The sequence below is a fragment of the Vigna radiata genome, chromosome 2 (genome assembly GCF_000741045.1).
Source record: "Vigna radiata var. radiata cultivar VC1973A chromosome 2, Vradiata_ver6, whole genome shotgun sequence".
Lineage (NCBI taxonomy): Eukaryota > Viridiplantae > Streptophyta > Magnoliopsida > Fabales > Fabaceae > Vigna > Vigna radiata.
Window position 1 is genome coordinate 3786891 of NC_028352.1, and position 132019 is coordinate 3918909.

Genomic DNA, 132019 nt, shown 5'->3' on the forward strand with positions numbered 1-132019 from the left:
ATTATCTTATAAAACAATATTATGTCATGACACGTATTAGACGACTTAAGAATTAAATTTTGAAATATTAGTGTATCAATAATTTTACTTTATATTAATGGACATTCTTTTTGAGACATTTATGATATTTTTCTCAATATATACATACCATAGTTGAATTAAATAATTTTACTTTATATTAATGAACATTCTTTTTGAGATATTTATGATATTTTTCTCAATACATACATACCATAGTTGAACTAAAACCTAATCAAATTCTAAAAGCAAAACTGATTCTCATCAATTTAGTTATTAAAGAATATCAATGTACCAGCAAAATTTAATTTATCAATGTAATATATAACTTTTAAAATAAGAATAAGTATAACATATATTATATTTTTTCCCAGATGCAATAATAAAGCATAATGTATACAAAAATAAATACTTAACATAGTTTATTTAGTAAAAAAATTATATTGAATAAGCTGCACACCAAAGACAACTTTAAAATTTCAATTTCATGATTTGGAAAATTGTTCATTCCCAATGTTTCCATGACTATGGCATTGTGGCAGTCACATGCATTCGACATGTCTCATGGTTATTTCATTTTGTGTGGCTTACATCATTACATTATGTACTTCTATGGTGTTTTTCTCATGACATGATGGATCAGAGTCATGCAAAGAAGATGGATGGATTAAAGTTGATCAATGGTGGTGCTGGAGAATACTTACCAACATGCTACTCTACCTTATTTTTAGAATAATAATACTTAAATAATATTTTTTTTATAATATTTAAAAATTATTTACGTATATAATAATATTTATAATAATTATTATTGACTATAAAATAATTTTAAATCAATAACAAAATAACACATAAATTATCTTTAAATATTATTTCAAATATTATAAATATTATAAAAGAAATATAGACTAGGTATCATTATCCATGTTGCAATAAAAACCTTGCAAGCCAGTTGTCATTAGACACTGATGTTTAAAAAGAAAGTAAAACTTTTTTGACATGATAATTAGAGGTAGTATTCAAAATTCAAACATTTGAAGAATGCAGAGGATTATCCAATAAGAGAAGTGGATAGAGTGAGGCCCAATAATAAACGGCGCTGTTGCAACCCATTCTTCCCACAGCCTTACACGTGTCATAGCAAAAAGGTTGTCTTTAATCTTCTTTTGTTAAGCCTCTCTCACCAACTCCATTAGGGTAAAAACACATCACAAATCTTGATTAAGAAAGTTATCATTTAACACTTAATCTTTATTAGATTTAATAACCATTCTATAGTCTTTCACACATTTTTTTTTTTAATTTTAATTTATAAATTATTATAATTTAAATATTTAAAAATTACAAAAAAAAAAGTCATATGGTGTGAAAATATATGTTCTTTTTTCTATGGTTATTGACGAAATTACCACTCTCTTAAACCAAAGCAATCCTCCCTCTAAAAAGCTTGGTCTTCCTAAATCAAACAAAAGCATCCTCTGCAACATTTTCATCTCCATCAGGTATATCATCCTTCTCTGTTTCATTTTCTCTCTATGTTTCTCTTACATTCACATTCTTCTTTCACACACACACCTTCAATGCTCCCTTTGTTAATCTTGGGTGCTTCTACCTTTTTACCTACTAAAGATGCAATGGGGTGCTTACGAATTAATATCTTAGCTCTTACTCATTAATATGCTTGTCAATGCCGTTCGTCCAAGCATAAGATGATCAATTGGAACTGATTTACTGTGAAGGTTCAAAATATTGTCATTTCCCCATTTAGTTCTTTATTAGATGTACAAGTGTTTCATTTCAATAAACAATGATAGTAGGCGAGAAGTTTCTTGAACAGATTTTAGTTTTTTTTTTTTTTGGTGTGTTTGGCTCAAGTGACTATTGTTCTTAGAGGGGTCTGCTTAGTGATTGGGGGACACTGCAGTAGATCTAAGAAAACTTGATATTGCGGTGTGGTGGTGCTGAAAAAATACAAACCCGAAGGAAGAACAATAAATTTTATATGAGAAAACTCTGTAGTTCCTAGGTGGGGAAAATTCCACTGTTTCACTGATAATTTCCATTCCACACCCTCTCATCTGTTTTTCACTGAGATGAGATCTTGTAATTCTACATTTCCCATGGTTGAAAAATATCTGTGAATTACTGGGATGATGCCCAATCCAATTCAGTGTATTCGGGTACTCCTAGGATGTATGCACGCTGTTTTGTCTTACTTTACTGGACTCGTTCTTTACCTCATTCTGCAATTCTTCTGATTTTCAAGCAGTGAGGGGTGGGGGAAGATGAATGCATACAATGTTTGATGCAAGAACCTTATCATTGTTGGGCCAAAATCCCACTCCTTGGAACTGCAGCCTAAAGATCTCAAATGACTGACCAAAAGAATTCTGGCAAATGGATGCAAATAATTTTTCCATTGCTCCTGATTTTCTTTTTTATTGTATTAATATTTTGTCATCTTTGATTCTGTGATGCCAAATTTGGCTGCACTCACAATTATGTGGCTTGTGTTCAATTGTGCAAGACCTTGTGTACCCGCCTTTGCAGTTCATCTGTCTAACCAAATTATTCTTCTTCGATCTTATAGAGAAATCAGGAAGCAGTTTATATACTTTATGCCAACGGGTAGGTGAAGTGATTCTTTTGCACCGGTTAATGGATTAGAATAATGATTGTCTTAGTTAGGAAGACAATGTAAGTTTCAGTCTTCCATTACTGGTTTGCAGAGCTGTTTGAATTTTGAAAACTATGGTTGGCGTCTTAAAAAGTTATGTTATTGATTTCACAGTAGGTATAGCTCCTATGACTTGGCCTAGAGTTGTGCAATGCAAGGGCAAGTTGATCTGGATAAAAAATTACTCCACCTTTATTTACATTTTTCTTTTTGTTGTACAATCTGTTGGAACATGTCTCATTTAATTGTGTGCAGCACATGCAGGGCGCTTTGGCTATACGATGCATATAGGTTTGAAGAAGGCAAAGTCACCTGGAAGAGGCTTCGACATACATTTAGGTAAAATGAGAGACAGCACAGTGCTGATTTGTCACCAAAATAACAGTGAAGTAGTAGAAGCATCTGCACCTTCAGTTGAGAAAGATTTTGCCTCTTCAGTAAAAGCAGCTACTGAAGCTCCTCCATCGTCATTTCAATTCTATGTCTGGTCAGATGTGGGAGTTAGTCTTCATGTTGATTTAAATTTGTCCCCAACAGATTGGACTAATAGGTTTAGAAACGAGGTTTGCATAAGTGAGAATCTGCATGAAAACAAATCCCGAAGCCTTTGGCAGGATCTCAGTGACTTAGCCGAGAATTCTACACAAGGAAAATCTTCCTTTCTGTTGAGTACGAATTCTGGACAAATTGATGAGCATGATAGTCAGGCCAGGTCTCCCTCAAGCTTGAAACTGACAAAAGATGGTGCTACAGATTTAAATCAACAGAATACAGATGGCAGTCCTTTGATATGTAATTCATTGACTCCATGCAGCATGACTGTAAAAGTGAAAGATAATTTACAGGAAAAGCATTCAACTCTCTCAGCTAAAGCTAGAAATGGTGCACTGAACACTTTTATTTGTGGTGCTGAATCTTGTGCTAAAGACAAGTCTAAGAAAATCATCGATTCAGATGCTACCAATATGCCTTTCATCAAGTCAATCTGTGATTCTGTTGTCAAATCACTGTCATATCCTGACATACTAGAACTTCAAAATTCAAAACCTGATAATGAATGTTTTGAGGATTGTGCTCTGCTAAATGATTCTTGCTTTGTGAATCCTAGTTCGGTGTGTGCTGGAGCTTCAGTAAGTAGTTCTGTGGGAGTACAAAACTCAGAAGTTATAAATTGTCATAAATATGGATCAGTTTCACTCTATGGCAATGATGATTCCCTGGACTTAAGTGATCCAAAGAGCACTTTTCCTGACATGGAACAGGGTAGACTTTCCAAAACCGAGATCGTTTTTGAAACTGATAGCAACAATTTCACATCACTAACTAATAAATGGGTATAGTTTTTTTCTTTAGCCTTCTAGATATATGTACGTTTTTGTCTAGTACAAACATTAGATTTGATGTCGCTGAACTATTCTAGTTCCAGTTTAATTATAGGTCTTGGTATAATACTGTGGTAGACCGACGTGATTTGGAGAGCCTTTCACTCATAAAATCAAAATTGAAAACTGAAATCTTTATATGTCTGTCAGGTCTGGTGCTAATGTATCCTCTCTAGAATAATTATAGAAGAATTATTGTGGAAGAATTTGAAATCTTCCACTGTAGAAAAAGAAATATGAATGGTTCTTATCATCACACAGTTATATTGATACTATTACTGAAAGCTGTTTCCTACGTGGCCACTAACACTTCATACTTTTGTATCTTGGAGTCATCCATCGTAGCCACTAACACTTCTGTGAATTTTTGTCATTTATTTCTGTGACGTGTTGGAGATGTTAGGTTATGTTTTAAGTAAGAAAAGAACGTTGATAATTTAAGTATCGGCAACCTAAAGATTTTGTGATCCATTGCAATCTTATGGAATGTTGGTCTCCTGAACATATTATTTGTCTTGTTTTTTTTTTAGTTAATCATTTACTTTAAGTGTGCTAAAACATTCATTTATTTGCAGGAGGGTGGCAGGATTGTTGATCGAAGGGAGAGTTCAGAGTAATTACTGTTCATATGTTTTTCAGTGTTTTTAAAGTGCTTTTATTCTACTGATTTGAGTATATTTGTACTGCGGTTTCAGATGCTCCCAATTTGGTGATCCACCTAAGAGATCTAGCCTAGATTGTGATGATCCAGATTCTAAAATGGAGCTCAGCAAAAAGAGAAAAAGCAGAGACTCTGAGATTCAAGTTTCAAATGGCACGACAAGAGTTTTACGAAGCATGAAGAATACTGGTATGAAGCTGCCCAGAAGATCCATGAGGCTAATCTCCAAGGTGCTTTGACATTTCATTATGCATTAAAGTAAAACTAANGANNATAAACCTNAAAAGTAAATAAAGTTATTNAGTTTGATTGCAGTGTTCANTGTCTTACGAGTTNCTAGTTGCAACATTNACCTNATATTCAAATAGGATGTACATTTTTAAATGGCCATCAATTATGNATTATTTTTTCCAGATGAACCGCCTCATTGTTATTGCTACTCAAAGTATTCTATTCTNTCAGATTAAGTTAAAAGATTGGGGTTTTGAAATTCAAATTGCTTTATGACATATTAGCTTAAATTCTAATTTTTCATTTACACTAAAACCTGCAATGCAAGAGCTATTTTGTTCATCTTTTGTTGTATACTTGAGAAAAAGGTAGGCTTGATAGTTGGCTCGCCTGTTGCAAACTTTATTTTAGATGTTAATTTTTTTTTGTCAAAGTTTAACTTTTNGAGTTTCTTATCTACCTGTTTGATTCTTCTGTGTATTGATATTATTTGTTTTTCTTGTTCAGTGAGTTCATGAAGTGCTTGGTGCGTTATTTGGGGTAATAAATTAGTTCCAGATTTTTCAACAAGTCATAATCCACTGTTCAAAAGTTGAAGAATGATATTTAGTAGGTACGAACTAGCCCTCATCCTAATTTTGAGCAACATATAAGGAGATATGAGATAGGTCATGAAATTGATCTTACATGTTCATATGACATATTAGAAAAATCAAATAACTCAATCCTCATGACTTACATAGTTTTCCTTGTAAATCATTTTTCTGTGGAATCACTTTGGTATGTGATCAAACTTTTGAAATCATAAATTGAAACAAATATACCTAAAATTCCTATCCATATAGTTTTATTATTTTTGTCACCTCTCTTAAATTTGTTTTGCTAACTGGAGACAATTTCTTTGTTTTCTGTTTTCATTCTATATATGTTTTCAGATAACAAGAGTAGTGCCTCTTTTTTAAGAAATTCTGTACAAAATGGAAAAATAGGCACATGAAACAAATTGGAAACAACTTTTTTCTGCTGTAAACTAAAATCTGGTTATTTGGTGAGAGGCCATTTAGCCATTCAGTCTAGTTACATCAATTTAAATTTACATGGTGTTGTTAATCATGTTAATTGTTTGCAGGTTGCTCATTATTTTGGAAGAGGTTATACCCACAGCAATTAAAAAGCTAGGTGACATTTTTGGAAGATTTCAGTTATCAAACAACTAAAGAATGTTCCATAGTTCTGTCTATTTTTGGCATTTAGAAATGATAAAAATCATTGCTTGTTTTAATATTTATATTTATCCTTTAAGACACTATTTCTGATCGTATATTTATACGAGATCATATTATTTACCATTAAATTTTCTTAAGTTTGATGTCAGCCAATCTGTGGGTCTGTCAGTATATAGTTTAGCATAATAAATGTATCCTTCATCCGTTCTCGTGTTTGTAGATACCTGAGCACATTTTTGTTCTTTTTTTATGAGATATTCATGGTATGATTAATCTTTTTATAAGAAACAGGACTATCTTTAGTGGAGTTTTCTCTATCAATAACATCTTTATTTTTATTTTGTTTTTTTAATTAAGATTTATATAATAATTGTTAAAATAAGTTCAAAAATAGATGCAGAATTATTATTATTATATTTAATCTTTTTTTATTTAGAAAGTTAAATTAAAATGATTTTGCAATAAATTAAAGTTTTTTTTTTCTTCTAAAATGGCATGCCCCAATACACTTACAAGTTCAATCTTGTTTGGTTGCCAAAATTTCTTGTCAGTTGTATCTTTAAAGAAACAGATTTCTAGTTGATAAGTGACATTTTCTTTTTCTTTTTCACAATATAATTAGTTTTATTATTTTAAGCAATATAATCAATTTCCCCCTCACATTATAATACTTTGTTACAACAAAACTATTATTTATATTATTAGTGCATGCGTAACTTAGAAATTGGTGTGTTTTCTTTTTCCTTCTAAAGATTATGAAAAAGTGATTTTCTACAATTAGCTTTTCAATCCAAGGGAGGAAATAATTAATTTATAAACTAATGAAGAAATAGGGTTTATTTGGGTCTTTAAAGGGGAGACAGAATTGGAGGCATATTGTGAAGGTTAGTTAATAAATACAGATGTAAACCATGAAATTACTTTAATTGCATTTCCCTTTTCTTTTCTTTTTATGGCTACGTTTCATCTATTGAATGCACTTCTCACAAACGTTATTAATTAGCTTATTATCTATAATTCAACTCTCAACTTTTTAAACTTCCAACTTCAAATTTTCAAATGCATCAACGTTGGGAGCAGTTATGTTGACCCAAATAATGATTAAAAAAGTGATAATGTGAAAAAGATAATAAGATATGGAAAATGGTATTAGTATTTGTTTAAATTATATACAAATTTAAAACTACTAAAATTAACTAAGAATATAGTACCTTGACATACCAACGTTTTAAATACATTATTTTATTAATTTGTAAAATGGTATAATGTAATTGACTAAATAAAGTCATTATTGAAAAGTGTCATTTGAATGTCAATACCTAATGTTAAAGTATTATTATTCATTAAAGAAATGCATAAGAAAGTTAAAAATAATAATAACTAATATTCTATGCAATCATCCGTATTTATAAATTTTCACAAAATGTGAAAAAGAAATTAAGAAAAACAATTTTACCGACAATAACAAATAGAATATTTAAAAGAATATGTCTATGATGCCTAGAAATTTTAATTCTGAAAAAGTTTTGAAATTAATCCAAATAACATGTTTCAATGATTAATATACACTATATTTGACATCGAAGGAATTTAAAAAATTAAAAATATCACTCAAGTACTTAATTAATTTAAGACCCTCAAAGTGATTTCTATTTAAAGTGTTCATTTATGAACATACAAATAAATACTTAATACTTTCTATATTTTCAGCTTTCCTCACATCGCATTACAAATCACATCGATAACATGTATCACTTTTCTCTATATTTTATTAGAAAAAATGAATGAACTGAATTTAAGAGATTCATGTGTGGACAATTCTCCATTATCAAGTTCTCACACGAAAAACAGAAATTGAACTTCTATCCTCGGAAAATGAGTTTGTCAAATTACCAAGTTGACTAAACTTCAACGGGGACACACATATATATATATAAAATTTACGTAAATCATATATTAGTTATATCTCCGTAATCATATCTTAATTATATCTTTTATTGTTGGAAATGTAATTTTATTGTTATCGGATCATCTATTAAATATCTAATCTTAGGATGTAAGAGTATATTGTAAGTTCTAAATTGACTAGAAATAAGGTCAATTAATTATATATAAATGGATATAAATCTCATCTTACAAATCAGTTTTCCACGAATGAGTTAAGTTTAAAGTCCATTTATAACATTATAACATATTGAATATAAATGGCATAATGTTAGGTACTTTAATAAAATTGAATCTGAGTAAAAGTTGCTTCCATAAATACACTCTGAAGGGTAAAAATGATCAGAAATTGATTTATAAGTAAATTTGTGGAATTTGTGATTAATGGGTGGAAAAGACAGATGATTTGAACAGAAAGACGATGAAGCAGACAGAGAGGAAGTGAAAGAAAAAGAAGCAACCCTACAGATAGGAACTTGTTGAGCAGGAAAGTGAGGAAAAGAATGGTTTGAGGTGTGATGTGATGTTTTGTATTGTTCGAAGTTGGAAGCCATTAGCCACACCTGATGAGCAAAGTAAGATTTGGAAGTGGTGGCCAAAAATGGAGTAGTCCAAGCATGAAAACATTGAATTGCATTAACTTTATCATTTATTAGCTTCACCAACACTTTGCCCATACGTATACAAGGAGCAGTTTTGTGTCATTTAATGCACCGTCTCTCCCCCACCCTCTTGTCTGCAACAACAACAATACCCTGCAACTACCCTCAGCAATCTATCTACATCTCCTTCACTTCCCATCTCCAACACCCCATGCTCCAAAATGCATTGCAAAAACGCTTTTCACAATGTGGGCTGGCCACCTCATTCAAACACCTTGTTTATGCAGTGATTTAAGAGTTTCTTTCGTGATGAAAACAGTTGGATTTGTAGCAGCCTTTTATACAATCTTTTATCTTTCTCACCTAGCCAACAAGAAGCATGGGATTTTCTTTCCTATGCATTGGAAATGGCAGAACAGTTTCTTTCCTATCTATTTGCCTTGGCTTAAATGAAAAAGATTCTCAATTTGCTTGCTGTTTTCCACCTTCACTACTCCTTTTTCTTGCATTGCTAGTTATTCATAGAGTCTGTACGAAATCGTGAGGTAATGGTGTTATCATGGGGTTTTAGTTCTTAACAAGATGAGGTTTGCAAGATTTGTTTTTCCCTCTAGACTGCATTAGCCTTACCGAATAGTTTTCTCTCTGGGAAGTGAATGGAAGCAAAGCTATATACTTTGATCAAACAATTTTGTTATTAAGCATTCTACGTTCTACATTTTTATCTGGGTAATGTTTTGGTTTCTTTGTATTATGGGGTTCTCGCTAAAACGACAGTTGTTGAACGGGAATCCATGTTCATTTAGGCTTCTGTTTGAGCTGGTGGTTTTATCGTACTTGTGGTTACAAGTCACAAGCCTTGGTTCCATGTCATCCATTGCAATCTCGTACGGCGAAAAGGGTTCTGTGTTTTGTGGTTTGAAATCTGATGGCTCTCACACAGTGACATGTTATGGAGGAAATTCAGCCATAATCTATGGAACACCAGCCCGGTTTTCATTTGTTGGTCTAACAGCTGGAGACGGCTTTGTCTGTGGGCTTCTGATGGGTTCCAATCAACCGTACTGCTGGGGTAGCAGTGCCTACATTGAAATGGGAGTGCCTCAACCTATTATCGGAGGAGCACAGTACCTAGAAATCAGTGCTGGTGATTACCATGTTTGTGGCTTGAGGAAACCTTTGACTGGAAAACACAGGTACATTTCCTTGGTTGATTGCTGGGGCTACAACATGACCAAAAACTATGTTTTTGGGGGACACATTGAATCAATCACAGCTGGTTCCGAATTCAATTGTGGTCTTTTTTCTCAGAACAGGACTGTGTTCTGCTGGGGTGATGAGACTAATAGCCTGGTGATTAGTTTGATTCCACAAGACAAGAGATTCCAGAAAATTTCAGCCGGTGGGTATCATGTGTGTGGAATCTTAGAGGGAGTGAATTCCAGGACTGTTTGTTGGGGGAGAAGCTTGAACCTTGGGGAAGAAATTTCAGTGGCACATGCAGGTCAAGGAAACGTTGATTTGGCTCCAAATGATCCCATGCTTTCTGTAGTGGGAGGGAAGTTCCATGCATGTGGGATTAAGAGCTATGATCGTGGAGTGATTTGTTGGGGCTTTATCATCAAACGAAGCACTCCATCTCCTAGAGGGATTAAGGTTTTTGAAGTTGCAGCTGGTGATTACTTTACTTGTGCAGTTCTTGCTGACAAATATCTTATGCCTTCATGTTGGGGAGTTGATTTTCCCACCTCACTTCCTTTAGCTGTTTCACCAGGAATGTGTCAACCTGCTCCATGCCCTCCTGGTTCCTATGCCATTAATCAGCATAAAGGTCTCTGCAAATCACCAGATTCTCGTGTTTGCATGAGGTGCAGCGGTGCTTGTCCTCCTGAAATGTATCAGAAGAGTGCATGCAATTTGGCTTCTGATAGACTATGTGAATATAACTGTGCATCTTGTTCTTCATCCCAATGCTTCACGAACTGCTCCTCTTCATATTCCAATGCTTCCACTGAGAAGAAAACTGAAAAATTCTGGGCTTTACAGTTGCCAGTTGTCATTGCCGAGATTGCTTTTGCGGTTTTCATAGTCAGTGTGGTGTCATTAACTGCAATTTTATACGTCCGCTACAGGCTAAGAGATTGCGAGTGTTCAAAAGGATCAAAGGGGAAGAAACTGAACGGGAGTTCTTCCCTGCAAAACGAGAATAAGGTGAGGCCAGACATTGAGGAGTTGAAGATCAGAAGGGCTCAAATGTTCACCTATGAGGAACTAGAAAGTGCAACTTGTGGATTCAAGGAAGAGTCCATAGTGGGGAAGGGGAGTTTCTCGTGTGTGTTCAAGGGAGTGTTGAAAGATGGGACAGTTGTTGCTGTGAAAAGGGCAATAGTGTCTCCCAACATGCAGAAGAATTCCAAGGAGTTTCACACAGAACTTGACTTGCTCTCAAGGTTGAACCACGCTCATTTGCTCAACCTACTAGGCTATTGTGAAGAAGGTGGAGAGAGACTTCTTGTGTATGAGTTCATGGCTCATGGCTCCTTGCACCAACACTTGCATGGGACAAACCAAGTGTTGAGAGAACAGTTAAATTGGATAAGAAGAGTGACTATTGCAGTGCAAGCAGCACGTGGAATTGAATATTTGCATGGCTATGCTTGCCCTCCTGTGATTCACAGAGACATAAAGTCCTCAAACATTCTCATTGATGAAGAACACAATGCAAGAGTGGCTGACTTTGGTTTATCATTGTTAGGTCCTGCAGATAGTGGTTCACCACTGGCTGAACTCCCAGCTGGGACTTTTGGCTATCTTGATCCTGAATACTACAGGCTTCATTACCTCACAACCAAATCAGATGTGTATAGTTTTGGTGTTCTTCTTTTGGAGATTCTGAGTGGTAGAAAAGCCATTGACATGCAATATGAAGAAGGGAACATAGTGGAATGGGCAGTACCTCTTATAAAATCAGGAGATATAACTGAAATTTTGGACCCAGTTTTGAAACCCCCTCCTGATGTAGAAGCCTTGAAGAGAATAGCCAATGTGGCTTGTAAGTGTGTGAGGATGAGAGGGAAAGAGAGACCCTCAATGGACAAAGTAACAACAGCTTTGGAGAGAGGTCTTGCACAGTTAATGGGTAGTCCATGCATTGAGCAGCCTATTTTGCCAACTGAGGTGGTTTTGGGAAGCAACAGATTGCACAAGAAATCATCTCAAATATCCTCAAACAGGTCAATTTCTGAGACTGATGAGGACCAAAGGATTGAGTTCAGGGCACCCTCATGGATTACCTTTCCCAGTGTGACATCTTCTCAAAGGAGAAAATCATCAGTGTCTGAGGTAGATGTTGATGGGAAGAACAATGCAGAAGGTAAGAACTTGAGCAATGTTGGAGGTGCTGCTGATGTTTTGAGAAGCCTTGATGAAGAGATTGGTCCTGCTTCTCCTGGAGAGAGGCTGTTCTTGCAACACAACTTCTAACCATGTGATGTGTGTCACAACTTTAGACTTCTACTACAACTACTCATGTAGTGCTGTTTCATGTAACTTTCTTTCTTCACTCTCATCATTGTTGCACTCTAACTATTATTATTTAAACCATTAAGGCGTTTTTACTTCTCACAAAATCACTCTTCTTTTGCCATGGTTGTAAGATACTACAAGTTTCTGTTGATAGAAGCAAAATTAAAAAGTTTAAAAAACGCAAAATAAATGCCCTCACGCAGGATCGAACTACGGACCTTCAGTTTACAAGACTGACGCTCTACCACTGAGCTATAAGGGCTTGTTTAAAATCAAACACACCAGTAATTTACTAAATCTAAAGAAAAAACCACAATATACATTCTAACTTCTAGTATATTATTTTATTTTTTAAAATTTATTTTTATTAGTACAAACCACTTATATAAAGGTAAAATGGTCATAAAAGTGTAAATTTTTTATTTACTCAAGAGTAAAAAAATAGAGAAGAGTAATGCCAAATAATTATAAAAAATTTAAGCATCTCAAAGAATATTTTTTTTAATAAGAAACAATGTTTAAGCATTTAGTTTTTAAAATTGAAATACAGTTACTTATTTAATTTAAGTTTAAGATGAATGTAATACTAAACATTTTAAAATATTATAATATAATTTAAGAATATAAATAAATGATTAATATATTAATATAAAAAAAAAAACAGAAGTTAAAAGAATGGTAAACCTAACTTTGTGTTTTGATAGAGAAATTGACCACTTTTAAAATAACTAAATTAATGAATTTTGTTATTTCAAATTGTTGTATCTTTTCATTTGAGAATTAAATGAATTAAAGTCTTCCTAACATCATTACAAAACAATTTATTATAATTGACAATTAGCAGAACAGAAGAGCAATGTATTAGTCTCGGTGGAATAAATGTCATTCAAAATCAAATTGAAGAAAAAATATGGGGAATAAATAATAAATCTGAGAATATAAAAAATAAATAAATTCCTATTTTTATATGAAATTTGAAATTATCTAATTCCAAATAATACAATTACTTTAATAAAATTTTAGAATTTCATTTTTTATAAGTTCGTTATTCAAACAACATATTTTATCCTAAAGCTTTTCATGTTCAATAAAATGACCACCTTGATAAATTTCCTATATAAACATATTTTAAATAGAATTTTCAATATCTCATAACTTCAATTTTTTTATGTATAAAAAAATAGAAGTCTCAATTTTCTAATAATCAAATATTAGAAAAAAATTTGAAATCTCAATTCCCTAACGCCTTCCATCTGAACCACTACTTTAAATATTTTAATATAACATACATTAGAGTAATATAAACCTTTAATTTATAAGAAAATATTATTTTCTCTTCAATTTGTCATAAAGGGTAGATTTTTAAGATAAAGGAAGCAAAAGCAGAATTTTTTTTTATCATTTTTTAATAAAGAAAAAAGGATAAAAGAAACAAAACATTAGTTTTGCCCTCACGCAGGATCGAACTACGGACCTTCAGTTTACAAGACTGACGCTCTACCACTGAGCTATAAGGGCCATTCGTTAACAACTCTGTAAATTTATTATATGTTGGTTTTATTTTGACCTATGTATGAGTGTTGACCTTCTTATGAAGTATTTTATAATCACTTTTTTAAGTTATAACCTTTCTATTCAGTATTTTCAATTATATTTTTTCTAATAATTTTGTTTATTAAATATTTTAAATTTTAAATTTTTTAATTGAGTTTGTATTTTATTAATTGATTGATGTTAGTTGTTATTTTGTTAATCATCCTGTTTACTCATCTTTATGTATTAAGAATGCAAAGTTTTATGATTAATACAAAATGATATTGTAATTAATATAAAATGTCATATCCCTGTTTTTTTTTCTACCAGTGGGTTAATTAAAGAGAATTTTCACTACATTTCTTGAATTCTATTTTCCAATATTTCATATAAAAATAAATAGTAAAAAGATATTAAAATATCTTTAAAATAATTCTATTTTCTTTTGTATATGTTTTAACTATAATATAATATATAACAATAACTCAGTTATTTTTAAATTTTAAAAAGTTTAATATCTTTATGTTTTCAAGTATACAAAGTCCTAAATTAATGAAAAAAAAGGGGAACCCACAAGTTTAAAAATCCTTTTAGTGAATTTTTTTTGGAAATTATAAAACATTAACTGATAAAGACTATTTGGGTGATTGTGCGCTGCATGTCGGAAAGGACATTCCAGTGGACTTCAAAATTGTATATTTATAAGACAAATAATAGAAAATACATTTATATTGTTTCCAAAATGTTATGCCATAATAAAAAATTATTATAGAATATTCTAAAATGATTAATCCAAAAATTAATTCCAATGTTATTCGTTGTCCTTATTCCAAAAATTTTATTGCATTTTTTTTAGAAAACTGAACTTTTAAAATGCCATTTTCGTTGGCTAAATGCGTAAAATAAAATATGAAAATCCTGGACACTAAGACTAAAGTAAGCATCCCATAGTGAAATATGGATGAACAGAATACAACTTTTATTTAAGTCCCTAAAATACTATGTTGAGATTGAAAATCTAATCATTCTATAAGTATCAAACATTTTCTGACACTTATTCTGTTTCATTTCATCAAAAACAAAGGTCAAAATACTCATGTAATGTAAAAAGGAAAAAAAAAAAATAGTTACAATGGATCATCAATAGCCACTATTTACAGGGTTTTTTAAGCACAAAAGGAATTACAACTACTCATACTATGTACATACTTACATCATTGGAAGTCACAACCATGCACAAGGGGAGAGGGAAGGGCGGTGACAACTGCAAAACTGATATACACGAATTCTCTTCTACAGTTCTACATTTTGAAAACTGAAAAATGGAAGGCATCCACGTTGATGATGTACAATTGCCGAAAATATTCAGTATGTAACAACTCCCTCTATTAATGTTGAAGGCAAAGCAGTTGAATTTCTGTTAACATTCGATCAAATCCAAATGGAGGGATTTCTAAATTGTGTTGCCATGGCATCCGATAGAAACTTAACTAGGTTTTTTCTCTCCACACTTTTCTCCCTCTTATGTTCAAGGTGTCGAACCTGGAGGCCGTAAGTAAATTAGTTAGCACTGCACATAACTTCTTCCTTGCAGAATTATTTGTATCTATAGCTAGAAATGACCTAGTTCAGTTTGCATAGCTCATACACACAAAGTCTACGAGGTTTTACATGAAGTAGGAAGTCATGTAATAGAATTCTTTTAAGCAACAATCCCTGAGATCAATAAAAATCGCTATTGAACGACTCTTTGAGAATTGAATTGCAGAGAGAACATTACCTTAACAGAGTCTGTCAAGGAAAAATCTGTATCTGCGATGATGACAAGGCATTTGATACCATGTTCATTAGCATACTCGTACTGCTCCGTAAGACTGGGATCAGGGGTAGGAACGAATTCAGCCTGATGATACGAAAGATGAGTGAACAGAAGCAATTCATAAAAAAAAAAAAAAAAAAAAAAAGCAGATTATAATTGATTGGATATTTCAACCTTAAAGTTCTCCTCCCATAATTCCGCAACTAGCTCCATGCGCTCCACCAGGAGACCTCCTCCGCCTCTAGAACAGACAAGAATATTGGTGGTGCCTTCGTTTCTGAAACAGTTGAGGAAAACCAACTAATCCAGTTTTATCTATGGTCTGTATGTGTTAATCTATAAATTAAAAATGTAACTGAAAAGATAATAACCAATTGTCAAGGATTTATTAAATGTTAAAATAACATGACGTAGGAAAGTTTAAGTTGAAAGACAATAACCTATTGGGCTTGATATCTACAGGACAATTCTGAATTATTGTCTCCAGTGCAATGCTAGTCCCCACACCAGTGGGAGGATTTCCTTTCTAGATAACGGAGAAGACATGTAAGAAACATTATAAAATTCACAGTGAAAAGAAACTTTAAGTTGTCTAGAACTGTAAGAAGCAAACACCGTCAAAACTGAAACACATGCAAGTGAAACATATGACATCATCAGTAACAGATCATTGATATCATAATTTTGGGAAAAGGTTAACATCAATACATATATCTGGAGCATGAAGGACAAACCTGAACACGATATGTTGGTACTTTTTCAAATTCAGGCCAAAGAGTTTAAGCATGACAATTTGTTATTCAAGCAAATTGCAATTGAATTCTATAATTGTTAATGCATAGGCACACATGATTATTGCACATTCTAAAATGTCTAACATTCAGAGAAATACAGAAAGAAAAATAGGATAGAATATACCAGCCATCTCAAGGTCAATCAGAAAAAAAAAAAAAAGTGTGTGCATAACCTACAGAGTCACTTCTCCACAGCTGCTGAAGCAAGTAATCATATCGACCACCAACAGCCAGCAAGGCACCTTCAGAGAGAGATCCAGGACTGTTCTCCTTCCTTAAGTATACCTTCCAAGACAAGTTCAACTTCATCAGAATCACATATTCTACCTTCTCATCCATGATATGCAATTCCACAGAACCGTCAAGTAATAAAAATATTCTAAAAATTAAATGTACCCAGTTCTTTATCAAGAAAAGATGCAAAATTTATGGAACATTGATAACCTTTTTTACAAATATTCCATGGTTTTCCTAATTATAACAATTTCATAAAAATATACATAACAGATATCTTGACGAACTTTTTCACATGGAATGTTAGATGTTGAAAACACTAGTGAAACCAAGTGAGAAAATAAACAAAGGTGGATAATAAAAACTGACTCGTTGATTGATGGATTCAAGTTCATTCTTCTTTCATATGAAGTAACATAACCAGAGGCTTAGACTGATAATTATTACTCGACAAGTTTAACTCCATACCAACAGTTTGATACGTGTTAGTTCTGATTAATTATCCTTTATCACAACTGTTTCATTTCTTTTCCAGTATAACTCAAACAGACTATTGTTTACAAAATGACATAAGCGACCAGCATCATGAAATTATTATACCCTTATATAATTTTAATAGTTCGTTATGTGGCACTTCGATCAAGATAAGTTCGTTCAATCTCAATCATTTTTTATAGGTTTGATACAGTTTAGAAAAGAAGGAAAAGGGAAGGTAGTTAATATAGTTGTAATTACATAACTGTAACAAACTATTATAAATGGTCTTATGAGGAGGTGAGCAAGAGTTTTTTTGGGAGGAGGAAAAGGAAAAATTCAGGATTATTGTGGAGAGTGAGGTTCTCTCAAACAACCTCTGAGGAAAATATGTTGTAAAATTCTAAGCCATGTCTATGCCTATTACATTGTAGGTGCAGAATTGGAAATAAAGCAATAAAGATTTACAAGACAGAGTCTTGTTTCCAGTTGTACTTTTCGTGGTTCTATCAATTGGTATTCAGAGTTTCTTTCTTGACCATGTGGTAGCTGTGTGGGACATGGTGAATACAAGAATAGAATCAAGATTGGATGGACTGGAAAAGATAGTGCAAGAACTGGTTCAAGATCATGATAGAGCAGAAAAGGAACATCATGAGAGTTTCCAACGGCTTGAGAATTTGATCAGCAGACTCACAGTAGTTCTGGAAAAGATATCTTATGGTGGGAAACCATCTGACCACTCATCCACAGTGAATGAAAGAATTGGACCACGAGCACAGGAAGATAGGTGCCATCCGAATCCTCATTCACGGTGGAGGAAACTTGATGTTCCTGCTTTGCAGGTGAAGAAGCTTATGGGTGGACAAATAGGCTGGAGTGGTATTTTGGGTTGAAGGAGGTAACTGAAGAAGTATGCAAGCGGTGATGATTGCTTTGGAAGGAAAGACATTATATTGGTTTCAATGGTGGGAAAAATGTAACCCCAATCCCACATGGGACGCTTTCAAAGTTGCAGTAGTAGGAAGGTTTCAACCCACTATGTTAAAAAATCCTTTTGAAATTTTAATTGGAATAACACAAACTAGTACAGTCGAAGATTACATAGCAAGTAGCATCACTAGTCACCAGGGAGGGCAGCCAGCCACATATACCCAGCCCCTGCCTCCTCCACCTACTGAAGACTATATTCTGGAAGTATATCCAGAACAACTGCTAGATACAAGAAAGACCACTCAAGGTGACTTAGAAGTTCTTATCAAATGGAAACATCTTCCTGATAGTTGGGAATCTACTGCCTGCATTCATAAAGAATTTCCAGAATTTCACCTTGAGGATAAGTGAATCTTCATGGAGGGGATATTGATAGGTTTGAAACAGTTTACAAAAGGAAAAGGGAAGGTATTTAATATAGTTGTAATTACATAACTGTAACAAACTATTATAAATAGTCTTATTAGGAGGTGAGTAGGGGTTTCTTTGGGAGGAAGAAAAGGAAAAGTTCAAGATTATTGTGGAGAGTGAGGATCTCTCGAACAATCTTTGAGGAAAATATGTTGTGACATTCTAAGCCATTTCTATGCCTATTACATTGCTAGGTGCAGAATTGGAAATAAAGAAATAAAGATTTACAAGATATAGTCTTGTTTCCAGTAGTACTTTTCATGGTTCTATTAATTTTCGATTACAATTTTTTGGTAGAAGAGTTCTTTCACACACTTGGAGAGAAGCTTTTAAAAATCATCGCTTCCCAAATTTAAGCCAAATTGGAAAACTAGGTAGAAAAGAATAGCTTGGAAGAGTGTCAGATAGATACAGACAACGTAAAATAATTGTAGACACTAGAATGCAAGATATAAATGTTGCCTTTGCATTACTCAATCGTCAATCATTGTGTAATGCCTAAGAAGGTACGCTATATTGAGGGAAACAAGCTATTCATATACAGACACAGTATCTCCAACTCCAAGTCTCTGGACCAATCCAGCAGTTCATATTTAGAAAAGACAAATCACAAGTAAGGATTGAGAAGTGTTTGCTACAAAATGCAATCTTGGTGTTGATACAATATAACAAAGGTTTAATAGTTTAGGGGAAAAAAAAAAACTAAAAGATTATGGTACCTGAAAAAACAAATCTCTGTGATAACTTTCAGTTGGTGGCATTAACGCATCAATATATATATTTTTTTCAATCTTCCAAATTCTCAGGAGACTGACAAGCTCAGACAACTCATCAAGCACCTTGAATGTACGTTTATCTGCAACAGTTTACTATTGCCAGTGAGAATGAACTTTCTTCTCTCATATATATTGTACATTACAATCTAACTATAAGAATAATACCAGATGGAAGAGCTCCTCTTAATCGGGGGAGTGCATGATCTGCAGATCCACAAAATCTTAAACCTACAGTCTGTAACCTATTTACCTTAGCCTCTGCTAAATTCAGTTCCTGAAAAGTATTAAAATTAACTGAATAATTTCATTTGAAACTGTTTTCTTTCAACATTATAATTAACAAAATGAAACTGCAACAACCAAACAACACTAATTGTAGCCAAAGATGCAAGATTTCTTTACAAATTTTCTTACCTGCAAAAGCTGCCGCCTTATCACGACCCATTTTGATTTCCTTTCTGAGGATTGTGGGCGCAAAGAACCCATCATTGAGAGAAGCTTCGGAAAATTAAATATGGTTATACTAGATACCCACAAACTTAATAATCTAGGCCATATGACTGCATCACTGAGACTACATACCTCTGCTACTTTGAGTCTGTGTTCTACCTTTACTCCAGTCCATGACCAAATTGCATCCAGAAGGTCAGCATGGTTGAGATGAATGTCACATGAATCTGCATGAAAAAAACAAGTGACTACGTCCCTTGTGACCTGTAATACAATTAGTAAATAAGCTGAAGTTTAGTATACCACAAAATGGTCAAACATCATACGAAACAGGTCTGAAGGATTTCCGCTCAGAATGAATAAATTATGTTGTGCAGCGAAGATTCTGTCTTTTGAGATTCTAAGTCTTATATTTCCTTGTTTCCTTAGTTATGTATTTCCTTGTTTACTAGGATTTATTATCTGCACATATTTAGGTTAGGAAAGCTTCTTTAAATAGTATACATTATCTATTCCCTAAAACATGGGGATCCAACTGTGAAGTGATTATAATATAAATTCATATGGCTGAGAACTAATATTTCAAGCAATATAGTCATATCTCAAGTTTTACTTCAAAAACAATATAAAAAAGGACAAATTTATCTACCATGGAATGAAATTTAGGAATTGAGTTCAACTGACAAAACCAAGTTGTACAGCTAACTATTGAGCATCATAATGCTATCATCGATAACTACTTGTAACAACTTGCAGAGCTTAATAAAAAAGAAAACAAAACCAGAGTGAAATAGAAAATCTAACAATATGCAGTAGAAAATTGCACCTTTATGACCTCTGCTTCTGTCAATGCCGAGGTGCCACCAATAATGTCAAAATCTCCCTGAGGGCAATGATTTGAACAGGCAACAAGATTTGCAGGAAAGATCCATGAAAAAACATCACAAACCGCCATACAATACATGAGGAAACCCAACAAAGGCAAATTATCAAATCACATTTGTAGAGTTCCCTCAAATTGATTCGATAAAAGAAAGGAACAATAACAAAAACTCATCAGAAATAGTATGTGGAATAGTACCTGAAGGTAGCGATTTGGTGATGAATGACCAACTGCTCTTCTAAAGACACATGATATCTCATATCGTTTAAATGAAGATTTCTACATATCATGTAAATTTGTTTCACATTCAGTACTTATGCCTTGCAGAAATCCAGGTTAAATAATAGAGAAGCAATTGAAAAACTGCCAAGGACATTATATTTCTTTTAGATGCAGTTCAAATATTAAAATTTCTTCTACCTCTACATTTTATACTTCTGTTGCACGGGGCAAAGATGTTATGAGCAACACTACAGAAAAGTAAAAAAACTGTTTCTGTAAAATTCTTGTTTTGACATTTTCAATTTAGATTTTTTATGAACAGCTTTAGGCTGTGCTGTGATTGGTTAGATTTTTTTATATGATTTGAAAATTTAATCTTGTGTTTGGAACTTATTATGAAAAATCGGATTATTGAATCTTATTTTTGGAACTTGTCAATACCATAGAACTGATTTAATGTAATTTTATTACATTAATTGTTTACCCTTAATATGACATCTCTCATTGTGAAGCTAGACTAGTAGGCATGACTAGCATGGGTAAAATAGCTTATCTATTCGAAGTCAAATAAAATCATAACCAATCCCACCATATTTGAATGTACTCTTAAACCTAAAACATTAAAGCCCATGGGATCTAAATAAAATCATTTTCTATTTTCCAAATTACTAAACACAATTTAATTTACATTTCAAACACACTCATAAGAACAATAAACTCATTTTGCTAACTCTATATCTTAACAGAGTTCCATTTAAGTAGGACTTAAGAAATCCCATAGCCGTTGTGTTTAAAGACCATCCACATAAGAGTTATTACCACTTACAAGCACAAAGGCACATTATATAGAAGACCAAGTTCTATGATCATTATTTTAAATCCACTAATGCCATCAGACCTACTATTATAGTTCATTAAAAAAATTTATGACGCAAAAGAATTTCAAAGTGAATCTTGATATTTGTTCCCCAAATAGCTTATTTTTATGCTTGAAGCATGGTTTAGACATTAAATCTAATACTAGAAAGCACATTATTTTCCGTCCATTAAAAGCACACTAGAGAAATAGTCAAATAACTCTACACGAGTTTGCATCCACAAATCCAACATTACATTACAGCCAAAAATACTCCTGCCTGTAATGGTATACCAGTTATTACGAGATTGACCATCTTATATGCAATTTCCAAATTTAAACACAATAAAATATAGTTGAAGAAAACGGAAAGAAATAAAATTAAGCTAAATATTCAGTACCTGGTTGAATATAATCCAGTTCACAAACGGAAAACGCAACTCATGGCAAAGTTCAAGCATGTCTCCTCCATGTGTCAGAAGTTTAACTGCATTTCTACTCAGCAAAAATAGAAAGAAAAAAGAAATCATATATCTAGGTTGACACGTTCATAAACAATTGCCATAAGGTAGAAAATAAATTAAAAAGATATTGACCTATTAAACTGTGGACAATCTTCCAATAATCTCATTGTTGATATTTCAAGGTGCTTTGCACAATGCTGTCTAAAAATTTCCCTGTTCATATCTACAACATAATCCCGAACCTCTGTTTCAAATTCTGTGTACTGAATGGATGAACTGCTATCTCCAACTGATCCCAATCTACCAACCTGACGAATGTGTTTTGTGCTTAGCATCTCTTCGTCAAAGATAGCATTTAAAATTTTATCATATATGCTTGTATCCTCTGATTTCTGCATTGTTCTAAGGATATCTGAACATAGAGAATTAAAAGTTGTTCAGGAAAATGCAAGATACAATAAAAAAATGTCCCAAGCGGCATGTAACTCTTAGATGCCAACAGTCTGTACCAATAGTCACATTTTAATTTGCATTATTAACTGCACTTACCAAGATCATCAAATTGTTTCTATATTTGTACTCCTAGGCACTCAAAATGTTTCAGATTATTAGAAAAAAGCCATAACCAAATGTTGTATTATATAGATAGCTAACCTTACCAATACGATTAGGAAATGAATTATTTTTGACTGATAATAATGCAATATGTAGGTTCTATATGAGAATACAAAGTATTAGAATGCACAAAAAATGTCATAATCACTTGCCATCCAATAATTGAGACTCCATTCGCTGAGGAAATGCATTTTGCAGAAGTTCTGTGGCAGAAGGGCGATCTGAAGGAGCTGGAGACATTAACTGCCTCAGTAAGGATTCCTGTTCTGGAAATTCAGCAACCCAAATTGATGGAACTTCCCCTTTCTGTTTCAAATCAGATAAAACAACGTGTCTCTCCATTGCTGTCCCAAATGGGTGCCAAAGCTCAAAGAAAACCACTCCTAAGCTGTACATATCAGCCTATAACCCAAATAAACTCAAGAATCACATGATTTGGCATAAATCAACAGATTATATGGCTGCATAGATGTAACAGGAATCAACCAACTGATTAGAATAAAATAATGATGAATGCTATGAACCTTTTCATCAATCTTGGGCCATCCTTGCTCAATTTCAGGAGCTGTATAGAAATATGTCCCCACTTGTCCAGTGCCATCAATGGAAACTCCAGTTGCATCAGCAGTGTGGCCCACATCTTGGTCCAGCTGCTCTAACTTCAAGAACTTGGCTGGAAAAGGGGGAAAGTAGAAAAATTGATGTTGCATCTAAAAACAATCATCACTCCCTTCCAGAGTTGAATGTTTAAACTATTATATGGAATCACTCTATATGATTTTTCAATTAAAAAGTAGGCAAACCATATTGAGACGGGTGGAAATAGGTCATGTAGTGGCAGGGCTTTGTTCTCCGGACCTTAGCCCCCCTCCAATTTTTTTTAATATATAAATTAATAAATAAGTAAAAATAATTTATTTTAATTTTAGTATATTTTATACAATTAGCACCTTCAAAAATTTTACACATCAATTTTGGCACGTCCAAAATATATTCTGGAGATCCGCAACAAGGCCTATGGCTTGGCTTACATAGATCCAGGCCAGGCCAAGTTAATTTAGGAAATAAGAGAGGCATTTAAAAATGTGAGATCATACACTATTCAGAGAGTCTTTTATGCCCAATATATACATTGGTCCATTTAAGCAAATATTTAGTATTATTAATATATTAAAATTGTTATAATATAAAATTATTCATTTATTTACCTTTCTTAATTATTGAGCATGTTGACTCACTTAAAAAATCAAACTTGTATAAGGACTTTATTACAAAATAAACACACACACACATTATTATGCATAATATATATACAGAATAAATATATTACATAATAATATAAGAAAATTGTAATTATTAGTAAACTTATGTAGGCGAATAATACAATAATCCCACTGGCCCTTTAAAGGTTTTATAACAAACTTAAATAGACTGGCAAGTCAGACTAGACTTTCATGTAGGTTAGGTCAGACTTTCTTTAGTGAAGGTCATAGGTACCTATCAAAGTGTGGTCTGCCTAGCCTATTTCCACTCTAAGAAAGGTAAGCCACTGCTGTGTAAACAGGTAGAATAAAAATCCAGGGAAAAAATTGCATATATGTGCAGGTATTTACTATTGATCCTAAACACAAAATTAGAAATACAACTTTGATAAACAAACTTTGTGCGTGCAAACTAAGACCAGAATATATCAAAGAAATTCTCGGCCTATAAAAAATTCTGAAAAATTCATAAGCACCATTCCCACACATTGAAGTTATCCATTGTCACAATAAGAAAAATAGAGTAAATATTTGAAAAATACATTAAGAGAAAGAAAATAAACTTGCAACGTAATCAGGATCTTACCAAGACCAAAATCACCAATTTTAATATCATTGCGAGCATCAAAGAATATGTTATTTGGTGTTAAATCCCGATGAATTATTCCTTGTCCATGTATGTGTGCCAAGCCTTCCACTATTTGACGAAACAAATGCCAAGCCAGTTCTTTGTCAAAATGATTGTATGATTCAAACTTCTGGCGAAGAGTCCTTTATATCCGACAAATCCACCCACAAAAGAAAAGGAATGAAATGTAGTGAATACAACGACAATGAGAGGGCTTGTGAGTTTGTGCTTGCGAGTAATACAGTATCCAACGAATTTGGAAACTACATAGTCTCTAATCTACTCCCATTCCTTCCTATTTGTAGAGTCAATAAGATTCTAGGCTGAGGCCAGAATATGTGACAGTAAAATTGTCTGGACACTTTGATTTTACTCGTTATTAATTTGCACGAGAAAACCGTGCTAGTCAATCAGAGATTTTAGGAAAACTGCAGATACAGACTATATCCTTTGAAGACAAAGTCAGACCATTTCATTCCTTTGTCAGTTAGACATTCCTCGGATCGTGGGATTTAACTTTAAATTCATTTGTTTCTTTTTCCTGTTCAGCATTTGGTTTTAATGCATATAGCTCACACACAACTATTGGTGTATCATTCAATATGAATAAAATTTCTATTTTGGAAATTATGATATTTGCAAATATAACTCCCAAGACTCTAATCAGCCACAAACTGAAAGGCTGTTCGTTAGATCATTATATCATTTATCTCATAGTCAACTGGGTAACATTAATCAAAGGATCAATTGACTTAAAATCCTAAATTGTTGCACAAAGGAAAAAAGAGCAATTCTATGCTTCTAAATAATATTTCCTTAAGATACCTAGAAGGGGGCGAACACAAGACTTGAAGCATACACAAAGGATGGGTTTTTGACAAGCTTATTGTCATTGAAGAAAGTATGGTCCCACAAATAAATTGGAATGCAAAGAACAGAACTTACTGAAAATCTTACCTGGGACAGTATTCCATTTGTATATAAAGGTAAGTTGATTCAAGCTGATTCTCATGCCCAAAGACATCATTGGAAGTTGCAGCGGTAAAGCTGAAAGTAGAGCTCAGTGTAGTCTTTGAACCCCAAGCAGAATCACCAGAAGAATCAGAAACTCCAGTTTCAAACCATGCCTGGAAGTTGTAGGGTTATACAAGCAGAAAATAATGTGGAAATAGATAAAGGAAAGCTTATATGTGTATCTCTACTCATTGACTCTACAAGAAACTGTATCCTCTTGGAATATAATTAAAGCAGTATCCACAACAAATTACTACATTGAAAAATAACAAAAAATTCAGTTAATACAGAATCAGAAGGAAATAATAAATTAAACAAGAAACAGAAAATGTTTCAATAGTAAAAAAAATGGCCACAAAAGGAGAAAGTTCTACCTGATAATACCGAACAACATGTTGATGCTGTAAACGAGAAAGTGTAGCTACTTCCCTGATTTTCACACAATAGATAAACAAGTAAGAAATGGAAATAAAACATCTATCTGGGAAAACAGAAGAAAAGATGGAAGAATGGACGAAACAGACAGCAGTCATATGACACTATATTTCCCATTCTATATTTAAATGAATCCGCCTGCATCTTCTGTTAAATTGTTATACATCCTTTCTTCTGGCTCTAAGATCTATAAATCAAATAAATCTTATCTTGGTTCCTTTGCTATAATTAAAGATACAAGAGAAACTAGTTAATGCAGCTATTCATGGCTTGATTAATTTTGAGAACACAATTTAAGGAATAAAGGATAAGCAGTAACCAACTTTATTAACGAGACTGAAAGAAAGATTAAGTAGTGTTTGGGCCAGCTTATTTCTAAATTTTCTTCTCCCCAAAGGAGAAGCTGGGTCAAACATCATTTGCATAAGAACAAATCGTATAAATAAGAAACATTTATACATATGTTAGAAGGCGTGGCTTATGCCCAGCTTTCTACATAAGGCAAAGTTCGATTCCATTTAACTTTTTACTATTAATATTGCGGATTTTTTATTTGTCTCAAATTTTTATAATTGTGAGCGGTAGTATCAACTGGGTACATGTAGTAGAATATTTTGTATATGAAGAAGATGAAGAATGCAAGTAAACTTCTAAAGCATCATTCACAATATATACACGAATGTAAAGGATACTTGAAAGTGCTATAATAACTTTGTGCATCATCATTAAAAAAATATCAATTAAATTATTTTTAACAATTTTAAAAATAAAACTATTAAGCATTTGTATTCTAACATTTTATTTTAAAATACTGTTTTGAAAACTAAATTTAATCGTTATAGCATATCGTATTTGATATGTATGTTTTATGATTTGACAAGATAAGTAGTTTTAAATAAAATTAAAACTTTAAAAAAAGATTAAACTACCGTTAATTTAAAAGCAAATTTAGGCTAACAAAAGGTAAAATTTAACAAACAACTATTACTTTTCATTTTAATTTTTAATTTATCTTTAAGTAACTAACAGGTAAAACTGAAGTTGGGCCAAACATACCCTTGCATCTTGGAACAATAATTGTAGTGACAATAAAATCATAGATGGCCCACTAAGACAGGTAGATGAAATTCAAAATTGTGAGCAAACAAAGTGTCACCAAAACCACACGTACTACAATACATTAAGGAAACCAAATTCACTAATCTCTATGAAAAAAAAAAAAAAAGAAGAGAGAAAATGTTGACAACTTAACAAGATTAGTTTACTAGGACATAATCAAACACCACAACAATTAATATTTTTATCAGATTATCAAACTTTTAACTAACAATCAGACTTCCCAATACCCATACGAATTTTAAGTCAAAGAACCAAAATCAATCCCAGACTTCTAAAGAGGATCAAGTTTCAACAACAAATATGCTTACAGCTTCAAAAAACATGTCCCAAAGCCTCAAAATTAATCATAAATTTTAGCATGCAGGAATTGAATTAGAAAGAGCAGATGAACAATCCAACCCACTTTCTTAAAAAAAATTGAAGAAAACAATTAAATTGCATAAAATTTTCTAATATTGTACAATATGGTTACAATGTAATTTACTGTAATAATCATGCACTGAATTATTGTTATCAGTGATACAAACGCATATTCACAATATTTAACAGGGAAAAGCAAGGTGAGGAAGTTTAATATTTCATAGAACCTAATAAAATGCCTTGAAAAAAGGACAACTAATTTCTTCTAAATTATATATATTAAGATCAGAAGTGAGTAACAATTAGTGTTGCCAAGGGTCTAACTAGCTCCTTCCGAGCTCATTTAAGGTTTACCTTAATATTCGGTCAGGCATGCTTTTGTCCTTAAGGCGAATTTTCTTTACTGCATATTGCCTTCCGTCAAGTTTATTTTTGCACAGTACAACATGACCAAAACCACCATGACCTGTTTCAAAAGCCAAGCAAAACTTTTACAACAGAAACAAAAAGGTTTAATTGCACTTTTAGGCCCTTTATTATAACCAATGTCCAATACTGGTCCCCCAATATTTTTTGTTAAATTTTAGTCCAATTATTTTAATTATTGAATTAAGTCCATCCATCAGTTTTATATTCTTAAAGCTCGCAAATGTCATTTTCTTCTCAAAATCTCTATGAATTGAATCATTGAAATCATTCCAAATTTTGCTGAAAATCCACCAAACAAGACATCATATTTGGTCGAAAATAAGAAAATTCTAAATCTTTTCCCCTTCACAACCCTAAATTCATATCCTACAAATTTCTGGCATTTGAACTTTTTATAACATTATTTTCTCCTATATGTGTGCTAAACCTTTAATTATTTGGTGAAAAAAAAAAGCATTTCAGAGTTTAATAGAAAAGAAAACTGATTGGAGAATTTGGTTGAAAAAATTTAAAAATTTAGAGAATTAAATTCAAGCTTGTTAGATATATTGCATTTTATGTTAATTAGGAAAACATAAACTTTTGCTATTGTTTGATATTGGTAGATAGTGTTGATATTGTTTTTAACATTATCTTCTATTTACCATATTTATGTTTGGTTGCCATTGTGGGAGTCACACACTCACATTAGTATTAGTTGATGGATCAAAAATGAAATTAGGTAAAAATGAGAAAACCTAATTAACCACTCGACAACACACTATTTCATCCTATAGTCATAAAAGAAAGAAGCTCTATTTTCAAAGATGCAGCTGAAGTGTAATAAATTAAATTTTGTTGTTTCTAGAGAAGGGCGGGAAGGGGTTACAACGGCACCCATTTGCAGCCCAAACTCTCACCAACTTGAAAAAAAGGAATAACAATATAAAAAATTGAACTACTTTTTAAAATCATAAATTTTAATTTAGAAAGTGAACTTTAAATTTAATTCAAACTCATAAAGCCGACTAGTAAAATAAGATCTACACCCACTTCTTATATATTGTAATATGGTAAGATTTGTAGTCAATGTGGGATCTCCAAAACATCTATATCTAGTATTGGACTTCTCGTGTGTGAGATTAGATATTTGTGAATGGTCTGATAGCAACTTAATAAGGAGTAACATAATATGCCCAACAATCCTTATTAGGATAGGTTTTGATGCTATCTTAAAAAGTAGACTTTAAGTTTAGCTCAACCTCAAAAAGTTGGCTTATAAGGTGAGATTGAGCTATAACTGGTTGGTCTTTAGTCAATCTGAGATCTCTAACCCTATTGTTTCCAAAGCTATAACTGGAATCACTCCTCTTATAATTTCCAAGGAACATAATGCGCACGAACTCAATCATCTACAGAAAAGTAAAACTACAACAGAAAACAAACCATCTTGGCATACATCTAATGCTCACAGAATTATACATACACATAACTCAAAATAGAAATTCGTGACATTTGTTTACCTAGAGGACGCAGCTCCTCAAAGTCATTCAAATATCGAGAAGTATGTGAAACTGTGTTTGAGCCTCCAAGATTAGGGTTCCAAAATTGAGATATTCTCGATGAAGCCTAGACAGTAAATATATAAAAGAAATAAGTAACAAGAAATATAGTGGTGAGAAATGGACCAAATGTTCTAGTGATTTGCCAACCAGGTACCAGGTGTTTGTGGAAAACACGATCAAAGGTTTTGTTAAAAATGGAAGGTGATTTGCATGCCATATCGCGTGCTAAATCAGAAATGATCTGGGAATATAACTCAAAAGGATTAGGATAACTGCAGAATAGACATTATCTAGAAATTAAAGCAATAATATATTTTTATTTATGAACCGGTGATCTTTTTTGTACCCCTATATTATACAGCTCGGTTACCACTTGTGGCAAAGAGTCAGCCAATGATCTATTAGAAGCACAAACAAGGCGAAGCATGTGAACCTAATACAAAAAAGAAGAAACCCAATTCAATGCTGAGCAGAATTCTCATGTGAAGTGAAGCTGACAACAGTAATTAGAATTTTACCATTAGTATATCCTTTTCAATTGTTTGAGATGGCTGATGATGAGGCAAGAAGTCAGAAGGCAGAGCCTTTGGAGACTCACTTTCATTAATACCGTCATTATCTTCAGTTGTATACTTATCAACAATAAAATACTGCAAGTGTAAAGATAGAAAATAAAGGATTTGACACAAACAAATGTCTCAAAGAGATACAAGCCAGTTACAATAATACCAAGAAAAGAGTAACAATGACATGATTTCTAAATTTCATTTAAACATGAAACATTTGCCATCCACCGAAAGAAAGGAGGCACAGTTCATTAATTCAAGGAATTTCATCATAAAAATCTTGAGTTATCTTTGTTAGGTAAATTGGAACAAAGCTGGACCTATCTGATGAACTGTTGCAAGAAACTAAAGTTATCAATTCAGGTAGGGCCTGGGTAAAAGGGGCCATCTAGGCAGGGCTTTTCTGATGAAGACTAACATGAATAGGTCTACAAAAGCCTGTCATAGGATGACATATGCAGATATACAATAATTTCGTCCAATTATAAAATTACCATTTTTTTCATATTTTTTACTCATTGTGCAATGATTTCAAACATCAAATTCACATATCTAACAACAACAACATCGAACCCTTCTCCACCAGGTGGATCAACCACATGCAAATGACACCACCATGTTTTTTCATACATAAATGTTTAGTAACATTTATTATTTATTAGAAGATATCAAAGTTTCTCTATTTATTCTATTGATTTTGCTTTCCAAAAAATAAATAAATCAATTGCATTGTTGTAGAAACAGACAATGTAGGCTAAATGCTTCTCTATTTCCTATAGTTTAACAACAATGAGTCCATCTAAAATTATTGCCCTAGCCAAAACATTAATGTAGAAGACATGGAAACAAAAGAAAACAATAGACTTAAATAAAACAAGCAGTACATGGAACTTATGAGAACAAAATCATATATTACCTCTTTCTCACCTTCATTATCGTTTCCTACAAAATCCTCCTCTGATGATGTACTTGAACTAGTCAAAGATAAACTACTTTTGCTATCTTCAATAACTTCTATGACAGTACCTAATTCGGCAGGATGTTCTTGCATAACTAATGGCATTTCCTTACTATTAAATTTCTTCTCATGAGCCTCAAAGCTTTGTTTTGAGCCATCTAAATTGGACAAGGGAGAAGAACTTTTCCCGGCAGTTTCATCCATTCCAAAACCCCAACTCCACGTTTCTCCATAGGCACTGAAAAGGTCTATGAAACCATAAACAAAGGAACCCTTCTTACTTAAAGATGTCTTATCCTTGGTAAACAATTCTTCATTGCTTTCCACAGTTGAGTGTAGAAGCTTCTACAGATGGAGGACAAAAACATGCTATAATCAATTTAAACAGCAAAATAACTTGTTTTTAGAGATAAATCATCAAAAGCTACATGCAAGCACATCAACAATTAAAATATAAAAAATTATAAAACAGATTCCAGTCAAGCATTTAGCAGCAATAAAGTAAAAAAGGCTCTTGGTTAATTTTGAAATTAAAAGACATCAACAGTTCTACACTGACTTCATCAAACTTGATTTTGTATTAAAACAAAAAGCAATGCTGTTATTGTAATAAAAAGCTTCAGAGAATAACAATAGTTATTATATCTAAATAGAAAATATGGAATAGTGAACTCACAGAATCATTTGATATGGCAATTGGCTCAATACCAGAAAGAAATTCCTGAGCAGCCTCAACCAGATTAAAGATCATTACTCGTCCCTCCCTAGCATTTAAAGTAGCCTGAAGGACAAGAACAAAGTGGAAAATGAAACATAAATACATTTCGCTCCTTCTCGAGGGAAAGTACAAGGGAGAGACCAGCAGCTATCACAAAAATGTACTATTTTTTTATGATATATGTGGGGGGTGATAGAGAAAAGGAGAAATACAACAAGAGGGGCAACAAGGTTCAACAAAAGCATAAAACCAGACAGAAACGGAACATATGGGGCCAAGGAGGAGTGAGGGGCCAGGGGTTGGGCTTTCAAGAATATGACAAGGTTTCCTAGTCTCTCTGCATATTACAAGTAGCAAATCCACCTTTAGGTAACCTCTGCCCTTACTATATACTTTGGCACCCCAAGATATGGTTGCTTAAATTTGCTTGCAGTACTCTTAAGCACCAGAAGCATCAAAGCCCGAGTAACCACAATTTCATCCTTGACACAAATATGATCACAAAGCTAACAACAAAACAAGTGTTCGACCTGATCATGGAGGAGAGATAAGAGCTTATCAGCATCAGCTTCTGATAACCCTTTTTCCGGTGTAATCTGCAGCTTGGGACACTTGAAAGGATACCCAGGCAAGCACCTAGCAAGAATGAGAAAGAAATGGTGATTGAGTTGGCAGCGAGTCAGCAACAAAGATCCCCATAACAAATAAAGTAAGGGTCACTAACTAAACATACCTGACAACAAGAGCAGCAGAAACATCTAGATCTTCATAACCCATGTCCTTTGAGTAAGGCCTGTTCAATTTCATGAAGAAAACAACAAACAACAAGAGAGATAATTATTACAAACATTAATTTATATATCAAAGTTTTTCTATGCACTATCAAAGTTTAATTGAGTAAACCACCATTATTAATCCCAAAAAGTGTATAATGTTGTCACATTAGTCCCCGATACTAAGAAAGTTTCAAATTAGTCTAAGAATTCATTCAAGTCCCCAAACTTAACCATTCATAGTCATCTAGTTCGCTAAATACCTGTCAATATCATCACTCTAAGTCTTTATCTTGATTGCATTTTTAGAAACTCATTAAACTTCTAGTTTCAAGGACTGATATCAGTGTTATACACCTTCACTAGCGTAATATTTTTATACACCGTCAACTACTAAGAAAGCGTGATAGATATGATTCTGGAACCATCATTGTAAAACATAACGCAAAAGGCAAGATGTTATTGAGTGACTTGCATAGTCAATGCATAAATTATTTAATATAATATCACAGGAAGAGAAAAAAAAAAACATAAGAAGTACCTGAGCTTAATAACTATACGAGGAGGCGAGCCTGGAAGAACTTTGCAGTCTTCTTGGAAAATAGCGCATCTAAACAAGCAACAACGCGTGCATTCATTTCATGTTAACGAATAAAACACATGAAATACATAAAACTCAAATCCACGCTGATAGCTAAGCGCGTTGGAGCTAAAGAAGAAGCTTACACTGCGGTAATCTCTTCGGAGAGCTGGTCGTAATCGTCGGCGCCTGATTGAGAAGCGTGATCTTTGGACTGCGTTCTCCCCTTGCTCCGGCGACCGCTCCCGCCTCCGCGCTTCTTCTTCTTCGAACTGTGCCCCATTCTCAGCTGAATCCTATTCGGTTTCAATCAGCGCGGTGAAGAAGAGAGTCTTCGGTTTCGACAACGATGACACAGCGATGGCGGTGGCGAGATTTGGTTCTTATATAGTGAGAGTGGTCAGAGATGAGCAATACTTTGGTGGTTTCATTCATCTGCAACAGCTGTGATTGATTTCGTTCCCGTTCACATGCTGTAACGCAAAATTAAACTCTGCATAATGGAAATAACTAGTAATAGAGTTTCGAATTTGATTTAGCACCACGACACTTTTGAACTTGTAAATAAGTTGGTTGATTAAATCCAAAACAGAGGTTAATTAACTACGGAATAGGGTTAAAATCACAATTATGTCATCTTTTTTAATTAATTAAACCAGTTTAAAAACCACAAATCACTGTACATAACATTGAAATGCCGATTTTTTTTTTGTTAAAAGCTAAAATTACTTCTTCTTTTTTACTAAAATTCATGAAACTGAAAAGGTTGCTATGAAATTCATATTTTAAATTTTTGAATGGCAGAATTCAGAATTTATTTTTACTATACAATTTAAAATATATTTGTATAGACTGAAATTGAATGTTTGTTAATATAACGACACTTGAAAATAAATTAAATGTGTAGTATTCGTTTCTTTAAACACTTGAAAGATGATATTTATAATATTAAACTTTTTAAATGGTAAAAATATAAATTTGTGAAAGAGTAAAATATACATAGAATGTGTATATGGAATAGAAATATCTTATCATATATTGTAATAAATTAAGTGTTACTTGAAATTAACATAAAACGCTTGCATGTAAGCTAAAACTATTAGCATGATAATGCCAACATTAAACATGTAAGCAATTAGGCAATTGTTTCCTCCATCTCATCAAATTTCTTCTTCCACCCCTTAAAATTTTTCCTGAAAATGCTTTCCTTTGAAAAAAAGGGCGTTTCACTTAAAAATAAAAAATAAAATTCTAAAGTTATTTATTGTGTTCAAAAAATAAATTCCAAAAATGATGGAGTGCAGAAAGTAATTGACAAGCCCACACAGTCATGAAAAATGCTTCAGACAAAAGGGGCACGAAAGCCTTAACATTTGCTTCCTGCACCCGCACAAATTCTTCGAGCACCCCCTCGTATTTTTAAAATGATATTTTACTTTTTGAAAAATAACTTCCGAAATACATGTTCTGAAAAAAAAATTGGAATAATCTTTTTAAAATTTTTAGAACAAAGTTTCTCAAACAAGATCGAAACAAAAAAATTTCGGAATATAATTTCCAGAATATAAGAAATGTGATAGATAATTTTAGTTTTATGGAATAAGATTTTTTTTAAAAAAATGTACATACAAAATTAAGAAAACAATGCCAAAACCATCATTACAGATATTGTCCGAAATATGTAAACTTTAAGACCAATATCTTAAAGAACGTATCCCAGCAATAATATATAACCGACCAACAACAGTGTTGCGCATAAAAATCAAATGCGTGGTCTGCAGAGAGCCAAACAAACATCTTGAAATTTGTCACAAAATTAAAATTTATTTTTACTCATACATTTTAGTTTCCAAAATTTAAAAATAAATAAATATATCTTTTCAATTTAATTATATTGAATTCTTTAATTTATCGAATTATTTAAATTATTTAAACATTATAATAAAAAAATAACATAATTAATTAAAAATTATTATATTATTTTATTTTTAAAGTTTAAAAATCAAAAACAATTACAGACAAATTCCAATTTTGTGTGTAAATTTTAAAGTTAAAAACACATTCAATCCTTATATATTTTTTTTTTTCACAATTTATGCATTTGTTTATGCATTCTAATATAGAAAGAGTAATAGTGATATTAATAATAGTATCATGATACATTTTTATATTAATTTCACACAGAAACAAGAGTAAAATGATTTTAAAGTGTAAAATTTTGTATTTTTTTAAAAAAAAAGAAAATAAAAAATAAGTAAAGTTGTGTCAAATAAATGTAAAAAAATGAAGTGTGTCAAAAAATATTTTTTTGACACACAAATGTCATGTTGTAAAATAATTTTATCATTAAATTTTGTTAAGAGAAATGATTATTTGACACACCTAAATTTTTTATATTCATTTGACACTATCCTTACTTCTTACTCTCTTCTTTCTTGAAAAACTATAAAAATTTTACATTTTTTGAACTATTTTATCTTTGTATTATGTGTCAAATAAATGTAAAAATGTGTTATGATATTATTGCTTTTATTTTTGGTATATTTTCTTTCTGAAATGTACAAAAGCAAACTAAAATTAGCAAACATGGAAATATCCAGAAAAGTAGCATAGTCTTTTCTTGTTTTGTTGTTTGTGAGAAAAGAAAAGGAGTGTAGTGTGCCACATATGATATAAGTGGTTTGTAAGGAAAGAAAAGAAGTGAATTTGAAGGGCTAAAGGGAAGTAATTGTGCTGAGAGGGAAAGACAGAGAGTGTGATAAAGCCTCACCCTGATTCAGCCAATGAAAAACTTGTATTATATTGCTTTTGATTAACTCATCACAGTCCCACCCCACACATTCCTTATCCCTTCCTTCTAACCCAAACCTGCATCAACAAAACTCCTTCAAATCACATCAAACACATACACAAAAACACAAACACTTCTCTTCAACCCTCAGACAAAAATGGCCACAAATTCTCTCCATTACTCCATCCACCACCATTCCCTCCTCAAACGCCACCACAACAACAACCCTTCAGAAACTCCTCCCCCCACATCACTCTTCCTCAAACCCTCCACACCAACCTTAACTCTCTCCCACCACACTCTTTCTACTAACTCTCATATCACTTTCTTTTCCCTCTCCCAAACCACACCCTCTTCATCCTCCTCCACCTCCCAAACCAGCCCCTCCTTTGACCTCCTCCGCCACCACCTCTCCTCCCAAAACTTCCAGCTAGCTGATGAAGAGACCCGCCGTCTCCTCATCGTGCTTGCTGGAGAACCAGCTCAGAAGCGCGGCTATGTCTTCTTCTCTGAGGTGCAGTTTATATCCGGGAGCGACCTCTTGACCATTGACACCCTTTGGAGGGAGCACAGTGGAAACAAATTCGGGTACAGTGTGCAGAAAAAGATACTGGAGAAGGCCAATGGGGACTTCACCAAGTTCTTCATCAAAGTGGGGTGGATGAAGAAGCTTGATACTGAGATGGAGCAGTACAACTACAGGTCTTTCCCTTCTGAGTTCATCTGGGAGCTCAATGAGGACACCCCAGAGGGACACTTGCCTCTCACAAACGCTCTCAGAGGGACACAGTTACTCAATAACGTTCTCAACCACCCTGCTTTTGTTAATACTGACAAAGAACGTGATGGAAAAGATGATGCTGAGAACAGGGACAAGGGGGCACTCGCAGGATCAAAGGATAATAGTTCATCTCCGAAGACATTGTCTAAGAGGGTCTTTAAACCGGATTATAGCTTCTGAGTGCACACAGGATGTACTTTAATTTGGACTTATAGTAATTATTAATTTATCAACCAGTGCAGATGGATGATACTTCACTGTTTTTTCTTCTCTTGTTTCGCTTCTTCATTTTCCATCATGTCAGTCTTTAAAGATAAAGATTCTGCCTTTGTAATTGGGCTAACCGCGTTTTACAAACTCTTGAACCGAAGGTTCATTTGTTTGGTTGTGTGGCATTCACTGTTACACTCGAAAATATGACAACAATTGCTAACGTTGTTGTTACTCGAGTTTTCAGCAAGATTGGTGCTTCCGCACAGCTTTAAATATTTCTTGTTATTGTTATGATGGTAAAAATCACAGATAAAAAATTATGTGATTGCGTGGAATACTACTGTGTGAGATGAATTATTCACCAATTGGAAAATAGCTTTATTCTTATTTAAAAATTTAGCCTATATTGTTTGTTCCATGAGCCCAATCACTCAGAAAAAGAATAAAAATTAGTCTATGTTAAGATTCATTGTAGATGTAAAAAGTATTTCACACTTATCTAACAACAATTTATGATACATCAGTTGACATTTTAACTTTAAAAACATAAAACAGTATTTATAATTAGTTGATCATGTAAAAAGTTTTACATTCACCGTACATACCAATTTTATACTACAACATTTTGTCATCTCATTTCCTCTCTGGATAATCCATTCAAGGAGAGGAAAGTAGCCTGTACAAAGTATAGTTCTTTCAAAATTTTGAAAGGAATAATAAAGAGCTAATTTTTACAACATAAGCTCAGATGAATGGTACACAATTTCCAAAGGGTTGATGAGGTACACGAGTTGCCTCCTTGGTCAGTGACATTAAATCAAGAGTTGCCTCCTTCCAAACCAAAATTTTCAGTGCTATGAAGCCCAGTACCCTATATGTCACAAAAAAAAAAAAAGTTTGCTTTGTAACATGAAAATTAGACACTTTTCCACACCAACAAAATTAGCCAACCAGGTCAGCATTACAGAAGAGAGTGTCAAACTTGACTTTAGTTCCGAGGAAATTTTTATCCTTTCCATAGAAAACCGATAAAGAAAGGTACTTTACTGTTTGACATAACGTATACATAATTTAGAGCAAGACTTACCCAGCTAACACTATGCACAGGGGCACAGTCTCCTTGTGTGCTGATGTAAACCATCACAAGAAAGCATAGACACTGTTTCAGTGTACAAACAGGATCCTGGATTCTGAAAAGACACAAATAAAATATCAATGTCCTGAAACTTCTTTTCCCATGAATTAACTGAATATTTCAACCATCCACACTCCATTCGTTTAATTAGCATGCTCATATTTCCATATACCAAAATTTTAAGGTCCAGATGCTCTAATTTCCATGGATGAACAATTCAAAGAAAGATCATGTAGGTACATTGTAAGATTACTGCATATCAAGCAGGAATATTATTTAATATAAGCTGCGGAAATGTGGAGTCCATCTAATATTCAAAGATTTTCCACCAAATTACTATGGTGGCATCTGAAGAGAAAAGAAAAAGGGTACAAGTCGCCAGAAGGATTCTCAACGCTTATGAATGATCACCGACCACCTTCAACATGGAGTTTTGAAATTAAAGCCACCAACTAATGGTTCTGTGAGGGTGCACACATTAAAACAAATACAAGCCACTTCAAACGAAATTCCAGTTTCAAAGGACCCAGTATTAGTAACTACAAACCAGTAAGGTATTAAGACACCTATTATCCAATCCAAATTATAAAGGAAACAAAAACTACCAATTAGCTAACCACTATTTATCAGCTTCTGCAATCTAGAATGTTTGTATTTATTAAATCATAACCATTACCAGATGCATTGGGGCATCATAAACAACTTCAGCTGGTTGATCTGATCCAACACTTGACAAGCAAGACCCCTTGCAGCTCATATATTTTTGAATACTGCCAACATACTCGTGAACAATTGATAAGATCAGAACATCAAAAGAAAGAAATAATTATCAGCATGCGTGCATGATATTCCTCCTCACTAAATATTGCTTTTGTACAAAACATCATGGCAACTTGGTAAGTAAGTTTGCATCAAAGCAACAAAAAACGTGGAGTGAAAAAGACAAAGTCCAGAAAGCTAAATATGTGATGAAAATCATGCAAATTAATAAAATTAGACATCTTGTGCACAGTGAGGATCAATTAAAGAGTTAACAGTACCACTGAAATACATTATCATCCATATACACACAAAATAGTTTAGAACACATTCTCAGTGCATCACTTACATGTCACAATTATTAAGCACCGCAAGTTTATTCGGGACGCATAATTGTCCTCTTGATTTGCAAACAGAATTACATGATTCACCTTGCCTGTCAAACAAGTGATAATAGGTTCAACTGCAATGCTACAGCAAAAAATTATAAATGTCAGCCTTACTAAGAAAAGAAGAAATTTCGTAATTACTGACCTCCCAACAACAACATTGATGCCATTCAGTCTGGCTTCTATGAGAGTACTATTTTTCCCTGCTTCAATGCATGAAAAGGAACAGATTTCATCTAAATAGGGATATATGGAATAAAATCATAAAGTATTAGTAACAAAATATGATTAAGAACTTAACATAATTGCTGGCCATTAACTAACATGATGGTTTCCTCTGCAGACTTACATGAAGAATTCGATGGCAGAGAAAAACAGTGGTGGAAGTCACTAATGTAAGCATTTTCATGGACCTGAAACATTACACAAGAGATAGAAACATTAGCAACTCATTGTAAATAGTTTTTCAAGCTCTTGAGTTAACACTTGGACCCTAATGAAATTTAGATCTTAAGCTAAAAAAAAAAAAAATAAACTAACCCACATGCAATTTTTTTGTCAAACTTGTATGAGTTGAGTATACTGACAAAGACAGTATACTCAATTCAAAGTTACATGTAGTCTTGACCTCAATGCACTTGGTAGATTTTTTGGCATACTTGAGTTTCCTATGTTCGCAGAATGCATTGGGTTTGGTTTATGAACCTGACAATATTTTGTTCTCTTTGACCAAACTACATGACAACTTATCTGTGGAGCCTACTGTAATAGTATTCAGTCACGTTTTTAGCTTAGTTTAAAAGTTAGAATTTTCAATATTAATTGCTCCCATGCTATTATGTTTAGTTAAATAGTGTTTTTGACAACATCGACTGTAACTTGTAAATATTAAACAGCTTGGAAATATAAAGATATTAGACACCAAGATATATACATTCTTCTATTAGACCCGTGTAAAAAGACAAGACGCCTGCCCATGGTGATATTTTGCTCTTCATACACCTAAAATTTAAAATCTAGAGATGAGGTCCTATATAGCCTTGAATGTGTATGAAATAGCAATTAGTACTGGGCTCCATTTTAGCCTGTCTAATGAAAATCATTATACCAGGTAAACCTGACATAACAGACTAAAAGGGATCAGGGACATTTACTATTGTAATTGAGAGAAAACAATGAACAAAGTTGGAGAACCAAAACCATGATCCAAATAAATTGTTATGCCAATACTGATGTAAAAGCGTATGGGAGCACACTCAGCTTTATCATAAATGCCTAGAAATAAACTAATGTGAAAAACTTCTAAATCAAGTCTGACAAAAATTAGTTGACATGAAAAGGGCTTCCTTTTTAATAGAATGAGCAACCTTGTACATTAAAGGCATAACCGTATAAATAGTTTCTCAAAGTAAGTTAAAACTTCAAGAACGACAATATAACAGGAATCCAGGAGTATACTCACCACACTCTCGGAACTATGACGGCATCTCCCAGCACAGTAGTCAAAAACACTTGTATAAGTTCCTGCCAAAAAATAAAATGACGTCTGTCAGAATAAATAAATTTGGGATTTACCAACACGCATAAGAAACTTTGGGTCATTTAAGAACCAGTTAGCAGAGGGAAAACCAAGCCAAATCAGGAGAGGAAAGAGAAAGATGAGAATCTCACTGTTTATGTTTCTTACTAAAATTATACATGCAACAAAATTCATCAGAAACATGTAGGTCATGAAGGAAAATACATGCGAAATCAGTCATATATCTAAAAGCATACTGGTCATCAGGGCAAACGTGTATGAAATAGGTCATACGTCTAGACAAGTTAATCAAAAGCCCTAAACACAATTTACACAACGACCAAACAAAATAGGAATGTAAAAAGATAGAAAGAAACATACTTGCAGTAGCAGGCTTAGCAACCTTCATCTTCAGCACTTGTTCCTTACTCGTCTGCTCGATTAAGTTGAGAAAAAAAATGCAAAGACCCAAACTTTGTTCAATTAGATGATGCCCCAGAAAGGGGAAAGAGAGAATAAAGTGAAATATCTCATAAGGGGTTACCAGAGCAGGATTGAGGCAGCAGGAAACACAATATTCATAAGAGTTGCAGCATTGTGAAAGAAGATTGCATTCACTGCAAATAGAAACAAAAGTCACAACGTAAGATGGCAACAACATAGTTCGTGTTTGTATGTTCAGTTGTTACCTTCAAATGCAAGTAAGAGTTTGGAAACAGAAAAACTCACTGACAAGAAAATTTCTCCCCCTTCGGAGGGCAGCAACGAGAGCGTGAATTAACAGACACAGCATTACACACATAACCTACCAAATACTAATCAAAGTAAATCAATACCAATCAAAAGTATAACATTGACAGTAAATAGTGTAGAATGCAATAAAGCTAATAATATCATAAGTGAATTAAGAAAACTAAAACTAGAAAAATTTGTTGACCAACCGTTTTCATCTGAAAGGAGGTATCTGCCTTGAACGGTGGTTTTGCAGGGATGGAGGGTTTGAAAGCTAACATCCTTCCTAATTGCAGTGATCGTTGGTGAAAAGTTAAAGATAAACAGAATAAGCAAATAAATCCTCCTCGATGATGATGATGCACACACTTCCATCACGGAATCATGTGAGTTTCAATTAATTTCCCACCTTTGACCTCGATCAATCCCAGATTCTGTACCAGATTTTGATTGTTCTGTTCGCTGTCTCTTTCGCACCGTTCGTGCCCGGCCCAACACTTCCTGGGTATCGTTTTGGGTAAGTTGGAATGGGCCCAGCCTATCTGTAAGCCCAAAGAAATTTTAACCACAATTATAATAATAATAATAATAATGTACAGTAGTAGAAAATAATGTAGAATTATAAATTTTAGTGCTTTCTGATTTTTTATATTTATGGATAAGCCTTTGGTAAAATTAATGTGATGTATACTGGATATTGTGTGAGGCAATGTGTATATAAAAATATATTTAAAATTTACTAGAAATCTAAGTACAAGTGAAAAATCCCGTATATAAAATCACTATTTCAAGATACGGATAATGAATAAGAATAAGAAAATAATGTTTTTCTTTAATGATATTTAGAAATATAAAAAGACTTAAACTTTTAGAAAAAAGGAAAAGTTAACATGAGAGACAGCATAGATATATATGGCTTACAGGCTAAAATGTAAGATGAAGTCAACAAAGATAAAGGGAAAAAAAAAAGAAAAAGAACATTCCTTTTTCAAAATCCAATCCAATTTGGTACGTTGAACTTTTTTCGGTGCTTGCAATCATTATTAACATATATTAATCTTATAATTTTATTTTACACATTCTTTTACCATCTTTACTTTTTATAGTGCTTTTTTTTCATGTGAATTGATTTTTACAGTTGTTTTTATTTTAATTTTTTACCATTTTCATTATTATATTGAAGATTATTAATATACAATGTACTAAAATTATGTCTTTATGTTATTCTTTCTTACATCGTGACTAAAGAACTTACATCAATTTTCTTATTTATATTTAATATAAAATTTTTACACTTATAATTATTTATAAAAAATTATTATGATATTTTTTATTTATATTTGTTTCTGTTGAATTTATTTGAGATTGGTCGTCTTTTCTTATTCTGCTATTTTCTCATTGTCTAATTCTAATGTAATTTATTATGATTGTTGACTCACAAAAACACTTCAATGTTTAAATTTGATATATTTTATAAAAAAAATTATTATTTTTATTAGGATATAAAAAGAATTGAATGATCGAAAAAGAGTAAAGAAAGAAAAGAGAGATTAATTCAACCAAAACAATGTTTATATTATCATAAAAATCTAGGTTGATTTAGTTTTATTGAAAAGGTTTATAAGTCATAGTTGTTTTATCATATAGGTATTACTTTCTCGATTTATTAGCTTATCAAGTTAATGACAAATTGAATAATTAACTCATTTGTTTTTTTTTTTAATTATTTACGAATTTAATGGACATGCTGCTGTGTGGTTGGTATAAATTGGATGTACACCTGATTAAAAAGTTATTTTTTAAGCCTCTAGATAAAATTATTACAAAAATTAATGATAATATTATAAAAATACATCTTTAATACCTATATTTTAGTAAAACATCTCCACAGATTTATATTGATGAATTTTGTCTTGAATTTTAATTAAATTTTGTTAATTTATTAAAAATTTAAATGATTTACATTTTAATTAAATATTTGTTGTTTAACTTTTTTAATTAAATAACATGATTTTTATATTATTTTTTATTTTTTATTTATATCTATGTCTTAAGAAATATAAAATAACAAAAAATAAGTTGACTGTTTAAATTGAAAACATATTAAATAATGAATATTATTATATTTTCATATTTCTTTTATGCCATTTGTCACGAGACCTCTGCAATAATCATTGATGAAGTTATTCAATATGGTTTCAATTAAATTAATAAAATATATATTAACTCCATTATGTTTTTAAATTTCTAACATCAATAAAAATAAAAATAATGTAATTTGGTTAACTTGAGACTTAATTAATCATTTTCTCTTTTCATACAAAAGAAAGATTTAAGAAACTTGTTTTTATATACAGAGCGACGGCGTTGAATGATTTACGCGTAAACGATGATGATGAAGCGCAACAGAGTGGTCATCGTGCAGTCAACTTCCCAACCACGCCAATGGTGACGTATCCCTTCCATTTTCTATCAATTATTAATTAAATTTTTATTATCTGTTTCATTTCATGCTTTAACTAGACAGTAGGCAAGTACATGTTGATGCTGGAATGAAAGCGTTGTTTTCCTAAAGCATTTATAATTTCCAACTGAAAACAACGAAAATGTCGGTGGAGTGTTCCATCCTCTGTCCCCATTGCCATTATTTTTAGAAGAAGAAGAACATTGCTTTTATTTATTTTATTTTGCTGTTTCTTTGTTTAATTTCTTCAAATTTGATGTTCAATTGAATCTGAGAAACTCGTGAGCTACAGCTTTCTGAGCTTTAATCTCAGTAATTTTCTGAAATTTTTGTGTTGGAGTTCAATCCAGATCGTGACCAGAATCCGGGGACCTTTGATTTTGCAACCGTTTGAGTTTTGGGTAAGTCAATGTAGGTTGTTGTTTGGTTTCTACTTTTCAATCCGTTATTTTGTTTTTGCTTTTTTTGGCCTAAATTTGTTATTTTTGCGGTATGGAGTTGACTGAGTTTTAGTTAAGTTGTAGTGGTGAGCCTTGATGAAGAACGGTTAGATAAACAGTTGGTTAATTTGTGTTGTTGTTATTGGAATGTGAATTGTGGAGGCAGTTTCCAGAGTGGATTGATTGATATTGTGGAGATTCTTCTGGGTGCATAGCAAAATGGGAGTTATGTCCAGGCGGGTTGTGCCCGTCTGTGGCAACCTATGTTGCGTCTGTCCTTCTCTGCGGGCGAGCTCTAGACAACCGGTGAAACGGTACAAGAAGTTGCTAGCCGATATTTTCCCACGCAATCAGGTGACATTTTCAGCTCATGTTATGCTATTTCATTTAAGATATCAAGATTTGTTTGTTACCGTTTCCACTCTAAGTGACTAGTCTAGTGTGACCTCTGAATAGGAATTTTCAGTATCAAGATTCTTCATGACAATTTTTCTATTCTAGTAAATATCATATATTATTTAAATATTTTGATTGCTTTGGAGCCCCTCTCGGTGATTTTTCTTTCCCCTATGTACCCATCATCTTATGCATGATAGATACCGTGCTTGGCAGGAGGCTGAACTTAATGACAGAAAAATTGGAAAACTGTGTGACTATGCTTCCAAAAACCCACTGAGAATTCCCAAGGTAAAGCCATCCTCAAAAGTCTTTATTTTCTGGCACCTGTAGTTCAATTTCGTTGTGTAATCAAGACAAATTACGACTAAATGGATAGAATTTAGATAGTAATGATTCTCTTGAGAAACTATTTGATTTGATTAATATGATGAAAACTATTTTATGTCTGAAGTTATCTTTAGTGCTGGACAAAATGCCATTGGCTTCAATTTTTTAATGAATTTAAACTTGCAGATTACTGATTACTTGGAGCAAATATGTTATAAGGATTTGCGTTATGAAACCTTTGGCTCAGTGAAAGTTGTCTTGTTCATATACAAGAAATTCTTATCGTCATGTAAGGAACAGATGTAAGTTTGCTAACAGGATATAGATTGTCATCAATCTCACAAATTCACTTTTGATGAATAGTAGTTGTAGTTTGCCAGAACAAAAATTTGCACATGAAATTACATATTGAAAGTTCCAGTCATTGATTTTATAAATTCTATATGCTTCCTAACTGATACTTCAATGATAATAATTTCTTTTAGATAAATGTAAACTAGTGGCTTAAGGGACGCATGTAAACAAAGATTATAATTTTTTTTTATTGGAAAACGATGTATTAGTGTACCAGAAACACACAAGTTATTAAATAATTTATTTAAGTAACTAAAAGCATTTCATTAGCTGTATTTAATGCTCTTTAACCAGTGCCCTCATGGCACTTGTTAGCATGACCCACTCTTTCAACTACATCAATCTTAATTCACTGAATAATGAAATGTTTACTATGCAATTTCCTTTTTTATCATTATTTACAATGACTGTGCAGTGATCTGAATACCCTAAAGTTTGTGAACAAGAAAAGGATGTAAAACATGATCTCGTTTCAAACCTTTTTTCTCATATAACATTGGTGATTTTACAATTTGAGGTAATATAAAACCGTGTAATAGTTTTTCTTATTCAATGAAGTTGTGGTTCCTATGCTATCTATTGGCTGATTGCTATTGCCTCTTCTTTTAATTTGAAATATAAGGTGGTATTCAAATGACAATTCCTAATTTTGCAGGCCTCTTTTTGCTGGTAGTTTGTTAGAGATTATTCGAACTCTTCTAGAACAAACCCGAGCAGATGAAATCAGGATCTTAGGCTGCAACGTTCTTTTTGATTTTCTAGATTGCCAGGTATTTAGTTATGAAACCTTTCTGACCTGATGGAATTAATATCCCTGTGGGATTGACTTATCTGGATGGTGCATAGTTAGAGATATCTGACATCCCTTTGAATTCTTTGCTTAAATTTAAGTATCTTTTCTCTGGGTGAAAGTTCAGGAAGCCAGTGAAAATGGATACCGCTGGAGCTCAAAAATCACAGTTCCCCTTGTGGGGCTTATTGTGGATAACTGCATTTTCAGTCTGGCTACTTGCTATATATTGCATTTTTCAGACCTAGCTTAGTCTTTTTTCTTTTCACATTTTTTTTGAAAGGCGTGAATTTTTGCTATCCTGACTTTTTTAAGTTAAAATAGACAGATGGTACATACATGTTCAACTTAGAGGGTTTTATTCCTAAGCTATGTCAATTGGCTCAAGAAGTAGGGGAAGATGAACGAGCTTTGCGTCTACGTTCAGCTGGACTACAAGCTCTGTCCTATATGGTACCTTACTTTCTCTGGTTCATTGGTTATGTCTCTTGGAAATTGCTCATTCATTCCTGTAATTTGACATAAATGGCATTCAGGGCTTCTCTTTTCATTTTTGATTGAATATACATAAGTAACCCCATAACTATCTTTTATGAATATAAACTCTTTGCTTATGAATAGAATGTAATATGGTCCTTAGCAGTTTTAGTGATCAGGATCATGTTATGTGGTTATTTAGCTGTAGATAATGATTGGCTTTGTAAATGACTGTAAGAGTGAGATTTAAATAGTTTGAACTAGTTAGTGGTTATGTCATTCCTGCAATAGTATCGCTTATCAATTGCCTTGTAGGTCACTTGTACATTCTATTGTTGATACATGTTGTTTTCTGTCCTTTTTCTTTGGCTAGGTGCGTTTCATGGGTGAGCACTCACATCTTTCCATGGTTTCAGATGAAGTGAGTACTACATCCTTACTTTTACTCTTTCAATTTTTGTTCAATAGTACAAGAACAGATGTATAAGAAAGGGATGCATTTCTTTGAAGTTTGATTTGCTATGTTTTTATTTTATTTATTTTTCCTAATTTTGAACCTAAATTTGTGTATTTAAAGTTTTGCCTACCTAATTATTTTCTTTTACTTGGTTGGGTGGCTCGGTTTTGAAATAGATTATATCAGTGACTTTGGAGAATTACACGAGTCTCCAATCTAACTCCAAATCTTCCATGGAAGATAAGCTGAATTCTGAGTCACTGGACCCTATAGTACAGGGATTTCCTAAAGTAGAAGACCCTTTAACAGATATCACTAAGAAGGATCCTTTGTTTCTGAAAGCTGTGACTGGAAATGAGATGAACATTGTGTTGTATGTCATACCTTACTCTTCTTCCCACCATTTATTATGAAGCCAACAGTTATGGTTCCAAAGCCCTTATGTCTTACACATTTTACAGGGATACTGCTAAAGATCCTACATACTGGTCAAAGGTCTGCTTGTATAATATGGTCAAATTAGCAAAAGAAGCTACAACTTTACGGCGTGTTCTTGAACCTCTTTTTCATTATTTTGATTCTGAAAATCAATGGTCTTCTGAAAAAGGAGTTGCTGCTCATGTTTTGATTTACTTACAATCTCTTTTAGCAGAATCAGGTAGCCCTGCAATACTAAGTGATGTGATTTTTTATAAAAAAAGATTTTGTCGCTTATTTCAGTATATTGATTATCTCTTTTTCAACACTAGGAGATAATTCCTGCCTTCTGTTGTCCGTTTTGGTCAAGCACTTGGATCATAAAAATGTTGCTAAGCAGCCGATCCTTCAAATTAATATTATTAACACAACAACAAAACTTGCACAAAATGTGAAGCAACAGGCTTCGGTTGCAATACTTGGTGCAATATCTGAACTAATTAAACATTTAAGGAAGACTCTGCAAAATTCAGCCGAAGCTTCCAGCTTTGGAAATGATGGGTTTAAGTTGAATACTGAACTTCAATTTTCCTTGGAAATGTGTATATTGCATCTTTCCAACAAGGTATGCACAGCATTTTTTTCCTTTTTTTTTAACTTTATGCTGCTTCTGTTATAACACTTTGAGAATGGCAGGTTGGGGATATAGGACCCATTCTTGATTTGATGGCTGTGGTGTTAGAGAATATCTCAACTACAACTACCATTGCAAGAACGACAATTTCTGCTGTTTATCAAACTGCAAAGCTAATCACGTCCATCCCTAATGTATCATATTACAAGAAGGCAAGTATTCTTAGTTACTTTGACTGGAAATGGACTTTTCAATGTGCTTCACAGTAAATCTGTACTATTTTTTTTTTGTCTTTTCAGGCTTTCCCTGATGCTTTGTTTCATCAATTGCTCCTGGCCATGGCTCACTCTGATCATGAAACCCGAGTTGGAGCTCATCGCATCTTTTCTGTAGTGCTTATTCCATCACCATTTTCTCCTCAGTTAGACCAAATAACAAAGATGTCTGAGAAGGTATCAAGCGAAAGCTTCTCCATTCAGCATGAAAATCTTTTAGGAGCAGAGTATATGAATGGGAAACAAGCGGAAGGAAAGGCAGTAGTTGGTGTGAGTGAGAAATATGCAATTCGTCCATACCATGTTCACATATTTCCTGGGGCTCTAATGGATGGAAAAAATGTATGGGAATTTTTGTTTATTCTTTTCATCTTTATTAATCGATTTAGTAGACATGTAAGAAATGATGCTGGTAGTGCCTCATCTTCTTGGTTTGCACTTCATACAAGCTTTATTAATTCCAATTATATTAGTTGTCATAGGAAGTTATTCAGTTAGTTTAGATTATATATTTTTATTTTTTCTAAAATAGTGGAGAGGACCAAGGTATTTCTATTTGCTGCTAATGAAATATTGCATGATTTAACTAAAATTTTCAGGAGCTAAGCTCTTTTCGGTTAAGCAGTCACCAAGTGAGTCTCTTGCTTTCTTCAATCTGGATTCAGGCAACCTCTATGGATGGCGGCCCTGCAAATTTTGAGGCAATGGCTCACACTTATAGCATTGCTTTATTGTTCACTCGTTCAAAGGTGAGATTGGTAAAATACTAAAATGTAAAGATAATGGTTTTTTTATATTTAATGTCACTAAATGCAATACACTAATGTTTTTTTTTTCATTTTCTTTAACTGTTAATTATTTATAACAGTGTACATTGTCAATAATCAGTTGACTGTTGCTCGGGTCACTTCTACTTTTATATCTTAATCTTATATTTTTATAAAGCAGCCTAATTAATATTCTCACACTATTACCTCATTACCTGAGTCAAGAACTGCTGTCAATGGGTATTTCAATTTGGTGTGAAATTAACTATATTTAGTGGTAGTGACCAGCATTTTAACTGTTTTAATCTCTTCTCGAAATGAAAAAAAGAAACACCATGTTTTTGTTAATTTCTTTTATTAATCCAATAACATATGAACCGAATAATTTAATTAACTAATTAATTTGTCTAAATTCATGGTGATGATGTGAATTACTTTCAACAGACATCCAGTTACATGGCTTTAGTAAGATGTTTCCAACTGGCATTTTCCATAATGAGCCTCTCTTTGGATCGTGAAGGTCAGTTGAACTTGAACATATAATTGATTTTTTTTATCTTATCTTGACGAGCTGCCTTCTTTACACAATTATTACTATATCCAATTTGATCTGGAACAAATACAAATTGTCTAATGATGGAAAGACAGATTAGGTGCCTCAATTATTGGTGGTGCAATTTAAATACCTGTTGAAGAACTTAATTTCAGTTATTTTTAAGATTAAATCTAGTATAGTATCCAAACCTATAGCTTACTTTCATACACCACTTGCCTCAACTTCTTAAGGTGCAGTTTGGAAAGTCGCCTTAATTGCAGCCACTTTGGGCTGCATGGGGTGGGGGGTTGTTTATTTCTCATTGCATGGTGATATGACCTAAATATTGCTTATAAGAGGTGTAGAGTTTTCACTTTACAAGTTGGTTTTGTGAGCTGAATTAGACCCTAAACAGAAATTCCAAGATAGTATCATATCTTTGCTTTCAAAATAGTTGGTATCTTATCCTATCTTAGATCCATTGTTGGGCCAAAGCCTTGAGTGAGTGCAAATCTCACATTTTAAGTCAATTTAAGATTGAGTCAGTCTTAAAATCTACTTTGTAAGGTAATATTAGAGTCTATCCTAAAAATATTAGTTGGATCTACTGTGTCACCTAGGGTATGTGTGTTGAAGATCCTACATCAATTAGTGATATGTTCAAATTAGGATATGTATGTGGGTAAAAACTTTACCTTACAAACCGATTTTATAAGATTGAGTTAGGAATAAATCCACTTTCTATGACTATGAATGCCATAATTTTTTTTATTGACTAAATATAAGATGATGGTTTTATGCTGGAATTTTCTGACATGCTTGTTGTCTACATGCATTTCAAAGGAGGTTTGCAACCATCTCGCAGGAGGTCTCTTTTCACTTTAGCATCATACATGCTTATATTCTCAGCCAGGGCAGGGAATTTCCCTGAGCTAATTCCAAAAGTTAAAGCATCCTTGACAAATTTAACTGTAAGTTTCTTCCCCTAATCACTTGTTCCCCATTGCATGACCTCATTATTCAGCTTGCTTTTCAAAATTGAATTTTACTACTTGTTTGTTTTGAATAATAATAAGGTAAATTAATTAGTGTTTTAAACCCACAGGTAGATCCTTTCCTTCAGTTGGTGGATGATGTCAAGCTGTGTGCTGTTTATACAGAATCAGAGAAGATAGTTTATGGATCTCAGGAAGATGATGTTTCAGCTATGAAGACACTGTCAGCAATTAAATTGGATGATAAGGAATTGAAAGAGACTGTAATATCATTCTTCCTGACTAAATTTTCAGAATTATCAGAGGTAATATGAATTTATTTCAATTGCTTAGATTCATGGTTGGGAAGTAGCCAGGTTTAGGAGGATGAAGTAGACACCACTTTATTTCAGTTTTCCATTTGTTAAACATATCAAACAGAAATCACAGCATAGTTGTTGGATTAAATGGTGAAAATGTTTTGCTCAAGCTTTTTACCAAATACTGCACTTCTAGTTTAAGGATAGATAACGACTTACTTTCTGCTTGTTATTAGAAATTACAAACTTCCAATTAGTTACATAAGCCATCATCAGGAAATGAGCTACATAATTTCTCAGATCGAAAAGTGTGTGCATCGGGTTTAGTTGGTTTGATGAATCATGATTTGATTTGCTATTTTGAAATAATTATTATAAATGGCTAATTGGTTGTGCTTGATTCATTTTTCTACTTATGAAGTTATACTCACAGCTGTTAATGCTCTTGCATGTATTCTAAAAACTATCACTCAAACCAATGTTTTTCTTATGTATAAAAGATACTTGCAAATATTATATTATGTATGTAGCATGTCATACAAAAATAGCTGCAGTTGAGTTGCTTGCCAAGGAAAACTTCAGTAGTGGATAAGTGTAAATAATATGACTTTTCCATTTTAACCAGGATGAGTTGTCGACCATAAAAAAACAACTTGTACAAGGGTTTTCCCCTGATGATGCCTATCCACTGGGACCTCCTTTGTTTATGGAGACACCAGTACAGTCTTCTCCACTTGCTCAGATTGAGTTCCCAGATTTTGATGAGGTAAAATTCCTCAAAATTGTATTTTCATTTAAGTGGTTTCAGAAGCTTTTTTCTGTCTCAGTACTATAACATGTTGTTTTCAGATTGTGGCTCCGGCAGCTTTGATGGATGAAGAGGCCCGGCCTGAACCTAGTGGAAGTCAGTCAGATCGTAAATCATCACTCTCTAGCAATAACCCAGACATTCTAAGTGTTAATGAACTCTTACAATCGGTAAAATTATGATATGTTTTTATTTTTAATTTTAGCTGTATGGGTAGGTGATTATATTTTAAATCCATCTTGGATGTTTCAGCTGGAGAATTAAAACTGGATTCTTTCTGTTAAAGGATATTATTTTATATTTTGTTCAGGTTGCTTCACTGTGTGATTGTATTTTAAATCAATGTTTGTTTCTGTTGGAGGATGAAAATTATGTTTCTGAAAGATACTTTGTGGATCATTGTATGGATAGGTATTGGAAACTGCACGACAGGTGGCTAGTTTTCCCATTTCATCAACTCCTGTGCCTTATGACCAAATGAAGAACCAGTGTGAGGCACTTGTAACAGGAAAACAAAAGAAGATGTCAGTTCTTCACAGTTTCAAGCACCAGCAGGAAACTAGGGCAATAGTTCTTTCAAGTGAAATTGAAATGAAAGTTTCCCCTTTGCCAATTAAGGTTAGTATGCTTTCTTAACATGAAAATTTCATTTTACAACAACAGAAAAGTATATAGTGAAAGAATAATTTATTTTTCAAATGATCATACTGGTCAATTGCTTGTCGTAGTATCAATGTCGGCCAGTTTAGGTAATCAGTGAATTAAGCAATGATCAAATTACTATCATTAGAAAATAAAATCTGGAAAGAGGAGAGTCACTCAGAACCAATAAAAATCATTCACTAGCTTAAACCATATATAAAGTTCATTTATTTTGTTTACTGCTTCAATTTATGTAATGGACACTATTGCACGATGCATCATAATCGACCAAAAGTTTAGATAAATATAAAGTTGTTCCTTAACATTGAAAGGGTTATTATTTGTTACTGTGCCATTGCGTAGACACTGGATTATTCAGAAGGTGATCTGAAGTTGGTCAGTCAGGAACAATTTCAAGCACAATATCAAGTTCGTCCCTGTTCATTTGATTTTGGACAGCAACATTCTTTAAAGCTACCACCTGCAAGCCCCTTTGATAAATTCTTGAGAGCTGCTGGATGCTAGGTGTACAAGATTGCCATAATAGATATGTATTTTAACTATACACAGATGGAAACATCATCCCCTTTTTTGTTTAGTTTAATTGTCTCTTTCTCAATCATTTGGTATTTTTTCATTCTTTTTGTAGCAATAAACTTCCTATTATTTTAACTGTCTTTCATCCCGAGTCTCCAAAATGGGTAAAATGTGCTTCATAGTACCAAGTTTCTTCCACCAAATATATGATTTTGTTGGTACTTGAGACAGAAAATATATTTCTGGAATACTTAGTTGATTCTTTTCACAATCTTTTATTTATAATAAAAAATTGATACAAGATTACGTGAAAATTAATAGACTACACTAAACACCTAAGTACCGGGTTAGGTATTTCTATAGATACAACTCATAAAAACTAATATACTGCGTCCTAAATAGGCTTAATGATTTTTAATTACTCTAACATTTAGCATTAGTAATTTTTCATAATAATTGTTAATATTTTAAGGGGGTTATTTTGTTTTATCATCACTGTTTCCATTATTGCATGATGAATTATCTCATTCTAGAAAAATATTTTTTTTAATACTTCTAAGTCTCAGTCTTAGTTAGCAAATCTTAGACCAATTAACTTTGCTTTCATACTAATTGATCAAATTGTTTTCATAGTAAATCTTAGTCTTCATATGATTTACATATAATTTTACCTGCATCTATTTATTTATTTTTGTCTATCACAATGTATAAAACTGTATTTATTTTATGATGCATATTTTTAAGATATTTTATTTATTTTGTAACTGTAAAAGTTATTTTAAAAATAAAGCATCCATAATATCTTTAATTTTGTATTTTTATAAAAAAATTTTAAATTATTATAGTTATATATATATATATATATATATATATATACACACATAAAAAAAACATTATTACTGACAGCCTAAATCCATTGGAAACGTCCAAAATTCATCAGTAATGGCATTTTTTCGACGAATTACCGACGGACGTAACTCCGTCAGTAAATATCTCGATTTGGTTCATCTTCTTTCTCTTTTTCCTTCTTTTTTTTCTCAGATTTTAATTTTTTTTATCAAACTTTTTTCATTCCTAAACCAAAGTAAGAATCCAATTCATTCCAAAACCAAAATGAAAAACTAAACTTAGGTTCTCCAATTATTTTAAAAACCCTAAAATTGGGAAAAATCCCCAATTAGTTCTCCCATGGCAGCGGTGGTGTTCTCCCATGGTAGCGGTGGTGTTCTCCAATGGCAGTTGTGACACTCTCCAACGGCAGTGGTGGCGCTCTCCAACGACAACGGTGACGTTCCCCAACAACAGCGGTGGCAATGTGGAAAAATGGTTGCACGAGAGAGAAAAATGGTTGTAGAGAATGTGAGAAGTGCTCTTGAGATGAGAGGAAAGAAAAAAATGAAGATATTGATTTGTGAGAGAGAAAAATGTAGACTTATCCGCGCAAAGAGAGAGAAAAAATGGGTGGGAATTTTGTCACTCTTTTTACTGACGGATTTATCGACGAATTTTGGCCTTTGGTAATTACTGAAGGACTTATCGATGAAATTTTTCGTCAGTAACTACAAGATGCATTACCGAAAGATTTACAGACGGATTTAAGTCTTCAGTAATTATTGAAGAATTTACTGACAAATTTTATCCGTCGGTAACTACATGATACATTACTGAATGATTTACCAACGAAATTTGGCCGTCGGTAATTATTAAAAGAAAAATTCTGTCAGTAATTACACTTTTACATCCGTCAGTAATGCACATTTATTGACAAAAATAAATATACCTGTAAAATTCCGTCAATAATTTCATGTATACAAATTATAAATTTTTATATTAATTTAATAACTAATATATACTACTTTTACTTTTTTTAAATCATTTACAAAATAATAACATGTTTATATATATAGTTATAAAATATACTGAATTAAGTGTAATAAGTTAAAAAAGAGAGAATAAACTTAATAGAAACAGCTAAGTGACATAGTGTGCATTTAAGAACAACAATGATTTATTAAAAAACCACTTATTAAGTGAATTTCTAACTGAGTAAATAAATGTGTTCATTATGAAAAATAAAGAGAAAACTATATTTAGACTAATCACCTCTATTAATGTTACTTGTGTGTTTGGCAAATAACTATTTTATAAAATTAAAGAGAAAAATAAAAAGATAAAAAATACAGAATAGAAGAAGGGTCCATTTGTTTAAAACTAAAAATAATTTGAGATGAACAATTTAGTAATCAAATTTTTAGAAATTAAAAAAAAAAGAAGAGATTTTGTTCATATTTAATTACTATAGAAAAAAATCATCGTTTTAAGAAATAATTTATTTTATGAAAATTATTCCAAATAACTTCTTATTATAATCAATTCTGTTTTTTTAGCTTTGTATTATTTAGACAATTTGAAATACTTAAACACAAATGCTTAACTGTAGATATTGTAATAATTAATCAGTGAATTAAATGTCAGAAATCTAGAAGAAATTATTAGTCAATTTTAATTAATTTTTGATTTTTTTAATGATATAAGAATACATGTAAAGAATTTATTTTACAGCAGACAAAACTAAGTTATAAGTAATGAATGAATTAGTGTATCTTTCTATTGCACCATGAAAGAATATTCATGGTATAATATATATATATAATATTTTAAATAATACATAAGTTGATTCAGAATAATGTTACATCTTGAAATAATACTTCTCATATAGTTTTTTTTGCATTAAATAATATTATCACTAATTTAATCATAATAAAATTAATAAATTATCATATTCCCATTTTATTGGTAAACACTGGTTGTAATAAACTGTTTATATGTTTATAAAATATTTGGACTTTTTTTTTTTTCTGGAGCGGCCCAATTATAAATTCTGTTTTTCTATGTGGGTCGTATATGTAACGGGTCAACCCGGATCTAGTTTGACAGTAGAGAAATATTTTCGGCATTTGGTTGGAAGCTAAGTGGGAACGGGGAGAGGAGAAAAATACACACATGAGAGAAGGAGGAGGAACCAAGGGAAAGGGTTTTGGACTCTGAAACTCAAAGTGATGCTTTTTATCCTTCTACTGCGACCTTCGCCGAAACCCTAACTTATTGCATTCATTCCTCGCGATCAGGTGTGCTCTGATTTTTCACTTTCTGTATCTGCTGTCTGATTCTTACAACACCATTACTGGCGCCCTTCACACCCTAGTTCACTGATTAGTTTTTGTTTTTGATTTTATGGAATTCGAGTTATTTGGTTCCTTCTTGTTTGTTTGATGCAATGTTTTTTCTTTTTATTTGTTATTTGTTATGTTACTTTGTATTTTTTAACTATAAATGCTGTGTTTATGACCATGTTAGTTTGAGAATTGCATGTTAGAGCCTGATACTTGCAAGCATGTTGAATGTTGCATTTCAGTTTAAATGGTGCTTATGACCTTAGCTGCAGCTTCTCTGTCTGTACCACTATGATGACTTACTTTGTGTATTAATGTAAAAATCAAATTGAACTTTTTAATTTCATCTTTATGTATTTTTTTTTTTGCGTCTAAATAATCCTAAACATATGTTTGACTTCTCAAAGTTTCACATAACAATGTTAGTATTATGATTCTTCAACGCTTATTTAAATTTTTATGCATGTAAGTGGGAAAGGATTTAGTATGATGCTGTGGAGAAGACTTTCTAATTGATAATTACCTTGGTATGCAATGTTTGTAAGCATTTTTCTTTCAAAAATTTTAAGTGCTGTAGATTCTGCTGATTTCTGCTGCAGGTGTTGCTGGCTGAGATATGCTATTTATGTGATTTTTTATTTGCAAAATTTAGCATTGCTTCATGTATCCAAAACGGTCAGACCAAGATGGCCCTGATTTGAGACAAGTGCGCTCAAGTGACAGGATCAAGACAAGGCCAAACATGTATGGCCGACCATACTTGTTTTATAACCAAAATCTTAGGCGCACAAGGAAAAACAAGAACAAAACAAGGACTGCAGCTTCTCAGATTGCCAAAATGTTGCGTCCAGGGAATCGGAAACCACAAGATTCTAATGCTAATGTAAGTGTCAGTATAGCAAATCAGTTCTAGAAGCAAAATTCTTATTGGGGATGACTCTATTTATTCCTTAAATCCCATAGGTTCTGTGTCCCTCAAATTGTCATATATGATATTGACTATGAAATTCCCCTGTCCTCTAATTCATTACGTTAAAATGTGGACATATCTATGAAATTGTCAGGGTTGTTTGGCCTTAGAGTCGAGAAAACATTTTCTCTTGTCACCCTGTTCCCTGTTTTCAAAAGTTTATGTTGGAAATAGTGTGAATAATAAACAACAAAAGACTGCTTTCATTATTTCCTGGGTGAACTTTGCAAAACAAGAAACAAAAGGAAAACTAGGTTGCATATCTCTTATTAGCAGTGAAAAAAAAATGCCACGCAGCCCCTAAAGACATTTGCTATTTTATTGTTTTTCACTTTTTTTTTATGTATTTATTTTTCCTTTTTTGTCAATTTAATTTAATTTTCCTTTTGACAAACAAAAGGCTCAATTTTAGTACCTCTGCATGGCTTGGAATTCAGCATCCAGTTTCTGTTTTTCACCATACCAGGTTTCAATGTTTCTTAAAACTTGTCCTCCATGTTTTTTTTCTGGAAACTCTAATGATGGAATCATGGAGGAGCTGATAAAGTTGCTTTATCATAAGACTGATTTGTGCTTTCCATTGTTATTTGTTACTTTACTGTGATCTTTGAATCCATTTGCATCTTATCCAGGTGAACCCTCATTCTGTTTTGTTGATTCACAGTCCTCTTGTGTGAAATGTTTCGCTGTCTGGCACTTTCTTTCAAAGGTCCTCTAACTAATTGTCAAAGATTTTATGTGGACAATGGTATTTGATGTAATTAGCACAAATGGTCTGTATATTGATGTGTTTGTATGAATGCTTCATAAGACTCATTTTCTTGTTGTTTATGTCGTCTTTTTAGAATTTAAAACAAATTGCTATATTTTCTTGTCTCGTGAAGTTAAGATAAGGCTTTGGACAATTGATGATGTTGTGTCTTTGGTAATAGTCTCTGTTTGTGTTTTTAAAAGATTTATATCCAAACACGAAAACAATTGTTTGCTCAGAGTACTCACGATTAATTAGTTGTGTTTGTATTATTGTTTTTCTAATGTTGGACTCTGCTTTCTATTTCACCCATTACTCTGAATCGCGTCATTTGCTGAATTTGATTAGATGCTTACTATAATTCATCAGTATTACATGGGATGTATCTAAATCCTCGGGTTGTTTTATCTGTACTTCTCTTAGTCTGGCTCTGCCAACCTTCGCCGTTCAACAAGGAAGAGAAGGATTAATGTAAATCTTGAAGATTTTACAGATAGCTCTGGAGCTGAAGATGAAGACTTAATGGTGAGATTTTATACTCCATAATACAAAATTTTGTGTAATAAACTTGAATTTGCTATAATCTGGGCTGAAGGTATGTGTTTGTGTTCCAGAGACCTGCATATCCCTCATTGAGAAACCAGATTAAAAATAGAGTCAAACGGGATGGTTTGATGTCTTCTAAGCGCAAAAGAGCAGCCGATACTAAGCCAGCACCTCGACGTGAAGGCTTACGTCCTCGTCGTTCAAAGGGTGCTGTGATAGAACGATTGATTTCGGAATCAGATGATGAGCAAGACCTGTCAGAGGAAAAGGTTGATCAAGATGAAACAGAAAATGGAAATGATGCTGAGGAAAATGATGCAGATGATGGCCAAAATGAGATTGAGGGGGACGCTGAGGGTGAAGATGAAGGTGAGGATGAAGGTGATGAAGATGGTGATGATGAAGAGGGTGAAGAAGAGCAGGATGGAAGAAGGCGCTATGATCTTCGGAATCGTTCCGATGTTCGGAGGTTCTCTATGGAGGAAAGAAAGGCTCGGCCTAGGTCTCCTCGAAGAGTGTTACATCAAGGTATGGGTACCAAGGTCAGCAGGGATGTAAGGAAAGGTGGATCACGAGTTCATAAGCGTCATCGTTTAGCAAGGCCTGAAGATTCTGATGACTCACTTCTTGTGGATGAGCTGGACCAAGGCCCAACTATTTCATGGGGGCGAGGTGGTAACAGATCTGGTCCACCTTGGCTTTTTGGAGGCTTAGACATGCATGGAACAACAGCTTTTGGATTAAATCTTGCTGCATCAGGTTGGGGTCATCAGGGTGATGCTTTGGCTACTCTTACATCTGGGATTCAAACTGCTGGACCAAGCTCCAAGGGTGGAGCAGATATCCAACCCTTACAGGTTGACGACAGTGTTAGTTTTGATGATATAGGTGGGCTCTCTGAATACATTGATGCTCTAAAGGAAATGGTTTTCTTTCCATTATTATATCCGGATTTTTTTGCAAGTTACCACATAACTCCACCTAGGGGAGTGTTGTTGTGTGGGCCCCCTGGCACAGGGAAAACATTGATTGCAAGGGCTTTGGCTTGTGCTGCTTCAAAAGCTGGCCAAAAGGTTAGCTTTTACATGCGTAAAGGAGCGGATGTGCTAAGCAAGTGGGTTGGTGAGGCTGAAAGACAATTGAAACTACTCTTTGAGGAAGCACAAAGGAATCAACCTTCTATTATCTTCTTTGATGAGATAGACGGACTTGCACCTGTGAGGTCTAGCAAGCAGGAACAAATTCACAATTCAATTGTGTCCACTTTGCTTGCTTTGATGGATGGTCTTGACTCTCGTGGGCAAGTTGTTTTAATTGGAGCTACCAACAGGATTGATGCTATTGATGGAGCCTTACGACGCCCTGGTAGATTTGATCGAGAGTTTAACTTTCCCTTACCTGGTTGTGAGGCGCGTGCTGAGATATTAGACATTCATACTCGTAAGTGGAAACATCCTCCTCCAAATGAGCTGAAAAAGGAACTTGCAGCCAGTTGTGTAGGTTACTGTGGTGCTGATCTGAAAGCTCTTTGTACTGAAGCTGCCATCCATGCATTTCGGCAAAAGTATCCACAAGTTTATACAAGTGATGACAAATTTGTTATAGATGTTGATTCTGTCAAGGTAGAAAAGACTCATTTTATTGAAGCAATGTCTACTATTACTCCTGCTGCTCATAGAGGAGCCATTGTGCACTCTAGGCCACTGTCTCTAGTAGTTCAACCATGTCTCCAGCGACATTTAGAGAAAGCCATGAGTGTTATATCTGATATTTTCCCTGCAGCTTCTATTGCATCTGAGTTGACTAAACTTTCAATGCTGTCCTACGGGTCTGCAATTCCACTTGTGTATCGACCTAGGCTTCTACTTTGTGGTGGTGAAGGTACAGGGCTGGTAATTTTCTTGTAACCTTATGTTGTTGAAAAATTATTCATTACAGCAACTTAATATTGAATATACTTACTGCTCTAGTTTAACAGGATCATCTTGGCCCTGCGGTTTTACATGAGCTGGAAAAGTTTCCTGTGCATTCATTAGGACTCCCATCTCTTCTGTCAGATCCCAGTGCAAAGACACCAGAAGAGGCATTAGTACATATATTTAGTGAAGCTAGAAGAACAACACCATCAATTCTTTATTTACCACAGTTTGATGTTTGGTGGGAAACTGTGAGTATATCTTGGCTACCTGTAATTATATATGATAAATGAACTGATTTCAATGCCCAAAATTTGCGTCTCATTTCTGTCAGGTGTGCTTATATTGAATTACTTTTTTTAATACGAACTGAGCTTGATTGTTTTAAATTATCCTGCAGTCTCATGAGCAGCTCAGGGCTGTTCTCCTGACTTTGCTGGAAGAATTACCATCTGACCTGCCTATCTTACTGCTTGGTACATCCTCTGTTGAACCTGCCGAAGTTGAGGAAGTGCCTACTTCAGTTTTCCCTCACCGCACAATGTATGCATGATATAATTTACTGCAAGTATATTGTTTTAGCTCCAAGGCAAAGAAAATGGCTTTTTCTTTACCAATACTATGTATGTAATTATATCATTTTAAATGGATGGTTTTGTATGGGGGAAATTAGGTTAAGGGAGGTAGTAGAATATTTACGGTCAGTATTCAGTGCCTTATCACGTTACTGAAGTCTATGTGGTTGGTTATTCCCAAAGTAGTTAAATGACTGTAGGTTTGTTCAAATGCAAAGGTTGAAAATTTTGAATAATATTTTTTTCTTTGAATCTGAAAATACTCTCCATGCCTTTGTTTCTAGTTCTCCATTCACCCTCTTTCTCTTTGCAACAGTTATCAAGTGAATATGCCATGTGCCAAAGATAGGACTTTGTTTTTCAATCTTTTGATAGAAGCTGTTATGTCAATATTGTTGGAGGGAATCAACAAGAAGTCACAAGATACGGGATACCTCCCTGAACTTCCTAAGGCACCAAAATTGGCTACTGGTCCAAAAGTATCTGAGCTAAAAGCAAAGGTGGAAGCTGAGCAACATGCACTTCGCAGGTTACGAATGTGCCTTAGAGATATTTGCAACCGGTATGTCAACTTATGCTTAATGTACAGTTGTTGGCTTTGCATGGCTCGTTAATGCCTTTAATTAACTGTATGCATCCTCTCTCAATACATATATGTATTCTTGTCCATGTTACAGGATACTGTATGACAAAAGATTTAATGCCTTCCATTATCCAGTGTCAGACGAAGATGCACCAAATTACCGGTCAATTATACAGAACCCAATAGACATGGCTACCATCCTGCAGCATGTTGATAATGGCCAATATATTACATGTACTGCATTCATGCAGGATATCAATCTTATTGTATCCAATGCAAAGGCATGTATTTTTGCCTTAATTTTTTTTTTCTTGGTGGGGGGCAGTTGGGCTATATATATTGAAAATGCTTCATACACTAATTCTATTATTCAAAGCATGTCTTAAGTTTGGTTCTTCTGCAACTCAGGCTTACAATGGAGAGGATTACAACGGTGCTAGGATTGTCAGTAGAGCTTGTGAGCTGCGTGATGCGGTGCATGGACTTTCTCTTGACTGAAGTTTTACATCTTGATGTTGACTGCTGTCTAGCAAGTGCTCCTGCTTATTTATTTTTTCTTTTCTTTTCTTCTTCAGGTGCATGGAATGCTCTCACAAATGGATCCAGCACTGATTGCTTATTGTGACAAGATTGCTAGCCAAGGTGGCCCAGTTCAACTGTCTGATGAATTAGAGGATTCAACATTCCCTGCTTCTCCTGTTGTGCAGCTGGGTACTGGTACTAGAATGAGTGCTCGACTTCGTCATGTCCAACCAGAGGTTAACGTGGATCAGAGTTATGAGGCATTGAAGCGAGCTAAGAAGATCACCGAAGTGCATGCAGGTATGAGGCATGATAGTCTTGAGTAGGTAGACATCTTTGCTTTTCAAGTCCTTGCTTTTCAAGTCCTTGCTTTCCACACACTTATGTGCTTGGTTATGCTTAAAACAAATATTATATTTGTGTGATTTGGTTTCAAATTAGTTTCTTCTTCACTTGTTTCCATATACCTGCCAACTTCAGTTCAAATACTGATTTTAAAGTCCATTCAAATTGGGTTGATAGCAGAAGACAAGTCGCAAGATTCTGTTCCGCCAAAGTCTTCCCGGGAGCATCAACCTAATGACACTAATGCTAAAAGCCTTGAACCTATGTCAATTGAAGGAAACTTGCATGGAACTTGTACGAACAACCTTGCTGATGGTAATAGTCCCCAGGATGTCACAGTGCTAGATGATGAATTTTTAAGAAAAGTGGAGTCTGTCAAGCAACTTTTTGTGAAGCGAAGTGAAAGTTTCAGCATTCCACAACTTGAAAGGCTATACACAAGAATTATGAAGGGTGTGTTTGAAACAAAAAATAAAGGAGTGAATGGGGATCTTAAGTCTTCGGTTTTGAAGTTTTTGTTGAATTTTGTAGAGGATGATGCAAATTTCTAACTACTGGGATTTTCCCTCTTTATGATTTAAAAAAGAAAGAATTTTACTGTAAAGTCGGGATTTTTTTTTTCTTAATTTCAGTGTCATTTGATTGAGTACACAGAAGTTTCTTCCATGTCCTTCTACCCCAAAAGCCACAATTGTCCAAAGCTGAAGTCTACATTCTGAATGATTGTATTTATAAGATATTAGGATTAGATATTTATGCCAACAGCATGTTTAGCATTATGCTCTCAGAGGATAGAACTTTTGTTTTTTCTCTTGTCAACCACTAGCAACTATAATAATTATTCGATGTCAACTGACAATCATGCATTTAATTTAGTATTTTTTTTTTTGTTTACTCATGTTGAATGTCTTTTAGCAGCAAGTGTTGTAAATCAAAATTAAGATAAGATCTTTTCTGTAACTTTAATAAGGTGAAATATATGTGATTATTAAGTTTGAAGTTGAAATCAGTTTGTTTTCTGGTTTTCTCATTCAAGATAAAACCATGCTAGTATTACGACCTGTTATCAGGTTGTTATAGAGGAACTCTTTCTAAATGCTTTACATGCAAGGTGAATATGTCTTGTGGATTGTGGTGATTGCTCCTCTTCTGTGTGCACAGTGCTTCTGTTATATGTTTGAAACGAGTTGAGGGATGAAAATGAACTAGCAAAAAAAAAGCAATTATTTGGTTAAAGAGGAAAGTAAGTAAAAATAATAAACAAAGAGAAATGAATGAAAAAGTTAAGAGCGATTTAGTTAGTGTGATAAAATAAAAAATTATAAATTGATATATTTAAAATTTATCAAAGTACTCTTATATTAAAAATGAAATATAATTACTTATTCAAAATTATTTGTTGAAAATATAGATTAAAATTAAAATAAATATTAAATTAAAATGAAAAAAAAATCATTATAAAATCTTTAAAAAATGTATTTTATAGCAAATCAAAATTATTTCGTATAATATAAAAACTTAAATTTTATTTCATGTCACTTTAATATTTTTATTTTAATTAACACAAGTTTGGTGGTGACCTTTAGTCTACTATTAAAAGGTATGTTATCTTTTGTATTGTTTATTTTCTTGCTTAAGATTGAGTTGTTTCTATCAGCCAAAAAGAGTTTAAATAAGCTAATTTGTACTTATTAGCTTTCTAAGCATGTGTTGCATGTCTATCAAACTTTTGATTTTTTTTACTTAGTTGCCAAGTTCATTGCCATCTGTCTTTCTCCCTCACTAGTTTATTTTGTTAGATGGTCCTTTTTGTTGTGTTTACTTCTCATAAGAAAAAACTCAAAAATATTTACAACACGATTTTACAGAGTAAAAGAACAATTAAGATGTGGAAATATGAAACACATTTAATAATTTGATAAATACATTCTAAGTATACATTCCGAAGAAGAAAAAAAGATGTAGCACGACCTAACTTAGCAACCATGTAAACGAAAAAAGGTGAGGGAAAAATTGAAATAATAAACAACAACATAATTGACCAGAATTAATCACATATCAATATCATTTGTGTTAAATGCAAGATCCCAGAACTGAAGAGATTAGAAAATGAAGTCATTTTAACGGAATTCAGTAAAAATGATCGAAGACTGACATGATATTTTGCCAGATTGATGTAATTCTAAAGAAGACTAGTAACCAAAAGGGAAACAGATCATTTCTAATCTTCCAATATCACTCTTCTAATTTTGCTATACTTCTCAAGTTAGTTAACATCTGAACTGCAGCTGATTCTCTTGCTTCAGAAGGACTGGAACCCATTTTACCTTCAAAGGAACACTGAAACTCCACTCCTTTAACAGTTACATTGGCTTTGAATCCACCTTCAATAGAAACACCAGTTAGATTTGATTTTTCAGATTAGGGTGTATAGTATTTTCTCAACGTAGACACATGAATAACTATTGGCCATTAATAAGGTGAACAAAAAGCACAATGATCAAATCTTAAAGTTTAGGTTAGATAGCCTTACCCTCTGATTGAGATAGATGATAAGTTGGCAGGACCCAATTGTTTGTGCGACATATATCATCTAGTTCCTGCAAGATTTCCATAGTTCTAAATACTTTATTTCAATGAAAATAAGGAGGATAGGGGACTTGTTCAGCTAATTGATAAGTAATGTTCTTATATATTTTTTAAAGGTGATAGATCACTACCAAAATGTATAATTGAAAAATGCCACACAAGAAAAGAAAATATCACAGAACAAAGGTAGGTTATAAAGTCAAACTGAGGTGCTTCACAGAGATGTACACAGCACAAAATGAAAATAAGTCATTTGTCAAAAATGAGCTTTTGGCGAGTAGTAAAAATGTGTACAATTGTACAGATGAAACCAAGCAACGTATAAACAATGCTATGAGCGGCATTGTTCAAATTAACTACAATTAACATACCCTAAACCCCTACATACTTTTTAAACCATTTCATTCAACTTACGTTTACCAGAAACAATGCTTCCCAGAAATTAGCAACACAATCATTTGATCCTGTGTGCACACTACTAAATTGAATAATAAAGCATCATATAAGAGACAACATTTTCACCTTTTAATCCAAGTAAGTAAATAGAACATTGCTTACCTGGCATGAACTTTGTGTGATAAAGACAGCCTCTGACAATTTTTTCCTCTTAAGAGGTTGGATTTGTTGTCCAAACGCCCTTTCTTGATTCGAGAGCCATGTACCATTGCAGCCTTCTATAATTGATTCAATCTTTAATCTAAAGTTATCTTCCCCGTCTACATTTGTCCAAAAGACACATGAAAAATCAGTGTTTGTTCACAGTTCATCTTTAGTTCTAGTATATCTGGTTCACAGCTCGTAAGTCAAGTATTTTCTCAGGCTCTGACTAATTCTACCATTAAAAAGAAGTCTGGATAGTATATAATAGGACTTTACTCATCAGCAAATATAGCATATATCGGCCATCACAATCAGATGCAAAGGAAAAAGAGCAGCTTGTCATTAACAAAATTGTTCATTTAGCAGATCAGAGATACTCATTGCAGCTTGAGTATGCTTGTTGAATTCACAATATCTTGGCAACACAGCATATTCCCTATATATATGTTTGTGTGTGTGTATTATTTTGAAATTTTTTTTACGTCAGTTGAATTTGGAAGATCCCAACACCATGGGCAGACCCTAGAAAAACAGGGGCGGAGAGGTTGAATAGAAACAATATTGAGTTTAATGAATACCTTGCAAATGACAGAAAGTCATACAAAGTGATAAAAATGCCTAAAAGAAGCCAATAATCACTGCCTAAACCAGTATCAGACTTACTCTAGAGTTTGATAGATAGAAATATGACAGTATTAATAATAAGAACAAAAATAATAATTAGGAGAGGATAAACCATGAGAATCACCACAGGAGTAGGGGGTCATACTGAAGATACCAGAGAAGAAAAACGCAGGACACTGAAAGGAAAACACACCACTTAACATTTTCTCGATATTTGCATCACAAACAGCAATCTCGTCCTCTATCTTGCGCTGCTGAAGGGCCTGAATGGAGTAACTAAATCTCAGATATATGCAGATATAGAATTTTTTAACATTCAAAACAGTAGCAATGTAATCCTTAAATTTAAGTAAAACCAGCATAGTAGATATGGCTATGGAAGCAGGACACTGCTTTAATAGTCACAACAACACATGCAAGCATGTACATCGGGTATATGTGCTACTCGTTAGTTATTTCTAAAATTAAAAGCTCAGTGGTAGGTAAGCCAAAAATGATGGAAACAAATGGCTTACTTGACTGCCAGTATGGATTCAACCAAGTTACTATTACATTTGTATAGAACTATATATATGTCTTAAGATTACATGTATATATGTTCTTCTAGGATAACGAGTATATGTTCTCAGTTCCAATTGATAGCTATTGAGAATATAGAGCATAATCGTTATTGTAATTAGAAGAACGCAATGAAGTTTTACCAATTCATTCCTCCTTCGTATCAAAGAAGCTAGGGCAGTTTGAGTCAATATCTTTTTCGAATCTGAAAGAACTTTGAGCTCCTCTTGATCTGACTCAGAATGATTTGCAATCTGAATACGGCCATCTACAGGCCTATTGGTATAACTATTGTGCAAAGAAGCAAGATTGCTGGTTCCACCTTCAGTAACGAGCATATTTGTTGAATCAACATTTAAAGCCTAACAAAACAATGGCATTCAGTTAGGTTACAGATGATACACAACTGAACTAAGCTCAACAATCATGGATAGCAGAGAGGTGCAGCTCATTTAGAAACATAATTATTATTTGAGTTAATAAACTTTGAAAAAAAACCTTATTTTGAGAACTTACATGACAAGCAACAACATATTTATATATCAATAGAATAATAATATTAAAAATATTTCATGAATAATAAACATGACCATTTGACAATTTTACAAAGCTTAAATTAATATTCACAAAAACGAATTTTGGTACATTTACATAAGAATTTAATGAATGAAATATTCTAAACAATTCAATAAATTTGACTATTATAACTTCATCATAAGTTGATAATTACTCATGGGGACTCCTCTTCTGGACTTTGGCAAATATCTAAGCTTTTATGCTCATAGGGACAGATACCATAATGAAATCACAATCTTCATTGCAGTGACGAATTATTCACAAAATGCAACTCTTAGGTAGTGTTTTGGCCAACCTTTTTCAAGATTAGCAGAAGCCCCTCTATTGAATCTCTTTTCAAGGGCTTTAGTTCATTAAAAACGAAGATGATTTATTTTTCAAGTGCTTTTCTAAATTACGGTCAGAAAAGGTTTCAAATCTTGGTTTTGGACAAAAACAATGATTCTGAAAGTAAATTTGATTGCCATCGACACATTTTGCATACATCCAAAACAACAATCTCAGCTATGCCAGAAGTATGGCAGCGGTATGATGTGCATAATATAGGAAGTTTCCAATTTTGGAGTATTTTTGCATTAAGGATTCCTGAATAGATAAAATATAGCTTACCTAAGAGAGCACATGCCAAAAATATGGCGCTATATCATGTGGATGCAATAGGAAGTTTTCAATTTTGGAGTATTTTTGCATTAAGGATACTTAAATAGCTAAATTATAGGTTAACTAAGAGATCACAAAGCTTGTGTTTTGAAAAAAATCTTTTCTCAAGCCAAAATAGTCATAATTTAAGTATCTGCATATAACATAGGAAGTTTCCAATTATTTAGTATTTTTGCATTAAGGATTTCTGTATAGATAAATTATAGGTTACCTAAGGGAGCATATGCCAAAAATATGGCAGCTATATGATTTGCACACGATAGGAAGTTTTCAATTTTGGAAAATTTTTGCTTTAAGGATACTTAAATAGCTAAAATATAGGTTAACTAAGAGATCACAAAGCTTGTGTTTTGAAAAAGATCTTTTCTCAGTCAAGAAAATCTAGCCAAAACAGTCATAATTTTAGATGTAAAATTGCTCCCCGAATCCAAAGAAACTCGTCCGAACACAAATATTATTAGGAAAGATAATCAAAGAAAGAACATACATGATTTAATGAAATCAATAAGTTCAAAAACTAGAAAGGTAACCAAGTTACAAACCTTGACAGTACTTGCAGAGCCGTTAGAATTATACTTCACAGATGGATTATTTCTTTCAAGATCTTCATCTACTTGTACAGCATTGTCAATAATATACTGACACTTTTCTTTGATCTTTGATTTTAAAATCGAATTTTCATTCATGATCATTGCCATGGGCTCATATATAGAATCAGATAATGCTAGTGTGCAACTTCCAGTGTTCTCTTTCTGCTTTGGTGAATCAATATTATCATTGTTTGGCTTACTATCATGAGCAGTAAACATGTCCTCATTTACATACAATTCTGTTACTTCAGGGGTGTCCACCTTTATATTTTTCTCTGTTACCCTTGTATCTTGCAAAGTATTTGAGAATGCTTCTCTGCCAAGATAGAATATATTACACAAGTGAATGGAGATAAGGACAAAAAAAAAGTGAAAATGACTAAAAATAGAAGAACATTGTAATAAGGATTTGAGAGAGATAATGGAGGGGATCTTGGAACAAATTTCCAATATAATCCAATAAGCATGTAGGAACTCCATGAGCAAATATTTGAAGATCTCATACATTAACTCTACAATATTACTTGTGTTGTGACAGATGATAATTCTGACAAAAACTATATGTTATCACTAAAGAATCTCTTTAAATTCTATGATATCAAGGCTTAGAAATGCTAGAATATTAGTATATCCAACTATGAATTTGATGTTGTAAAGGTACCAAAACAGACTCGGTCAAAAGTACAACTGAAATTGGTACCATAAATGAGCAAGTGGTTTAAGCACAATCATTGTAACTGAAATGAGATTTGAAAAGCAGACAATATTTATACTTTTTCCTTTTTTTTCCCAAGTTGCTAAACTTATGATCTCAAGTAAAGTGTATTTGATGAAATCATGAAGCATCAAGTAAAATATCATTCCTTAAGTAACATGGAATTCAAAATACTGCTAAAATCTAAAAAAAAAAAACAGTTTTTAAAAAAAAAGGAGAACATGTCAACCTGGATATCCACTTTGATATTATTTCATAGCATGGAAGCACGTGGAAGTAGTCCATTACAGGAGTGATCATCCAACTTCCAGAACTCTTAGTGACCAAAGGTCCCTGCAAGCTATGAAAAATGAAGACACAAACGTTATTCAGAAACGTGTACAGAGTCAGCTTTACTTCTTTATGAAGGTCATATAAATGCAAAGAGACAAATGTCTAAGAATTAAATAAATAAAAAATATTACCGCAGAAGAAACAGACTGTACAACGTTTTCTGTTAATTTAAATAAGATTGCAACATTTTTTGCTAACAATTAATCATTCATCTACCCAAAAACATTTTGCATGATTATATTTTTCTTATAAATAACAAAACAGAAGGCTAATATAGCATTTAATTCTCAAAGATTTGTAAATAGTTCATAACTTGATTCAATTGTGACATTAATGTGCAGTGCTGTAGTATGAGCATGAGTACGTTTTTCACTGCAATAGGGAGAATACACGTGACTCCACCTGAATGCCGGACACAACAGAGATCCATTTCCCTGTCTTCAGAATTTGAGTCATCACACAATAGTAATTAAAACGAACCTTTTAATTAAATCTTGGAGAGGAACTTCAAAAACTTCTTCATTGATAGTCTTGGAGCACTGCATTATATAAAACCGAGAAGCTTCCTTCTCTTTACTCTCAGAATAGATAGTGCCACTCTCCAAAAGAAAAATATCAGTATTATTGATACCTGTACCATAATAAACGAATCATACTCAGCTATTTGTGTCTCAGAAGCACATGATAAAATTAAAATATTAAAAATAAAAAAATGCAATAATTACCTGTGGCTTCCTTTATAGCAGAATGCCCAAGTTGCAGAAACACATCTTCGTTGACTTTTAATTCATCCTTTGAAGATTTTTTAAGGACTCTTTTCTTTTTATATTGTTTTGTTCCCGGTGTAACTTCAGAACTTTGATTGGAGGTAACCAGACCTTTTGACCCCAGAGAACTTTGGCTGGAGGTGTCCAGACCTTTTGAAATCAGAGAACTTTGGCTGGAGGTGTCCAGACTTTTTTCTACCAGAGACCATACCCCACTGGTAATGGAACCAAACAGCAAAAAACATTTTTCCTTCTTACTGTCAATTAAAAGGATAGCTACTTTTGTAATGGGCCATCCCTCTATATTAGGAACATTCTTTGATGCATCTAAAGATTTAGATACATCACACGCTTCCATAATCATCTTTTCTGTCAATGATAACTGCTTCTCCACGTCGGTGAGCTCTTCTTCATGTGAATTTTGCATGAATTGCATATATGCTAATAAAGCTGGCCTCAAAACCACAACCAACTTGGAAAATTCATTTAATGGAAGATATTCAAGTTCTGGATGTCGTTTCCTTTGGTAGTAATTGTAAAGTAAGACAACCGATCGCACCTGAAACAGAAAAAAACACTCAAACAGGAAGATCAGTAACTAGAGATGATATTGGTGGGTTTATATTTTTATAGGAGGGATATCATTAGGGGGAGATTATATATATAGTCTTAACACTTATAAGATATTTGACACCACTTTTAATTCAAAACCTAAGGACAATGAGTTTATGGATTTTTCATCTTATACGGTGTTTAACTTTATCTTTTTTATCCAATGTGAGACTTTGATTCACACTTGGATTATTCCCAACGATTATCCTCCTCATGCTCTCCTATAGATCTAAACTCATATTGTAGTTTATAAATCATAAGGTAATATGAACATAGATTGTTTATTTCCATTTTTAATGAGATGCACAAGGACAAAAATAAATGAAATAGCATTGTAGTCATAATTTACAAAGTACAAACATGCTCTCAATACTACATGCAACCAAAACATGAAAGTAATCTAACTAGAAAGTAAGAATAAGGAAAGTATAAGTGAAAACAATCTTTAGTATGTCAAAACAATATTTCCTCAAAACAACCAATAAAACAAATCATAAAAAAAAAATGTCAAAAAAAACCTCATAGGTTAATGGTTGGATGGTTATAAAAACACAAAGAGGTAAACAAAATAAACACCTGTCTTGCTACTAACTTCTGTTGAGATGGTGATGGGGAATCCTGAACAGAAGACTTTGCTGGCAGCAATGGGTCTACCAAGTGCTCTATAAATGTCTTAACTGCATCCTCCGTCGGACAAACATCGGATGGAACCATGTTCAAGGTCTGTCACCTACTTTCAGAAAGTGGTATTACTGTATTGATGCTGACAAAATTAACTTGTGAATAAGTGCATAAGTGTAAGAAGAAAAAAAAAAACATAAGCTATGGTTATTGAGACATAACTCAAAAACATCTGACTCCAAAATTGAATATTTACAATCAAATTTTATGAAAAAATATCTCAAAAGAAAAAAAAAGAATAATTAACTACAGTGCATATATAAAAAAATAATTAAGCTAGTTTTATTACCCTAAAAATTATATTAAGAAAATACAATTTTATTTTATGTTAAATAAGGATCATCATCCAAACACAACCTTAACAAATTGAACAAGTAGTTAAATATTCATATAGCAAATAAACACTCTTTAATTGAACATGCATGATTATCAACCATAAAAACTAGACTCACAAAAATTTCAGAAATTCTTTCCCCATTTTTTCACATAATTTTGTAGTTTTTGCGCATGAAATACCCTAATAGGTGTTTAGATAGACAGAAACTCAGCCGAAAAACAAAAATAACAAAAAAAATAGAAAATAAATAATTTAATCGATTCCAAAAGCCAGACAGAATCTCATAGGAGTCGCAATGCAGAAAGAAAATGCAGATCAAAAGAGAACTCACAGTTAGCCGAAGAGTGAAAAATGCTCAATTCAAAGTATTGGCTCATACATTCCACACTGCACACAATTTCCTTATGAGAGTATTTTGTAATTTGATTTCTGCAGAGATATATATGACAAACTCATCAGCGTACTAAAGATACATAATAGTCTTTTCACATCTTTGATTTTTATATTTTATATTTAATTACGCCATATTGTAAAATGTTATTTAATATTTAGAATTCCCATAATAAAAGACAGTACATTTAAGGATTATACCAAAATCATAGATGTTTTAATAATGGAAACTTTATATTTAAAAAAAGAAATAATGAATAAAATTATGAGTGCAGCATAATAGGAAAACTAAAATAACTAAAATGATTCTTTTTTCTAAATTCTGGAATTATTGTAATTGCAAAATATTTTGCTTACATCTTACACCTAACAACCTCCATTCAGGATTTGTCATCATATTTTTGTAATTAAGATTTCAGACAGATGAATATAGGTTAGCAATTTAACTGATTAAATTAAATTATATTTATAATATTAATTTATTTTTTATAAGAGCATGTTAAAAAATTATATATCTACCTTTAAGATAATTTTAATTATAACTTATTAGCTTTCTTTCACAAAATAATTATATATTAAATATATTTAATGGTTATAATATCGTTAATTGTGAAGGGTAACGATCTTAAATGAATTCTATAATATTAATATTATTAATTGTATATAAAAAAATATTATTGAATGCACTTTATTAGTTGTAATATTGATATTATATTAGTGTACATGTTTGTCAGCATTCATTTGATCTTAGAAAAAAAAATAATAATAACTCCTTTCAAAAAGAATACAAAATTAAGCTGAAATTTGGTTTACATTTTGCTTGTTTTAAAACAATTGTTGTTATAATTAATAATGTAGTGTGTGTATTTTGCTTGTTTTAAGACAATTTTTGTTATAATTATGTAGTGTGTTATTTTTAAGTTATTTTCATTCATGCTAAAGTAATAACTTCATGTTAAAATTCTCTTGGAAATTGTAAAGTAATTAACCAAACAACTTTCAAATAGACAACTATTTTCAAGAAAATAAGTGAATGCAGGTTAATATGGATATTTTTTAGGTTTAATTATTTTAGTTGTCTTTATTTTTTAGTTAAAAAAACTAAAGTTATACATTTTTAAATTTAGAGATAAAATTAAGTCAAATTCTAATTTTCATTAAAAAATTAAAAACATATTTAACTCTTAAAAAAAAATATGATATAATTTATAATCGCCAATCTCTAATACAATTATTTTATGAGATGCAGTTTATATCTAATTACACCAATTCATGCTAATTTTTCAACTTCCAACCATTCTATATAATAAAAAATAATACTCAGTAGATTTTACACAAAACCACCAAATTAAAATATATTACATTATCACAACCACCATGCATAATTTAATTGCATATTCTCAACATAAATAAAATATTTCATCATAAAATTAAACATACATTATGTATCTCATATCATACTACTTAACATGTAATATTAAAAAACATTAAAAAACACAAACTAACATATTATTCAAGTTGTTAATAAAGTATTAATAAAAAAAATTATATCACATTTTCAAAGAAATCCAATTGAAAAAAAAGATAGGATTTTTTTTTTAAGATTTTCATATTTTCAATGGAGACCCATCAATAATTAAACCTTTAAAAAATAAGAGAAACTTAAATAACAAAAAACTATTTTCATAAACAAAAATAAAAAACCAGTCAGTTTCACACATCAAAATGTCTCTAGTACAACAACTCTCAAATCTATCAATGGTCGTTTTAGTTTCTTCTCCTTTGGGCGTCATCATGTCTAAGAAAACTCAAACCTTTTGCAAAGGATCTTCCCCCAATCCCAACTCATCCACTTCCTCTCTTGAAGCTTCCCATTCCAAAGTTCGTGTCTTTGTCAGAAAAAATAAAAAACCCAGAAGCATGGCTGTCAAACTTGAAGAAGAGGACCATTTTCCATCAACCCAGGATCACAAGGTATCAACTTTTCCATCATTTATTTTGTTTCTGCGTAAATGACCAATGGGTCTCTGAGTTATGAACCCTTGGCTTTTCGTGTTGTTATATTAAAGTTTCTGACTTGCAATGAGTTATATGATCAGGTTCCGGTTACCCAGAAGTTTGGCCTTCCAGAAATTGAAGAATTTGCTTACTGTGGAGCAACTAAATTGACTCGGCGTGGTCAGTACTTTTTTACCCCTTTAGTTTACAATGTTGATTCATATTCCCTGCTTTCACTTGTGCCATGTTGAACCATTTGTTTACGGCGTAATCTTTTATGTGCTTTGCATATTTACTTTCAAAACAGCTACATGGTCCAGTTTTATGAATGTTTCACAGTGATCTGAGAATAAATTGATCCGTCTGCATGAATGTGTTTTTGACACAGCCTGCCTAGTTACTCACTGTATAACCAAACATTCTCATGTTCATCTATTCTGATTGAAGGAACGAGTTTTCATACATTTAGCTCTTTGTTTCCAGTGAAATCTGAAATTGAATCAGACGGTGCTTCAGTGACAAGTGAAGTTGGCTCAACTAGACCTTGTGGTAAGAATTAGAAATGATTAATGCAAGTTTTTTAGGTGTTTGCCTGTTAAGGAAAATAATCTGGATTCCATCCTCCCTAACTCTATATCAGGAAAACAGTTTTATAGAGAAACGATGCTTTGTCTGTTACCTGCTTTGTTTAGAGAGAATCCATGAACTACTTCTGGATGGCTTTTCTAAACGTTTGCTCCATCTAGTATTCTAAATATCATCTTTGATAAAATTTTGACTCTGATGTCCCACATTTTTATTTCATCAATAATTTCCGGTTAGTTTGGAATTAAAAAAATAAAGCCCCTCATTTTCTAACTATCCAATTCTGGACAGAAATGTTGACAAAAGTCTGACATGCTTCAATTGATTAATATTTAGGTGTTTGTGTCCAAAATCGATATTTTAGTGTTAAATATCCCCCATTCAGTTTACCATATTTTTGTTATTAAAACTGTTAGATGCAACAGGCTTAGGCTCATATCTTTCTATTTTCCTATTTATAAATACATAACCATATGTGCTGCATTCACAGAGATTCAACCTATGCCTCTTTCTCTTTTATTTCAGCATAGAGCAATAGCGTTATGAAAATTTAGCTACTTTTAGGATGATGAGATTGATAATTATGTCATCATATATTTCGCCTTGATATCAATTTGTTTTCAATGCATTAATACTTGAGCAAAGTTCTAATTGTGTGTCAAACTTGTGAAGAAGTAATTAGTAGTGCTGAAAATTGAAAATTGGAACTCTTGGCTTCCTTTGTATAATATTCTTTCCCCTTTAGATCAAACTTAATTTGTTTTAATTACGGGGTTTTCCCTAAAAAGTTTTTAAATACAATGCTTTTAAAATTGTTAATCTGGGGGATCTAGGAAATATTAAGGTAGCCGAGCAGACTCTTGCTAGTTCAGCAATGTTTATTTATGCATTCAAATACTTTGTGTTTGCCAGAGTGCTTAAATGCATACACAAGCAATATGCAGTAAACATATTAATTTAATGCTGAGATTTAGCTGAACTTTACCATTTTTATTTCATGTCTCCTTATGTATCAACTCTGTTTTTGGCCTGTTGATTAAATTCCAGATTTATCTTTTCCTCAGGAATTTATTTAATGAAGTATACACCATTTAGTTTTTACCTGGAAATTAAATTTTAATTGTTGAAACAGTTTTGTTAGCATGTTAATTTGAAACTAGTTTACTTCCAATCTATTTCGGTTGAGCTTAAATTGTTTAGTTCATGTATGATATAGGTGAATCACCTGCCCACTGGGAAAAGGTGCTTGAGGGGATTCGCAAAATGAGGTGTTCTGGTGATGCACCAGTGGATACTATGGGATGTGAGAAAGCTGGTGATACACTACCTCCTAAGGTCTGAATATTAATTTGATCTGTGATGAAAATTCAAGGTTTACTTATCGGTTTCTGTGAGGGAAAGTGATTGCCAAATATACATTTGAATAGATATGGCTTGCCAAATTACTTTTTTGGGTAGAAAAAAGACAACATGGTGAGGTGAATGCTGTATATTTGACAATTCCAGTAGTCATTCATCATCAACCAGTATAGCAATTACTCGTTCAATTAATAGATGATGAAGAAGATGAGTTGATGGCCAAACTAGTTAGTCATCTGTGTAATCTTGTATTGAATTGATTGGTTGGCTTCTCAAACTTTTAGGGTCTTTTTGTCAGATAAACTTCTTCTCATATTTTTGTTGTGATTACAGGGATATTGTAACCCCTTTTACTTCTATATTTTGTATGAAGCATGATGTGAACAAGTTTATGCTTATCAAAATTTCTTTGTATAGGAGAGAAGATTTGCTGTCCTGGTATCTTCTCTTTTATCTAGCCAAACAAAGGATCATGTTACTCATGGTAAGTATATATGCCTCCTGAAGTTTAGAGTTGAAAAATTATTGTTGATAAGTTCGCTGGCTTTTGTACATTTCTAAGAAGATAATGTTCTGTTTTTTTTTTATTTATTTATTTATCAAATACCCACGCATTCTTACCTTATGAAGTTAGAAGCATTGACTTGTCACAAGTAAAATATTTCATCGTAGCAGAAGTATCTTATGTCAACTTATTAAGATGGAAAATATTGAGAAAATGAATATCGGTTAAAATATGAGATTATTAATGTCTAGAAAGTAATGACTTTGTGTGACTTGTTATGGGTTGAATTTAGGTTGGCTTGAATTTGGGCAATACTGTGTTTTATGTTCTGAGAAAGCTTGAAAGATTGGTAGGCTTGCATGTGTGACAAAACCTGGTTACCAACATCTTTTGGGCTGTTAAAAGTGGATTTGTAAGTTAAATGCAAATCAGCCTCTCCACATTTGAAGTAATTTAAATAAACATTGATAGAGCAAACTAGCAAAAATGGATATTATCTATATGTGCTGATATAGACTGAATTCTGTATTGCAGATTAACTGGTAATTTAAACAAATCTTAATGTATGTAGTTCATACTTAGTAGATGCTTGAAAATGTTTGTCATGCTTACAAGTGTGTTTTCAAGAATAGGAGCAATTCAACGCCTTCTTCAAAATGATCTGCTTACAGCTCAAGCTATCAATAATGTTGATGAAGAGACCGTCAAGAAGTTGATCTACCCTGTATGTTCCTTGTTTCTTTTGAAGTTATTGCCTCTCTTGTGATTCAAACAATTTGAATTTAAGTGGCAACTATGTAATACTAGTGAAGCTTCCTGCATGTCCTTAGCTTGCTGCTATCAATTCAATTCCTTTTTGGCTATGCTTCATTCTGTAAAGTAATTATGCTTGTACTTTTGTGCATTTTTTTCCAGGTTGGGTTTTATACAAGAAAAGCCACTAACTTGAAAAAAATTGCAAATATTTGTCTGATGAAGTACAATGGAGACATACCAAGCTCAATTGACCAACTACTGTTACTTCCAGGCATTGGTCCTAAGATGGCTCATTTGGTATGTGTAACCGCTTTGCTGATTCAAGCAACTTGTTTCATTAGATCCATGAAGTTAATCCTGTTACTGCACATCAGGTTATGAATTCTGGATGGAACAATGTCCAAGGGATATGTGTAGATACTCATGTCCACCGCATTAGCAACCGGCTTGGGTGGGTCTCAAGACTGGGCACAAAACAGGTTCCTTTAAGGCTGACATTTTCACATGATCTCTTTCAATTGGTTTGGTTTTAGTTTCTCTTCTCACTGTCTCTATTGGATTTTTTGGTACTATTCTCTGCTGAGCAATAAAAATGAACTTTTGTTGGTATATTATAATTCCTTTTAATGTATTTTTTAACACATCAAAATCAGTGTCAATCAGAATATTTTAAAGACACAGTACCAGAAAACCAACTAGAGAGTCCGAATTCCTGTGGTGTCTAATGGTCAATATTGAAAGTTACCAATCTTGTTGAAATTGCTAGAAAACTTCAACACCTGAAGAGACAAGAGAGTCTCTGCAACGGTGGCTTCCAAAGGAAGAATGGGTTCCAATAAACCCTCTCTTGGTATGTTTGTTTCTCTTCACCAAGTCAATCATCTTATCCCACAATTTCTTGTTCTGATTTGGAATATAACAGGTAGGGTTTGGACAAACAATTTGTACACCTCTGAGACCTCGTTGTGGAGAATGCAGTGTAAGAGACTTGTGTCCCTCTGCCTTCAAGGAGACCTCAAACTCAAGCCCATCTTCCAAGCCCAAAAAGCCCAGGCTGAACAAGAAGCCGTAACATTCACCACTCCCAAAAACACATTAACTTTTAACTAACTTTTGTGGAATTGTGTTCCTCTTTTTGGTCACTATTATGGCATGCACATGCATATTCTAGGTAGGGTGTTGCTTCCTACACCCCCACCCTAACACTTCCGGAATTATTTTCCGGAACACAAAAATTATTGTTGGGCCTACTTTACCTTTTTTCTTTTTTTTTTTTTTGGGGGGGGGGAGGGGTTAAGAATACATGTATTCACCTTTGGATGGTATGAAACTTAAGGGTTTTATAAGCTTGATTTTTATATTTTGCTATCTTTTTTATTGTGTGCAAAAACAACAATTCCTCATAATAGTATTTAAACCTAAATCAATCTTACTAATTTGGCATTTTAAGATTGAGATTTATGTGTGTGTGTATATATATATATATATATATATATATATATATATATATATATATATATATATCATAATTTAATCACTTTAGTCAAGTTGAGATTTCAAACATTCACTATCACATATTAAAATACATGTATTCACCTTTGGATGGTAAGAATACATGTATTCTCCCAAAAACACATAAATTCGGAATCAGGACTTAATTTAGTGCATGTTTTACTTTAATCAACATTATTCTCTCTCTCTCTCTCTCTCTCTCTCTCTCTTTTTAATTTGTTTATGTTCAATTTTATATACCAAGTTAATTTTGAATTGAAATGGCTTTAAATAGTTTTTGCATTTTATAAAAATATAGTTGCAAATTCTAATTAATAACAAAAGAATATTAAAAATTATTTAAATGAGTATTTTATTTGTATATGGTATCTCTTTTGCAAAGAGAAATAATGAATTCATATATTTATTTAGATTGTTTTTATAATAAATATAATTTGTTTATATTTTGTAAAATATACTTTTTATTGTGAGTTTGATATGATTTTTCATCTAAAAGATAAACTTACATGAAATTAGAAGAAGAATGAATGGTATAAATTGTATAAAAATTCTTTAATTGCTATTGTATGTTAATCGAGATATAATTTATTATGATTGGCAGCCTAATGAATTACCTCTCAACACATAATCATTATATCTTCTTCAAACAAATTTATACAAGTTCACTCATAACTTTAATTTTTTCTCACATTTCCTCCTACATTTATATATTCATGGTTGTGAAATTTTAATAAGTTTTAAATTCAATTTCGATATTAAAAATTAATTCAACCCTTTATATATATATATATATTAAATATATTATTTTTATTTTATTTTTATCTTTGTTAGTTTGTTATTATTATATATGCATATTAGTAAATATATTATTTTATTTTATATTTATCTTTTATTTATGATTAATTTATTATTATTATTATATATATATATAATTAAATTCATTATTTTTATTTTATACGTATCTTTTATCTTTTATCTTTTGATTAATTTATTATTATTATTATATATATATATAATTAAATTCATTATTTTTATTTTATACGTATCTTTTATCTTTTATCTTTTGATTAATTTATTATTATTATTTTTATCTTTTATCTTCTATTATAAATTATAAATAGAAAATTTATATATGTATTCAATTTTAAGAATCAGTATCAGTTTTCAGAATATTCAAGATTAATCCGTTCATCATTTTTCAGTATATTCAACATGGTTTCAGAATCAGGTACCGATCCTGCCTGTAAGACATGGGTATCGGATAAATTAATGTCTCTACTGGGATATTCTCATCCCACAGTCGTACAGTACGTGATTGGACTAACCAAACAAGCTACTTCACCAGCTGATTTGGCGGGCAAGCTAGTGGAGTTTCGGATCTCATCAATGGACACTTATGCATTTGCAGAAGAAATTTACTCAAGAGTTCCTCGCAAGTCATCTGGTTTAAATCAATATCAAAAACAAGAGAGAGAAGCTGTAATGTTGGCCAGGAATCAGAGGACTTACACAATTTTGAAGGCTGATGACGATACTGATGATGAATCTGGGAATAAATCTTCAATAACTACAACTTCATCTGGAATGCTTGACAATAACAGAAAAACGCGTTTCAGGAAGAAAACTGGAGTTCAAGATGACCACGACGATGAGGTGATTTTGAGAAAGGAAAGTGAGAGACAAGTGAAGAGAAGAACTTCCTCCAATGATGTTAATGATTCGGAGTCTGAAGAAGAACGGTTGAAAGATCAAAGAGAGAAGGAGGAACTAGAGCAGCATATGAGACATCGAGATGCAGCTGGGACGCGGAAGTTGACTGAACATAAATTATCACGAAAGGAGGAACAAGAGGCAATTCGAAAATCTAGTGCTGCTGAGCCGGAGGATATTCAAGCTTTGAGAAAGGTTTCAAGGCAAGAATACTTGAAGAAAAGGGAGCAAAAGAAATTAGAAGAACTAAGAGATGATATAGAAGATGAGCAATATCTGTTTGAAGGCGTGAAGGTTTCGGATGCAGAATATGGGGAACTGAGGTACAAGAAAGAGATCTATGAACGTGTGAAGAAGCGCACAGAGGAGGCTGACAATGTGAATGAGTATAGAATGCCAGATGCTTATGATGAGGAATGTGGTGTTAATCAGGAGAAGAGAATTTTTGTGGCTATGCAGCGTTACAGGGATCCAAATGCCGCAGATAAAATGAATTCATTTGCTGAACAAGAGGCTTGGGAGGAACATCAAATTGGAAAGGCAACGTTGAAGTATGGTTCAAAGAATGAAAAACAAGTCTCTGGTGATTATCAGTATGTGTTTGAGGACCAGATTGAGTTTATAAAGGCATCAGTAATGGATGGAGATAAGTTTGATTTTGAAGAGGCGGAAGATTCTCTCAAAAAGTCCAGAGCAATGTCAGCTTTGGAGACACTTCAGGAGGAGAGGAAAAAGTTACCCATATATCACTATCGGGATGAATTGCTCCAAGCTATTCATGATCACCAGCTACTTGTAATTGTTGGAGAAACTGGTTCTGGAAAGACAACACAGATCCCTCAATATCTTCTTCATGAAATTGGATACACAAAGCATGGAATGATTGCATGTACTCAGCCACGGCGTGTTGCAGCTATGAGTGTTGCTGGCCGAGTTTCTCAAGAAATGGGTGTTAAATTAGGACATGAGGTTGGTTATTCCATCCGTTTTGAAGATTGTACATCAGAGAAAACCATTCTGAAATATATGACTGATGGAATGTTACTGAGGGAATTTCTTGGTGAGCCTGATCTAGCAAGTTATAGTGTTGTGATGGTGGATGAGGCTCACGAAAGAACACTCTCAACGGATATTTTGTTTGGATTAGTAAAGGATATTGCTCGATTCCGGCCAGATCTCAAGTTACTGATATCAAGTGCTACACTTGATGCAGAGAAATTCAGTGATTACTTTGATTCTGCGCCAATATTCAGAATTCCAGGGAGACGATATCCTGTTGATATAAACTACACGGAAGCACCTGTGGCTGACTACTTGGATGCTGCTATTGTCACCTCTCTTCAAATCCATGTCAATCAACCTGCTGGAGATATATTGGTATTCCTTACTGGACAAGAAGAAATTGAAACAGCAGAAGTAATCTTGAAGCATAAAACTAGAGGCTTGGGGAGTAAAATTGCTGAGTTAATAATATGCCCTATATATGCCAATCTTCCAACTGAATTACAGTCTAAAATATTTGAACCCACTCCTGAAGGAGCACGAAAGGTGGTCCTTGCAACTAATATTGCAGAAACGTCATTGACAATTGATGGGATCAAGTATGTCATTGATCCAGGATTCTGTAAGATGAAATGCTATAATCCTAGAACAGGAATGGAATCTTTGCTAGTAACTCCCATATCAAAAGCTTCAGCCAATCAGAGGGCAGGTCGTTCTGGAAGAACAGGTCCTGGAAAGTGCTTCCGACTGTATACTGCATATAATCTTGACAATGATTTGGAGGAAAACACTGTTCCTGAAATACAGCGGACTAACCTTGCAAATGTAGTTTTGACTTTAAAAAGTCTTGGTATTCATGACTTGTTGAACTTTGATTTTATGGATCCTCCTCCTGCCGAGGCCTTATTAAAAGCTTTGGAGCTTCTATTTGCATTAAGTGCATTAAATAAGCTGGGTGAGTTAACCAAGGTTGGTAGACGGATGGCAGAGTTCCCACTTGATCCTATGTTATCAAAAATGATAGTGGCTTCAGAAAACTTCAAGTGTTCAGATGATATCATTTCAATTGCTGCTATGCTTTCGGTTGGAAACTCGATATTTTACCGCCCAAAGTACATGCAGACAATGCAAGGATGAATTTTCACACTGGAAATGTTGGAGACCATATTGCATTGCTAAAGGTTTACAATTCATGGAAGGAGAGCAATTATTCAACGCAATGGTGTTATGAAAATTATATACAGGTAAGGAGTATGAAAAAGGCAAGGGATATCCGTGATCAACTGGCAGGTCTTTTAGAGAGGGTTGAAATTGATCTAATATCAAACGAAAGTGATTTAGATGCCATCAAGAAATCTATTACTTCAGGGTTTTTCCCACACTCTGCTCGACTCCAAAAGAATGGATCTTATCGAACTATCAAACATCCGCAGACTGCTCACATACATCCTAGTGCAGGGCTGGCAGAGGTTCTTCCTAGATGGGTTATATACCATGAACTAGTACTCACAACCAAGGAATATATGAGACAGGTGACAGAATTAAAGCCGGAGTGGTTGGTGGAGATTGCGCCTCACTATTACCAGCTTAAGGATGTTGAAGACTAGTATTCCAAAAAAATGTCTCTTAAACATGATATCTACCATTGTTCCTTTAAATATATTATGTAGAAAGGTTTCTAATGGATGATGATAACACTTGTAATGACTACCTTAGTTTGTCTCTATATCATATTTTCAGTTAAAGAAAGAATATACTTAGAACTTCTGAACCTGAAAGATATGTACATCAAACTTTAATTAGACTAACTATAACAGATCATGTATATTTCTAAGGAAGAAACAAATATATTTTATATAAAAATAAATATTTAAGAGATTCAACATGTTAGTATCCCTTAACAACAAATTAAATCATTTTAATTTATTTTCTTAAATACCTTGTTGGATCACAGAATAGTGGATTTTTTTATTGCTTAAATCAAGATTATTAAATAATTTGAAATTATAAAAGTATAATTAAATTTGATATAAAAATTTTATTTTATAAAATTAAACAATAATCTTTTCATTATTTTTATGATGAAAATCTATTTAAGTTATTTATCTATATTTTTAACAAAATGTATTGTATATAATTATTTTAAACAATATATTAAGATTGAGTTAATCGATATTAAAAAATTAATTTAATTTTAAATAAAATATTCATTAGACAATGTAAAATGTAGATACTCTAATGATTAAAATGATGAGTGATACAAAAATTGCTAAGTAAACTCTTTAAATATACATATGATACAGAAAATGTGAAAAGTAGATAATATAAAACTACAAATATGGTGGATATAAAGGTAAATAGTATATTCTCTAAAGAAGGGTGAAAGCTGCACATTTCGATAGATGATGAGACCCCAACATTAATAATAATAGTTACAGTATCTGACTTTCAATAGGAGGGTGAGAGCAATATATACTTACATCTTCAATAGGAGGAATGACACACCATTAACATTAATAATAAAAGTTTTCGAACAATTAGATGATATAGTACCTGCACTTTAAATAAATAATAATAATAATAATAATAAACATAATAGTTAAGGTATATAATATCTTCACCTTCAACAGAAAGGTGAAACAGATATAGTACCTACAACTTTTATAGAAAATGAGATCCATTAGCATTACTATAACAGTTTTAGAATAATAAGGAGAAAAATTAGTAAGTTTACGTGGATTGCAAGTCATATGATCAATAAAAACTTGAATCAATTATTCAATCATTATCTCTATTAACAACAGAAAGAGATTAAAGATAGAGTTAGATATATGTGACTTAACTGCAATAGAAATATGACTTTTGTTAACTATTATTCCGTAGAAGTTTGAAACATGATTTATTTACAACTTTGTTGCACATATCCGAATCTTTCATTTTTGAGGAAAAATTTTCGATTGCCTCCGCCACTACACCACTGCTGTCACCGGCGGCGCTATTACCGTTGCCGTTGGACCATCGTCTACCGTTGTCATTATCAGAGTTCTAGTTTCGATTAACGATCACATGGTTTTGATGGTTTTTGTCAGGTGACCACCATGCTATCAACGACGCCTTCATCATATGTCCTACATGCTCTCAGCGCCTTTTGAAGTTATCGATTTGCGCCTTTTTCCGTCGTGCATTGTGGCATGTCTATGAATAATTCAGAGTGTCGATGTCGCTCATTTTTCGCTTTCAGGTTCATCGTATGTGTGTGTTGTTGCACGGTCCTGTCTACTCTCAAATATTTATTCAGAGCACTGATGTTGTTCTTTTTCCCTTTTTAGATGCCTTGATTGGAGAATCTTGAACTTTTATAGTTTCTCTCTCCTGTTCATATAGGGTTCTTCCACCGTCGTCTCTTTTGACCTCCCTTTTGTCACCATTTGCATTTGACCCGTTCGTATATGTTTCTTTCTCCCATGGAAAAGATGATTTTTGTTAGTTTATTTATGGCCACTATGGCTCTTCAACAATGACCTCTTTATCCACTGGATGTCAACCACACATTCTTCAAAGACCATTTGTAAGAAGAGATTTACATTAAGCGACCTTCCATATTTGCTCCTTAGGGGAGTCTTCTGTGTTGATATTTCGTCTTCTATGTTATTTTGTAAATCATTAGCAATTTTGTGGTGTAGAAACAAATATTTCTATTAAGTCTTTATGACTTATATTAGTAACAGCTTGGTACATACGATTTATATGCACAAGTTTGAGGGAGAACATTAGATATATTATATTTATCTTTTATCTTTAGTTAGTTTGTCACTATTTCATATTTGTATTTTGGATTTAGCCTATATTTCTTCCATTATTAAATAAGTTTAGCTTAATTTTTTTACATAACAAATCATTTCAAAACTATCAATTATTCAAATTTATTTTATATAAAATAAAACCAAAGACAAATTTAAAATATAATACAATTTCATTTTTGCAGTCTCCTTCATCACATCTACTCTAAACTTTCCACATCCTTAAATTAAACAATCTCATTTTTTTCATTTTTTTTCCTTCCCTCTCAACCCCCAACCCAAATCAAAACAAGTGAATAATTAATTACCAATCAATTATGGCTTCTAAATGAAGTAGATCTTATCATGGGCTTTTTTGCTCTTAATTTAGCCCAGATATATAATTAGTCAGGCCCAACACTGAAATGTGCTGTGGTAACCGACCCGAATAGCGATTCGGATCAGAAGATGAGTGACTCGGTGTTCATCGAGTGGAGGAGCTGAGCAGAGGAGTTTGGGAAGTGTTTGGTGGCTTCTCAGATTCTGTTCCTTTGTGAGAGAGAGAGAGAGAGAGAGAGATGACGGTAGCAGCAGGAATCGGTTACGCTCTGGTAGCGTTAGGGCCCTCTCTCTCCCTCTTCATTTCCGTCATTTCCAAAAAGCCCTTCCTCATTCTCACTGTTCTCTCCAGGTATGCACGCTCCATTTCTTTTGACTCGATCTCACCAAACCACAAACGCTGTGTCTTGCAATATCGCAATTCACCCTCGCCATGTTACTCTTTGCTTCATCAGTTACTCTTCGTTGCCAGCTAGGGTTTCATGATTATTCTATTGGCTTCAAATGAAATATTTATGTATTATTCTTATGAAATTTTGTTCTGTTGATTTAATCTGTGAATGCAGTACACTGTTGTGGCTTATTAGTTTGATTGTGCTGTCTGGAATATGGAGGGGGTTTTTGCCCCTCAATACAACCTCTTGGTGGCCTTTTGGAATTCTTATATTCTCATGTGTTGCTTTTCAAGAAGCTCTGAGGCTGTTCTTCTGGAAAGTATACAAGTAAGCTTATATTCCTGTTGTTTTCTTCTCCAATGCTGTGATGTTGTTGTTAGGTTATATTAAAAATATGGTCGCTACACCTCACACCGTTTTTCATTCTAGTCCCTTTATGTAAATGGTAGCAATCTACATTTTAGTCGTATATGAAAAAATTGACACTTTTTTTTTTTCCATTTTAGAATGTACATGAAGAAAATTAGTCCTTATTTTAGTTCCTTCCTGCATTAAGAATTCTATATTTTGGTTCCTAGCGTTTTTGCTTTGGTCCCTTTGTGAAAAAAATTGTAACACTGTTAAATTGTGAACAACTGTGTTGCAGGGACTAAAACGAAAATAGTTTTGGATATAAACGCAAAGTTTATAGTTTAACCTTGCTGTTACTTGATGCTTTTGGAACTTATTTGACAATATGATGGAGTATCTGACCATTTTGTACGAATTGTTTTATTTGATCTGCTATACCAATGTTGCGTTTGTCTATTGATTATTTATTCTATTTTATTTTCCTGTTGATATTTTGTAGGAAGTTAGAAGACATGTTAGATGCCTTTGCTGACAGAGTATCAAAACCACATCTTCTCCTGACAGATAAGATGCTGATTGCTCTGGGTAAGAATATGGGGACTTTCATGCCTATGAAGATTGCATTTGTTTGATCAACTTTGGATTACTTTATTAACTATTTGCTTTTGTCAGCTGCTGGATTAACCTTGATGATAATCCCTTTGTTTTGTTGATTAACTGGATCCTTGATTTAATTTAGTTGTTTGATAAAATGAATAACTTGTTAGATGCTATTGAAAAAAAAAATATTTTCCTTTGGGTATATGATCTGGATTATGAATGATAAACTGTGAGTTTTTAGTAAAATGTATTTTGGTTTTGTTTCACAGCTGGTGGGTTGGGCCATGGTGTTGCCCATGCCGTGTTCTTCTGCATCAGCCTATTAACTCCTGCATTTGGTCCAGCAACATATTTTGTTGACAGGTGTTCAAAAGTTCCATTTTTTCTTCTTTATGGTGAGTTTCCCACAGCTAGTTGTTGTATGCATGTATATGAATAGTGTGGGATTTTACAGCTTCAAACTTTTGAAAACTTTGCCATCTAAGGATTTATTGCATATTCATATAATTTATGAGTTTATATAGAGTTTGGATTAGAGTTGCTTCATGAGAATCTTTGATAGCGTTTTCCTCCTATTAAGCCTCAGATTTTATATATAAACAACAATAGCTCTGATATTTTTTTCTCTTCCAAATTGAGATATGATATTTTTAATATTTAACTTCTCCAATTAGCTCACCGTTTTCTATATACATTGCAGCAACTATTGCTCTTGCATTTGTCACAATCCACACATTCTCAATGGTCATAGCATTTAATGGATACACAGAGGGGAACAAAGTGGATACATATTTCGTTCCCATTGTTCACATTGTTGCAGGAATGGTGGTAAAATCTCACTCTTTGCATTATATTTTTACCCTAAAATTTACAACTGTAACTAGTAACCAGCCATCTTTCTTTGTGGTGCCTGTCTGCTTGAATTTTAGTAGGTTTCAGAAAACATGAGAACTGTAACAGGAAAAAGTCTCCTGTATATACTGTAAATTATATTTATGAAATGATATTTTGGAATGTAACTGTTTTTTTTTATGACTTTTGCCTTCAATTAATGCTTAAACTACATTGTTTTCTTTGACTTGCTGTTTCCTTATTCAGACACTGGTGAATTTGGCTCCTGGTGGTTGCGCTGTTGGCATTCCTCTTCTTTATTTCACTGCTATCTTGACCTTGGTTCATTGTGGGAGGATGGTTTGGAGAAGATTGACAGAAAACCCAATCAGACCAGGTCACTCATAGTAATTGATGATTTTTGTAAAAAGTCGCCCTATACTTGCTTATTGCTCACTATACCTGTTGGAATACGGAAGATAGCAGAAGTTATATTGCACAAAAGGTGTTACCTTGACTTGATGCTCCCATCCTATAATATGCGGGGCTCAAAGTCACCTTTCTTTCATATTTGGCAGTTTTACTTATCGTCATTGTAATTAGGTTCATTCAAATTTTGGTTGCAGAAGCCAGTTTGTTAAAGTATTGGCCGTTTAGTATCTAGAAAATGGAAGTCTACCAGATTAAGAACATGTGTGAAATAATTTCTCCTTAAGTTCCTTTTAAAAGAGAAAAATAAAATAAAAAACTCAAACTAGTATATCCATGAGTTCTAATAAAAAGAAAAATTAAAATTAGCTTCTTCATCACCTTTTTTTTAAAGAAATAGTTAAAATTAGTTTCTCCATAAACTAAAATTAACACACGTATATAAGTCCAAAAATAAATTTTTATAGAAATTAATTTTAGACGTAGTGTTTTGAAATTTCATTTTGTCAAATGTTAATTGGGTATATAACATTGAGTGTATGTATGTGTTATCTCGTTGAATTCATTCTTAGTTACTTTATGAATCTGCCTGTTTGTTATGGGTTTCAAATTCAAATCTGCTACAGCCAGGTATAAAATATATTTTTAAGCTGGAAATGTTACATCCAAGGAGCACCTAAAAATAGATATACAACACCAGCTCTTAGCTTGTTGAGACTTCTAATAAAATATTCTAAAAGCACTTGTAAAACTGAACTTTGGTTTTGTTCAATAACAATTTGCTAGAGCAATTTTGGAAAATTCATATGGCCCGGAGGCTTCGTCCACCTTCCAATGAATTAAATTATCATATGCTTTTATTAAAAAGTTAACAATTAGGAATGCAAAGACAGAATGTAATATCAAATAATTGTTACTTTTCCTATTTTCATTTATTTAAATGATTTATTAGTTTAACAGCTAAGCTAAAAAGTATAATTTTGTAATCTGTTTTAAATATTGTATTAAATGAACTGATACATTTTTAAATATTGTATTAAATGAAGTGCACTAAAGTATGTGTATTGTACCAAAAAAGGATAAGGTATATACTTCTTCAGTTGTACTTGAGAAAGTCTACCTTAGGAGGCTTCACCATTCAAAATCATGGTAACTCTGTCATTCTGATATTTAATATCAAGCTTGCTCATGACCCTGTTTGGAGAAATTACAATCCGTGCACGAGTTATTAAGAGATTCCTCCAGCATGAACACATCACCATTAAACTCTGAATCAAGCCCTTCACGTCCATCAAACTCCTTCAGTCCCACCACTGTCTCAATTGAAATCTCAGGCTCTTCTTCATCCAAACAAAAATCTTCTCTAACCAATACAAGGTCATAATTTGACTCATGATCCTCATTAACAACATTCTTGTCAACACATAACACTTTGTTGTCATCTTTTGTGCCTTTCAATGCAACTTTCTCATCATTCATCTTTTGTGCACATGTCACCCTGCATACACTTTCATGGACTTTGTTACTGCTTTCCTTTATCCTTGGTGCCATTGATTTACCACCAAACACAAGCCCTTCCCTTGGTGAGATACAAAACGGGCTCCCAGATTCCTCAAAACTCCAGCTGAATTTCCCTTCATATGGCCAAAAAAGTGGTCCATCAGCACTAAACTCTTTCATGTCTTCAATTTCTAAGAGATGTTCCACTGAAATGTTGCTTAGTGGAGTTGAAGGGTTCTCAGATGAGAATCCATGATTAGACTTTGAATCTGAGATCCACTCGGACTCTTCACTTTCAAGAGAGAGTAAAGAATCATCACAGCTGAAGTCACAGTTGATGCAAATATGAGTGGAGCTGTTGCAGCAACAAGGAGAATCTGTAGCAGTTGCATCATTCACAGTTCCAGTCAAACTCATTGTAGTAGCTCTTCTTGTTAACAACAGCTACTCACTGCTAAATTGGACTAATCAGAGATTACCCTTTGAGGATACATATTTGTTTCAAAATCACAAAGGAAAGAGAAAAGTCAAGAAAACGTTCAATGTTATAACACTCATTACAAACATTATGAACTGAGATGAAAAGTTATTTTCCTTAAGTACCTTAGATTCAGTGTAAGGAGCTAATAATGACAGTGTTCAGTCCATTGAATTACACATATAAAACTTGCCAAATAAACCAAAAGAATACATCATAACAATAATAATTAGGTTTAGTTTTTTTTTGTATTCCCACGCAATTATTATATTTTAACCTCTGAATTTAGAAACTAGAGATTTTAACATAGACTTTTTAGCTTGTCTCAGTTCTCATTTTTAATAAGTTTTGATCTTTAATTTTGTCTTTCAAAACTAACATTACTCAACATAGGTAGAAACTGAAATATAAAGATTTTATAAAAGATCAAACAAGTAACTAAATCTAATAGTTAAACAAACTCACGAAGTTAAAGGAAGAGAAACTTCCCAATAGTGTAATTACATTGAATTGAAGAGTGTGATATTTGGAAAATAATTCATAAACTAATTATGCATGATCTGCTGTGTCAACTAAGATCTAAGCTTATATGGCTGTGTTGGAACTAAACATTTTGGCTGATAAACGCATTCATGTAAAATAAATGAACATACAAAAAAGGGATCAAAGCTACCAAAAGACATTATCAGATAGAAAGAAAATCATAAGCCACTCAGCAGCAGCTTTTTAGTGAGGCAATGATTTTAGCCTTTGGATTTTAATTTGATGACAGAAAACTATAACCCATGACAGATTCAGGCATATTGGAAAAAACATCATATGGAAGGAAAAAAAAAAACTGCTTTTATAAAACCCATTACCTTGCTTCTACTCTGGAAACCACACCACATGTTATGAGTTTGATCAAAGAAAGAGAAATGAAAAAAGAAAAAGAAATTTTTGGGTGAAAGAAAATTCCCAGAGAGAACAGAGCACAGTACTTAAATAGCAAAGATGAAAAGGTAGAAGAACACTGTCTTTTACTTGCATTGTAGTGTTAGAAATTCAACCAAAAACAAAACAGAATTTTTTTTTGAGTTTTGTGCTCTCACTAGCCATGCTGATGTCTCACAGCTAAACTCCATTGGTGAATTTAATGGTCCACTCATTGTTGGCCATTTATTAATTCTTGAAGATTATGATCAGACCATTTTCCATTTCATTAATTTTATTTTAATTCTTCACTTCAAGTCCAGAAGGGGCAGGGATTTCTCACACCTTTTTTTTTTTTACAAAACATTGATTATTTTCTTCATCAATATTTTTATTGTTATCCTCTGCTTTTTTGTTCTTTTTTAACTTTTTTTTCTCTAATTTTGTACTTTCTATGTTTTTCTGTAGTTAATTCAAATAAAAAAAACTGTGGTATTAATTTCCTTTTTTTTAGTGTTATATTTTATTTAAATAATGATACTTAGACAACATTTTTTTGACAACATTTGAACATTATCTACGTGCCATTTTGTGATTGGTCCAAAATGATGTTCATGATTATTATTATTGATTATGGAGTAATTTTGGACCAATCACGGAATGACACGTAGATGATGTTTAAATATTGTCAAAAAATGTTGTCTAAGTATCATTATCTTATTTTATTTATTTATTTATTGTTAATTAAAATCCAAATTAAAACAAATTTTTGGCATCCAATAACGACCAAAAGACACCGCACTGTGATAACAGAGGCACTGCTGAATCAGGCGCATAAAACCAAACAACATGGACAGAACATTATTTTCTAATTGATTTACATGTTTTTGTCCAAAAGCCTGAAAAGGAAAAGAACAATCTTCATTACAACCAATGAACTTTTTGTTTTCACTTGTATACTTTTTCCCTTTTTAATTTTAAAAATTATTATGTAATTTTGAATAATTTATAGTTTCATTTGGAATAATTTTCATGTAACATTTTTTCATGGGAGTTGAAGATTTTGACATCGAAAGGAAATATGCTTTACAATTTTTTGAAATTTCACACTAAATATTTTGTATATTGGTTATTGATGTGAAGTATTCATCGATCACTACTAATTACTTTTTATCAAATGAATGATATTTATAAGGAAATTTCTTCTTAATCACTACTTTTTATTTAGAATAAACTCAAATTTATTTAAAATGTTGGAAGGTTTAGTAATATTATATTAATTTATTACTTCCTATTAGATCATTTAGTTTTCATAATAAAATTATATATTTTTTTCATTGAAAGAAAGATAATATGTCTCTACTACTTAATTATTCCTTATAAAGCATGCATATGACATTTAAAAAAAACAAAAATCAAGAACTATATGGGATGAGTTACAAAATTTTCAGTAGATCCCTTATAGATGAATTTCACAACTAGTAGACAAAACAAGTAGATGAAACATGCAAAACCAGCAAACGATTTCATGTATCATAAACAACAGAAGACCAAACTATAAACAATACCAGAAGGAAGAAGAAAAGAGTTTTATCAAATCATTTTATGAAAAAATTTAGTTTGACTATAAAGATAATATTAAACTTAAGCAATTCATAAATACTTTGATTTTTTTTGAAAAAAAAAAAGGATTTTACGTAATTTTAACCACAAATGCCAACATAATAAGAAAAAGAAATAGTAGTGAAGAAAAAACATCATTAACTTGCTTGCTTATACTCAATCAATAAATAACAAAGTTTCTTAATATAATTAAAAAAAGAGATAAAAGAATCACAAATTACGAACAATTGAATTTTTTTAAAGAATTCAACAAAAAAGTAATTATACATTATAGCTTATAGGTTAATAGATATACTCAGTATCCCGATTTAAAAGTACTTATAGGATATAATCAGTATCCGATAATGGATGTACTAAAGAAATAGGGTTTTACCAGTCCCAGTAGAGCTTGTGATGAACACGGATTTGCCCTGAGGGATGGCAGACTAAATATGTTTATGCTCGTTCCCCCTTTCTATTGGAGTGAAGGTTAACCTAATGTTAGCATTTAGATCCATTTTCAGCCCTGGTCCATAAATGCCACCTTTTCCTGGAATGAGAATAAAATAATTGGACTATCGACTCCAAATATGTTGAGATAACACTGTTAGCATTAATCATTATGTTCAAAATATTGTTTCTTTTAAAGACTAATTTTTTTTTTTTAACTTTTTCCTCAACTTTTAAAAGATGTAAGATTATTAGGTGTACCGAAATAAGCTTAGTCAAGATCTAAAGAGAAAACATTATCTTCTACTTGTCCTATGATGCTAGAGGTTAAACATCAACCAAAGCATTGGCCAAATAAATAAAATTCAAGCTTCACATGCTAAGGTCTAAAAAATAAAAATTATTAAGTTCCCTCAAAAAATACAATGATCTACATCAATTTGTTGAGATAATATTATCATTGCATCTAAAGTGACTGGAAGGGTTAGAGGAAAAAAATGTATTTAAATGGTGTCTTTGACATCGACTTAACTAATGTGAAACTATCAAGTGTACTGGAACAAATCCCTCAATTAAGATCTAAGTAAAATGAGAGTTTATCTTTAGAATCATTTTTTAAATTCTCTAAATAACGACTAAGGGAATGAATATCAAATATATTAAGATAACGTTATTAGAACCAATCATTAAAAAACAAATCTCAAATTTATTGAGATCATTAACATCATTAGTTTCAATCATTCGATATTAGAAATTTAAGATGAATTAGAAATCTCATATTACATAATTAAAAATGGATAAAATGAACAATATATTAGTAGAAGAGTCCATAAACTCATAATTTTAAGATTTTAGATAAAAATAATATTCTAATATTTTATATGGGTTTCTTCACTACTCATTGGTACTGAATTTTATGTCACCCATAACAAAAACTCATAATTGATGACAGTAATTATATAAAATAGGTGAAAAAATCCTAAAAGCTTAACCATGTGTTTGGATTAAGCAATAGAAACATGAAAGGCGAAGAAGTGCGCTGAAAGTTTGTAAACCAACGTAGTCAATTGCTAAAAACAAAAAATAAAAATAAAATATTAAACCCTCTTTCTGCATATGCGTAAGAAGAAAAGTGCAGAAATTGCCTTTTTCTTATTTTTATAATAACTTATATTAGAAAACTATTTCATAATTAATTAAAAAGATAAATATAATTAGATAAAATATAAGAAAATATTCATTCTTTATTCTATTATAATAAAATATATTAATAAAAATTAATTCTAAGAATATATTTAATTAATTAATTTTATTAAAAAATTATTTATCAGCACATCAGATCATTTACCAACTTTAATAAATTTTACCTTCATTTCTCATCATCTTTCTTTAAATCCAAACAAATTCATTTTTATCTCTTTCTCTTCAAAAGGGTTGATTACCACTAAGATACTTGAGAAGAAGATTATTAAGAATTGTAATCTAAGTTAGAATGTCTCATTATGATTAAAAATGAGTATTATATATAAGTAAAATAACAAAAAAATAGTGTATATAAGAATAATAATTCATAAACTTATTACTTTAAGATTTAGATTGAGAAGGATGTTCTAGTCTTTTATATGAATTTGTTCACAACTTATTGATAATGAATCTTCTAATGTCTATCCTAAAAAATCTCGCAATAGTATCAGTGTTGAGTAATCTGCTAACAACTTTTATGAATACGGTATAAGATAGATGAATAATTCTTAAAGTTTAAAGATTAGTTACCACTAAGATATTAGAAAGACTCAAACTTGAGAGAAAGATTATTAGGAATTTAAAGTGAATTAATAATTTCACATTGTGTAAAAATAAATAATATATATATATATATATATATATATAAAGAAAAATTATATTTACATTATTTTGATCTCGATTTTTAAATAAATTGAACTTCTTATGTGTGGCAATAAAGTAATTATCTAAGAAACTAAATATTGAATATCCATTTTCCATTTTTATATAAAGTAATTCTTGATTAGCTGGAAGAGAATATTCCGTTGTACGTACGTAGTCGTTTTGCATGGATTTCCTTTTGTTGACCGAAAACGTGAATAAGAAATAACAGCCCTAAGAAAATGGCGGTTCTCAATTTTCCAACTCATAAATCCAAAAATAGCATCCTTTCTCATTCCTATTCTCCATTTCTCAGCATTTGCAATTTAGAATTCCCAATCTCCTACGTTTCTCTTGTCTTCCCATGGAGATTGGGTAACACAACGTAACTCAGAATCATCACAACCCCTTTGGATTATCATACATTACTACAACAAACGCATACCATATTGCTATTCTTTTTCTTATCATTCATTCCTATTGTATAATCCAAAACCCGCTTCTTCTCCTTTCTTTCAAACCAACGTTGTTCGAGTTATTCAAACCTATCATCCATGGGAAGCTGCATTTCAACGCAAGGCGTCAGGACACGCAAGAGGGTCAAGCACATCAGCAAGCCCTCGTCGCCACGAGCCCACGCCCACGGGCACGTGCCAGAGCAGACCACGCGGAGGTCGAGCGTGGTGGCGCCTAGGTCGAGCGTCACGGCGCGTCCGCTCAATGTGGTTGCGAACCCGAGTCCAGGGAACATATTCGATAAGTACCAGTTCGGGAAGGAGCTGGGTCGTGGTGAGTTCGGCGTGACTCACCGCGTTGTGGATTTGGTGAGTGGCGAAGCGTTTGCGTGCAAGAAGATAGCGAAGACGAAGCTGAGAACGGAGATTGACGTGGAAGATGTGAAAAGAGAGGTACAGATCATGAGGCACTTGCCTCGACACCCCAACATTGTGGCCTTCAAGGAGGCTTATGAGGACAGAGATGCCGTTTACCTCGTCATGGAACTCTGTGAAGGTGGCGAACTTTTTGATAGGATTGTTGCTAAGGGCCATTACACAGAGCGTGCTGCTGCTAATGTTGCCAAAACCATACTTGAAGTTTGCAAGGTACCTACCTCCCCTTTCGTTCTTTTCTATTTTGTCTTTTTTCTGAATCTTGGTTTTTTGCATGGGAATGGAAATGAAAACTAATTACGTATGCATTATGAGGATCACCATGCATGATTTCAGGACACACATGTTGCAGTTTTATCACCGTGTAATAGTTTCTTGCATGTACTTTGTGAGATAGGCTGTGTTTTATTGGGTGTGTTGAGACAAAGTGCAACATATGGGTTTTTTGTTTGCTTTAGAAATATAACAGAATAAGATAAAATACAATTAGAAGAAGGAAATTATCTTTGGAAGCCTAGAGAGGGAAAAGCGATAAAAAGATTGTTTTAATTGTTTCAATCAAAAAGGGTTAAAGGGATTGGTGCAAAGTTCAACTATTCTTGCAGAAATAACGAAGTTAAAGAAAGAAACACTTCAGTTTTTGTGCAGACATGCATGCACTTTCGCAGGGTGGGGAATAGTTGAACTTGAATGTGACTATTTCATGAAGGGCATGATTTCTGGAAGTGTCATGCTATTCTGTCCTGTCTTTTTCTTCCTTCTTGGAAGCTAAAACTAGAACTTGTGATCTTATTTCTTATTTTCCATTTATCTCCATTAGTATAAACATTTTTTGGGTACATTTTGCAGGTGTGTCATGAGCACGGAGTAATACACAGAGACTTGAAACCTGAAAATTTCTTATTTGCAGATGCAAGCGAGAATGCTGCATTGAAATCAATTGATTTTGGCCTTTCTACCTTCTATGTTCCTGGTATAGTTTACTTTATGATTTTACCGGAGTACTACTACTACTACTATCATTATTGCATGGCCCTTTTCACTGTTAATATCAAACAAAATAAATAACCAAACTTTACCATTTGGTGACAGGTGAACGATTCAGTGAAATTGTTGGAAGCCCTTATTACATGGCTCCAGAGGTTTTAAGACGAAACTATGGACAAGAAATTGATGTCTGGAGCACAGGTGTAATTCTTTATATTTTACTTTGTGGAGTTCCACCCTTTTGGGCAGGTAGGTCCCGTTTTGATTCATTCATGTGAACTAAGCAAGAAACTAAAGCCAAAGTCCCATTTCAGAAAGTTTAATTGTTTCATGGAGTTCCTTCTGATGATGGGATTATTACTACAGAAAGCGAGGAAGGGATTGCACAGGCGATCATTAAGGGTAAAGTAGATTTCACAAGAGATCCTTGGCCTAAAGTTTCTGATGAAGCAAAACATCTAGTTAAGCGCATGCTTGATCCAAGTCCATTCACACGGATAACAGTTCAAGAAGTTCTTGGTATGTGCTACAGATTTCAGGCAAAAAATAATTCTGTTTTCTTTATATTTTTTAAAGCAATGCATTGTTTTTTATTTGATCACATGGAAAAACTGTGCTGATAGTTATGTTCTTCCTTGAAAAGATCATCCCTGGATACAAAATAGGGAGCATGGTCGAACTATTTCTCTTGGAGACCAAGTGAAAATGAGGATCAAGCAATTCTCCTTGATGAACAGATTCAAAAGAAAGGTTCTTAGAGTAAGTTTTAGAGTCTGCCTCTTTAACTATAGGTCAGTAATATTTGCTACCTTAAATTTAGAGAAGCATTGCATACGTAAATGGGTGTTCTCCTCAGGTGGTAGCGGATAACCTGTCAGATGAACAAATTGAAGCGTTTAAGAAAATGTTTGATATGATGGATAAGGACAAAAATGGAAACTTGTCTTTTGAAGAGCTCAAAGATGGTCTTTCAATGATTGGACACGCCATTCCTGATCCTGATGTCCAAATGTTACTGGAAGCTGTAAGTGTTTAACATATCAGAACAGCATAAACACTTATTTGATACTTCTATTTTCTCTTCAATTATACCTTTTCTTATCACATCATGTTATTTTCAATATCTAAAAATCAAAAGGCATGCATGCATGCATGCAAATGTGTGGGAGAAGAACTCTGATCGTATACATTGATAAGAAAACACAACAACTCTTTCAAAGTTCATAGTAACCTTAGCAAAAAATTCTCTTAAAACCTTGTCTATATTGCTCATGATGACAACAGGCGGATGCTGATGGAAACGGCACCCTTAGCTATGATGAGTTCATCACAATGAGTGTTCACCTCAAAAAGATCGAAGGTGATGAGCATCTCACTCAAGCATTCCGTTACTTTGACAAGAATCAGACCGGATATGTTGAGTTCGAGGAGTTGAAGGATGCCTTATCAGATGATGAGTCGGAAGTGATGAACGACCAAGTGATCAAAGACATTATAAATGATGTTGACTTGGATAAGGTAAGAACTGCTATGAAGTAAAACTTGTCCTAGTTATAATATATATAAACCTTTCTTAAACATTGGTTATGCATCTAACTGTTTGCTTTGTTTGGTGAAGGATGGTCGAATCAGTTTTGCGGAGTTTAAGGCAATGATGAAGACAGGAGGAGATTGGAAAATGGCCTCTCGTCAGTATTCAAGAGCATTGCTGAATGCATTAAGCTTCAAGATGTTTAAAGACACTTCTACCAAAGTGTAAAAACCAACTATATTTCATGAGGGGTAGGCCAATGTTCTCAGTTAATGCCTCCTGAAACAGGTCTAAACTCACGTCACATCATATATTAAGCGACCTACTGTGATATTTTGAGCTGTGTACAGTTTGGTTGCTCGATGGAAGCCGGCATGGAAAGAGAAATGAGCTCTTGTCATGTTGTAATCTCTGTTAACTTCATTTTTTTTCATTGGTTAATTGTTGTGGAAATCAGATAATCATCAACTGATATTGGAATTTGTCTTGGAAATGGGACATTATAAGAAATGAAATGCAGAAATAGTGACATTTTGGTTAGAGGTGGTGTCGAGTTTTTTCCTCCATTATACATGAAGACTTTCCAATTACGCGTAAAAACAAAGAAAGTTTTAGATATGATATTAGATGTACAGTAAATATTTGTGCAGCAAAAATGGTTTATTTGACCACACCAATTATTTGAGATGTATTTCACCACATCGAATTCGGCTTGCTTGTTATGAATTGATGTTTGTAATGCTTTGTATAGAGAAGCCCAGTTAAGTGTGGTGAGCTGCATGTTATGTAACACAGTGTAGTTAATAGATTATTTTACTATACTAATATAGCAGGGAATCCAAACACACTTTAGTGGCGTAAACAACTGACATTTGGAATCACAAAATGTATTTTTAAACATTGCAATATTACACCAAACGAAGAACATGACTGGTTGGATTCAATTGAAGTGTTTCCTAAATAAACGTTTATTTTTTCTGTTTTCAACTTTCGTATGACAATAATAGCAAAGAAGAGTCTACAATAACTAACCTTAAATTTTGTATCTTTCACAAATAGGTTGCCACTTTAAAGTTTTCATCAAAATCAATTTTAAAATTCATAATTTTTTAATTATGAACTAGCCTGTTGGAGATGGTTACTATCATTGAAACGTTGTGCTATGTTGGCTGGTCTGGTGGTCTAGTGATCTAAAAAGGCTTCGATTCGACAGTCTTCTTAAAATATCATTTTATTCTTAGAGAGAACATATATGAAAATAATTACATTAGTTTAGGTGAGTAGGGAATGTTAGTTCCACTGTGTGAAGCTAGTTTTAGGGGTCTTGAATTGCTACTTAAAGGACAATGGTAGATCAGCAAAGGTGAACAACAACAATAATAATAATAAAATAATTGATCGTATGATTTTAAGTACAGGAGAAAAATATACAAAATGAGGACATTTATTTGTAATTTCGTGGAGTATTTGGTCACATGGGTGAGCTAACAATTGCTGGAGATTTTGGCACCGGAGTGAAAAGGTTATCTATATTAGTTGCTGATACAGAAGAGTTCTTCCCAGGTGCTCTGTAAGGAGGTGGTTTCACAAAATTAAAACAAAGAATCTGCGGCTAGACAGATGGAATATTAGTCATAAGAATGCACGTTAGGGAGTCCACATCAAATTAGTGTGCTTCACGTTAGCATTAGGCCATGTTTTTTTGTTAGTGTTGCTGTTCACAATGGCCCCATTCCCCCAACAAACAGGGACCACGGTCCAAGGTGACCATCAGTTGGACCAGGATGCAAATAATTGCAATTCTATATGTAGGGTTTATCAGTGTAATTATGTACAGGGTGGTTGATAAGCATCTTTCTCATTGATTTGATGTTTTTAACTGCACCTATTAGTTCTCTACTATGTTGTTTAACCAAATTTTTAATTGAAAGTACATTAAAGAATCACAACACATTTAACCGTTAAACTTCGAAGTAACGAATCGATTCCTTTTTATTAACCATTTTATACTCGTCCAACATAAAAGGGAATACAAGCAGCAGTAGCACCACATCGACTTTGGGTCAGACTTAGTTTGGATATACATCATACATCAAACATGACAACCACCTGATCATTTCAAAGGTGCCATAAATTTAAAGTGATACTGTAGAACATTTATTGTAGTCCCTGATCATTTCTTAGAATGTTATCAAACTCAGCTTATTACACATGACTAACCCTAGGTATCTTGGAAGCTGCCAAGAGACCACCTGAAAGGGTGGGCACAAACAAGCATATTTGTGTTCATCTCTAGCATGTGTTATGATGTTCAGTTACAAATGGCTGTAGTAGAAAACCTCGTTAAGTAAATAAGATAGAACATTATATACATCAAATTGGGGCTGTATTGAATAGGAGGGTAATTTTTCTTCTGCCTAACTCATTTCATCCTGTTCACATAGTTAAAGAGCCTCATTAAACGGAGAGACCGCATATGTTAAGACATTGAGGAATAACTCCATCAAAGCTTCTGGTGAAAAGGTATTGGGCAGGACACAAATGTTTGAAATGTTGAACGGATTTTTCATCTACGCTGTTGATAGCACATCTGGCATGTGGTGGCAGATTTGACATTTGCATAGGTACAATGCTCGCAACACCAATGACTATCATCATTCATTCTGCTGGACATGCTGGTTCGAAATGTTCCCTTTACTCTTCCGGATCTCCCTTTACTGCTACCAGCAGCATTTTTTGAGCTCGTTGCTCTGCTGAAGGAAGCTCCATTACTATCCACATCAGATAAACCATTCTCTAACGCCCTTACTAAATTCTCAAAGTAGTTTCTAGTCACACTGTCAAAACATATGTACCAGAAAATGAATCTTTAGCCAAACACATCACGAATAAATAAAAACCCGAATTCAAGGCAAATGCTTAACAAAACATATTTAATATATACCTAGTCAATCCAGCTAGTTTAGTACGAAAGTCATTGAACTCTCTAGATGGCTCATCAGCACATAGGAATGGCTGAAGTTCCTTTTCTGCACATTGATGAAGTCTCTCCAGGCCAGATTCTGCTTCACCTGAAAACAAATTATAGTTGAGTATGTTTTACAGAGGAATCCGAACAAACATTTATAACTAAATTCAAGTTGAAAAATAGAACCTTGTAAGTACTCAAAGAACTGTTTTTTCGCAAGCTCATGCTCCGGTAAGTAGAACCCGTATGCGTATGTCCATTTCAGTACTCTTCTACACTCAATTATCTGAAAACATTGAAACACTTACTAGGAAGGAAGCCATATATTTCACCCCCAAAATGAATTTTATGAAATAATGGAGCTGCTGACATTGAATTTCCCTATAGTTCTAATAATAGCAAAGAAAAATGTAAAAGGATTACTAGCACTAAAAGTTCTCACAAAATCACCAGTTTCAGAAAATTGTTGAAATGTTCAATGACTAGCTAAAGCATTTGAAACTATCTGCCACGGGCAGATGAACTGGTCTAATTTTACAATCAAAACCCTGTTAAAGCTTTAAATAATACTACAAATCAAACTGAACAAAACATTAAAAAAACAATAAATTACTTGTAGCCAGGCCTCCGTAATAAACTTAAGCTGTGACTCAGGCTGACACTGTATGTCACTAAGCTTCTCAATCTGCAAGCCAAAAGTAGAGGACTAGTGAGCAAATATATACTCTTTATGAGATACAAAAGATTTTGCAATAACAGAAAAATATTAGATAGATTTAGGCTTATGACATGGAAAAGTGAGCTACTACAATACTGTGTTAGAAAGTGCATATTCATGTAAACATATATATTAAAAGTGCAAACAATGTTTTTTCAGTTGCAAAAAATTACATTCTAACGCACCTAATGTGAAGGCTCCATGCTACGTGAAGTGCCAAAAATTACATGCAAGCTAATAATTTTTTTTACAAACAATATGGCTGAAGATGACACACACACACATATATATATAACTTACATGAACAGTTTGCATCTGCTGCAGATCTGCAAGAGCTTTTTGCCTTGACTGTATTCAAGAAAAAGCATATTGCACTGTTATATTAATAATTATAATCACGTAAGAAATATTCTGGGGTTTAGATGCATATACCTAGATAAAGTAACAATACTACAGAATACAGCTTAAAGTAGAGAATGGAGAACAAGTCAATTCCGTAGCATATAAAGTATAAACCACTTAAAATTATTCAGCTAGCAGTCTTCTTCATACAAACTAAAAGCCTCTTAAAACACTCCTCGTTAAGTCAGAGGCACAACACTGTCAAGGACAGGTGTTTTTTTGGTATTACATCTCTAACATAACCAATCACCCAAGACAACTTCAGTTAGATTTGAAGCATAGAAAATGCATAAACCCGCCTATCTAATGCTGAAATTCAACTTTTTTTTTAGTTGAAAGAGAACACTGAGGATGGAACTTTAGATGATTTGGCCACAGACACTGATAAACTGGTACTCCAAAAAGCTTAAGTAGTTAGGCAGGTAAAATTGATAGGTTTCTTTTTTAATCTAAATATCCAACATTGACATACTATGAAGATTATGACAAAGAAAGCATAACATACTGAAATAACATTGGACTAATAATTTAGCTCCCAAGATAGCAGAAATACAAGCAAAATATATATTATGGAAGAATAAATTCGGAAATTGCTGAAGTCAAATCCCTAGAACGCAACTACTGAACAGTAAGTGGTGCATACAGATTGATTGCTGGCCCACCGCTCATAATAATGTGTGTATCTCTCCAGTGAATTCTTTGCCATTTCCCTTCTTCTTTCAGTATCATCATACTACACACAACAAAATTTAACTCATAAGCAAATACCATCATCCCAATAGATGTGGAGGGAACAGTGATCTAATTATAGCCAGAAACCTGAATTGGGAGTAGTGTACTATTATGTCCCTTACCACTCCTTCTTGTTTAGCTGTTTCATAGCGATTGCAAGCATAAAAACCCCCAGTTCTTTCACCGTGGTCTGACCATACACCGAGGCATAGCCTGTGTAGATAAAATATTTTAAATTCATATATGCTCAAACCATTTGAAAACAAGGCCCCCCTCACTATTTAAATTTATATCTCTTCCCCGGAAAGAAAATAAAAACCACCACTGCTTTCATGATCCAACCTTCAAAAAAATTGATAGTAAAAAAGATGCTTTAAATTGTCAAGTGTCCTAAAATTTATTCTAACAACAGAAAGCATGGGCTCTCTCAAGTCTAAACTATCCAAAATACCCTCCTTTTTTGTCAAATGATTAGAAGGGGAAAAAGAATGAAGCATGTAATTTGTTAATTATAAAGGGGGAAAAGGGAAGAGAATGCATACCAGCAAAACTCATATTTACAGGGCGGTGTGCAAGTCATGTGCATGCACCCTTGGTTTTTTTCAATTGGTCGCTTGCACTTGGGACATGGCTTTGAATTGGCAAGTATCCTGAAGTTCATCATATCAACAGAAAGCTTAATCTATGATGTCTCGAATACCCAAAAAAGCACCACTCTTAACTAGTTACATAAACGTAGCACATAGAGGAAATTCGAGGATCATGAAGGAGATGAAAAAATATACTCATCCCGTTGGAAATTGTCCACCCAGACAGTTAACCACTTTAACCATTACACAACTAACCACTTGTGAAGAAGATTATTTAACCATTAGTATCACAAGTACATGTTGATAATCACATACAAACTCATTTACTTTCAAGCACTTGTGAGGTAAAGTTAAGCATTTCAATAACCTAAACACATTATTAACTACTTACGAGACATTTAACCATAAGTGTCACAAGCACAAATTGACAGCTGTATACAATCATATTCTTTACCACTCGTGAGGCAAAGTCAACAACCATTAGACATTTCTAACTTCATAAAACTACTAACCACTTGAGAAACATATTTAACCATTTATTGTCACAAACACAAATTGATAATTGAACATAATCGTATCATCAACTCTTGTGACCCAGAGCTAACCATATTCACAGTTACACGCATAGTTAACCATTAACCTCATGTGACAGGTGGATATTAGGAGAGTCTCTGTGGTTCGTTAAACATTACCCATATACGATCCCAATTCCTAATAGTCCACACATTATGAATTGTTCTGGAGAATTTGCAAGGAAAACCCATATATTAATTAAAACACTATTGTTCATTTTATTTCTCTCTCCTTCAATTGAAGGAATCACACCCCTTAGCCGTCATATAACTTGATTCAAGCCTAAAATTTGTGACTATTTTCACCTGTCAAAATACTCTACATTAAAAGTGTCCATTTTTTTGAAATTAGATATCTATAGTTCTAGAGAGCATCACATTATTTAAACTACTAAAAACATTGTTAGCAAAACTCTCAGAAATCTTTACCAATTCATGTTTTCAGATTCTGCACTGTTCTTCAAAATCCACTTTGCCACAGTCCCACAGTCTACTGGACGATGAGCCTCCTCAGTGCACTGTAGATCAAATTACACATCAGTTGGCTAAATAAATAAAAATCTAAAACTCAAAACTATGAAAATCTGAAAAATCTATACACAACTTACATTCCAACAAAAACTATATGAGCAGAGGCAAGAGACATCGTAATTCCCACCACTACCAGCATCAAAAGTGACAGCACATTCACAACCTGGAGCAGGACACCACTTGGACTGGAGAGAACAAAGAAAACCAATAAAATTATTACGACAATCATACATTGGAAGATATATATTAATAGCGATTAAGAAAAGTAGAGTTGAATATTATCACAGTAGATAAATACTGAACCATTAATTACATAATTTATAAATTTAGGGTCCGCTTGTTAAACCTTTGGGAAGTGCTTTCAGGAATATATAAAAAAGAGATTTTACAAAAAAACAGAAGTTTTCCTCCATTCCGTTACAACTAGAAAGCATACTGTTACAGGCAGTTATAAACTTGTAACTACAACTCGAAACAGCTTCCCAAAATAATCAGAAATATAAGTTTTCTTTTCAAATTCTGTTTTATTTATTTATTTTTTCTAAAAGGATTTAAACAAACAACCCAAAGTTTCTGAACTGATTTTTCACAAAAAAAAAAAAAGAAAATGCTGAGATAATCGTGCTCTTATGTTTAGCTAGAATAACATAAATACACCAAAGACTTTATTCAACATGGACACACTTGTGAACATGTTATGAAAATGAAACAAGGAAAACATAGTCGAATGGATCAGCGGTACAAAAGAAAAAGTCAATATCCCCTTACTATCTCTATCAACTTCATAATTCCATATCTAGGACACACCTTCTTATTGTCTTCAATGTATGACCTAAGAAGATAACGTGCATATTTCTGCTTATCTTCATCAGATTTTAGAAGACTAATCATATCTTGACCAACAGCAGCACCACAAGTGGGATCAGGACATCTCAGCATTAAACATCCAGGACCATCATTAATGGATGTGCTGATATAGCCTAGCATGTCAAAAAGCACAGAAGATCGTGATATGATAGAAAAAGAAAAAAGGTAACAGAAGGACATTAAACAATATATACAGAAAATCTTCTATGATGCCTGCCACTACCCCCACCCATCCACACAATTAAAAAAAAAACGAAGAAAAATTGCAACCAAAGCCGAAATGCGTTTTATCGCCAGATGATACATTATATCTGAGATCACAAAAGGGTCAGAGTAAGAAGCACCTTCCCAGCATGAGATACAGTAGGGATGACCACAGGAAGCCATTTCAATTCTAGCCCGAGGATAATTTTCAAAACAGATACCGCAAGTAAGCTGGCCACAGAAAAAAAAATGAAAAAAAAAATAGTTAAATACAAACAGAGCCGAAGAAAAAGGAGAAAATGAAATCAAATCCAACAAGTAATTGACCAATTCTAAAACCTATAAGGCTCATAGCCTCAGACTCTGCCATGGCCGCTAGACTCAACACAGATGTCCCAACAAAAGTCAACAAATTCCCAAAATATAGGACTAGGGCATCATACACACATGATGAGAAGACAGAAAAATACTCGAGTGAAATGAAATATAACCAAGATGAACAAAAAAAGATCTAAATTGATAAATAATATTTGCAATTCTTGTATAATTACCATTTTCCTATAACAACGAGCATCAAATAAAATATCAAGAGACATCATTTTACAATGTAAGCACTTGGTCTCTTTATAAAAATCCATAAACAATATGAAATCTCTTATAAAAGAGGTAAACTTACTTTCTCAAACATCAACTTAGAAAGTTTTATACTTTTTTTATATAATGAGCTTAACCAAAAATAAAAACTGAGAGCCATTATTTTTTAATATTTTCTGTTGTACCTCAAGCTGACTTTTCTAAAAGTTAAAAAGATGTAACAATTTATTAGGGAAATTAGTGACACAGGTGTTGGCTAGGGTGCCTGAATCACCAAAATAAAAGCTAACCGGCCACCGAATGAAAAGTGTCTTAAACATGTGGGCAGTATTTGTTTCAAACATGTCTAACACTGAGACTTCAAAAAGGACCTATTTGTGCTTCATCGTTTAAAACTCATGCATCCATATCTCACCTCTCTAGTATTATTATCATGCTGGACAATTGGCTTCTCCAACAAACCAACTGCTTTTCTGACTCGTTCTTCATCAGCAAACCATGCATCATGCACTCTACTGACACTCCTGCAACACCAACTCCTTCCTTAAGTATATTAAAATACAATGCAGTGAAAATCTAACATATACAAACACAGTGCAGAAATGAACGTTTGGAACAATCGAAGAAGGTATGATCAGTTAATACAGCGACAAAAAAAGGTACCCAATGAGGACTAACACAAACTGAATTACCAATTGTAGTAACGAAGTAGTATGCTTGCAAAAATTCTTGATATGGAAAGAACAGTTGCTACTCTATTGACGTCTTCTTCCTGTCTTTGTTTGATGTCGGATTCCTTCAAAATGGTAAAATTTTGCTGAAATGAAAACGGAAATCTAAATATTAGTGGGAAACTGACATATCATTGCGGGAAGAGAGAGAGAGAGAGAGAGAGAGAGAGAGAGAGAGAAGAGCCTCCAGTAATAACACAGCTTTTTGAACTGCAGATTGTAGAATTCAGCCTCGATCCATGCCAAACCAAGAAAGGACAAACGAAAAAAATGCATTTTTTTCATGAATATGACGGAAAAGAACCTTAGAAATAAGAAAAACATCTGCCAATTGAAACCAACCTCATCTTCTCTCAATATACAAGTAGAAAATCATAAGTGAAGCAGAGTTGGGCATACATTTCTGTCACGCCATTACTGAACAAGTAATACACTGACCTAGTCCAAAAACTACAAATGGCACTCCTAATTTCCCTAATTAGTCATGAAACTGGGAAGAACATCGATCAATTTATTCTCCAGAATCACAAAAGTACTACATCAGCTCACAACACAAAGCCGTGAAAATCGACATTTCAATTTCCAAAATCACAATTTCAGAAACTCGACATTTTATAGTATCCAAAGCAATATTGATCGGCTAGTAATTTATCTACGTCCGTTAACCGTATAAAAAACGAAAAAAATCAAAATGATCCATATAGACAACATTCTCGCATTGAAAGAAAACAGAAGAGAGAGAGAGAGAGAGAGAGAGAGAGAGAGAGAGAGGGGATGGACCTCAGGGCGACGAGACTCAATCCTGTCAGCTTCCTCGAAGTAATCTTCGGCCTCATCGTCGTAATCGCTGTAGTAGTCCAAGGGCGCATCCTCGGTTTCGCCGCTGTAGAAATCATCGTCGAGGGAATCGATGTCGTTGGCGTCGTGCATGTCATCCTCCGAGTCCATCGAGGAAACCTAAGGGAAAGAAGAATCGAGGAGGCAATAATCGGTGTGCAGAGAAAAGGGGAAAAATCTAGGGCAAGAGAATTGGAAAGTGGAAGAAGGAAAGAGAAGAATGCGGTTGTTCCCCTTGCTTCGATATTTGTCTGGTTTTTTGGGGGAAGCGAAAGGGAGAAAAGGAGAATGGAAAACTTATGGTTATAAATAGTGAGAGAATAGAAATTAGGAAGAAAGAGAGATATAGAAGGAAAATTAATTATTAGGACCAAAAAGAGGGGAAGAATAATGAAGAGAGAGGAAAAGAAAAGGAAGAATGGAAGAGAAGGAAACTATCAAACCAAAGAAAGCTTTAGCAGACAGTTAAGTCACCTACAGAATAAAGCTTTAGGCGAAGAACTGAGTTATCTCGTTATTGTTTAACTATTGGTCTAATTTTCTTTCTATGGTCTAAACTAAATATTTAAATTATGTATATTGTTATTTGTAATTATATTTTATCATAAGATATAAATTAAAATAAAATATTAAGTAGTTCGCTCAAATAATTATAATCGACTTATGTATTCAGGTAAACGGTTAGGTACAAATAAAGTCTCACGTTAGAAAAAAAATAAAAATAAAAGATGGACATGAATTTATATATACATAAAATACTTTCATTGATAAGAAGCATTTTGGAATGTTACCAAAATCAAATCCGTAAGATTTTGGCCTAAAACGGATAATATCTTATCATATCAGTGTGGAGACTTATGTGTATATGTGAGTGTTGAATTTTTCCCTACAAAACCAACTAAATATGCACTTTACTAAAAGTTGTAAAAACTTGAATAATTAATACTATTTTTAAATTTTATTTGTATTGATTCAATAATTAACAGTAATAATAATAATAGGAATAAGAGGTTTAGTATTTAATATAGTTATATTTGATTATCTAATAAACTATTATTATTATTATATATATTCAAGTTAAAAATATTAAATTGTTAACTCAAGTACAAGAATATGTTACCAAGGTTAGTTTTTGTGACTTAAAACTAAAACAAAGCTAACTTAGGATCCAATTATAGTAATTAAATATATTATCTTTGAATTAGAATATTTAATTTAAGTAGTCTTTTAAAATGTTCTTTTTGAAAAGGTGAATATGAAATAAAAGAAAAGTCACAAAATTTTTCCTATTCTTGATTTAAATCTTTATTTAGATTAACTTCGATACGTTTACTAAAATACCTAATATTACCATTCTTGTAACTTCTATATTTGCTCACCTAATTTTTATATCAATGTAAAAATAAAAAATAATAGTATTATATTACATTAATTGTGGTATAGTTATGGGTTAAAATGATATAATGATATTTATATTATAATCAATATTTAATATTTTATCACTTGTTAATAAGTAAGAATTGTAGGTGAGTTATATAGGTTAACTTGCAAAATCGTAAAAAAGAAGTATATGATGCATTGAGTAGTTTCTGATGTGTCTACTGATCAGTATGGTGTGGATTTATCATTAATTAGATTTACTTTTGAAAGAGTCTTTTATCCGTTTTCCATATAATCATTTTAATTACTTAAAATTGAGTTTTTGTTATTACTTTAGTTATGTACCTCAGGTGGAATTTTAATTAATTTTTTACTTAAAATTATAAATGATAAAAGTATGAATATTATTTATTTTTAAAAAATAGATTTGTATAAGACATATTATTTTCATCCCTAATTACATAATATTATGTTAGCCCAAAATTAATTTTATAAAGTTAGAATCAATTTGTTAACAGGAGACTAAACATTCAAATGTTTATTAAAAGTGATGTTAACTTACATTAGTAATTAGTCAAAAACACGTATCTTTCGAGAAATCGATGGAAAAATGAAAGAATATTATCTAATGCAAAAAGAAAAAGAAAAATACCGTTTTTCTCTTGTTCTTTGTGCAAGCGTGTCTTGCTTTACCAGGCTGTAACGGAGTAACTGTCATAATCAACCTTGAATCCTTCCATATTTTCACTTTATTATTTTAAACTAAGAAAATTCTTTTTTAACAATTTTTTCACAACAGAACACACGTGTTATCATTTTAGTACGTTTGAATTTATGTTTAAAAAAAATATTTGAAACCGATCAATTATAGATACTACGTACGCGTTGTCAAAATTTGTCAAAAAAGAGTTGTTAAAGAGACTTTTTTCTTTTAAATAACAATATTTTCGCAATACTTTTTATAATATTCTTTTATAATAATGTTTATGATTATTAATTATGAAATAATTTCAAATTAATGATAGAATAATCCATATTAAAATATTATTAGAAAATGTAGTAAAAAAATATCATTATCCATTATTTTTTTTTAGAATATGAATGAAAAGTGAGTGGATGAGAGAATGTGTAAATTTTGGAGAGGGAAGGTTTGGGTGTGGTTATTGGGAGACAGATGCAATGCACTCTACGTTTGGGAGTTTGACATTTATGCTGCTTAACAGAATCCAACCTAGCACCACTATGTTTTACACAACCACCCTGTCTCAGCCCACGGATTTCAAACTTCCCACACACGCTTTTCTTTCTCCATTTTTATTTTTATTTTTCTCTATTTAATCTTCAAAATATAATAACACACATTTAAACGTTTTTAATATATCAATATCGTGTATTTTTAGAAGAATAACAAAACCTTAAAAAATCAAATAATTATCATTAAATAGATTGAAATTGTTAAAAAGTGAAATAAACCTTTACAAAAAATTAAAAGACTGAAAGGATATAAAATAAATGAAACAGTTAGATTTTTTATGTATATATATAAAGGAAATGATAGGGTTGGGTTGAATTGAGAGAGTGGAGAGAACAGAGATCTAGTGAATAGAGAAACAGTATCTTTCTCTGTCTCTGTTTCTGTTTCCCTTCTTACTGTCAGAAGCAGCACTGTTACACTACCCTGCAACTGCAGTTCTTAACCCCAATCCTTCATCCAACTCAACCTACTGTCTTTACCAGGTTCCACATCGCTTGAGCTTCCTTTCGGATGTGTCAAAGCTTCTTCTTCTGCTCAGTATTTCTTGCTTTTCATTACAATATCTTGTTCGTTTTTGTTTATTTCATATGTAACTATCATAGATTAGTTAATTAAGGTCGCTTCATTAGTATTGTTTTCGTGTTTTGTTCTGCATTTGTTTCAAAACTGTGTTTAGATTGGATACGAAGAAGCCTGGCTTGTTCAAATTTGTTGGTTGATTTACTATGCTGAATAGTCAAGTTAAATTCATGTTTCCTGATTTAGGTTTTCTTTTTCAACGATAGATATCTCCATTCTCATCCTCTGAAATCTGTTTCCGAAGTCTGTCTGCTTCTATTTTGAATATTGACCTAATTGAAATCTTAATTGAGGAGTCTTTTACTGAAAAATAAAAAATCGAAACCTGAAATTGGAAGAACAAGCAGAATTGAAGTGTTTGGTGAGTTTTGAGGAGTAAGATTTGGGAGAAAAACTGACTCTGTTTTGAATTTTTGGCAGAGAGAGTAGTTTGCATGAGGTGATTTTGTTGGATTTGGAGAATATGGGGAGAGGCAGAGGAAAGGGTAAAAAGTTAAGTGTTAGCAATGAAGAAGATGGTGTTATAAGTGGTGAGGAAGAGAGGGTTCCAAAGCAAAAAAGAAGAGGAAGGCCACAAAAAGTGTTGAAGGATGAGTTTGATGAAGAAGAAATTGAAGAAATGGAAGAGGATGGTAGTGGTGACAGCATGAAGAATGTAGTGAAGAATCCCAACAGCACAAAACAAGGAAGGAAAAAAAAACGAAATTATGAGGAGAAAGTAGAAGCAGGTGAGGAGAAAAGTGGGGTTAGAATTGGATCAAACATCGATGGCTTGACAAAGTGTAATGGATTTAGACAGAATGGAAGCAGGCGAAAAAGTAAGCCTCGACGAGCTGCAGAAGCTGGTGTGCTGTGTAAGCAAGACTATGCTTGAAACCTTTCTTTCTTCTCATTTCTTTCATTTTTTATTTTGGTTTGAAGGATTCATTGCTGTTATTTTCCTATTTATATTTTGAGATTGAATCTGGAAATTTACTGCCATGCTTGTAGGTTTCTCTGTTAAAATGTAATTTTTGGTTTCTGCTATGGAAACAACTGTTTGTAGCTCATTCCAATTACAAGTCCTTAGGCTATTCTATATTTGGATCCAATTCACTTGCAGAAAAAATATATAAAAATTAAATTAATTCTTTATAGGTTAAAACTAATTTATATACAAATTAATTCATATATAATTACTCTTCCAACCAAAGTACTCTGATACCGATTTGACTGCATGCATTTGAATCTGTCTTAGTAAAAATAATACCAATAATATATATATATATATATATATATATATTTCATGTAATATAATCTATAAATCTATAATTCTTACTCTTTCTGTAGTACATATTAAGTGATGTGTACCTTTTTTTAGTGTTCATGAATATTTTTTAAATAAGATATGTCATAGTAATAAGCTATCTCTTGTCAGCTGTTAAAAATTTTACGTGGTAAATCAAAATAAGATATTTATCATTTGAAAGAAGTGTATATTTGCTTTTAAATTCTTCGTTAGCAAAAGATTAGTTATAATTTAGCATATTCTATGATACAAAAATTGATCTAAAAGAGAGATGAAAGATAAATATGAATTCCTTATCTATATAGAAGAATAATTTGTTTTAAATAATTTTTATTTCTTACATGAAATGTAAATTCCAACTTCAAACTAGACAAAGGTATTTTTTTTAGATAGAGTAGAGTAGAAATGGAATAAATAAAGAAAAAAAATAGAGTGTAAATAGAAAATTGAACAGTGAAAGTTTCCGGCAGCAGTAAAGGGTGTATGGTAAAAGAAGAAGTTGTGTTATTGGAAAATGATATTTTAACACCAATTTTTTGACATCATTTTGACACTGCACACGTGTTAAAATGTGGTTAGACGATTCTAAATTAAAAAAAAAACTTTGATTTTTCTCTTCCAAATATATCTTTGCCTCAGTTTTTTTTTTAATTTAAAATCGTCCAATCACATTTTGACACGTGTGCAGTGTCAAAAATTGGTGTTAAAATATTATTTTCCTAGAAAAAAACTATTAACCGAGTAAGAGTATTATGACACACATTAACATTCATTTGACACACTTAACAAGAATAAAATAATCTTAAAAGAGTAAATTTTTATAATTTAAAAATATATATATATATAAGAAAAGATAATGTGAAATAAATGTAAGAAAATTATGTGTCCAAATATCATTTTTCTTACTATTTACATAATATATTAGTAACAAAAAGAAAAAAATGTATTACTTTTTTTTTTTTGCTGTAATATGCTATTGTTGTTACCACTACAATCATTGTCCTTCCCGTGTCTTCTTCTTTGATTGTACCTTTAAATTGCACCTCCGTTTTTTCCTGCACGTTTTGAGAGGAAGAAGAAAAGAGAAATATTGTGAAATGTTGGGTTTGGTATAAAGCTTGTTCCAAAAACATCACTTTTTTTTAAAAAAAATAAAAAGTATTTTATATGTTCAATAAAGTTTGTTATAAAAAGTATTTCATATATTTTGAAAAGTTGGCTCCAAAAATTTAATTAAAAAAATATTTCATGTGCAATGAAAAATTATTTTATTTTATTTTTTCTAAAATCAAGCTCTAAGAATTTTAGAAATTTTTGAAAGATTTCCAAAACGGATAAATCAGAAGTCACATGTTAATAATATGGGGGTAGGGTACAGTTAGTAACCTTAAAACCCCTACTAGCCCACATCATACTTGAGACACGTAATACTGAATTATTGGGCTGAATAAAATGGGTTTGTCCATATCCAAGTTAAATTTTACTTCCTGCACCTCCGTAATTTCTATGAGTACTTCCAATTTTTAAAAATGATTACTTTATCTTCTGTAAAAGTGACTTCTCGATTACATATTCTGAAAATCTTTCAAAACAATATTTTACAGAATTTCTAGAATAAAATTTCAGTAATAAATTTTTTAAAACGCATGAAATTCATTGTTTCTAGAATAAGATTTCCATAAATATCTTCAGGAACGTAATTTTGGAATAATTTTTCCTATATGAAATGTGGTTTGAAAGAGTTTTTTGGACCACATATGTTTCGGAAAGAGCTTTCTGGAACATGTTTTTCTTTTTTGTATTTTTTCTGTTCTTCTTCCTTTATGTTTTTCCTCTACAACAATGATGAAAACGATAACCAATACAAGATAGCAGTGAAAATGATGAAAGGTGTTTTAATCTTTTTCTATTATTACCGCGTTCAGCTAATATTTATGGAGGTGCAGGAAATAACAGTCACAAATTTTAGTTTATAGTAGAACGGGGGTAATGAAAAAAAAAATAGTAATTCATGTTTTATAATTCTATAACCCTCTTGTAATACTTTTAATTTTTGACTAGTTTTAAATCCGTGTTTTGACACCAGTTTATGTTTCCTTATGTGTTTATTAAAATACAATTAGAAATAAAAAATTAATAAATATTTTTAAGTTTATAATTAAGTTTTAGGTTAAATATGTTTTTAGTCCCTATATTTTGGGACGATTTTGGTTTTAGTCTATTTTCAAACTAAGGTACAATTTAGTCTTTCAACTTTAGAAAACTCTGGTTTTAGTCCTTTTTACCAAATTTTTTTAACTTTATTTGTTGTTTGAATCACGTTTCTTAGTTAACATTGAAGCAAAAATGTGTCAAACAATGTAAACAATCCAAATGCTATAATGAAACATGCTTGAAATAACAAATAAAGTTAAAAAAATTTGGTAAGAAAAACTAAAACCAGAGTTGTCTAAAGTTGAAGGACTAAATTGTACCTTAGTTTGAAAATAGACTAAAACCAAAATCGCCCCAAAGTATAGGGACTAAAAACATATTTAACCCTTAAGTTTTGTATAAAATTAATTTATATATTTAGAAAGTTAACAGGTCTATAAAAATATAAATAGTAAGATTTATAAAAGAATATAAAAAATAAAACATGTGCAAAGATAAAGTAATTTTTAAAAAAAAAATTAAATAGAAATATGTAAACTTGATTTATTAAAAATATAAATTAGTGTATGAACATAATGATGTAGTTTGAATTGCTAAACTCGTCTAATCAATTTATTGACAAACATATTCAATATGTATTGCTGGATTCATCTAATGTGTATTGTTAAACTTATTTAATTAGTATATGAACAAACTTGTGCAATAAAAGACTCGCCTAATCATAGAATGAATAAAGTTGTCATAGAATGAATAGAGTCATCTAATGTGTATTAATATATTAATCTAAAATGTGTATGGACAAACTAGTGTAACATATATTGTTAGACTGGTGTAATCAGTGTATAAACAAACTTATTTAATATATTTAAAAGACTAATTTGATCAATATGAACATACTCGTCTGATGTGTATTTTTAGATTCATCTAATCAATATATGGAATGGTTCATTTTATATTTTGTAATATACCATCTAATCAATATATGGACACACTCGTCTAACGTGTATTGCTAAACTTGTATAGTGTTTTTTACTATACTCATTTAATTAATGTATGAATAGACTCATCTAATATGTATTGCAATATTCATTTAAGCAATAAATGAATATACTTGTCTAGTGTTTATTATTAGATTGGTCTAATTTGTGTGTTGAAGAACTTGTCAAATGTATATTCTTAGAGTCATCTAATAAGTATATGAATGACTCAACTAATGTGTATTGTAAGACTTATTTAATTAAGACATCAAGAATCTCGTTTAACGTTTTTTGCTTTGTTCATCTAATTAATGTGTTCTTAAATTTGTCTAATAATTTTTGTTATATTCGTCTAATCAATTTATGAAATGACTTGTCTAATATTTTTTTATACTCATTTAATTATTGTATAGACAATCTCATATAATTTTTTTTGGTTATATTCTTTTAATCAATGTATAAAATATTCATCTAATATATTACTTGACTCATCTAATATAAAATCACCTAATATATGTTGTTAGACTTGTTTATTCAATATTCAGACACACTTATATAATGTGTACTGCTTCTATATTGGTGATTCATCTCTCTCCTGTACGGGTGATCCATCCTCCGTAGAACACTGAGTAGACAATCTATTAATTATGTTGATTACAAGATCTTACGTGTTCGACAAACACTATCATATTCATCTATCTAAAGACAATAGTTACTAGGGTCAAGGAATCCTCTACCACATACAATATATTATTTTTATTAAAAGAGTGTTCCTAAGTTTTTTTTTTCAAACATAACTAATGAACTCTGTTTGCTTGATTTTTAGTCACCTTGTATTGAGAACACGATAGCTTAAATGAATATGATAAATCTAGCTAGGGTTTTGAGGAAAAAAATTAATCCATACGAATTAAATAAAAAATTATTGATATTTTTAAAATAAAAGATTAAATGTCTATACTTTTAATACCAAAATTATATAGACAACAATTTATTATTTATCAAATAATATATATATATATATATATATGTAAAATTAATTGATAACTTAAAATTAACAGATAAAATGTAACTAATAAAAATAATTCATGAATATAAAAAGTTAGTCCCTATTTTCGGTGATTTTTTTCAATTAGGTCCCTCATTTTTTCTTTTTCTCAATTGGGTTCCTATTTTTTAAAAATTTAAGCAATTAGGTCACTGTCGTTAGTTCCGTACTAACACTGTTAAAAAGGATGACACGTGTCAGCTCGTGATTTTTTTTGAATTTTTTAAATATATTTTTTATTTTTTCTTAATTTTTTTATTTATTTTAAAAAAAAATTGTCACGTGTCAAGTTGACATTGAGCCACGTGGCAATGACAATGTGAGGTGTCACTATAGTGCCACGTGTCACTATCAGACCACATGTCATTAGATTTGTCTCAATTTGGTCCCTATATTTTTAATTTGTCTCAATTTGGTCCCTGTATTCTTATTTTGTCTTAATTTAGTCATATTTTTTTAAAAAACTAAACAATTTTGTTTCCCTCCAAGGTCAAACAAAATTTTATTTGTATATAAATCTTTACAAAGAAATTTATACAAATTAATTTTTTTATTAGAAAAATAAAAAAATTACAAACTAACAAATGACACATTTTTATTTATATAGTAGTAAAGAAATCATTTAAACTAAATAATATGAATGAGTAACCTATGAAAGTTAATATCTCAATAATAAATATTTTTATGAAGGTAATCTACACAAGTATACTCTTAATACTTCCTCAACAATTCATAAAAAGTTTCTAGAATTAAATATTTCGATTTGAAATACATCATTACTAATAATTTGCTTAATAGAAACAAATTTAAAGACAAAAAATTGGAAAATGTACATACTGTATTTATTTGGGAATGAACAATTTTTTTTTAAATTTTTAAAAAAATTAGGACTAAATTGAGACAAAATAAAAATACAAGGACCAAATTGGAACAAAATAAAAATACAGGACCAAATTGAAACAAACGCAATGACACGTGGTTTGACAGTGACATGTGGCACTGTCAGTGCCACCTCACACTGTCATTGCTACGTGGCACAATGTCAATTTGACACGTGACAAATTTTATTTTTAAAATAATAAAAAATAAAAATAAAAATAATTAAAAATATATTTAAAAAAATAAAAAAAAATCAGCTGACACATGTCACCCTTTTTAACGGTGTTAGTATAGAACTAACGACAGTGACCTAATTGCTTCAATTTTTCAAAAATAGGAACCCAATTGAAAAAAAGAAAAAATGAGGGACCTAATTGAAAAAAATCACCTATCATAATGATTAAACCTAAATACTAATATAAATCCAAAATATTGCATATGCGTTGTCGGAAACAGAGCACAAAAAACACGTCAGATATTAACAATTACTAAATAACAAATAATTTTATGAATTGAAAAATCAATATATGATAAGCATATACTTTTAACAATTCTTTCACACGTATATAGCTCGTGGCTGGATAACCAAGTGCATCATGTGGCTGATGGTCAGCATATTAAATATCTAAGATTTAATTTATTAATTTTTTTTTTTCTGAAAACATCTTATTTCAAATAATCTATTTAAATTAACTAGTAATTCAAATAATATATAAGATACTAATCCAGTCAGTATATTTTAAGATATTAAAATTGAATAAATTAGGTTAAACTTGGGATCAATCCGATTATTTTTCAATAACCATTTTACAAATTATAAGCGAATGGAAAAGAGAAATGTTACTTTGACACGCTCAGAGAAAATAACATTCATTTGACACGCAGTGGGACCCATTTCTTGAGAATGTCAGAAAGGGTATATTTGTCATTTGAGTATGTGGAATGCTCTGGTGATATGTGAGACAATAAATGAAACGGTGCGTATTAGTGTATTAGGATCCTGTCTCTAATTTGAATGTACAAGAATTTAGGTACGTGTACGATGAGTTTTTGCCGAAGGCAAAAGCGTGAATATTTCAAATAATTTCCGAGTATTAGATACGTTTTTTTTTCAAAGGAGATTTAATTTATAAATTTAAGTTATTTGAAAGTCCACATCAACTAAAAAAATAAATTAAACGAATAATATATAAATAAAAAGATTAATAAACATATTATCTTAAAGGATTTAATATTAACCTCTATATAAATTTGTTCATAATCCATTTGTCTCGATTTTTCTTTATGGAAATATTTGATCATTAAGTTCAAGTAAATTAAAGAAAATTATAATGAGATGAGTCAATAAGTGGATTTAAGTATAATTCATTTTTATATTATTTGGTACAAAGAAATAGTTATAGGAACACAGCTGAAATGGTTGGAGATAAAAAAATATTTATAAAATTAATAAGTTACTTGTTGTATTGATACTCCTTAAAATATATTAATATAATAGTTTAATAGGTTTTGAAAGAAAACTTAGCAATGATTTTGATGGGGACTACTCAACATCCCTATAGTTGGAAAGAGTCGTGTACATTAATAAGATGAATATATATATTTCATGATTTTGGAGGAAACACATTATACCTATTTATATATGAGGAGGAAATTCAAATTATATACCTGTATTTGAATTATATTATGATTGTTTGTATTATGAAATTTTTGAATGCATTGATATTATATTGTAGAATATTTTATTCTATCAAATTAAATTATTTTTTAGAAGTTTATATTTTAGATTTTACACTGTTTAAGTTTTGAAAAAGATGCGTAAATTTGAAATTATGAATCTCGAAATAATTTTTTAATTTTGTAAACTCTTATTTAGGTAAAACGAAGATTTATGTAATATAATTATATACTTAGTTTGTTTTATTTGACATTGAATACGTAAATTAATTTTATATTGCATCGAGTGAAACTTAATTTTTCGTTTCAAATTCAATATAAAAATTATGTTATTAGATGAACACGAAACCATTTTATCATTTTTTATAACACATTAAGCTAGATGATGTTGTAGTAGTTTCAACGTTTCGTTTTCTAATTTTACTATTCACTGATGATTCTTGTTTTAGATGGAGTAATATAACGAAAATATAATGGAAATATTTTACTTTAATTAATTATTAATTAAATTATTCCTTTCCATATCTTTTTGAAAAAAAAGGAAACCAACATTAAATTTTTTCCCCAAGAAAATTGAATCTCGATCCGTTCTTAAGGATATAAATTAATGAAAGTGAGAATTTGACTTTCTGGAACTAAATTTTGACCGTGAATAATAAATAAATGTAGCTTAATAAATAAAACAATCCAAAGCTTAACTATATAGGGTTTTTAATTATAAAAATGCTGTTTAAGAAAAAAAAAAATCAATTTTGTTAACGACTATATCTTTTAACATTATTTTTATTCCCCCAAGATCTTAGTTTACACATAAAAATAAACATAACAATAGTATAAAGTCTTTGACATTTAAACTTGTATATATAAAAATAAGGAAAAAATCTCTTTAACAACTTTTTTTTTTGACAACGCATACGTGACAGTCTATGATTGATCCGTTTTAAATATTTTTTTAAAGGTAAATTCAAACATACCAATAAAATGATGACACGTGTCCCGTTGTCAAAAAATTATTAAAAAAGAGTTGTCAAAGTATCATTGTCCTAAAAATAAACATAACAATAGTATAAAGTCTTTGACATTTAAACTTGTATATATAAATCCTTATACAAGTTGGTATTTGACAATGATCACTTCCCTACCTTAAATAATAAAAGGTAACATCACTGTTTGAGTTTCAATGATAAGAAACATATTCTATGCTCGCAGATTAAACGTGGAGGTTGGAACAAAGCTTTTATCTATAAAAGTAACGCATTTGCTGAGAACAGAAGAAAATGCAGTTTAGCAGATATGGCATACAATGGATATTCTTTTCATCTTCTTCTACCTCTCATTGCTATACTTTCTTTATTGATTACTATTACTGAAGGTGGTGTTGCTCCTTCTCCAGAAATACCTTTGTTGAATCGGAATAGTTTCCCACCTGGCTTCATCTTTGGTACAGCATCCTCGGCATACCAGGTACACTAACATGTTTATTACCTCTTACAAGTTCAGTTTCATATGACTGTGTGCATGCAGTATGAAGGTGCAGCAAATGAGGGTGGTAAAGGGTCATGTATTTGGGACACCTTCACTCATAAATATCCAGGTACACACATTTGTGTGCTTCTTTCATATCCAGAAGTTTATACAATTGTTCACGTATATGCTAATTTGCATGCAGATAAGATAAATGACAGAGGCAATGGAGATGTTGCAGTTGATTCATATCATCGCTACAAGGTATGCAGGTTCAAACTGTTTGTTTCTTCGATGTAATTTATCACTTGTCATTATTAATTATGGTAGAAGTTTCATATCGATTAGAGATAAGACCAATTCATAATATATAATTGGGTGTAAACTTCACTTTACAAGCCGGTTTTGTGGGATTGAATTAAGTTTAAAGTCGATTTAGGAAAGTGTATTAGAAGTCCCGTATAAAACTAATTCATAATATATAAGTGAGTGTAAATCTCACCTTTTAAACCAGTTTTTTATAAAATCATATATATATATATATATATATATATATATATATTGATTTTTAATGAATCTATAATTTAATTTAGGAAGAAAAAGAATGCAAAAACTTAGTTAAGTTTATCCATGGAAATGATGAGATTAATTGTAAGTATGTGATATTTCAAATGTAAATGATTTATGTACCGATTTTATATTATCTCTCGTTAAGGGAATGAAGATAAAACAAAATACTTTAAATTATATACAAAAGGTAATTATAACACATTTATAAATGTTGTTAATCACTTTTTATATTTTAGTAATTTGAGTTTGGCTTTTCAAAATATTACTTTAGATATTCATACAATAATCTTTTATGATAATTATGTTCTTAATCATAAACTTAATATTAATAGACCACTTTATAATTTTAACCAATCAAATAATGATCTTGATACATTTAAAAATAATATATATGTAACAAAAAAAATTCTAATAATTATCACTTGTTACTGAATCTAAATAACTAGTCATACTATGAATTTAGACATGAAAGAGATATATCATAAATTTTATATTAATTAAAGGTAAAATTAATTTAAAATATATTAAAATTAACAATATTTTATATATATAATAATTTATTTAATAGAAATGAGTTGAATTTAAACTCAAGCATCTACCGACTATCGGATACAGAGATATTTGTAACTATGACAATGAATTTTTTTTATATATATATATATATATATATATATATATATATATATATATATATATATATATATATATATATATTATTCCAGGTGTGGTTGATCAGGTGATTTATGATATAGTTATTTATTATTGAGTGACATAATATATAATGAAAAATCAAGGCAAATTGCATTTTTTTTTTCTATTTCTAGTTTTATATATATCTCTAAATTGTTGATTATTAAAGAAAACTCTCATTAATCATTTGCGTTACTATAATATGAATTGGAGTAAAGATGAGTACACTTCCATACCTATATTTGTTTATTAAACTATATACTATTACCAACGAAACATCATCACCAAATTAACTAATTAATTAAGAAATCGATTAGACCATTGTAAGTTCAACTAATAAAGAAATTTTAAAAATAAAAGTTAGATAAAGAGTATGCTATCTTATTGATATTATATTGCAGGAAGATGTTGGGATTATGAAGCATATGAATTTGGATGCTTACAGATTTTCCATATCTTGGTCAAGAATTCTTCCAAGTAATTTAAATATAGATAAATGATGATATTTTATTTTAATTATTTATTTATATTCATAAACTATAAACCTATCTACAGGTGGACAATTAAGTGGGGGTATAAATCAAGAAGGAATTGACTATTACAATAAACTTATCAATGAACTGGTGGCAAATGGTTAGAAAAAAAGTTTAATTATTGATACTTTTATTATGGTTTACATTTTAGTAATTTCTCATGTTAGTGACGGATATTAACATAATTTTAGGTTTAGAACCATTTGTGACGCTTTTCCATTGGGATCTTCCTCAATTTTTAGAAGATGAATACGGTGGCTTCTTAAGTTCTCGTATTGTGTAAGTTTTGCAATTTAATTACATTTTCACTTGAATGCTTTTCTAAATTGTTTTGGGAACATTTCTAAAAAATCACACATGTTTTAATACAGTAAAGATTTCCAAGACTATGCAGAGCTTTGCTTCAAGGAATTTGGGGATAGAGTGAAAAATTGGATAACTTTGAATGAGCCATTAACTTATAGTCAACAAGGTTATGCAGTAGGAATAATGGCACCGGGACGATGTTCTTCTTGGTTGAATCCTAATTGCAATGGCGGCGATTCTGGGATAGAACCCTATTTGGTCGCACATCACCAACTTCTGGCTCATGCAGCGGTCGTTAATGTCTACAAGACCAAGTACGAGGTTAGTTATCATTAATTGGCACACCTTGAACATCTTACGTTTCTTAAATCCGAATAATTTTTAATAAAAAAACTGTGGATGCAGAGAATTCAAAATGGTTTGATAGGCATAACTTTGAATTTTATTTGGTGCGAGCCACTGTCGGAAGACAAACTTGATCGAGAAGCTACTGAACGAGTTATTGACTTCATGTTTGGATGGTAAAGTGCTTCCTTCGTTATCCATAATACTTATTATTGGAAATTTAAATGAGTTTAAATTTTACATTATTAGAAATGAGAAAGTGAAATACCGAAAATGTTTAAAGATATATAATTTATTGTTATAAGATTTTTGGTTAAGATTGGTATCAATTTTTTTATGTAATTAAACTCAAATCTTATTATTATTGTGTCTTTAATGAAACTTAGTAAACCTAATTGTAATTCTTAACAAAACTTCTAGCCTGTTAAGATAAATGATCTTACAAAGAAGATATTCGTGATTGAAAATGTTTCAATCAAAGAAGACTATACTAATACGAAAAGGACTCACTTTTAAATAAATATTCTCTAATGATTTTTTTTCTCGATAAATCCAACATATATACATAATACTTATGAGATAATTTATTTGTTCGACTGAAGGTTTATGGATCCACTAACAAGAGGAGATTATCCCAAAAACATGCATTTGTTGGTGAAATCACGATTACCAAAATTTACAAAAGAGCAATCCAAATTGCTTATTAATTCGTTTGATTTTATTGGCATAAACTACTATACCGCTAGATATGTATCTGATGCACCAGAATTAAGAAATGTCAGAAGCAGCTATATGACAGATGCCCTTGCAAATTTTTCACGTAAGCATGCTTATATAATAACTTATATTTATTATATATATATACATGTTGAATTTGAGTATATGTTGAATCTGATCTTTAATAGATAATGACATTCCTTTTGCTCTTTTGCTCTTGTTATTGCAGATATGCGTGAAGGAAAAGCTATTGGTCTAAATGTAAGCTTCTGCTTCGCAAGTTTAGTATGTTTTTTCTCAATAATAACAAAGATATTTATTATATTTTTGATGATTATCCAGGTTGCTTCAGATTGGTTGTATGTTTATCCAAGAGGATTTCGAGACCTCTTATTCTACACTAAAGAGAAATACAACAATCCTTTAATTTATATCACTGAAAATGGTAAATAGCCTTCAATATCACATTTATTTTCCCTTTAATGTTTTTTAAAACTAGTTATAAATAAAAGAATGAAAAAAAAAACTTAGTATGTATATAAATGCCCATATGGAATTTTATTTCCGGTACATATTTGAAGAAAACATGTCACGTATTACATTTTTCTAACTTTTTGTTATAGGTATAAATGATTATGATGATCCATCACTCTCACTTGAAGAATCTCTCTTAGATATTTACAGAGTTGATTATCATTATCGCCATTTATATTATCTTCAAGAAGCAATTAAGTAAGTTAATTTCTTTTCGTCTTTAAAAGAGATTATTTTGTTTGTTGTTAAGAAATTTCTTTTCTTTAATTGTTTGCTTTTCCATGTAAATGCAGGAATGGTGTAAATGTAAAAGGGTATTTTGTATGGTCACTCTTGGACAATTTTGAATGGAACTTTGGTTACACGATGCGATTTGGATTGAATTTTGTAGATTACAGAAATGGTTTGAAAAGATATTCCAAACTTTCTGCTCTGTGGTTCAAGGATTTTCTTAATATAGAATTCAAACATCAAAGTTCCTTGTAATAATGTTCCTATTTGAAATTCTTAAAATAATATTTATATATATTAAAGAATATGTAATTTTTAGAATTATATTTGAAATTCCAAAAAAAAAAAATTGTATTTTCTGTCGTCACTTGTTTTATGTTTCTTGAGGTTATCTAAGGATAAAGAACAAAAGCAAACAAATATATATCTAAAGGAGATTCTTATGGGAAAAGGAGAAAAAAAATGGGTAAGTTATTATTTTCTATATTATTTATATATATAGAAAATAAATTATCTGAAGTTTAGTTCTATTTATTATTTTTGTTAAATTCTCAACTGGAGTACACAATGTAATAAAATACAAAAAAATGTACAAAATTTATAACAAAATCTAATGTACTTATCGAAAATATGGGGTTGCAAGGAAGGGGATTGACATTAAAAATTAAGTTGAAGAATATGGTTTGACTAGGAGAAACACTTTTCAATAGAGTTTTCTTTTTCCTTTTCCTTGACTGGTCTTTAACCCTGTAAGAAATATCAATTAATAAAAAATCTACAAATACATTTGAATTTGTATATGATTTAAATATCCCTTGACCTAGTTTATCAACATATTAAAAATAATTAATCTCCTTGAACTAAAACTTTTAAAGCGTATCCAAAATGAGGTGGCAATTCCGTTAACTGTTTGAGATAAGTTTAATGACACATAATTTGTACAAAGTTCATCCTCCACATATTTTTTTAGTTTTAATAATTATAATTATTTGATTCATTCAATAAAATAAAATTATTGTTAATTTTTACACAATATATTTTTCATAATATATATACCCTTAATCATATTTACATAAAATTTATTTCAAACCTAAAATTAACTCATAATTTTATGAATTAAAAAAAAAAAGAGCATACGATAAGTATGAAATTATAGCGATTATTTGATACGTATGTATAGCGTGGTTGTGGATAAGCAAGTAAAGGTGGCTATGAGTGAATACAAATTTGTCAGCAGTGATAAATTGTAGCAATAATTATGGTATAACGTGTTTCTTCTTCTGTTATGCTGAACCCAGAAAACGTTAACAAACGCTCACCAAAAATAAAATAAGAAATTTTATTTTATAGTATTTATAGTAATTTTTTAGCAATTCTTTAAACTATTTTTTTAGGTATTTATAGTATTTTTTTTTTAATTTTTGTATCAATGTTATAGTGTTTTTAAAATATACACACATTTCAATAATAATTTTTTCTAAAAACCATTTTAATATAAATTTATTTATTCAATCGTATTATGAAGTTTATTTAGTTTTTTTGAGTATCCATGTTTCTAAAGCAACAATTTTGTTCAGTCGAAATCTAGGAAAAGTGAATACAGACCACATTTTTAATCAAACACGTCCTACGGATAAAGGTTGGACAAACAGTCACGAAAATCGATGAAGGTAAGACCAACTTCCCAATCTCAGGTCAAGGTTTTTAAGAGTGTTTTTTTTTTTTTTTATATATATATATATATATATATAAAATTGAAAATAAAAATTTAATTGTGTTTACTTTGTCACTTCCAGTATTATTTATCTTTCACTGTGTTGGTTTATTTCCAATTACTAATTTTATCGGAAGTGGTAAAACTAATTATTTAAACTATTAATTTACATATAAACAATTTAATTATATATATTTTTGCTTAAAAATACATATTGGTCTAGTCTATAAAGTTTAATAGCTGTATTTAGACCTAAGTCTTATATTTTTACCAGAGAGACTTCTCAGAAAATAATTTGGCCTCATTTTTTGAAGAGAAGTTAAAATATATCTTAATAAAATTTGTTATTTATTAGATATATTGTTTAAGTTACTATTATTGTCAATCTACTCATTAATGTTTAGTCTCACACTTGAGATGTATATATCTCAATGTGAGAAGATTATGTTAAAAATCTCATGTCGACAAGTAATAAGACTAATTTATACTACCTAAGTGGTTGCAAATCACACAAGAGTTTTGTGAAATTGACTTATGTCTAAAGTTTACTTTTTAACATAGTATTAGAATAAGATTATAACTTATTCTATTGAAATCAATATCTAGTCTCAGGGATAAGATGTATATGCCTCAACATAAAAGAGTGTGTTAGAAGTGTCTCACATTAACTAAAGATAAGATCAATTCACAATGTAAAAGTAGAAATAGATGTAAATCTCATCTTATAAATGAGTTTTGTAAGATTATATTAAACTTAAATTTTACTTCTTAAAAATTATTAATATATTTATTTATTCGTAGAAGACCATATGAATTATCTTAATACTTTTAATAATTGTTTTTCACAAAAATTAGTTTTGATACATTGAGTGATTGTTTGATAATAAAATCATTTGAAATTCATTCATTATATTCAGTAATAAAATCAAATTTTATTATAACAAAATGATATCAGTGTGTGTGAATTTTATTCACCGTATATGGTAATCAAATCAAATTATTAAGTACAAGATAATATTATTAGAAATAATGAGTTTAAATATTGGTTATAAAAAATGTTATTTATTAAAATGAATTCAATTACTAGTGGAATTTTTTTTATTTATAAAATTAATAGATACGTGTGGTATCAATACACCTTAAAATATATTGAATTCGATATTATTAGTTTAGTAGCTTCTGAATGAAAATAAAAGTCTAGCTTTAGAGTGCGAGAACCAGAATCTTAACAGTTGCAACAAATAGCAGGATTACAGCAAACAAGTGATGTTTTACGTAAGACGAATTTGTTGACCGTGAGACTTTGTTCCTTACAACTTTCAAAATTTCTTAGATAATGATATATTTACCCAATTTGGTATAATCTAACTGAAACAACGGTTTTGAGTTTAATCTAAATATATAATCCCAATTAAATTTTAGAAAATAAAAATACTTCACTGTCATATAAATACTTATTTATATGGTTTACACAAACTTGAGTGAATATATAAGGTTAAAACCATTTAGGTGTCCCTATTTTTGTAAGGTATTTCTAATTTGGTTTCCTTCTTTTAAACCTTCCCAATTGAGTAATTTGAAACAAATTAGCCCCTGCCGTTAAAAATTGTTAACGGTGTTAAAATTGTGCAGAGGTGAGTAGATGACGTGGTTAAAATTCTCCTTTTGAAGTGTTAAAATTGTGCAGAGGTGTTAAAATTGTGCAGAGGAGAATGGGAAAAATTTAAACACCTTTGCACAATTTTAACACCTCAAAAAGAGAATTTTAACCACGTCATCTACCCACCTCTGCACAATTTTAACACCGTTAACGATTTTTAACTTGTTTGAAATTAGCATTTATAAGGACTCAATTGGAAAAAATTTAAACACCTCTGCACAATTTTAACACCTCAAAAAGAGAATTTTAACCACGTTATCTACCCACCTCTGCACAATTTTAACACCGTTAACGATTTTTAACTTGTTTGAAATTAGCATTTATAAGGACTCAATTGGAAATGTTTAAAAGAAGGGACCAACTTGAGAATACCTTAGGGACGCCTAAATGGTTTTAACCAATATATAACTTAAACAGAACCTTCTATATTACGGATAATACATGCAATATTATGATGCAAAAAGAGTGAAGAGTACAACGTTTCATATTATCTTATTCGTCACTAACTGATGCTATTCATAAATGTGTTTCCGAGCATATACTTACTATTATCATGTTAGTTTACGTGTGATAGTAAAGTTTATCAAAATCCTTGCCCAAGTTGGTAATCTTTTCTGACCAAAAAACATCGCTTTCTGATTTAATTTTCTTTTAGGACGGAAATAGCAAGAAATATTTAGATATTTTTAGAAAGAATATGAGAGTAGATAAAGGTTTTCCACTATAAAAGGAACGCATTTGGTGAGAAAAACTTACATACAATTAAGCAAAAATGGCATACAAAGAATACGTACTGCTACCTCTCATTGCTCTACTTTCTTCATTGATTACTGTCACAGAAAGCGTAGCCCTTACTCCACAAATAGATTTGTTGAATCGAAACAGTTTCCCAACAGGCTTCATCTTTGGTACAGCATCCTCAGCGTACCAGGTAATTATGTCTTATCAATGTTAAACTCCATATGAACACCTTCCATGTTACAAGTTAAAATGTTTCAGTTCTTTCTATCAGCTTTATATTATGGTTTTCGGTTCACATGTTTATGTATGTATGCAGTATGAAGGTGCAGCCAATGAGGGTGGTAGAGGACCAAGCATTTGGGATACCTTCACTCACAAATATCCNTAGCCCTTACTCCACAAATAGATTTGTTGAATCGAAACAGTTTCCCAACAGGCTTCATCTTTGGTACAGCATCCTCAGCGTACCAGGTAATTATGTTTTATCAAACACCTTCCATGTTACAACTTCAAATGTTTTAGTTCTTTCTATCAGCTTTATATTATAGTTTTCGGTTCACATGTTTATGTATGTATGCAGTATGAAGGTGCAGCCAATGAGGGTGGTAGAGGACCAAGCATTTGGGATACCTTCACTCACAAATATCCCGGTATATATATATATATATATATATATATATATATATATATATATATATATATATATATATATATATATATATGTATGTATATATGTCTGATTTTCTCTTATTATATACAATTGTTGATATGGTAATTGACATGCAGAAAAGATAGAGGACAGAAGCAATGGAAATGTTGCAGTTGATTCGTATCATCGCTACAAGGTATATTTATTGCCGATTCAAAGTTTTTGTTTCTTTTGATATAATTTATCGACTGTCATCACTAATAAAAAGTAATGCTGATAGCTTTTTAGATATTTGCGTCGTAAAATATGAAACATGGTAAAGTTGTTTTTCTAGTCACGATCATTACTACACTTCTATTAATGATTACCACTAGTAACTTGTTAATCAAACTAAGATTATTATCTTTGGCCGAACCAAATTAATTGGTTATTTATTAATTAAGGAATTGGTTAGATCCTAGAAGTTCAACTAAGGAAGAAATGTTAAACAAGTTATAAAATTATTCTTGTTATCTTTTCTTTTCTATCGTTTTCAAATAAACATGATGTTATGTTGCATATTATATTTCAGGAAGATGTTCAGATTATGAAGGATATGAATTTGGATGCGTATAGATTTTCTATATCTTGGTCTAGAATTCTTCCGAGTGAGTCAATAAAGATGAAAGATTATTTTGGATTAAACTTTACCATTTTGGATCTTTCGTTTTAATCATTTATTTATTTTCGTAAACTACATATCAACAGAAGGAAAGCTAAGTGGAGGTATAAACCAAGAAGGAATTGACTATTACAACAACCTTATCAATGAGCTACTGGCAAATGGTCAGAATAAAAGCTTTATTTTAGCAATTTCGCATGATATTGATGATGATAACACATCGACACTAATCATTATGTATATTGAAATAATTTCAGGTTTGGAACCATTTGTGACTCTTTTTCATTGGGATCTTCCACAATCCTTAGAAGATGAATATGGTGGCTTCTTAAGTCCTCGCAGTGTGTAAGTTATGCAATTTAACTAAGATTTCCACTTGAATGCTTTGCTAAGATGTTTCTGGATCGTTTCTAAATCACACGTTTTTTATCACAGGAAAGATTTCCAGGACTATGCAGAACTTTGCTTCAAGGAATTCGGAGATAGAGTAAAAAATTGGATAACTTTGAACGAGCCATACAGTTACAGCTACAAGGGTTATGCATTAGGGACAAAGGCCCCTGGTCGATGTTCATCGTGGTGGAGTTCTAAATGCAATGGTGGTGATTCTGGAACAGAACCCTATTTGGCTACTCATCACCAACTTCTTGCTCATGCTGCTGCTGTTAATGTCTACAAGACTAAGTATCAGGTCACTTCTTATTATATTTCAACCTCGTACTTGCTATGTTTGTTAAAGTGTAACATATTTTTTAATATTTTAAATGAAAAAACTATGGATGCAGAGATTTCAGAATGGTGTAATAGGCATAACACTGTATTCTATTTGGTACGAGCCACTCTCAGATAGCAAACTAGATCGAAAGGCCGCTGAGCGAGCTATGGACTTTTTGTTTGGATGGTAAGTACTTCCATAAATATGTTCATGCACAACGTAAACTTAAACATTGCTTAATTAATTAGAGTGGTATTCTATAACATTCTTATACTATTATCTATAAGAAAGAAATCACTATGTAAAAATCATGTAATGCTTTATTTGTTCCATTGCAGGTTTATGGATCCACTTACAAGAGGAGATTATCCAGAAAGCATGCGTTCTTTGGTGAAATCACGATTACCAAAGTTTACAAAGGAGCAATCCAAATTGCTTATCAATTCATTTGATTTTCTTGGCATAAATTACTACACTGCCAATTTTGTCTCTGATGCTCCAGAATTAAGAAATGTCAGAGGCAGTTATATGACAGATTCCCTCGTAAATTATTCATGTAAGAAGGCTTCTTTATTAGCTTTTATATATATATATAT

At 32.0% G+C, this 132019-nt stretch overlaps 16 protein-coding genes, 2 non-coding genes and 1 pseudogene across 50 annotated transcripts in view; 12 read left to right on the forward strand and 7 right to left on the reverse strand.

The window, feature by feature from the left end:
• Positions 1-1426: 1426 nt before the first annotated feature.
• LOC106756602 lies at positions 1427-6332 on the forward strand. Of its 8 annotated transcripts, XM_022778368.1 has the most exons (7): positions 1427-1520; positions 2288-2646; positions 2951-4029; positions 4653-4690; positions 4773-4968; positions 5477-5582; positions 6099-6332. In XM_022778368.1, the coding sequence occupies exons 2-6, from the start codon at positions 2493-2495 to the stop codon at positions 5477-5479; spliced, it is 1470 nt and encodes a 489-aa protein (XP_022634089.1). In that variant the 5' UTR covers positions 1427-1520; positions 2288-2492; the 3' UTR covers positions 5480-5582; positions 6099-6332. The 8 variants fall into 8 exon arrangements, with proteins under 8 accessions (XP_022634089.1, XP_022634092.1, XP_022634094.1 ...); XM_022778371.1 differs by lacking the exon at positions 2288-2646; XM_022778373.1 differs by lacking the exon at positions 2288-2646 and having other exon boundaries at positions 2960-4029.
• Positions 6333-8531: 2199 nt separating this feature from the next.
• Positions 8532-12456, forward strand: LOC106755424 (serine/threonine-protein kinase-like protein ACR4). Its single transcript, XM_014637577.2, has one exon. The coding sequence runs from the start codon at positions 9474-9476 to the stop codon at positions 12222-12224; it is 2751 nt and encodes a 916-aa protein (XP_014493063.1). The 5' UTR covers positions 8532-9473; the 3' UTR covers positions 12225-12456.
• On the reverse strand, positions 12457-12528 carry TRNAT-UGU. Its single transcript has one exon. It is a non-coding gene; the product is annotated as a tRNA-Thr (tRNA).
• Positions 12529-13712: 1184 nt separating this feature from the next.
• TRNAT-UGU lies at positions 13713-13784 on the reverse strand. The gene has a single exon. It is a non-coding gene; the product is annotated as a tRNA-Thr (tRNA).
• Positions 13785-14905: 1121 nt separating this feature from the next.
• LOC106756291 (eIF-2-alpha kinase GCN2) lies at positions 14906-33730 on the reverse strand. 3 transcript variants are annotated; one of them, XM_014638664.2, is made up of 29 exons: positions 33323-33726; positions 33138-33206; positions 32557-32616; positions 32354-32459; positions 31782-31886; positions 31064-31450; positions 30100-30231; positions 29928-30014; positions 29736-29822; positions 29540-29645; positions 27963-28074; positions 26069-26123; positions 25638-25807; positions 24639-24823; positions 23315-23463; positions 22943-23192; positions 22308-22587; positions 22113-22206; positions 20832-20912; positions 20577-20633; positions 19883-20014; positions 19715-19798; positions 19466-19574; positions 19244-19380; positions 16590-16697; positions 16059-16144; positions 15793-15895; positions 15580-15702; positions 14906-15341 (listed from the first exon to the last, which is right to left on the reverse strand). In XM_014638664.2, the coding sequence occupies exons 1-29, from the start codon at positions 33457-33459 to the stop codon at positions 15231-15233; spliced, it is 3702 nt and encodes a 1233-aa protein (XP_014494150.1). In that variant the 5' UTR covers positions 33460-33726; the 3' UTR covers positions 14906-15230. The 3 variants fall into 3 exon arrangements, with proteins under 3 accessions (XP_014494150.1, XP_022634097.1, XP_022634098.1); XM_022778376.1 differs by lacking the exon at positions 14906-15341 and having other exon boundaries at positions 15793-15918; positions 33323-33728; XM_022778377.1 differs by lacking the exons at positions 14906-15341; positions 15580-15702; positions 15793-15895; positions 16059-16144; positions 16590-16697 and having other exon boundaries at positions 19253-19393; positions 33323-33730.
• Positions 33731-35920: 2190 nt separating this feature from the next.
• LOC106754399 (tetrapyrrole-binding protein, chloroplastic) lies at positions 35921-37192 on the forward strand. The gene has a single exon (XM_014636411.2). It carries the CDS (start codon positions 36125-36127, stop codon positions 36926-36928), a length of 804 nt encoding a protein of 267 aa, XP_014491897.1. The 5' UTR covers positions 35921-36124; the 3' UTR covers positions 36929-37192.
• Positions 37193-37498: 306 nt separating this feature from the next.
• LOC106755366 lies at positions 37499-41991 on the reverse strand. Of its 9 annotated transcripts, none has more exons than XM_022778379.1 (11): positions 41705-41986; positions 41497-41568; positions 41308-41380; positions 41145-41236; positions 40707-40768; positions 39594-39657; positions 39390-39447; positions 39205-39291; positions 38773-38866; positions 38049-38151; positions 37499-37832 (listed from the first exon to the last, which is right to left on the reverse strand). In XM_022778379.1, exons 1-10 carry the CDS (start codon positions 41868-41870, stop codon positions 38059-38061), a joined length of 861 nt encoding a protein of 286 aa, XP_022634100.1. In that variant the 5' UTR covers positions 41871-41986; the 3' UTR covers positions 37499-37832; positions 38049-38058. The 9 variants fall into 9 exon arrangements, 8 of the variants coding, with proteins under 8 accessions (XP_022634100.1, XP_022634099.1, XP_014493007.1 ...); XM_022778378.1 differs by having other exon boundaries at positions 39390-39450; XM_014637521.2 differs by having other exon boundaries at positions 41145-41196; positions 41493-41568; positions 41705-41982.
• Positions 41992-43821: 1830 nt separating this feature from the next.
• LOC106756250 lies at positions 43822-53266 on the forward strand. 3 transcript variants are annotated; one of them, XM_014638589.2, is made up of 21 exons: positions 43822-43943; positions 44310-44360; positions 44566-44753; positions 45012-45086; positions 45312-45427; positions 46135-46249; positions 46594-46722; positions 47120-47167; positions 47380-47576; positions 47665-47861; positions 47953-48245; positions 48317-48466; positions 48554-48871; positions 49129-49278; positions 49741-49816; positions 50675-50802; positions 50937-51131; positions 51751-51891; positions 51975-52103; positions 52345-52551; positions 52939-53266. In XM_014638589.2, exons 3-21 carry the CDS (start codon positions 44619-44621, stop codon positions 53098-53100), a joined length of 2961 nt encoding a protein of 986 aa, XP_014494075.1. In that variant the 5' UTR covers positions 43822-43943; positions 44310-44360; positions 44566-44618; the 3' UTR covers positions 53101-53266. The 3 variants fall into 3 exon arrangements, with proteins under 3 accessions (XP_014494075.1, XP_014494076.1, XP_022634105.1); XM_014638590.2 differs by lacking the exon at positions 43822-43943 and adding an exon at positions 44012-44103; XM_022778384.1 differs by lacking the exon at positions 43822-43943 and having other exon boundaries at positions 44117-44360.
• Positions 53267-56050: 2784 nt separating this feature from the next.
• Positions 56051-63387, forward strand: LOC106756227 (ATPase family AAA domain-containing protein At1g05910). 8 transcript variants are annotated; one of them, XM_022778386.1, is made up of 11 exons: positions 56051-56240; positions 56863-57168; positions 58430-58531; positions 58621-60444; positions 60531-60719; positions 60869-61011; positions 61360-61605; positions 61721-61907; positions 62035-62100; positions 62202-62448; positions 62629-63387. In XM_022778386.1, the coding sequence occupies exons 2-11, from the start codon at positions 56947-56949 to the stop codon at positions 63042-63044; spliced, it is 3642 nt and encodes a 1213-aa protein (XP_022634107.1). In that variant the 5' UTR covers positions 56051-56240; positions 56863-56946; the 3' UTR covers positions 63045-63387. The 8 variants fall into 8 exon arrangements, with proteins under 8 accessions (XP_022634107.1, XP_022634106.1, XP_022634108.1 ...); XM_022778385.1 differs by having other exon boundaries at positions 56885-57168; XM_022778387.1 differs by having other exon boundaries at positions 56938-57168.
• A 1143-nt stretch (positions 63388-64530) lies between these two features.
• LOC106777845 lies at positions 64531-72568 on the reverse strand. Of its 4 annotated transcripts, none has more exons than XM_022778391.1 (11): positions 72467-72568; positions 71694-71847; positions 70464-71064; positions 70219-70369; positions 69635-69745; positions 68643-69006; positions 67008-67226; positions 66431-66569; positions 65641-65798; positions 65027-65093; positions 64531-64877 (listed from the first exon to the last, which is right to left on the reverse strand). In XM_022778391.1, exons 2-11 carry the CDS (start codon positions 71829-71831, stop codon positions 64729-64731), a joined length of 2097 nt encoding a protein of 698 aa, XP_022634112.1. In that variant the 5' UTR covers positions 71832-71847; positions 72467-72568; the 3' UTR covers positions 64531-64728. The 4 variants fall into 4 exon arrangements, with proteins under 4 accessions (XP_022634112.1, XP_014521141.1, XP_022634111.1 ...); XM_014665655.2 differs by having other exon boundaries at positions 66500-66569; positions 71694-71880; XM_022778390.1 differs by having other exon boundaries at positions 71694-71880.
• Positions 72569-74226: 1658 nt separating this feature from the next.
• Positions 74227-79014, forward strand: LOC106755544 (endonuclease III homolog 1, chloroplastic-like). Of its 2 annotated transcripts, none has more exons than XM_014637712.2 (10): positions 74227-74499; positions 74625-74703; positions 74971-75072; positions 76325-76443; positions 76885-76951; positions 77605-77696; positions 77888-78025; positions 78103-78207; positions 78495-78578; positions 78651-79014. In XM_014637712.2, the coding sequence occupies exons 1-10, from the start codon at positions 74251-74253 to the stop codon at positions 78798-78800; spliced, it is 1185 nt and encodes a 394-aa protein (XP_014493198.2). In that variant the 5' UTR covers positions 74227-74250; the 3' UTR covers positions 78801-79014. The 2 variants fall into 2 exon arrangements, with proteins under 2 accessions (XP_014493198.2, XP_014493199.2); XM_014637713.2 differs by having other exon boundaries at positions 74229-74499; positions 75007-75072; positions 78651-79013.
• A 1398-nt stretch (positions 79015-80412) lies between these two features.
• Positions 80413-83686, forward strand: LOC106778476 (annotated as a pseudogene).
• Positions 83687-86196: 2510 nt separating this feature from the next.
• On the forward strand, positions 86197-88939 carry LOC106776165 (gamma-secretase subunit APH1-like). Its single transcript, XM_014663522.2, has 6 exons — positions 86197-86422; positions 86637-86792; positions 87316-87401; positions 87686-87811; positions 88117-88244; positions 88515-88939. The coding sequence occupies exons 1-6, from the start codon at positions 86310-86312 to the stop codon at positions 88653-88655; spliced, it is 750 nt and encodes a 249-aa protein (XP_014519008.1). The 5' UTR covers positions 86197-86309; the 3' UTR covers positions 88656-88939.
• Positions 88940-89664: 725 nt separating this feature from the next.
• LOC106776174 lies at positions 89665-91884 on the reverse strand. Of its 2 annotated transcripts, none has more exons than XM_014663536.2 (2): positions 91515-91884; positions 89665-90627 (listed from the first exon to the last, which is right to left on the reverse strand). In XM_014663536.2, the coding sequence occupies exon 2, from the start codon at positions 90591-90593 to the stop codon at positions 89853-89855; it is 741 nt and encodes a 246-aa protein (XP_014519022.1). In that variant the 5' UTR covers positions 90594-90627; positions 91515-91884; the 3' UTR covers positions 89665-89852. The 2 variants fall into 2 exon arrangements, with proteins under 2 accessions (XP_014519022.1, XP_022634114.1); XM_022778393.1 differs by having other exon boundaries at positions 89665-90656.
• Positions 91885-95785: 3901 nt separating this feature from the next.
• Positions 95786-99391, forward strand: LOC106778483 (calcium-dependent protein kinase 24). The gene is made up of 8 exons (XM_014666457.2): positions 95786-96605; positions 97242-97365; positions 97485-97628; positions 97746-97898; positions 98023-98138; positions 98236-98403; positions 98664-98897; positions 98998-99391. Exons 1-8 carry the CDS (start codon positions 96057-96059, stop codon positions 99136-99138), a joined length of 1629 nt encoding a protein of 542 aa, XP_014521943.1. The 5' UTR covers positions 95786-96056; the 3' UTR covers positions 99139-99391.
• A 1644-nt stretch (positions 99392-101035) lies between these two features.
• On the reverse strand, positions 101036-109075 carry LOC106756266 (probable E3 ubiquitin-protein ligase ARI7). The gene is made up of 15 exons (XM_014638613.2): positions 108600-109075; positions 107781-107905; positions 107504-107612; positions 106635-106725; positions 106231-106403; positions 105501-105608; positions 105322-105410; positions 104273-104380; positions 103853-103943; positions 103642-103731; positions 102897-102944; positions 102492-102563; positions 102065-102164; positions 101855-101981; positions 101036-101747 (listed from the first exon to the last, which is right to left on the reverse strand). The coding sequence occupies exons 1-15, from the start codon at positions 108765-108767 to the stop codon at positions 101477-101479; spliced, it is 1770 nt and encodes a 589-aa protein (XP_014494099.1). The 5' UTR covers positions 108768-109075; the 3' UTR covers positions 101036-101476.
• A 2526-nt stretch (positions 109076-111601) lies between these two features.
• Positions 111602-112948, forward strand: LOC106755554. Of its 2 annotated transcripts, none has more exons than XM_022778394.1 (2): positions 111602-111828; positions 112291-112948. In XM_022778394.1, exon 2 carries the CDS (start codon positions 112334-112336, stop codon positions 112742-112744), a length of 411 nt encoding a protein of 136 aa, XP_022634115.1. In that variant the 5' UTR covers positions 111602-111828; positions 112291-112333; the 3' UTR covers positions 112745-112948. The 2 variants fall into 2 exon arrangements, with proteins under 2 accessions (XP_022634115.1, XP_014493210.1); XM_014637724.2 differs by having other exon boundaries at positions 111602-111773.
• An 8324-nt stretch (positions 112949-121272) lies between these two features.
• On the forward strand, positions 121273-125538 carry LOC106778493 (beta-glucosidase 12-like). The gene is made up of 12 exons (XM_022787166.1): positions 121273-121487; positions 121563-121621; positions 123019-123094; positions 123173-123250; positions 123342-123429; positions 123522-123777; positions 123862-123977; positions 124404-124621; positions 124748-124779; positions 124861-124963; positions 125142-125250; positions 125346-125538. Exons 1-12 carry the CDS (start codon positions 121400-121402, stop codon positions 125536-125538), a joined length of 1416 nt encoding a protein of 471 aa, XP_022642887.1. The 5' UTR covers positions 121273-121399.
• Positions 125539-129410: 3872 nt separating this feature from the next.
• The window catches only part of LOC106778500 (cyanogenic beta-glucosidase-like), a 12796-nt gene continuing 10187 nt past the window's right edge, over positions 129411-132019 (forward strand). The window contains exons 1-8 of the mRNA XM_022778396.1: positions 129411-129588; positions 129979-130048; positions 130185-130243; positions 130619-130694; positions 130795-130872; positions 130966-131053; positions 131144-131399; positions 131494-131609. Coding sequence (XP_022634117.1) covers positions 129430-129588; positions 129979-130048; positions 130185-130243; positions 130619-130694; positions 130795-130872; positions 130966-131053; positions 131144-131399; positions 131494-131609 — 902 coding nt within the window. The 5' untranslated portion in view covers positions 129411-129429. The remainder of the gene's footprint in view (positions 129589-129978; positions 130049-130184; positions 130244-130618; positions 130695-130794; positions 130873-130965; positions 131054-131143; positions 131400-131493; positions 131610-132019) is intronic.

Bases quoted from the DNA above. Each gene is read 5' to 3' on its own strand.
- LOC106755366 (XM_022778378.1), bottom strand. From the start codon at position 41,870: ATGGAAGTGTGTGCATCATCATCATCGAGGAGGATTTATTTGCTTATT. The intron at 38,867-39,204 runs GTAAGTGATGCA...GTATGTTGGCAG, and splicing joins GTGCTTAATAATTGTGACAT to TATTCAAAAATATATGAGCT. The intron at 38,152-38,772 runs GTAATGGTTATG...GTGTCTTTTCAG, and splicing joins ATGATGCCCCAATGCATCTG to AATCCAGGATCCTGTTTGTA.
- LOC106777845 (XM_022778391.1), bottom strand. From the start codon at position 71,831: ATGGTTCCATCCGATGTTTGTCCGACGGAGGATGCAGTTAAGACATTT. The intron at 69,007-69,634 runs GTTGACATGTTC...CTATCTTGGCAG, and splicing joins ATATCAAAGTGGATATCCAG to AGAAGCATTCTCAAATACTT. The intron at 67,227-68,642 runs GTTTGTAACTTG...TTGTTTTGTTAG, and splicing joins GCTCTGCAAGTACTGTCAAG to GCTTTAAATGTTGATTCAAC.
- LOC106754399 (XM_014636411.2), top strand. From the start codon at position 36,125: ATGGCCACAAATTCTCTCCATTACTCCATCCACCACCATTCCCTCCTC.
- LOC106756227 (XM_022778386.1), top strand. From the start codon at position 56,947: ATGTATCCAAAACGGTCAGACCAAGATGGCCCTGATTTGAGACAAGTG. The intron at 58,532-58,620 runs GTGAGATTTTAT...TTTGTGTTCCAG, and splicing joins CTGAAGATGAAGACTTAATG to AGACCTGCATATCCCTCATT. The intron at 60,445-60,530 runs GTAATTTTCTTG...CTAGTTTAACAG, and splicing joins GTGGTGAAGGTACAGGGCTG to GATCATCTTGGCCCTGCGGT.
- LOC106778483 (XM_014666457.2), top strand. From the start codon at position 96,057: ATGGGAAGCTGCATTTCAACGCAAGGCGTCAGGACACGCAAGAGGGTC. The intron at 97,899-98,022 runs GTATGTGCTACA...TTCCTTGAAAAG, and splicing joins AACAGTTCAAGAAGTTCTTG to ATCATCCCTGGATACAAAAT. The intron at 98,404-98,663 runs GTAAGTGTTTAA...TGATGACAACAG, and splicing joins TCCAAATGTTACTGGAAGCT to GCGGATGCTGATGGAAACGG.
- LOC106756602 (XM_022778368.1), top strand. From the start codon at position 2,493: ATGCCAAATTTGGCTGCACTCACAATTATGTGGCTTGTGTTCAATTGT. The intron at 2,647-2,950 runs GTAGGTGAAGTG...AATTGTGTGCAG, and splicing joins TATATACTTTATGCCAACGG to CACATGCAGGGCGCTTTGGC. The intron at 4,691-4,772 runs GTAATTACTGTT...CTGCGGTTTCAG, and splicing joins GATCGAAGGGAGAGTTCAGA to ATGCTCCCAATTTGGTGATC.
- LOC106756266 (XM_014638613.2), bottom strand. From the start codon at position 108,767: ATGGACTCGGAGGATGACATGCACGACGCCAACGACATCGATTCCCTC. The intron at 107,906-108,599 runs GTCCATCCCCTC...TTTTCATTTCAG, and splicing joins TTGAGTCTCGTCGCCCTGAG to CAAAATTTTACCATTTTGAA. The intron at 105,411-105,500 runs GTAAGTTGTGTA...TTTGATCTACAG, and splicing joins CATATAGTTTTTGTTGGAAT to TGCACTGAGGAGGCTCATCG.
- LOC106755424 (XM_014637577.2), top strand. From the start codon at position 9,474: ATGTTTTGGTTTCTTTGTATTATGGGGTTCTCGCTAAAACGACAGTTG.
- LOC106755554 (XM_022778394.1), top strand. From the start codon at position 112,334: ATGGGGAGAGGCAGAGGAAAGGGTAAAAAGTTAAGTGTTAGCAATGAA.
- LOC106776165 (XM_014663522.2), top strand. From the start codon at position 86,310: ATGACGGTAGCAGCAGGAATCGGTTACGCTCTGGTAGCGTTAGGGCCC. The intron at 86,423-86,636 runs GTATGCACGCTC...CTGTGAATGCAG, and splicing joins ATTCTCACTGTTCTCTCCAG to TACACTGTTGTGGCTTATTA. The intron at 87,402-87,685 runs GTAAGAATATGG...TTTGTTTCACAG, and splicing joins TAAGATGCTGATTGCTCTGG to CTGGTGGGTTGGGCCATGGT.
- LOC106756291 (XM_014638664.2), bottom strand. From the start codon at position 33,459: ATGGGGCACAGTTCGAAGAAGAAGAAGCGCGGAGGCGGGAGCGGTCGC. The intron at 26,124-27,962 runs GTAAACCTTAAA...TGTGAAAATCAG, and splicing joins ATGCCTGACCGAATATTAAG to GGAAGTAGCTACACTTTCTC. The intron at 20,913-22,112 runs GTACTGAATATT...CATGATATGTAG, and splicing joins ACTGGATTATATTCAACCAG to AAATCTTCATTTAAACGATA.
- LOC106756250 (XM_014638589.2), top strand. From the start codon at position 44,619: ATGGGAGTTATGTCCAGGCGGGTTGTGCCCGTCTGTGGCAACCTATGT. The intron at 44,754-45,011 runs GTGACATTTTCA...CGTGCTTGGCAG, and splicing joins ATATTTTCCCACGCAATCAG to GAGGCTGAACTTAATGACAG. The intron at 47,577-47,664 runs GTATGTCATACC...CACATTTTACAG, and splicing joins AATGAGATGAACATTGTGTT to GGATACTGCTAAAGATCCTA.
- LOC106776174 (XM_014663536.2), bottom strand. From the start codon at position 90,593: ATGAGTTTGACTGGAACTGTGAATGATGCAACTGCTACAGATTCTCCT.
- LOC106778493 (XM_022787166.1), top strand. From the start codon at position 121,400: ATGACTGTGTGCATGCAGTATGAAGGTGCAGCAAATGAGGGTGGTAAA. The intron at 123,095-123,172 runs GTAATTTAAATA...ACCTATCTACAG, and splicing joins TTGGTCAAGAATTCTTCCAA to GTGGACAATTAAGTGGGGGT. The intron at 123,251-123,341 runs GTTAGAAAAAAA...ACATAATTTTAG, and splicing joins CAATGAACTGGTGGCAAATG to GTTTAGAACCATTTGTGACG.
- LOC106755544 (XM_014637712.2), top strand. From the start codon at position 74,251: ATGTCTCTAGTACAACAACTCTCAAATCTATCAATGGTCGTTTTAGTT. The intron at 76,952-77,604 runs GTAAGTATATAT...TTTCAAGAATAG, and splicing joins AAAGGATCATGTTACTCATG to GAGCAATTCAACGCCTTCTT. The intron at 78,026-78,102 runs GTATGTGTAACC...ACTGCACATCAG, and splicing joins GTCCTAAGATGGCTCATTTG to GTTATGAATTCTGGATGGAA.